At 42.5% G+C, this 142,515-nt stretch overlaps 2 protein-coding genes across 6 annotated transcripts; one reads left to right on the forward strand and one right to left on the reverse strand.

Moving 5' to 3' along the window:
* The first annotated feature begins 6,054 nt into the window (after window positions 1-6,054).
* Window positions 6,055-70,809, forward strand: ERO1B (endoplasmic reticulum oxidoreductase 1 beta). 4 transcript variants are annotated; one of them, XM_067025677.1, is made up of 17 exons: window positions 6,055-6,352; window positions 18,806-18,925; window positions 25,029-25,112; window positions 30,500-30,541; window positions 32,116-32,198; window positions 37,641-37,714; window positions 43,455-43,575; window positions 43,706-43,752; window positions 51,139-51,150; window positions 53,469-53,495; window positions 58,141-58,233; window positions 58,346-58,592; window positions 59,632-59,701; window positions 61,908-61,994; window positions 62,989-63,122; window positions 67,798-67,854; window positions 69,417-70,809. In XM_067025677.1, exons 1-17 carry the CDS (start codon window positions 6,251-6,253, stop codon window positions 69,475-69,477), a joined length of 1,461 nt encoding a protein of 486 aa, XP_066881778.1. In that variant the 5' UTR covers window positions 6,055-6,250; the 3' UTR covers window positions 69,478-70,809. The 4 variants fall into 4 exon arrangements, with proteins under 4 accessions (XP_066881778.1, XP_066881775.1, XP_066881776.1 ...); XM_067025674.1 differs by having other exon boundaries at window positions 70,475-70,809; XM_067025675.1 differs by lacking the exon at window positions 51,139-51,150 and having other exon boundaries at window positions 70,475-70,809.
* Window positions 70,810-74,744: 3,935 nt separating this feature from the next.
* Window positions 74,745-122,432, reverse strand: GPR137B (G protein-coupled receptor 137B). Of its 2 annotated transcripts, none has more exons than XM_059054639.2 (7): window positions 121,867-122,432; window positions 101,562-101,611; window positions 93,890-94,112; window positions 91,143-91,292; window positions 88,581-88,709; window positions 80,437-80,561; window positions 74,745-78,937 (listed from the first exon to the last, which is right to left on the reverse strand). In XM_059054639.2, the coding sequence occupies exons 1-7, from the start codon at window positions 122,233-122,235 to the stop codon at window positions 78,826-78,828; spliced, it is 1,158 nt and encodes a 385-aa protein (XP_058910622.1). In that variant the 5' UTR covers window positions 122,236-122,432; the 3' UTR covers window positions 74,745-78,825. The 2 variants fall into 2 exon arrangements, with proteins under 2 accessions (XP_058910622.1, XP_066881780.1); XM_067025679.1 differs by lacking the exon at window positions 74,745-78,937 and adding an exon at window positions 79,195-79,606 and having other exon boundaries at window positions 121,867-122,330.
* Between the last annotated feature and the right edge of the window lie 20,083 nt (window positions 122,433-142,515).

A 142,515-nucleotide genomic window follows, 5' to 3' on the forward strand; every position in this document is an offset into this window, starting at 1 on the left:
TCTGGAATTATGGAAGAAAAGAGAGGCATAAATGACCTGTTTCATTCTTGGGGTACTGGAAGAATCCCAAGAATGCAGTTTAGTAATGTGGTTCATCCTGCTTCTGTGGGTGACAGTGGACAGTTGTTACAGACAATAAGAATTCCACTCGGGTTCCAATCCTACGAGATATTAGGTAAGGGGCACTTACAGTGTCTTGCAGAATATGTGTTATGCTCATCTTTTTTCCAGAAAAGAGCACAGGATTTTTATGTAACATCTCAAATGCAAGATCATCCTGCTCCAGTAGAAGAAGATCCTTGAAGAATGTGTATCTATGAGAGATTATCAAAAATAAATAAGCTACAAGGACAGCACTGTACAAGCTACATTGTACAGCACGGGGAATGTAGCCAACGTTTTACAATAACTTTAGTTTTTTTAATAAATAAATTAGTTAATTTTTATTTTTGGCTGCACTGTGGGGCATACGGGATCTTAGTTCCCCAGCCAGGGATCAAACCTGCTCCCCCTGCAGTGGATGCACAGAGTCTTAACCACTAGACCGCCAGGGAAGTCCCTACAACAAGTTTAAATGGAGTATAATCTATAAAAAAAAAAAAAGAATAACTATGTTGTACACCTGAAACTAATACAATATTGTAAATCAACTGTACTTCATGAAAAAACAAAAAACAAAAAAATTTCCTAAATAGAACAAAGGAAATAATACGAAGTGGAAACAAGCAAGTATGTGATTCTGTTCAGGCCAAATGAAATCTGTATCTGAGTCAAGATGTTGGCAAGTGAGAGAGAGTGATGCACAGGTGGTCAGGCTTCTTCCCAACTGATACTAGACAATCAAAACCAGATTCTACTGGGGGAGGGGCTGGAGAAGGGGGACAGTAGGGCAGTAGTGGGGGAGGAATTGGGAAAGTATCCATTGGAGAAGCAGCAGGAACACAAAGATGAAGAAGCTGACTGAACTCCATACACACACACACACACACACACACACACACACACATATATATGGAGCAACTGAATTTGGAGAAACTAAACTTCTTGAGGTTCCCAATGGCTGGGGGTACATATTGACAGGAGGGAAGAACTCAGTCATTGCCGACACAGAAACACCTCCAACAGGCATTGAATGACCATCTGTGACCTTCTCTGCCTTTCCCTGTCTGCAATCACCATCTCCATGACCTTGTCCCTCTCTGTGCCCTGGGATGTTTGTTTTTACGTCATGCAAACATTCTTTCTTGGTGTTAGCCCTCACTGTCATGTGCCCTGGACCCTTTGTGGAACGAACTGGAATAGGAAAGTGGATAGAAGTCAGACAGTCCCAATGTGTAGGAAGCAGTGAAGAACTTCGTGATTATGTGAAGTCTTTTGCATTCTAGAAATTAGGTAGGAGGATGAAACCGGCAGAATTATTATGATTCTAGTTTTTCCAATTATTTACATTTAATAGATGTTTCCCCTGATCACATGATCTGTGAACTTCTAGCACAATACCATAATGTTTGTTATATAAAATAAAGTTTTATCCAAACTGCATGTATCACCATGTAATCTCCTTTAGAAATGGAAATCTAACTTAAGTTTATCAGCTTTAATGCTGTTAAGTGAAAATGCTTTGAGTGTCACAGCTGAGTAAATATTCAAAAATAAACAATGAATACTTTAGGTAGGTAACTAACAAGCCACAGGCCAGTCAAGTTCTTTTGTTTTGATTACTTTTCATCCCTATCGTGAAAAGGGGAAGAAATGCCCTCAGTAAAATTCAGAAATCCTATCATCAAGCAAAAATTCCCTTTATAACTAAGTTACAGGTAGAAATCCACTTGAAAAAATGTGGTGGCCAGTTGTTAACACACCAGTGCTGTCTACAAATACAGTTGTTTAAACACACCAGATTGTCATTATTCAGCAGGTGCATTAATCACAATTCAGCTTGCTATCAGGAGTGAAAATTACTGGTGTTAGTAAATTTCCACCCCATTCTCTTGACTTTTATTTTGAACCATTCATCAACAATTTCCTCCTTCATTAGAAGTCACAAGTTAACCAAGCTAAAAAAAAAAACAACAAAGAAACACAATTTGATGGTATCTCGGAAATGTAAATACTTAGTGCAATTTGGTTAATTCACAAAATCTCTTAAGCGTTACAGTAATCTACCTCAAGAAAATTCTCAAGCCTTTGTTTCAACCATTAGCTATGGACATATCAAGAAGTGCTTGAGAAAAAAACAGAACTCTTGAAGTAGTAAATTTCCAGTAACTGGTCTCAACCAGTCCTCTGACAAGTGTGTTAGTCCCTCAGGGTTTTTTGCTAATCCCCCAATACACCTCTAAAGAACTGTCATCCATTGCCTTAAAGAAAGGCTGCCAGTTTCATCTTATTGCCTTCACCAGAAATGTTCCGGCCCAAGGAAGCCAGGTCCCAGCTGTCCATAGGAAATGTTCAGAGGGCACCATACCCAGGATTGGTTCTGAGATAGATGTCTTCCAAGATAAATTAAGATCCTAAATAATATTAACCAGTCAATCAACAAATGTTTATCAATTACTGTTCATAGGAACTGAGATAGTTGTTAAAGAGAATATAGTATAAGAAGAGCTAGTCCTCTACAACTTTACACACTAGACGTCTATAATACATAATTCACGGGAAAAGCTAGCTTCTAATACAGAGCAGCAGATTGTTGGTGCTAAATGAATGGGGTGATAGGAACCGCCATAGACTCTGGATGACTCACTCCAGACTACAGGGGTGAGGTAATTTGGCCATCGACTCAGAGAAGAAGCGAGATGTGGAGTGGAAAGTAGGGGAGGTGAAACAAAGGGACGAGAGATGGGGGAATCATTTGTATTTGAGAGCAAAAGGGAATCTGCAATAAATATAAATCTGCTTTTATGCATGGTGTCAGTGTGACTACATTTCAAATATGACTATTATTAATCTTGATTTAAGCACATTTTGACACTATTCATTCGAAAAGCTGAAGCACACTGAGGTCATCCACGGCTGATTCTGATTTGGGTTCCATTAAGAATCACAGGAAATACAGTCATAGCTGGCCCTAGTGGAATTACTGTCTACACTAAGATTGTTCCTCCAGGTTAACCCTCTCCAATAATCTCTCCCAACCAAATCAATTATACATTGTTATTGTTTGCAATGAGGGAGTTGTACTGATTGACTTCCTAGCTGGCCCTTCTCAGGTGAATAGATCTGGAAGTTCTATAAATTCTTCCATTTGAGCAATATGGTCAACTTTTCTACACCTTAGTTCCAGGTAATTAGGTTCATCTAATCCAGGTGATGTTAAGTAAATCAAAAATTACATAAACTACAGGATGCATATTGTTGCTATTTCTGGGCTGCCAGCGTCCAGAGGTGTGCTTCTTGGTTTTCTGCACTCGGGACATCTGGGACAATTTAATGAATGTGTGAATATATGCTGAGGTTAAAAAAAAATTATGTGCAAAGGGAGTACTCGAATAAAACCATGACTTCCTGTAGGGGACATCTGTCACTTTTGTCTGACCAGTGTCTTTTTTCCCTTCTTTTAATGACTGAAGGCAGTAGCACTCACTGTTCATCTGTGTAATTACGTCTTGCTCATTTTGTGCAGTATTGTGGGGTTGTCAGTCAAAGAGCTTGCTCCCTCCCCTGAAGCTAAACTCTAGAAGAAATCTGAATTTTGATAGGAGGGACAAAGACTAAAATGATTGGAACTGATCAGTCCAATGGCAGTGTCCTAGGTAAGACTCTCCCTGGAGTCCCTGAATGCTGTCCTGATGGACTTGCATTTCCAGAGGTGTGAGTGGTGAAATCTTCCTCAGTACTATAAGCTGTTCCACACTTTTAAAATCTGCTATTATTTAAAAAAAATTTTTTAGCTAGAGCTGATTTTTGTGGGTTGCAACCAAAGGGAATTAGCACATACACTTTACTTCTGTTACAACTTCCAACCATAGCATTAGGGATGGAAAGGTTCAAACTGCGCATCCAAGAGAGGACCCAAGAGTAAAGATCCATTCAAGGACCTGAGAGTTTATAACAAGTAAATTTATAATCCACTCTTTTTAACAACAACAAAAACTTCCCAGCATTTTTTATAACATCATCCCAGGATGTATGTGTTACCAGTAACATCAAACGCTGAACAGAGACAAGGACTCTTGAGGAAAGTCCACTGGACTTGATAAGAGCAAAGCTTTAGCAGACTGATGGGGACAGAGTACGTTCGTTCGTATGAGGGAAAGAAGGAAACGGGAGGATAGGAAATATAGGTTTGGCAAAGAAAAGAAGAGGAGGGATGGAAAAGTAGTGGGAAGAATCAAGTAAAAATTCTTTTTGTTTTTAAGCTAGGGATGAGCTAGACACGTTTGGAGGCAGGAGGAAGAGGTGCTGAAAAGGAATAGGACAGCAGGGCTGGCTTCTGGGCATGTGACCTGTGCTCAGAAGGGCACTGCCCTTGGCCTTAATGCTCTGCTGTCGCTCTCTTGAAATTCTTACTATTTTTTGAGCCAGGACCCTGCATTTTCATTTTGCACTGTGAAAGTGCTTCATAAGATATATGTAGGCTGATTAATGCCCCCCAAAGGTGCCCACACCCTAATCCCCAGATCCTGTAAGTATGTTACCCTATGTGGCAAAAAGGACTTCGCAGATGTGATTATGTTAAGGATTTCGAGTTGGGAAGATTATTTTGGATTATCTGGTGGGCCCAATGGAATCACAAGGATCTTTACAAGAGGCAGGCGGTAGAGTTAGGTTTAGAAAGGGAAGGCATATGACAACAGAAGCAGAGGGAGTGAAATGTGACAATGTGATGCACGGTCATGAGCTAAGGAATGCCTGGCCTCTAGAAGCTGGAAAAGGCAAGAAAACATATTGTCCCCTAGAGAAAGCCTCTAGAAAGAATGTAGCTCGGCTGATCCAGTTTGGACTCCTGACCTCCAGAACTGTAAGATGATAAATGTGTTTTATGCCACTAAATCTGTGGTAATTTGTCATACAAACAATGGGAAACTAATACACACTGTATAAACTTAAGGTGATGTATTACTAGTTTACTAGAAATCAAGGATATTAATAAAGCTAATAGCAGCTATCATTTATTGAACATTTCTTTTATACTAGGCACCATACGAAGCCCTTTATGTTTATAATCTTATGCAATCCTAGAACAAAGTTTCAGGTGGGTATTAGTATGTTTACTTTATAGACGGACAAACTGAGGCTCAGAGAGGTTAAGTAACTTGTCTAAAGCCACATAACAAGCTAGGATGTTTTAGAGCTGGGAGCTGAACCCAGTTATCGCTCCAAAATTTTCTGTGTGTTCATCCCCATTCCCAGATTTTATTATGAACTTGGGTTACGTCCCATCCTTTAACGTGTTTGTAATTATGTAGTTATGTATGTAATTATGTATATAATTATGTTTGTACGTGTCAGCATAGGATTGGGAGCTGGACGAGGCAGAGGACGACATCCACGTCTGGGGCGTATAGATGAAGGAGGAGCCGAAGCCATCTCCACAAGTCGCAGGTGCCAGATGTGAAGCTACAGAAAAGTGGGTGAGACAAAGAAAGCGCCCGACACTCAAAGTCGAAGAGCCCTCGTTTCTCATTTGCGTAGATCCTGGGCGAATCCTGGAGCCGCGCGGTGTGAGCGGGCAACGACACGGGGAGGGGCCCCTTCACCCCCCTTCACCCCCCTTCACCCCGTTTCCAGGAGCAACTCCCAAGGGAAGGGGCGCGGCCGGCTGCCGGCTGCGAAAGAGGGCGCTCCATCTTACCCGCCCGCACCGCCTCTTGTTTTGGAGGCCCGCGTGGTCCCCCGTCATTGGCCGCCTTGGAACCCCGAGGCCCCGGGGAGGCGGAGCGGTCTCCTCAGCTGTAGTTCCCGGGTTCCCCTGCCGCCTGCCCCGCCTTCCGGCCTGAGGTGCCCTCCCGGCCGCGCGGGACCACAACTCCCACATGGCCTCGCGGTCGGAGGGGGCGTGGCCGGGCGCAGGGGAGGCCGGGGGCGGGGCCGCCTGGGGGTGAAGTCGGGGGCACTCGCCTCACCAGCCTCGCTCACAGCTGCCGGGCGCCAGGCAGAGCGTCCCTTGCCTCCCGACGGGCGTGCGGACCTCTGACTCTGGAGTCTGTTGGCCGCCGGGAGTCGTCCCCTTGGGTCGTCGCCCGGGCCGCCCGCCGTTCTCCGGCCCCGAGGGGCCCGGCCGGCCGCGGCGAGGGGAGAGGTCAGCATGAGCCGGGGGGTCTGGCGGGCCGGCGCAGGGCAGGGGGCGGCGGCCGCGTTGCAGCTGCTGGTCACCCTGAGCTTCCTCCCGAGCGTCGTCGAAGCCCAGGTGAGCCCGAGTGATGGCGGCGCGGGGACACCCGGCAGAAAGCCGGCGGCTGCAGCGGCGGCGACCGGGCCGCGGCTGAGGCGCCGGAGGGCCGGGGCCGGAGCCCGGCGTGGTTTCTGGCGAGCGGAAAAGACTGGGGGTGGGGGGTGGGGGGTGGTGGCAAAACCGTGATCGTTGAGCCCAGGAAACGCCTACGACCCGCTCACGGCGTACGAGGATGGCGACATTCCTGGGGTGATGGCAGGAGAAAGAGGAAGATGGTGACGGTCCCCGGAGGTGTTTTCGTTTCTGTCTTTCTGATATTTAAGCGGCTGACAGTGTGGCGGGAGATGGGACGGGAATGAAAACCTCCGCGGCTCTCTTGGGAAAAGAGCACGCAGAGAAATGGGGAAGCCCTCCCCGCGGCGAGCTCAGGGGGGCAGCGGGCAGGTGGAGAGGAGGTGACAGACCCCGCGGCCCTGCAACAGCCGTGTGGATCGCGAGGGGGATGAGACTTAACTTCCTCGTCTTTCGGACTAGAGAGTCCCTCGCATCTTCCCTCGCTCAGGACCGCCGTATTTTTACCCAGCTTGTACTGTCTGCTTAGTGGCGTCGCTAGGTGAGCCCAAATACGACACCGGGGGTCTGTGTCTGACCTTGTGGCTCCATCAGCAGTGAGGTGCTGGCTGGTAAATTAGGGTTTGGGGGTTGTCTTTGTGAGGCGTATCTTAAGGAAGGGTTCTCAATATGCTGGAAATCAGAGCGTTAGCTTCCCAGAGCCTTTTGCCTTAAGAAAGGTGTTTGCTTCTTTTTCATACTGGAGAATTTGAATAGACTGCTGCCAGGTACTCTCTTGCCTGCACCTGCTCCAAAGTGGCAAAACTGCTAAAAGCAAAAAACACAAAAAGGTGTTTCAGGTGGCCCGATAATGAGGGGAGTCGATTGAAGCAATTAATGCTGATTGTTAAGTAAAATTGAAGATAACTGAGGGTAACCGTGTAAACATGTTTTTCTCACTTTTTATTCAGACACCGTTTGTCATAGCGTTATGGTGTTCTGAATCCCAGAATGCCCGAATTTATTGTTTCTGTCCCTGTTTGAAGTTTTTTTTTCATATTTTTTTTGGATGTGGACCATTTTTTAAGTCTATTGAATTTCTTACAATGTTGCTTCTGTTTTATGTTTTGGCTTTTCGGCTGGGAGGCGTGTGGGATCTTAGCTCCTTGACCAGGGATCAAACCCGCACCCCCTTCTCTGGAAGGTGAGGTCTTAACCACCGGACTGTCAGGGAAGTCCCTGAATATTTTTTAAATGAATGATTTGATAAAAATAAAAGGGACAGACTTTTGGTTTGGGTGGGGAGGGAGGATGTTAAAAATGCAGATTCTCTGGGTCCATTACCAGATGTTCTGATTTAAGGGATCTGCATGTGAACCAGGAATAAGCATTTTAAACCAGCCTTGCAAGTAACTAATGCAGTTACCCTTGTAACTATCTTTTAACCCCACTTGGAAACACTGAAGTAGATAGTGGCAATCTGGGCATATCTATCAAACTTAAAGAAAAGTATATTTTCCGAATTGTCTTTGGCAAAATTATTTTCTAGTTATTAGTGGGCCGTTTCTTTTTGAGTAGAATTTACATTTAGCTATTTTTAAAAATTTTGATTTTTCTCATTTTCTCTTTGTATAGCATATATTAATTGTATACTTTATCACCAATGTAGAAGCTTCGTTTTAGGCTCCTATCACTAATTATGTGTATTGATGCTTTATAATTCCATGTGTACTTTAAGTTTTATTATATCCAATTGAATATATGTAATTTAAATTTCTTTATGTCTAAATGAATATATATAGTTCAATAGTTAAAGATTTGCGCATATTTAAGGTAGCATTGTACCAAACAGTCCTCAAAAATGAATATATATGGTTTTTGTTTCCAGTGGTACTTTCTAATATAGTGTTGGATCATATTTTAGATAGTACTTTAATCTGTAACATGTTTAAATATACATTATCTCATTTTATTTGACATACCTGTAGGCCAATTGAGGTAACTGATGTTAAGAGAGCTTACATGATAAATATCACACTTGTTAAGTAAGTGAACAAGATTAGACTGGAGCCCCAGTAGGCTTCTTTCTGGTTTATACAGTGCCTCTCAGCATGCTTGCTTCTTTGCGGTATAGAAATAGAGTAGAGGGAGACCCAGGAAAATAAAAAGATAGAACCAAGCTAGTTCTTTCTCTTCTCTTTCATACACTAAGTTGGAAGAAAAATGGTAAAGAATAAAGAGAAGAATTAGATTTTTTGAAAAGTACTTCTATTCACAAGAAGTTAAGGAGATGAATATTTTGAATATCTCCTTACATTAAAAGCATAAAATTATTTTTAAGCACACGAAATGAAAGGCATTTGTACACCACATATACCCCATGTTTTAGAAATGAAATGCAAATGTGCTTTGTACGGCAAAACATAGGAACTAAAAACATAGTGCATACAAGTGATATAACAAGTTAATCTTCCTGTAAAGAAATAACTTCAGTCAGATATATTTTTAAATTTTTTAAATGCATTTCTGAGGTGGCAGGAAATCAAGGAATACATAAAGCCTCCCGCACACCCCCAAGATGGAAAGCCAGAACCTTGAGACTCAAACAGTGCTGCTTCAGTCCTATTACTTTGAGGACTTCCCCCAAACTCTGAACACCTTGAGCCTTCTGCTTTAACAACTGCATGGAGTGGAGTGAACAAATAAAGCCTGTGTCTGCCCAAAGAGAGGGAAATAAAAGGAGGCCCCACCATAAAGCTTGGGCTCCACAGAGCTACATCTTCAATACAAGGGCAAATGAGAAATGAATCCCACCACAAGTAAGGGGAAAGTGAAGAAACTTGCTAGGGGAAGGGGAATAAAAAACTGCCTTGAGAATTTGTAACCATGAGCCAGCTCTTATACAGGGCGAATTCATGCCACCTGTGCTGGGAAAAGCTTTAAGTGGGAAATTTAATTTGTAGCAGCCTCAGTTTGGTACACTCCCAGTTTACTGGTAAAAGCAAATATCCCTCCCCTCTGGAGGGATTTATTTTCAACCCAGGCCCTATAGAATTCTTGAAGATAAAGTGTCAGGAAGAATAAGCTAATAGTCAAAAATCACAGAACACACAAAGGCACCATGAATGAGATATTAGAAATATAGATTATAGAAATAGACCTGTAATGACCTTAGATTTTGAAAATATCAGACATAATTTAAAATCACTGTTTAATCTGTTTAAATAGTCTTGAAAGTATGAAAAAGAACAAGAAATTTTAAAGAATTACCCCAAAGATTAAAACATAATGAAATAGAAGTTCTAGAAGTGAAATTAAGAAATCAATGGACGGATTAAATAGCTGATTACACCTAGCAGAAAAAAATGATTATTGAATCAGACAACCATTTTATGTACTTTTCTTTCTACTTTGCCCTCCAACACCTCCTTTTCCATCCTCACTTTTATCTTCATACTTCACTAACAAAGTTGGAGAAATCAGAGTAATCCACATCTGTCCACCTGGCTAGTCTCTGACACACATATTTTGACTTCCTGTAGATGACCATGGATGAACTGTTCGTGTTCTTATCAAAGGTCAATCCCTCTACTTGTATTTTAGTCCCATTCCTTCTTTCCAATTCAAGAACATGGCTCGAGCAAATCTTCCCTTTCTCTCCTGGATCATTGATTTTTCCTTCTCTAATGGACTGTTACTGTCATCATAAAACATGCTGTTAATTCTACTCTTTTAAATTTCTCTCTTGAGCCACCCATCTCTTCTGACTCTGCTCAATTTTTCTGTTCCCCTCTATAGAAAAACTCCTCAAAAGAGTTATCTTTGGGCTTCCCTGGTGGCGCAGTGGTTGAGAGTCCGCCTGCCGATGCAGGGGACGCAGGTTCGTGCCCCGGTCTGGGAAGATCCCACATGCCGCGGAGCGGCTGGGCCTGTGAGCCATGGCCGCTGAGCCTGTACATCCGGAGCCTGCGCTCCGCAACTGGAGAGGCTGCAACAGTGAGAGGCCAAGGTACCGCAAAAAAAAAAAAAAAAAGTTATCTTTGTCTTTCCTATTCTGATCATTCAGCCCATTTCAGCCTGACTTTTGGCTCTACCACTTCTCCAAAACTGCTCTTGTCAAGGTCACTAATGTGTTCCTTGCTACAAAAGCCAGTAGTTTTGGGAAAGCTAAGGTTTAAAAAACTGTTGGCAGATTTTTTTCACAGCTCACCACTCCCTGTCCTTGAAATACGTTTTTTTTTTTTTCTTTTTTTTGGTGTCCAGGATATTATACTTTTCTGATTTCTTTCGTCTTTCTGCAGGCCAGTCTTTCTTAGAATCCTTTGCTTGTTCCTTCTCAGTCCCTAACCGCTAATCGGTTGAACCTCAGAGTTCAAATCTTGTACTCTTTCTTCTCTCCACCTTTGTCATCTCATTTAGTCTCTTGGTTTTAAATACTATCTATATAACTGACTCTCAGAATCTCCAGACTAGGATTCTCAGCTCTAGATCCATACATAAAACTACCTTTTCAACCTCTCCACTTGGATAATTAATAGGTATCACAAACTTGATGTATCAGGAACCAAATTCCTGATTTTTTTTCCCCCTCAAATCTGTTCTTCCCACAGTCTATTCCCCCTTAAACCTATGCTGCAGCCAAGCTGACTTCCCTGCTGTTCCTCAAACACGGCAAATGTGTTCTTGCATTGAGACTCTTGGACTAGCAGTTTCCTCTGCCTAGCTAACACTCTTCTCATGTATTCACGTGGTTCACTCGCTCACTTTCTTAGGTTTCTGCTAAAGTGTCACCTTATCTGCCATGTCCACTTACCTAAATTGTCGCCTTTCCTGACCATACAATGTAAAAGAGGAACCCTTCATCCTTGCCTTGTACTCCATGTTCCTTTTAGCCTCTGCTTAAAACTCTTCCAGTGGCTTCCTGCCTCACTCAGTGTTGTACGGTACAAAAACATACTTACTCTTTGTCCCCTATTCCTGGCACGAAGCTCCTAAAAGCCTTGGAATTTCCTGAGAAATAGGGGTGCCCCTTTCAGCCGTAGCTGAGTTTATGCTAATGAGGTGACATAGGTGGGAACCCCTAGAGAGCTTCAGGATGAGCCTGGTGCAGAAAGGCCAAGTGCTTAGAGGATTGGAACTTTCGGCCCTACCCGCTGACCTCCAGGTTCGGGCGAGGGGTGCTGTAGGTGGAGCTCTGTAAAATGCATAGAACAGTGAGATTCAATGAGCTCCCAGGTTGATGAGCTCATAGACTTGCTGGGAGGGCAGCACAGAGGCACGGAACTTCTGTACACTGCCCCCTCCCCCATTCCCCAATCGGTACCTTGCCCTGTGCATCTCTTCCGTTTGGCTGTTTCTGAGTTGTAACCTTTGCAGTAAACCAGTAAACGTAAGTAAAGTGTTTTCCTGAGTTCTATAGGCCATTTTAGCAAATTATCAAACCTGAGAAGGAAGTTGTGGGAACCCCTCTCTATAGCCAGTCCATCAGTACAGGTGGCTTGGGTCTGGCATCTAAAGTCAGGGCAGTCCTGTGTGTCTACACCCTTAATCTTTGGGGTTTGCTCTAATTCCATGTGGTATCAGAATTGAATTGGGCACCCAGTTAATGTTGGAGAGGTGGAGAATTGGTTGGTGTGAGAAAACACCAGACTCAGAAAAGCCAAAATCTTAATAAAAGTTCTCTAATTCTCCTTTTACCTACTATGTAGTCTTCCTTATTGTTTCTCTGAGCCATTGGGCAAGCTTACTGCCTCAGGGCCTTTGCATTTAGTATTCCCAATGCCTGGAATGCTTCTTCCTCTCCCGCCCCCCTCACCCCCCCAACCAAAAAAGCATGGTTTGCTCCTTCCCCTCTAAGTTTTGCTGAAATTTCAGTTGGACCTTCTATAATTATCCCTCTTTAAAAACTTAGCAGCCCCGATTCTGTAACACCTGTTTCAATTCTCTAGTTTTCTTCCATATCACTTTATTACTATCTGACAGACTCTATACTATGGTCATTCATTTTTTTTTCTCTTCTATGAGAATTCTCTTTCTTCTAATATTACATTCCCAGTAATTGGAACAGTGCAGGGCTTATGATAGGCTCTCAATAAATATGTTGGATAAATGAATAAATGAAGAGAAGTGCACATAAGTTATTCAGAATGAAGCCCAGAAAGGTAACAGGATGGTAAATGTTTAAGAGAGCTTAAGAGACATGAAGAATAGAGTAAGAAGGTCTGATATGATGCCTGGAGTTTCAGAAGGTTAAGATAGAATAGTGAGAAAGCAGTATTTTTACTGCATGTCACTATGAAAAAGACAACCCAATAGAAAAATGAACAAAAGATATAAACAGACATTTTACACAAGAAGAAATACAAATGTTTTATAAAACATTAGGACTTTGTACCTCATTAGTGCAAAAAAATATCAGAGACCCTTTCATGCTTACTAGATTGGCAAAAATGAAAACAGATTAATGTAAAATATTGGTGAGGATATGATTCAACAGTAACTCCCATCCGCTGTTGGTAGGGTTGTAAACTGGTACAACTGTTTTGGAAACAAGCCTGTCATTCCCTAGTAAAACTGAACATGTACTTCTAGTAATTCTACTCCTAAGCATATAACCAGGAGGAAGTCTTACACATATATATCAGGAGATATGTATAAAAATGTTTGTATGATGTTGTTCTTTAGCTGATTCTGGATATAACCTAAATATGGATTGTATTAATTTCCTATTGCTGCTGTAACAAATTTACAAACTTGGTGGCTTAAAATAACACAAAGTTATTATCTTACAGTTCTATGCCCAGTAGTCTGAAAATTGGTCTTAAAGGTGTGATAAAGGTGTGAACAAGGCTGCATTCTTTCTCCCTTTCTCTAGGGGAGAACTGTTCCTTGCCTTTTCTAGGCTTCTAAAAGATGCTGTGTCCCTTGGCTTGTGGCCTATTCCTCCATCTTCAAAGCCAGCAGTGTAGAGTCTTCCAGTCTTCTTCTGACACACCTGTCTCCCTCTTAAAAAGAACTTTGTATTGGTTCCACCTGAATAATCCAGTGTACTCTCACCATCTTAAATTCCTTAACTTAATCACTTCTGCTAAGTCCCTTTTAACATAGTCACAGGTTTCAGAAATTAGAGCATGGACATCTTTGGGGGGCCATCTCTCTGCTTACCGTATATAATAGATCAACAATAGAACAAATAAATTGTGATATTTTCAGGTAATGTAACATTTACAGCAGTGAAAATAAATGAGCTACTATAAAATTCATCATCTTGGATAAATGCCAAAGTAAAATGTTAGCAAAAGAAGCACATCACAGAAGAATTCACACATTAGATTACGTTCATGTTAAAGTTCAAAAAGAGGAAAGAATAACCTAAGTACATTGTTTAGGGATACATCATATGTGATGAAGTTATAAAGAAAAGAAATGAAAGTAAAATTTACCTCTAAGAGGCGGGAGATGGATATAATTTAAAAGGGACTTCAAAGATATTGGTGGTATTCCATTTCTATTTATTTATAAATTTTATTTAGATATGATTGACATATAATACTGTATCAATGTTAGATGTACAATGTAATGATTTGGTATCTCTATATATTGTGAAATGATCACCAGAATAAGTCTAGTTAACATCCATCACCATACATAATTATAATTTTTTTTCTTGTGATAAAAACTTTTAAGATTTACTTTCTTAGGAAGTTTCAAATATATAATACAGCTTTATTAACTGTAGTCACCATGCTGTACATTACATCCCCATGACTTTATAGCTGGAAGCTTATACTTTTTAACCCCCTTCCCACATTTCACTGAACCTCCTACCACAGCACCTCCGACAGCACTAATCTCTTCTCTGTATGCATATGCTTAGATTTCTTTTGGTTTTCGTTGTTGTTGTGTTTTGTTTAGATTCCACATGTAAATGAGACTGTATGGTATTTATCTTTCTCTCTCTCTCCCTTAGTTCAGTAAGCATTATGTCCTCAAGTTCCATCCATGTTGCAAATGGCCAGATTTTATTCTTTTTCATGACTGGATATATTGTGTATATATACCACATTTTCTTTATTCATCCATCAATGGATACTTGGGTAGCTTCCATACTTGGTTATTGTAAATAATGCTGCAGTGAACGTGGAGCTACATATATCTTTTCAAGTTAGTATATTTGTTTTCTTCAGTTAAATACCAAGAAGTGAAATTGCTGGATCATGTGGTAGCTCTATTTTTAATTTTTTTCTGGGCCCTCCACACAGTTCTCCACAGTAGCTGCACCAATTTACATTCCCACCAAAAGTACCCAAGGGTTTTCTTTTCTCCACATCCTCACTTGTTACTTCTTGTCTTTTTGATAATAGCCGTGCTGACAGGTGTGACGTGATATCTCATTGTGGTTTTGATTTTCATTTCCTTGATGATTGGTGATATTGAGCACCTTTTTGTGTACCTGTTGGCCATCCATATGTCTTCTTTGGAAAAAGGTCTATTCAGGTTCTCTGCTCATATTTTAATCAGATTGTTTTTTGCTATTGAGTTGTGTGAGTTCTTTATATATTTTGGATATTAACCCCTTACTGCATATGATTTGCAAATATTTTCTTGCATTCCATAGGTTGTCTTTTCATTTTGTTAGTGGTTTTGCTTTGCTGTGCAGAAGCTTTTTAGTTTGATGTAGTCCCACTAGTTTGTTTTTACTTTTGTTGCCTTTGCTTTTGGTGTCAAATCCAAAAAATCATCACTAAGACTGATGTCAAGGAGCTTACCACTTGTGTTTTCTTCTAGGAGTTTTATGGTATCAGGTCTTATGTTCAAGTCTTTGATCCACTTGAGTTCATTTTTGTGTATGCTGTAAGATAATGGTCCACTTTTCATTCTTGCGCATGTGTCTGTATGTCTGGTTTTCCCAACACTGTTTATTGAAGAGACTATCCTTTCCCCATTGTGTATTCTTGGCTCTGTTGTCATAAATTAATTGACCATATATTTATGGGTTTCTTTCTGGGCTTTTTATTCTGTTTTGTTGATCTGTGTGTTTTTGTTTTTCTAGGTTTGTAATATAGTTTGAAATTGGGGCATATGATGCCTCCAGCTTTGTTTTTTCTCAAGATTGCTTTGGCTGTTCTGGGTCTTTTATGATTCCACACAAATTTTTAGGACTGTTTGTTCTATTTCTGTGAAAAATGCTGTTGGAATTTTGATAGGGATTGTATTGAACCTTTATACTACTTAGAGTATGATGGACATATTAACAATATTCTTCTAATCCATGAGTATGGAATAGCCTTGCATTTATTGTGTCTTCTTTAATATTTTCCATCAATATATTATAGTTTCTAGGTTTTAAACCTCTTGGTTAAATTTTTTCCTAGGTGTTATTTTATTCTTTTTGTTGCAATGGTAAATGAATTGTTTCTTAATTTCTCTTTCTGATAGTTTGTTATTAGTGTATGGAAGCACAACACATGATTTTTGTGTATTGATTTTGTATCCTGGAACTTGTTTATTAGTTCAAACAGTGTTTAGTCTAAAATTCTTTAGGATTTTCTGTGTATAATATATCATCTGCAAATGGTGAAAATTTTACTTCTTCCTCTCCAACTTGGGTGCCTTTTATTTCTTCTTCCTGTCTAATATCTTTTTTTTTTGCGGTACGCGGGCCTCTCACTGCTGTGGCCTCTTCTGTTGTGGGGCACAGGCTCCAGACGCGCAGGCTCAGCGGCCATGGCTCACAGGCCCAGCCGCTCCGCGGCATGTGGGATCTTCCCGGACCGGGGCACGAACCCGTGTCCCCTGCATCGGCAGGCGGACTCGTTCCACTGTGCCACCAGGGAAGCCCTAATTTCTGTTTTTTAAAATTTGGTTATATACAGTGTTTGTCTTAGTAGTAGCATTTAAGAGTTGGAAATAAGTTCACGGTAATTTTGTATGCCTTACTTCGGCCCCTACACAATTAAAATTTTTTAAAATACTGTGGTTTAGCAGCCACATAGCACAGGGAGATCAGCTCGGTGCTTTGTGACCAGCTAGAGGGGTGGGACAGGGAGAGTGGGAGGGAGATGCAAGAGGGAAGAGATATGGGGATATATGTATATGTATAGCTGAAACTAACCATTGTAAAGCAATTATACTCCAATAAAGATGTTTAAAAAAATACTGTGGTTTACTAACTAAAAGTTAACAATTTAAGAAGAATTTGTAAGAATGAGCAATCAGTGGGTAAAATACTTTTAAAGCCTAGAAAGATTTTTGGTGTGTATTTTGTTTCCTCTTTTCCCCCCTTTTATTATTTAGGGGCCTAGAATTTCAAGTTTTGTAAGCAGTAAGCTCAGAGCAATGGAATGAAATTTGGTGGAGTTAGTGACAGGATCTTAGTAAGTGGGATAGCAAAGCATAGTAGAACTTCAGAGCCACAATTATTGATAATGATTCCTTTTCTTTATCTCAAGATAATATAGCTCTAACTCTTTATTTTGTAGGGAGTTTGGCAACACATTTATACTCCTAGGGAAAAAGTGTGAGACAGAAACAACTGGGAAGTTTCCATTTTTTTAATCGTTCTTCGCATATATTCCTCCTGTGGATCACATGAATAACCTTTAACAGGCTGAGTCCCATTTTTAAAAAAATTTTAATTTTAATTGCGATAATTGTAGGTTCCATGCAGTTGTGAGAAATAATACATAAAAATATCATTTACCCTTTATCTAGTTTTTTCCAATGGTAACATTTTGTAAACATATAGTATAATATTATAAATAGGACATGGACATTGATACAATCATGTGTATCTGTTTTACTTGTTTCATTTGTGTACCTATGGATTAGTTCTGTACTCCTTTATCACATGTATAGGTTTGTGTGTCCACCACCAGTCAAGATACTGAAAAATTTCATCACTGCAAGGATCCTTTCTGTTGCCCTTTTATAACCACACCTACCTCCTTCCTACCCTACTCCCCCCAGCAAGCTGCCATCCCCTCTCCAGTCCCTAAACACTGGCAACCAGTAAGCTTTTCTCCATTTCTAAACTTCTGTCATTTCAAAAATGTTATATCGGGCTTCCCTGATGGCTCGGTTAAGAATCTTCCTGCCAATGCAGGGGACATGAATTCAAGCCCTGGTCTGTGAAGATCTCACATGCCACGGAGCAATTAAGCCCGTGCGCCACAACTACTGAGCCTGTGCTCTAGAGCCCACGAGTCACAACTACTGAGCCCGTGTGCCTAGACCCCATGCTCCGCAACAAGAGAAGCCACCGCAATGAGAAGCCTGCGCACCGCAACGAAGAGTAGCCCCCGCTCACCGCAACTAGAGGAAGCCCACGCACAGCAACAAAGACACAACGTGGCCAAAAATTAAATAAGTAAAATAAAATAGGGCTTCCCTGGTGGCGCAGTGGTTGAGAGTCTGCCTGCCGATGCAGGGGACACGGGTTCGTGCCCCGGTCCGGGAGGATCCCACATGCCGCAGAGCGGCTGGGCCGGTGAGCCATGGCCACTGAGCGTGCGCCTCCGTAGCCTGTGCTCCGCAACGGGAGAGGCCACAACAGGGAGAGGCCCACGTACTGCAAAAAAGATAATAATAATAAAATAAAAACAAAGTTATTAAAAACTGTTATATGAATGAAATCATATGGTATGTAACCTTTGGGGATTGGTGCTTTTTCACTCAGCTTAATTCCATAAAGATTCATCCAAGTTGTGCATGTTAATGAGTCCCATTTTTAAATTTAGCTGAAGAATGTTTTATGGAATTTTTAGACTGAACTCACTTTGTAAATATCAGTTTCTCTTCTTCGATTAATGTATACTTTGAGTAGTGGATAAAAGCATAGATTTTAAAGTGAAATAGACTTGTGACTTAAATCTCATGGCTACTTTGGAAAAATTATTTTAACCTTGCTAAGCCTTAATTTCCTTACATGTAAAATGAAGATAATAATACCATTTCTTAGGGCATTTAAAGAATAAATGAGTTAACATATATAGTGGTCTTAGCATCATGCCTGTCATGTAAGTGTTCCATAAATGGCAGTCTAAAAGAAAGAGTTACTACAGGAATATTACTACAGCAAGTGATTTCTAGGTTAATCTTGGAAGAAGTTGCCGTAACATTCCAATGACTGTTTGGATTTTATATATGTTTAGTCAAGGGAGAAAGCATTCAGTAGCTTTCTTTTTGACCGCTGAACAAGAATGTTTAGTTCTTCAGAATGGGTATATCTAATCCTTCTATTGCTTTTTATTTTTGATCATTGTAAAAAAGTGACTGCTTTAAATGTTATATATCTTAATCAGCAAATACTAGCTAAGTTGAATGCATAATTTATCTTTTTATGTAATTGTACAGATTTGTTAAGATTGAAACATCAGTAGTTTACATCTTTTCAATTATATACATGTTTCCCCCTAGGTCACCGGTGTCCTGGATGACTGCTTGTGTGATGTTGATAGCATCGATAACTTCAACACCTTCAAAATCTTCCCCAAAATAAAAAAGCTGCAAGAACGAGACTATTTCCGTTATTACAAGGTATAGTTATAATTTCAGATTCCGTTGGTGCTAACTAAAGATTTTTACATAGCTCTCTACAGGTGCGACTCTTTTGGAAACCCATTTCTATTCTTCTCAGCACCCTGTGTGTATCCTTTATCATTGGAATCTATTAAGTATTGCAGTGAAAACCTATTAGTCTTTTTGAACCCTAAGAATTTGAACTCCCTTCCTATGTTTGGGGAATTTCTCATTGTTCAATTTGGGTTTTGAGGCAGAGACTCCTTCCTCTATAGAAGTTGAAAATGCCCGGTACTTATTTTATCAGCCTCCCTTGTAACTTAGGTTCTGTCATCTAGACACATCTACCCAGGCTCTGAGTTGTGCTTATGGCATTGTCACATGCTGTCGTTGTTAGTGGTACATGGTTCCACAGCAGCATTTGTTGGATAGCTCACTGTGACAGGTGGCAAAGCAGCCTGAGGATTGAAGCAGAACACCATCCATAGTAAGACTGCAGCATTGGTTCTTAAGTCTAACAATAGTCCACTCTGGACCGTTTCAAAATAACCAATGGTAGTTTAAAGGCAGTAGCAATAACACAAATTCAAAAGAACAATGGTTTAAAAGCTGCTGTTGTGTTCTTGCTCTCAGTATTTGGTTGGGTTTATAATTTCTTTGATTTTCATTTTTAGTTTATTTTGAAAAGTAAGCATGATTTCCTTTTTTATCCTGTTACTGTATAGGTTATCTTAGTCCTTTAAATATTTTTTATACATTTATTTATGTATTTATTTTTGGCTGTGTTGGGTCTTCGTTGCAGTGTGCGGGCTTTCTCTTGTTGCTGCGAGCAGGGGCTACTCTTCGTTGTGGTGCACAGGCTTCTTATTGCAGTGGCTTCTCTGCAGAGCACAGGCTTTAGGCGCACAGGCTTCACTAGTTGTGGCACTTAGGCTCTGTAGTTGTGGTTCACAGGTTCTAGAGCGCAGGCTCAGTAGTTGTGGCGCATGGGCTTAGTTGCTCCTTGGCATGTGGGATCTTCCCAGGTCAGGGATCAAATCTGTGTCCCCTGCATTGACAGGTGGATTCTTAACCACTGCGCCACCAGGGAAGCCCCCTCCCATATTTTAATATTACACAAGAGTCAGATTTCTGGGAGAGAGGGTCTAAATTGGTCTAGGTAGGGTCATATAACCCCACCACTTGACCAAAGGACAATTTGGTTAATAGTCCTATTTGCATTTGCATATTGTTTCTCCAAGGGAAATTAGGGGATGTTACAGAAGGAGGAAAAATGAAAGTTGAGTAGGCAGAAATAACAATGTGGTCCTTGGCTAGCCAACATACAATTCATCATCATACATGCAATTTTAAAAATGTTCCAACCAACATAATGAAATTACTGTGTATGTAACCGGAATATATTCGTACCCTTTCCCAAAGGAGGGTAATGCAATGATCTAGTTAATCCAGTTAGCTTCAAGTCTAGGATATGTGGGTGCTATCTACTCTTCTTGTAGTTCTGTCAACCTGTGAATTAAAAAATAAAATAGGAAATTTGACGTAAAGTACATTAGTAGTAGAAGAGGAAAGCTAAGAGAAGAGGTTAATTTGAAACACACATACATGCTTATGATTCAGCAAACAAGGAAATACAGGTAGAAGTAACAGTCTACCTCTATCAACTGGTCACTTGGCTGCTATAGCTTGTATTTATATTTTCTCTCTTCTACTATCGGTTACATTCCTTTTTTGCCAAGTATTTATCGAATAATTACTTTGTAGCAGAGTGTATTCTAGGTGCTGTGGATACAATAGTGAATAAAACAAAGCCTCTCACCTTATGAAACTTTTTATATGATTAGGGAGACAGACAATAAACAAGTAAACAATAAAATAGCATTTACTTTATAATCATAGGAAATTACATGGAGAAAAATAAAGTTGGAGATAGAGGAAAATGGGAATGGGGAAAGTAGGTAGCCCTATTTTAATGAAGGTGGTCAGGAAAGGAAGGCATTCCTGCTGTGCCATTTGAGCAAAGACCTACCTAATGTGAGAGAGTCACCCATGACAAGATCTGGAGAAAGAACATTCCAGGGAAGGGAGTTGAACTGCAGGTATAAAGGCGCGGAGTGTTTGAAGACCAGTATAGCTGGAGGAAAGTGAATGAGAGAGAGAGTTGGAGAGGTAGGTAGGGGCCAGATTAAAAAAAAAAAAAAAAAAAAAAAAAAGGGAATTCCCTGGTGGTCCAGTGGTTGGGACTCCGCGCTCTCCCTGCCAAAGGCTGGGTTCGATCCCTGGTCGGGCAACTAAGATCCCGCAAGCCACTTGGGGTGGCCAAAAACAAACAAACAAACAAAACCCTATGCTTTCATCTAAGCATTTAAATCAAAATTTGAAAATTAAACAATAACTTAATAAGTCCCTGTAGTTTGGGGTTTTTTTGTTAAACCACAGTAAGGCTGTTGGATCCAAAGTGTGATAAGAAGCTATTGGGGGAATTTGTACTAAAGAGACTGTATGGGTGTGAGGCAGGAAACAGAGAAAGCACTTTTGAGGCTATTGCAGTAGTCCAGCTGAAAGATGATATGGATTTGGAATAGGCTAGTAGAATTGGAAAAGGTGAAAAATGATCGAATTAGTGCCATATATGAAAGGTAACACAGAAAGCTCTTCTGATAGATTGAATGTAATGTGTGAGGGTAAAAGTGGACTCAGAGATGATGCCTAAGTTTTGAGCATGTTACCAAAAGTAAAAAATATATATCATGGCCAAGTGGATTTCATTCCAAGAATGTAAAGATGAGGCAGGCTTTTAGGTCTTCAACAAGATTCAATACACATTCCTGATTTTTTAAAACGTTGACAAAGTAAGAATGATGGATACTTCCTTAACATGATAATTTCATCCCTAACATCAGCACTGCCAGCACCTTACTTCTGGGGAAACTCTAGAGCAATTCTCCCTTAGGTCAGGAACCATGAGGAGGGCGTACCTACTGTCTCCTGTACTGTTGGACCAAATTGGCCAGTATAGTCAAATAGGAAAAAACAACTAGAGGCATAAAAATTTTAAAAGAATAAATAAAGCTATCTCCATTTATAAATGACAAAGTAGACCTAGAAAACTCTAAATTATTAAATGAACACAAATAATAAAAAATGCATTAAGATAGCAGGTTATAAATATAATATTTAAAAATCAATATCTGCATAAATACAAACAATAACAAGTTAGAAGATATAATGGAGAAGAAATCCCCATTTACACTAGCAAAAAGAAGATAAAATATATAGGAATAAGTGTATCAAGAAATGTGCAAAATCTAAAGGAACAACGCTTCAAACCACTCCTGAAAGACATAAAACTAGGCTCAAACAAATGGACAGATGTCTTTTGTAGCATAAAGATGCTAATTCTCTCCCAAGTTAATATATAAGTTTAATGTGAACCCAATAAAAATACAAGTAGTTTATTTCTGGAGTGGGACAAGTTGTCACAGGTTAAGTCCCCTGGGAAGCTGACTCTGAGACAGTGATTAGTGTCCAAGAGGTTAATTAGGGACAACTCTTGGAACCAACAACATAGGAAAGGAAAAGGAAGGGAGGACATCAGGACTGGGCAAAGGGAGAAGTAAAGCTGTGATGCAGCCTCACAGAAACCTCACGTGACCCTTTGGCGGGGTAGTTCTAAAGATGGGATAACCCCCCAGAGCTGTCCCTACTTCAGAGGCATGTCTAGGCCTTTATATCCTTACACCAGTCATTGAATGAAGGGCATTGCAGGAAGGGGTGGTGCCACCTTGGAGAAAGTGGCTCTCTTTGGCTGAAGTTGAATGCCTGCAGTGTTTCCAGGGCTGGGGTAAGAGCCTTTCCTTCCTGAACAGTGACCTGAGTAGTGTGTTGCAGCGTCTATCACAACCCACTCCTTAAGACTGTGTATTAGTTATCTATTGCTACGTAACAAATTAGCCTAAAATTTAGCAACTTCAGCAGACCGAGAAGGTGGCATTTGAGGAAGACCTGAAGGGAATGAGAAAGCAAGCCATGTGCATATCTGGAGAAAGAACATTTTAGGCAGAGGAGACAGCAAGAGCAAAGGCCCCAAGACCGTGGTGTGCCTCATGTATTTGAGGAACAACAGAAGGGGCAGGAAGCTAGGGAACCAGCCCATGGAAGCCGTTCTCAGCCATTGAATTGGATTTTGAACTGAGCTGATTTTCAGAGGTATCGTATGTGGGGTGAGAAAGAGAAGAGTCAAGGATGATGCCATGATTTTGGCCTGAAGAACTAGAATAACGGAGTTGCTGTTTACTGAGATGGCAAGAATTACTAGAGGGTAGAGCACAGTTTGGGAGGTGATAATAAGTTTGAGGTGCCTGTGTGTGTCCTGTGGAGATGCCAGGGAGGAGGTGGCTTTACAATCCAGGAGCTCAGGGGAACCTGCAATTCCCAAGCATGCCAGGCGATCTTAAGCTTCTTTGCCTTTAGACTTCCGGATCCCTGTGCCCAGAAATCTCTTCCTCTAGGAAACTTCTAGTCATACCCACTTTACGTGTTACCAAGGAGGCCTTCCTGAGATCCCGCAGGCACAGTTGACCACTCTCTCCTCACGTTGCCAGTCTCTACTTATTTTTGCCTCTTCCTTGTAATGTGGTTATTATTCACTTCACCTAGCATGTATTTACTGAGGTGTCTATTACGTGTGCTAGGCACTGGGCTAAAATAATGAATCAGGCAAAAGCTCCATCCTTACAGTCAGGGTTGCAGACAATAAATAATATTCAAGTCGTGATGAGTGCTATAAAAGCATGTAAAACAGCGTGTGGGGTGTGTATCGAGCACTACTTGAGAGAGTCTGGTCAGAAAGGTCTCTCTGCTGAGGTGATACTTGAGAGAGCCCTGGAGGAGGTGAGGGGATTGAGCCATAAAAGACCTGGATTAGCCACCAACACAGGCACAGAGAACAGCCACCGTAAAGGCCCTGAGACAGGAAGGAGCTTGACGTGTCTCCAGCAGGCCATTGTGCCTGGAGGACTTTGGGAGGAGATAGGTCAGGCAGGTGGGCTGGAGACCAGGAGATGGAGTGCCTGTGGATTTTCTCTGAAGGTGAGAGGAAGCCATGGGATGGTTTTGAGCAGGGATTGGTATGCTCTGAGTTGTTTCAAAGAGATGATTATGGCTACTGTGTAGAGAATAGATGGTGGTAGGAGTAGGGAAACTTGCAGTAGTCGGGGCAGGGGCAGGGGCAGGTGGTGACAGAAGAGGTGGTGAGAAGAGAGTAATGAACTAGTGTTTGCAGGGGATAAAAAAGGGAGGAGACAAGAATAAAACTTTGATTTGGGGCTTGGGCAATGCATGTGGATGTCCTGTTGAATTACCGTCTTCCTGTTAGGTTTAGAATATGAAAATTTAGAGTTTATAGCGTAGTAAAATGTCCTGCATGATCTTGTCTATCTCTACCCTCATTTCCTGTCACCCTCCGCCTTCCCCACTAAAAGTCAGCTAAACTAAGTCAGCGCCCTGTCACATTTCCACACACACGCTTCCGCCAGCTAAAACGCTCCCTCCTCAGACACCTGCATCCACCAGCCCCATTATTTTCCATCACAGAACTCTGGATTTTCCTTTGTAGCACTTGCCACAATTTGTAATTAAATCAACACGCAAATATATAATTCCTTTTCCCTCCAGGAAACTGTAAGTTGCAGGGGAAAAGTGCTTTTTCTGCCTCTTTTTCCCCTAGAGCCTACACAGTGCCTGATGCATAGTGGGTGCTCAGGGCACATCTGTTAAGTGAGTGGGTGCCTGGGAGAACTCAGTGAGGTGATAGTAAGGGGCTGGGAGACATTAGAGTGTCCCGAAATGCTTTCCAGGCTCTGCAGATGAGCAGTGTGGTTGGACTGTATTCCTTTTTGAAGTGTCAGAGTACTAATAGCAGTCATTTATTTTTAAAAATAAGTATTATACCAGGGATGTCCGAAAAACTTCAGTCATTTTAACTTCTGAGCTATATAGATGCCTCAGGATAGGATGCTTTTCCTTCACCACTGGGTCCCTGGAGCCCAGCACAGTGATACTTAGCACTGCAGGACTGTGACACACACTGACTAATGCTCATTCATTCATTTCTCTCGAGGTCAACCTGAAGCGACCGTGTCCTTTCTGGGCAGAAGATGGCCATTGTTCAATAAAAGACTGTCATGTAGAGCCTTGTCCAGAGGTAAAATCAATTTTTTTTAAATTGAGAAAAGAAATGCTTTCTCTTAGACTTTTAGATAAGCACTAACTGTGCATTATAGGCTAATGTCAAAGTATTTGGACTTGTCAAATTCATATAGTCTCAGCTCTCTTCTTTTTAACCAGATTACAGAAGATTTATTCTGTACTTGCCACCCAAATGGGTTTGTAGACAGTCTTGTATCCAGTGGTGTTGGTGACTGGATGTGGAAATATAGTCTAATTCTAAAATGGAGGCCTGTTCTAGGACTGGATCTGCAGTTGGCTCTTATTTAATGCTTTATTGAATCTGCATCTTGTTTCATGGGCAGAGAAAATGCTACTGGACCTTAAGTTGCAAATTTAGAGTGGGAATTAGAGTGCAAAAACTTGGAAAATTCAAGGCTTGGAGTTAGATCTTCCCTTGGTCTTGTTACATTGGCGGGGGGGGCGGGGCGAAAAGGGCTGTACTTGTTAGTAAGGGAACGCTACATTTTAGACTTCGTTTTTTGACATCTAGCATAATTAATTACATTCCTCTTCAACAGTAATTAGTTATTTCCATTTTACTTTTTGCTTTTCTTACCTAACCAGTAAGTCTAGTTTTTTGCCTTTAAAAACAGGAAAAAAACATCTGAACCAATATCGTTTCTAAACGGAAAATTTTTTTAAAAATTATTTACGTTTTCCTTTAAGAATAAAAATGTTTTAACTTTAGTTTGAAATCATTTCAGACATACAGAAAAGTTGCAAGAATAGTACAAATTATTCCCATATACTTTTTAGCCAGATTCCCTAAATGTTAATCAAGTTTGTTTTATTATTTCCTCTATATGTATATATTAATATTATTATTTTTTGAACCATTTAGGTATGTAACCAACATGATGATCTTTTACCCCTAAATACTCCAGTGTGTATTTCTTTAAAAACAAGATTATTAACCACAGCATAATTAGCAAAATCAGGAAATTAACATTTCTGCAATACCGGAGTCTACTCTGTAGACCTTAAGCACACATTGCCAGTTGACTTAATAAGGTGCTTTCAGAGCAGCAGCAACGAACTTTCTGATCCAGAATCGTGCCTTGCATTTGGATGTCACATCTCTTTAGTCTTTTAATCTAGAAGAGTCCCTCAGTATTTCTTTGTTTTTTGTTTTCTTGACTTTAATGAACTCCCTCCCGCCCTTCCTTCCTTTTTTCCTCCCTCCCTTCCTTAAAATGCACCAGTTATTTTGTAGAATCCCTCTTATTTGGGGTTTTCCTTGTCTTTCCTAATTATTAGATTAAGGTCATGCACTTTGGGCAGGTACACCATAGAAGTGATGTGTCCTTCTCAATGCCATATAGGAGGCACATGATGTCATCTTGATCATGTGGTTATGGTGATCTTTGCCATATTTCTTCATGGTAAAGTGGGAAATTTTTTTGAGACTATGAAAATATCTCATTTTTTATCATATTTTTGCCATCATAAGTTTTAGCATCCATTGATGATTCTTGCCGGAATTAATTAATTACATGATGGTTGTCAAATAGTGATTTTCTGATTCCATTTCTTCTATATTTATTAGTCGGCATTCTACTGCAAGTGAGAGCTTTTTCTTTATTTATTGTATGTTTATGCCAATATATATCGTTACCATCATTATTTTTTTATAACAGCTTTATTGAGACATAATTCACATACCATAAAATGCACTCATTCTGAACTGCACAATTCAGTGAGTTTTAGTACAGAATTGTGCAACCATCACCACTATCTAGTTGTAATGCATTTTCATCACCCCAAAAAGAAACCCCTGCCCATTAGTGGTCACCCTGTTTCTTACTCCCTCCTCCTGCTGGAAACCACTAATCCACTCTCTGTCTCTACAAGTTTGCCTATTATGGACACTTCATGTGAATAAAATCATACAATATATGGTCATTTGTGACTGGCTTCTTTTGCTTTGCATAATGTCTTGAAGGTCCATCCATGTTGTAGCATGTATCAGTACTTCATTCTATTGCTGAATAATCCATTGTATGGATATACCTCATCTTGTTTACTCATCAGTTGATGGACATTTGGGTTGTTTCCACTTTTTGGCTACTATGAATAATGAATAAGTATCCAGGCACAAATATTTGTGTGGACATATGTTTTCAATTCTCAAGTATACTTTGGAGTGAAATTGCTAGATCATATAGTAACTTTAACTCTTGAAGAACTGCCAAACTCTTACAATTGTGCTGTACAATTTTACATTGCCTCTAGCAATGTATGTATGATGGATCCAGTTTCTCTACATACTTGTCAACACTTATACTGTCTTGTCTTTTATTTTAGCCATGCTTACAAATGGCATCTCATTTTGGTTTTGATTTGCATTTCCCTGATATCAAGCATCTTTACAGGTGCTTATTGGCCATTTGTATATATTTGTCAGAAAAATGTCTATTCAAATCCTTTGCCCATTTTTAAATTGAGTTACCTTTTTATCACTCAGTTGTGAGAGTTACTTGGTTTTGCACAATATGTGTTTCTGAGTTGTTTTTATGTTAAAATAATCAGTTATTTATTGTCTACAGTGGATTATCCTCTGTAATCTTAAATTTCTAATAAGAATAAACGAAGGTGTTTATTTGCATGTAAATCCCCAACATAAGAAATCTAACATAAGTATTTAAAAATTTCTGTCTATTCCCTTCCCAGTGTTGTTCTCTTTCCTTTCTTTCCAGAGATAAAAACTATCCCTTTATGTTTTTTCTTTCAGCTAATGTGAGGATATTTGTATTTCTCTCTCTGGGGAAAATTCAGTAGGCGTTTCATATTGAACCCAAATTTGTCATGATACAGAGTTACAGTTTGCATTCTATAACTTGAAGTCTAATTTAATCGTGAGGCTCACTTAATTTTGTAATTTGCAGATTGCTTCATATTGTTAGTGGCAACAACCAGGTTTATTTCATGTTTGATTTTAGTTATTAACTTTACATTTATCATTACTTTTTTTTTTTTTTTTTTTTTTTTGCTGTATGTGGGCCTCTCACTGTTGTGGCCTCTCCCGTTGCGGAGCACAGGCTCCGGACGCGCAGGCCCAGCGGCCATGGCTCACGGGCTTAGTTGCTCCGCGGCATGTGGGATCTTCCCGGACCAGGGCACGAACCTGAGTCTCCTGCATCGGCAGGCGGATTCTCAACCACTGCGCCACCAGGGAAGCCCTATCATTACTTTTTAAAAAATATTTACTTGGCTGCGTCGGGTCTTAGTTGGGGCACGCAGGCTCAGTAGCTGTGGCTTGCGGGCTCTAGAGCGCAGGCTCCGTAGCTGTGGCGCTCAGGCTTAGTTGCCCTGAGGCATGTGGGATCTTAGTTCCCCAACCAGGGATTTAACCGGAGTCCCCGGCATTGCAAGGCAGATTCTTAACTATTGGACCACTAGAGAAGTCCCCTATCATTACTTTTAATAATTCTTTTTTGTGATATTTATGTTATTCATGATGATCATCTGTGGTGCCTATCCCCATGTTTCTCAATAGCCTTTATTAAGATTTGCTTAAGTCAGGTTACTGCATTCAGCATCAAACCTTTTAAAAAGCTGCTAGTACTTTGGTTTTAGCATGTTATATTTGTTAGAGGACAGCAGTAATGAGAGGGCATTTTAATAAGTATTCCTTTTTTTTTTTTTTTTTTTTTTTTTTTTTTTTTTTTTTTTTTGTGGTACGCGGGCCTCTCACTGTTGTGGCCTCTCCTGTTGCAGAGCACAGGCTCCGGATGCCCAGGCTCAGCAGCCATGGCTCACCAGCCTAGCCACTCCGCGGCATGTGGGATCTTCCCGGACTGGGGCACAAACCCCTGTCCCCTGCATAGGCAAGCGGACTCTCAACCACTGCGCCACCAGGGAAGCCCTAGTATTCCACATTTTAAGTTCAGGGTCTGATAACTGTAACTGCTACATTTGACTTGAGTTTTATAGTTAGTTTTCCCTCTTCTGCCTTCTGTTAGTGGTGCTAGAAGACACTGAGATGATAAAATATTGACAGCAAGTAACATTTTAACTATATGATATTGGGGGGAAATTTCTTATCATTATTCTTATTTACATTCTTCAGCCTGACAGAAAAATATTTATTCTGAATATTTGACTAAACTTTATCTATGAAACATGAAAAAGTTTTAATGGGTAATTTGCAATTAATTTGATAGCCCATAGGTTCAAATGTTGGAAATCAGTTCCCTGGGTTGATCAGAGGATCAACCTGGGATTGCCTGCTTTCAGATATGATTTTTGCTTAAGATTGTGTTTGATAAACCAGTTGTAATAATTCATAGATTTATTTAAGCATGAAACTAATCATTGGTTTTACAGAAAAGAAAGACCTACGTGAAGTTCTTACATTGGTAAACCCTAGATTACCTAGATTGGTAAGCCCTAGGTTAATCATATGAGCCAAGGAAACTTTGTTTTTAATCTTATTGAAGTGTGGTTGATCTACAATGTTGTTAATTTTTGCTGCACAGCAAAGTAACTCAGTTATACATATATACTTTTTCATATTCTTTTCCATTTTGTTTTTTCACAGGATATTGAATATAGTTCCCTGTGCTGTGCAGTAGGACCTTGTTGTTTATCTATCCTATATATAATCGTTTGCATCTGCTAATCCCAAACTCCCAGTCCATCCCTCCCCCACCCCCCTTCTCCTTGGCGACCACAGGTCTGTCAAAGAACTTACTCTTGCTTTCTAGTATTAATTCAAAAATATCTAAATTTCAAATGTCAACTTAGAGCAGAAATTTAAATTAAGCATAATATTTTTCAAATAATTTTTAATTTTTAAAAAGTTGTTTCTGTGGAAAGAACATTTATGGATAAAGTAATTTTGCTAGGGTTTTTTTTTTTTTTTTTTTTTTTTTCTTTTTCTTTTTCGGTACGCGGGCCTCTCACCACTGCGGCCTCTCCAGCTGCGGAGCACAGGCTCTGGACGCGCGGGCCCAGCCGCCCCGTGGCACGCGGGATCCTCCCAGACCGGGGCACGAACCCGCGTCCCCTGCACCGGCAGGCGGACCCCCAACCACTGCGCCACCAGAGAAGCCCCTAGGTTTTTTTTTAAACCTAAAAATTATGTAACCTATTAATTACTGCATTGAGAGTTATTAGAGCTGATTTTGACACTCTTTGTTTCAGTTTTCTATACTGTGATTTACAAGTCTGTAAATTGGGATAGTTCTTTACCTTTCACCTCAGGAGGTAGTATGAAAACAGAATTTGAATGAATGTATATTTTCTCCTCATGGATGAAAATAGCCTTTGAATTAGAACAGTGGCATTAATAATTCATGAAGAAATCTCAAAAAATACGAAGATCATTTTCTAAATTTTTGTTTTTGTTCTTCTTTTAAGAGTAAAATTCCAGTTGGAATTAAAGCTGGGAGTTCTAATAAGGTGAGTCACTTTTCTTCATTAAATATTTCTGCTTTACATAGTGAACCTTGCCCCTTACTGCTAAGTGTAGTTGCTGAAGAGAACCATGATATGGTTAGTTGGGAATGGACACATTTTTGTCTGAGAATCCCAAATCCTTAATTGTGTAGCAAGCAGTGAGGTGTAGTGTATTCTTTACCATTAAACTATATATCTTCTTTTGAAATACTTTAGTTGTGGTTTTAGAACTTCTGGAATAACTATAAAGTACTGTAGTCAGTGTCAGTTTACCTAATCAACAGGCTTTTTGTCAGGCATGTATTTTTACTCTTCTGTTTCAGCTATTTTCAACTATTTCAGTCATTCAGGATTATATTGTATAGAGTAAACGATTATCAAGGTATTTTGAGCATAGTACTTTTCAATGGCATTAAAAGGTTATCCTTTTCCTCTTATGGGGTATGTCATAATCTACTTGGCCATTCATATGGTTTTAAATAACAGTGTATTTCTAGCTTTTCACTGTCATACATATGTAATAAAGATCATCCTACCTTCTCTCTCTGCTTCCCTGTGCATCCTCTCTCCATTTTCTTGTGCTCTCTACCTTTGCAGTCTTTTGTTTGCACTCCCTCTTTTATTTATTTTTGTTTCAGATCTGCAATAAATAGTATAAAGACAATTGAAATCCCTTCTGAACTCCTTCCCAATCCCATTATATTTCGTCCCTCCCTAGAGCTAGCCACTTTGCTGAAGTTGATGTCTATCCTTCTGTGATACTTTTTCTTTTTATATTGTATTATACATGTATCCACAAGTAATATATAGATCTGTTATACGAAATTTTAAAAAATTTTAATATTATATTTTGTATTTCTTCAAGTTAAAAACATTTTTTTTACTTTATATTTTTACGTAGTATTGTGCTTTTGAAATTTTGTCTCTGCTAATATATGTAGATTTCGTTAATTTTAATAGCTGTAAAATATTCAATTGTGTAGATACTTGTATAATTGTGTGAATAGCCATTCCTCTGTTGATGGGCATTTCAATTGTTTTCAGGTTTTTGCTATCACCGACAATGACGCACTGGCATCTTTGTCTTTCATTGAATTGTGCACATATGTAAGAGTTTCTCTAGGTCTATATTTAGAAGTAAGATTGCTGGGCCAAAGGGGATGCCTATCTCAACATTACAAGAGAGTACCAAATAACTTTCTAAAGTGTTTTTTGTTTTTGTTTTTAAACGTTGCTCTGGATATGGATTCAGCAGTGGGACTGATGGCTCAAGGGTTTATTCATATTTACAGCTCTACATAAATATTGTTAAATTACTTTCCCAAGAGGGTCTTCTCAGTTCACATCATCACCAACATACCAATGCAAATTGCTACATTTTTAATGTCTTTGCTTATTTATTAGGTGGAAATTTGTGACACATTTTCATTTGCATTTCTTCCATGTGTTAGGGATTCTGATAATAGGATGTATCTATACTTAGTATACATCATCACTGACAAATTGCCAATGGAACCTGATATAAAGACAAAGGTAATAATTGCTACCAAACTTACATATTATGAATTTCTTTTCAGTACTTGAAAGTGGCAAACAATACCAAAGAATTAGAAGATTGTGAACAAGCTAGTAAACTGGGAGCAATTAACAGCACATTAAGGTAAATTTCATTTTAGTAGTATTAAGAAAATATTCCCTTGTTTAATTTATTTATGATAGAAATCTTTGATTTTTCTTGTGATTTTGATTAAACATTAAAGTTTCAACTAATCTTTGAAAGGAAAAAGTTATTCTTTATCCTAAATTTCATGATAGCTTTGCTTCCTCTTAGCTGATTCGTTCTTAAATTTCTAAGTCATCAATAATGACTATTAAAAAGGAAAAATGTAGGTGATTTCTCATTTAGCAGGGTTTATGGGTCCATTCTTCCTGATTATTATAGGAAAAGGAACTTGAGTCTCTTAGTCTTTTTAAAATAGTAATTCAATCTGTATGTTACATTTTGAATGATAAAGGTTTCTATTAACATAACTGTTAACATTTCATAGATTTTTTTGTGTGTGTTGACTTTTCTTTATTTGCTCTAAGTACAAACCTGCTTTTGAAGGCCAACATGAATAATTTGTAAGTGGTCTCAGATTATGCAGTATAAAATGACTGAGCAGATCTGTAGTTGTGAGTGGGGAAGGGAATATTACAGAAATTCTTTTTAATTTCCCTATTAAGATTTGTAATTATGTACTATAATTGTTAAAGACAATAAAGTTAGTAGTTTTATGTATCTTATTTATTGATGAAAAATTCTAATATATAAAAGTAGAAAGGATAATAAACACCCATATATCCTCTACTCCAAATGAATAAATGTTAACATTTTCTACCATGTTTATGAGAAAAGAGAAATGCCAAAGATGAATTTGAAATCCCCTATGTTTATTCCCCAATCCTGTTTTCTTCCCTCTTTCCTTAGAGATAACTGAATTTGGTATGTATCCAAGTCCATGTTTTTGTTTTTAATTTATATATATATATAGTTTGTGTATATGATTTTATTTTTCCTTTATGTAAATGATATAATGTGATAATTAACATTCTGTAACTCTCTTTCTACACTGCACATTTTGCTTTCTAGATATATCCATGTTAGAATGAGACAAATCTCTGTTTTTTTAGCTAATAGATGGTTTTCATCACATAAATATGCCTGCCATATTTTGCTTATCTATTCCCCTACTGATGGCCATTTAGGTTGTTTCAAATTTTTTACTTCTACAAATTATGCCACCTTGAGCATCCTTGATAATGTTTTTTGTATACACTGGAAATAAAATTGCTGAACCCTAAGCTTGCCCTCTTGCAGCTGTTCTTCATATAGCCTGATGGCTTTCTAAAACACTTGTGTGGCTATGTATGGCCTCCAGCACTGGGAACTTGCTTTGTTCTCCACATCCTTGCCAAAAATCGGTAATGTTTGATAAGTGTGAAATATTATCTCATTTTTGCTTAATTATATTTTGTTGATTATTAGTGAGTTTGGGCATTTTTTCCTCTTGTTTATTGAGCATTCCAGTTTCTTATTCATTCAACAAATGAACGCCTACAATATGCCAGATGCTATTCTAGGATTATAGCGGTGTAAGTGGGAAACAAATTCCAGCCCTCCTGAAGCTTAATCCTAGTCAGAGATGTGCAAGAAACAAGTAAAGTTAGTGCTAAGTAATAAAATGATGATGAGTGCCAGGCAGAAAAATAATGCAGGGAAGAGTGAGAGAGAAGGCTAGGGGTGAAGGTGGTTGCAGTGTTTTAAATTGTTGGTCCAAGAAGGCCAGAGTGATAACAGGCAAAGTGCTCATGAAGGCCTGAGTCATAATATGGCTGCCTGGGCAGGCAGGGGGTGGGGAACAGTATTCCAGGCATGCATAATGGTTAGTAAAAGGCCCTGAGGCTGGAGCTTGCCTTGACTGCTTGAGGAAGCACAAGGCCAGTGTGGCTGGAGTATAGTGAACAAGGACAAAGTAATAGAAGAGAAAATCAGAAGATGCTAGGGATGGGAGGGGGCAGGAGTAAGGTGGGGTGGAGATCTTATAGCATCTTGAAGACACTTATTATGAATATTGCTTTTAAAACTGAGTGGAGGGCTTCCGTGGTGGCGCAGTGGTTGAGAGTCCGCCTGCCGATGTAGGGGACACGGGTTCGTGCCCCGGTCCGGGAAGATCCCACATGCCGCGGAGCAGCTGGGCCCGTGAGCCATGGCCGCTGAGCCTGTGCGTCCGGAGCCTGTTCTCCGCAACGGGAAAGGCCACAGCAGTGAGAGGCCTGCGTACCACAAAAAAAACAAAAACAAAAACAAAACTGAGTGTAATGAAAAGTCACTGGAGGATTTTGAGATAGTGTGTTGGGGAGCCAGGTGTTATGTCGTGGAAGCCTGCTTTATGTGGTTATTGTAGTAATCCTTGTAAGATGTGATGGTGGTTTAGTTTAGGCTGGGGTGATGGCAGTGGAAATGATGAGAGGTGGTCAGATTCTGGATAGATTTTGGAGGTAGGGCTGAGAGTATTTGCTGAAGGATTGGATGTAGGGTATGAAAACAGGAGCTAAGAATGATTACAAGATTTGGTTGTAAAAAAATGGAGCTGCCATTTATTGAACTGGGGACACCTACCAGAGGAGCAAGTTTGATGGGAAATTTTAGTTCAACCTTGGGCTTGTTAAGTTTGAGCTGCCTGTGAAATGTCCAGCAGGCAGTTGGATATACAAGTCTCAATTTCAGGGGAGGGGTTTGGGCTGGAGATAAAATGTGAGAGTGATTCAATGAATGTGTGATATTTAAAAACCATAAACCTGAATGAGAGTACCAAAGAGAGAATATAAATAGAGAAGTGATCCAGGGACTGGGCCTTAAGTTATCATAAGATTTTGAGGTAAATTGCCTGTTAATATTCTTTGCTATCTTTTCCTCCATTGGGGAAGGGGTGCATTTTTAAATTATTCTGTAGGCATTCTTCATATAATCTGATAATAATTCTTTGTTGCCTGTATGGGTTGTTAGGGCTTGTCTATTAATTTTGCTTATGGATTTTTGTTGTTAAACTGAAGTTATTAATTTTTTAAACTTTTAAGTTTAACACACACATAATAAAGTATACAAATCTTAAGTATAAAGGCGAATTTAATTTTACAAAGTGAACCAACTCTATTAGCCACCATCCAGAACAATATACTTGCTACCCAGAAGATCACATTATGTACTTTCCTAGCCATTACCACCTTCCAGAGTTAATCATGATTTTGAGTTATGTTAGAAAAGATTAGTTTTGCCCATTTATATACATGGAATAATATAGTGTGTATTCTTTTGTATCTGGCTTATTTTATGCAGCATTATGTTGAATAATATAGATGTCTTGGCCATTTCACAGAATATTTAGGTGGATATTTGCTGGTACATTTGGTATGCATTTCTGTGGATAACGTACCTAGGAGTGGAATTAAGAACTGCCAAATGGCTTTCCAAAATGACTGTACCAAAATACATTGCCGCTAGTAGTAGTGTACAGGAGTTCCTCATTCTACCACAACTTCTCCGACAATCGGTAGTGTAATTTTTAAACAGCTTTATGGAAGTGTAATTGACACACAGTACACTGCACCTATTCAAAATGTACAATGTGATGTTTTGACATGTGTACATTCACAAAAATCAGCACAATCAAGATGGTTATGTCTACACTCCCCAAAGTTTTCTCATGCCCCAGTGTAATCCCTCCATCCCATCCCTTCCTGTCCCTGTTTCCCACTTCAAAGACGACTACTTTAACTCACAGCACTGTCTTGATAGAAAGCCCTAGGTTAAGCCCAAGGAATTCTTCTGTAAGTACCGTGGCATCCATCTTCAAACTGACTTTTAGAAAAGCTGGACTAGATGACCTCTAAGGTTCCTTATAACTTGTTTATAAACCAAACTGAACCAGCTCCATTAGCATTAGATTAACATTCCATATCTTTTCTGCTACCATGGTTTTAGGCAAGGGTTAGATGAAACAATCCAGAAAACTTCATCAAATAAGTGTGCTAAAAGTTCCTCTAAGTTAGTCATATTGCTCATAAGAAAATAGGCATTTATATCAAAATTGCTTTGTTCTTTACTATTTTCAGCAGAAGACTTAGCTGATTAAACATAACTGTAGTTATCGTTTTAGTTCTAACTAGAACTTAGGCATTCTTGTTTTATGGCATCATATATTTCAGCTGAGTCACCTATGATATAAAATTTTCCATTAACTTTTATGAAGTTTAATTATATATTCCCATAGGAGAAAAAAAATCCCATGGCAAATTGAATGGAAATTTTTATTGGTAAAGTTGTTGTAGTGAGGCCAGCCTTATATACTTCCTGCAGTCGTTATGCTATGCAGCAGCTTCTCAAATACAAAATAAATTATTGGCTATGACAGTATCACATTTATGAATACCTGATTTATACTCAGTACATCATTTTTTTTTGCCTCATTTTTTTTCCTTTAGGGAATAAAGATGGTATATATGCTACCATCATGTATTTAAGACAGAGAAGGTCTGAGTATAGGTTAAAGTGAATATAGGTCAAAGTTTATTTGAATGAGTGTAGTTGTTCCTTTATCAGTTCTCCAGGTCAGAAATCTTGATCGTAGCACTTCCCTGGTGGTGCAGTGGTTAAGCATCTGCCTGCCAATGCAGGGGACACAGGTTTGAGCCCTGGTCTGGGAAGATCCCACATGCCGCGGGGCAACTAAGCCTGTGTGCCACAACTACTGAGCCTGCACTCTAGAGCCCACAAGCCACAACTACTGCTCCTGCAAGGCACAACTGCTGAAACCCACGCACCTAGAGCCTGTGCTCTGCAACAAGAGAAGCCACCGCAATGAGAAGCCCATGCACCACAACAAAGAGTAGCCCCCACTTGCTGCAGCTAGAGAAAGCCCGCACGCAGCAATGAAGACCCAATGCAGCCAAAAATAAATAAATAAAACAAATAAATTTATTTAAAAAAAAGAGAAATCTTGATCATAGATTTTGTTAAATGTGACATAATGTGTAAAATGAATGATATACTGTGATGAAAGTGACATTGGTGTTACTAGGGAATAGCATGTTGGATGGAAGATCCTAGAAATGCATTTTTTAGTATTTTGGGTTGTATGAGTAGAGAAGCAATTTAAATTAAGAGTTATGAAAGTAAATTTAATTCCTACTTTAGGAAAAAATAATACATAGTTAACTACAATTTCTAAGTCAACTAAGAAGACCAGCTTGAATTTCATGTTTAACTACATCTTATATATATTTGTAAATTAGTTTTCTGGTCAAAGTAGTTATCATTGAACTAGGGCTAAAATAGTTTTAATATAGTTAAGAAATATAAATCACTCACAGAAAAAAATATCTGTCTTTCGTATAACTTGTTTTAATCATTGCTTCATGTGACTGCTAACTGAATTTGTAACACCATCTAATTAATAAAGACATGATCTCAGGTTATCTATTTTTAGTACACTAGAATACAGTGTTAAAGTTTTCAACTTCAGATTTAATCCTTTTTCTTTTTTATTCCTCCTTCCCGTAGTAATCAAAGCAGAGAAGCTTTCATTGACTGGGCAAGATATGATGATTCACAGGATCACTTTTGTGAACTTGATGGTAATAAAAGAAACTATTGTAATTACATTATTTTTAACTTTAACCCTTTTAAGACCCTTAAATCAGTGAAGTTACAGTCAGAGTTATAGCTTAAAGACACAGGATGTTGTATGTGGATCTTATTGTTCATAAGGGTGTTTATTGAGAACCGATGTGCCAGGCCCTGTGCTAATAAGTGCCTTAAGTACATTATTTCTTAGCTTTACAACTACCCTAATAGGTGTGTATTATTTTATATCTGGGGAAACTGAGTCTCAAAAAGACAAAGTAACTTGCCCAAGATCACACAGTAGCAAGAGGCTGAGACAGGATTCAATCCCAGATCTGACTGAATCCCAAACCTGTCTTCTTTCCATTGTGACACCCCACCTCCTATGGACCTCTAATTCAAGCCACTTAGTTATAGGTCTGTCACCATGTTATAGAAATGTTCACACTCGAATTAGTTGGAGGTCTCAACAAACTAACATGAAGACACCTTCCGACATCGTGGAGGACTCTAATTTGACTTCCCCACAGCCCTCTTTCCAGGAGTCCCCTGGGTTGGAACACGTGGTAGTTCAGTACTAACTACCACTTCTTTTAACAGAAGATAATTGACGTGACTCAGAATTTTTTATCTGTAGGAGAATACTCCCAATAATTCTGTTGAGTAGGCTTAAATTATTGATTTGGCCTCTCTTTACCCTTTACCTTGGTATTGTTATTTTTCTGGTGGTAGAAAAGAATTTAGGGTTCAACCATGCATAACTGAAAACAGGCAGCAGAAGTTCTTTTGAATTTTTAAATCATCTAGCGTGGTTTGCTTTCTAAAGATTTTTTTAAAGATTCTTATGTAGAATTGTGTTTTTAATGCAGTCTGTAATGGAATAAATTACAGGGCGCTTCTACAGTAGTATGGTAAATTGAGAAGATGCTGGGGGAGAGGGAGTGTTATTACCATGTTTTAGATGGTTTCAGCAAGGAAATTGTTAAGAAATCTGAACAAAGTTTTTTTCGATATGATAATGGGCAATTCATAAATACCCCTATTACGATATTTAGAACTGGCAATGGTTTTATCAGAGCGAGCCATTGTACCTGGGTAAGCACTCACGTGGCTGACTACTCTCATTTGCTTTTTGGTCGTCAATCTAATTATATTTGAGTGTTTAACACTCATAGTCGCTTCTTTCCAACTTCTCATGTATTCTTTTATTAAAATATTCTGGATAGTGCTTATTTAATGGGTTTTCAGATTAAAAAATCATTTCTGTGAACATATATTTCTCTTTAGGTATTTCGTAAAAAATACTACTCAATTGTAGAGATTGCTTGCTCTGATTAAATTGATGTGTTCTATTATCTGTCATCAGTATAAATAGTGTTAATTAATTTTTCAGTAGTAGCTTCTTAAATCGTAAAAGTGGAAGAGGTGTCCTATAAAAATTTCCATAAAATCATCCTTTAAAATTTTTAGGATTACATATTAAAATAACTAGTTGTTTTTATATTTTTTAAATTAATTAATTTTTGGCTGCGTTGGGTCTTTGTTGCTGCACGTGGGCTTTCTCTAGTTTTGGTGAGCGGGGGCTACTCTTCGTTGTGGTGCGCGGGCTTCTCACTGCAGTGGCTTCTCTTGTTGCGGAGCATGGGCTCTAGGCGCACAGGCTTCAGTAGTTGTGGCACGTGGGCTCAGTAGTTGTGGCTCATGGGCTCTAGAGTGCAGGCTGAGTAGTTGTGGCACACGGGCTTAGTTGCTCTGCAGCATGTGGGATCTTCCTGGACCAGGGCTCAAACTCGTGTCCCCTGCACTGGCAGGCGGATTCCTAACCGCTGTGCCACCTCTTTTTATATTTTATGTAATTCTTTAAACACGTGAAACCATGCTACTAGTTGGATTACCACGATTCTCCTGGGTAGTAATGTTCATGTGTGTCCCAAAGATTTTTACCTACAGTTTAAAAAAAATACTATCAGAGTAGCTTTGGAGTCATTGTTTAGTTGTTTCAGTAATCTAAAATCATTAGATTAGGGACTTCCCTGGTCACCCAGTGGCTAGGACTCTGTGCTCCCAGTGCAGGGGGCCTGGGTTCGATCACTGGTCAGGGAACTAGATCCCGCATGCCGCAACTAAGACCCGGCGCAGCTAAATAAATAAATAAATATTTAAAAATAAAATCATTAGATTAAAACAAAAAATCTAAAGAATATTCACCCCAGTTATTGGAATATAGTCAAACACCCCTGCTCTCTGCTGTTTTGTTTTTGGTTTTGTCATTATTTGAAAGGAAAGGTGAATCCTCATAGATCAAATAATAGGTTTTTAAATAATTCAGCAGTTTAAGGTAAGCCGCTCCCCCTACCTCTATTTTTTTTTTGATATTGTTTTTATGCATGGCTTGCTGCTTCCTTTGCTTCAGGTTTCTGCTCAAATGTCACCTCCTCAGAGAAGCCTGCTGTCATAAAAGAGTAACCACTTTCACTCTCTATCTCTTTGCACTGCTGCCTGCTCCCAGAGTACTAAGAACTATGTGAGAAACACTGTTTAGTTTATCTGTATGTTGTCTGTCTTCATCTAGATTGTGAGCGACTTGAGAGCCAGGACTGTGTCTTTTTCTTCACGACTGTATCCCTAGTGCCTAGAACACTGCCTGACCATGGTTCATGCCCAGTAAATATTTGCTCAGTGAAGTAGTTAGTTCATAAATAACCTGAACAGTGTGATAGATTTTTACTTTTTATTTTTCCCCTTAAAACAGGTTCATTGATACATTAAAAATATTGCTTAAAACACTGGTTTCTAAATCTGGCTCTGTATCAGAATTACTTGGATGCTTTATAAACTATAGATTCTCCTTGACTGAAGAAATTATGTTTTAATAGTGGGTGAGTAGCAGTTTGGGGTAGCGTTGGAGATGGAGGCTTGTAGACTCAATCCTGAGTCTGTAACCTTATATTTTTTGTCTCTGTCCATAAGCAAAAAGCTTACACGCTAAGTTGTCCTATGCAACCATTATGTATTAAGAGATATGTGGTTTATATATGGGTTAGATATATGGGTTAGAGATATATATGGGAAGGATGCCTGGCACCATAGAGCATGCAGTGTGGCCTTGTAACTCTAACACTAAATTAGGACAGTGAAAAGAAAATTCAACTGGGGAAAAAAGGTGTACTTGAGGAGGAGGAAAAAAATATTGGTTCAAGTTGATGAATTCCCAGAATTAGGTATTTTGATTCAGTAGAAATTCTTTGAATCCTTAGGTATTGGTTAGCATGGTCAAAAAGAAAGGATAGCTTTGGAGCAGGTTTGTAGAGGGAGGAAAAAGAGAAAACTTTTTGAGGGGAGGACTTAGTAGGGATCCAAGAGCATTAACCTGAATGTATGATACAGCTGTACAAATGGAAAGAAGTTATAGTTTGGGAACAGTCTAATTATAATCATGTCACAGGTGGCCCTGGGACTAAGGATCAGTGTGTTTATAGGGAACCTCAGCCTGTGTATGCTTTCTCTCACATACGTTCCTCACTGTGGATGTCATGAAATTCTTGTCAGTATAGGTCAGGGGTTGACAAACTTTTTCTTCTGTAAATGGGCAGACAGTAAATATTTTAGTCTTTGTGAACCATATGGTCTCTCTTGGAACTGCTCAACTCTGCCATAATAATGTAAAAGTAGCACATAAGCAAATGAACATGACTTGTGTTCCCATAAAACTTTCTTTACAAAAATACACAGCAGGCCAGACTTGGCCTGTGGGCCATAATTTGCTGATACCTTCTGTAGGTTAACAAAACACCCTTTTCATTATTTGAAAAAGTATTAAATTTTTTTAAACAACTTTTGATTTGGGAATTAAGAGAATTCACACTAAGAACATTAAGAACGTAAGTTTACTTAAGTACTTTAAAAAATGATATAATTGGTTTTACTCATGTGACTTTCTACTCCCTTAGAGTATATTTTAAATCCATATACTTTAATATTTGAATCCAGGGTTGTTGTTTTTTTTCTTTGTTGGTTGTTTAATTGGGCGAAGAGGTTGATACTAATTCAATCTTCACATTCATAGATGACTGTACGTAAGTGTAGGCTTATGTGCGTGCACACACGTTCTTTATACACGTGTATATACATGTATATGTCAGTGGGTATATATTTATGATATTAATATTTCTGAAGCTTATATACATAATGGAGTCAATTTTGCAAGTGAACTTAATTGAGAACAGCTCAAAGAAATTTAAAATATATAACAAATTAGAGAATTGTAAAACTTAAAATTTTACTGTAAAATCCATATTTTATTAACTAAATGATTTGAATTTTTATTTTTCAATTAAGATTTTTTAAATTATTTTAAGTCCTGATCAATAAATGTCTTTCGACAGTTTCTGTTCATCCATCTGTAAGTTAACATTTTCTGTGCTTTAACTTATTTAGTGGAATATCTATATAATGTTAGTGCTGGAAATAGAGCCAGTATTCTTCAAAATCATGTTTTCATAGTCTGTAAGTTAGATACCACTCATTTAGTAATGATAAGTTATGATTATCTTTGTACTCTTTATACATCACAAAAGTATCAGGTAGTTTTTGAAAGGCATGGATCAGGATGCTGCTTTTTTTCCCCTTAAGATTATGGATCATCTCAATCTATGGTCATTGAATGGCCAATGAATATTTTTGACTGATAGGTAATGAAAGCAAGAGGGGCCATATTTTAATGACCATGTTTGTCCCTGTTTCACGTCAGGTGTCTATATACCATTGATTTAATACCGTGACACCCAAAATTAGGAAGCATATACATAAAAGAATACATCCATACCAGCATACATAGCATTTCAGCTTATAGGTGGTATTAGCATAGATTTGTAAAGCATAGTCATTATAATTTTTCTGTAGATTGCAAAGCTTGTGCTTCCCTTTTCTACCCAGAATGTGACCATTAAGACCATTTTTCTTTATCTTTTGTATCCCCCAGAGATCTCTATCAAAATGTCCAAATAGTGGAGATCTAGTAAATACTAATTGGAGTTTCAACACAGAAAATGGTTATTTAATTTTAAATGTGTTAATAAATTCTTGAAGTTGTGCCTACTCACCAATACGTTAACCAATTAATATGTTAACCTATATATTAACATTGGTAAAAATAAATTTGTAACTTTTTTTTTCACTACAACATTGTATAACTCTATGAATGATCAAATTTGAATCACAAAGTTACTGCACCATTTACTTCCTAAGTCCAGGTAGAAAGTATCAGGGAAATCTTTTTTTTTTTTTTTTTTTTTTTTTTAGATACAGTATATGCAAACAAAATAAATGTTTCAAGTATGTGTTTATGTGTGTGTATATATATATATATAAATAAATATATATATATATATAGGGGGGCAATCACATAAAATATTAAGAACAGGTTATGATTCTGTTAGGTCTTTTCAGTCCTGGTGGTTAAAACTTAAGAAATGATTAATGCCTCTATTAAGGTAAAGCCTGTTACATAACGTAAGAGGGCATTGAGCGTCCAAAAGAAAGGGAGCAGTTATTTTTCCTCTCTCAAGTTCAAGTTATTTTAAGTCCTGGGTCAAGGACAGTCACAAGTGTGCTAACCACTCTACCATTTAAGTTGGAGATGACTTGAAAGCGTAGCGTTTCTCTAACCTTTGGATAGTCCTGTTTGCTTTGTAATGGTAAATTTTAGATATAGTGAAATGTGGATGGTTTTATGAATTGTTTCTTGTTCAGATGAAAGATCTCCAGCTGCTCAGTATGTAGACCTTTTGCTGAACCCTGAGCGTTACACTGGCTATAAAGGGTCCTCTGCGTGGAGAGTGTGGAACAGCATCTACGAAGAAAACTGTTTCAAGTAACTGGAGGGGGTAGGGGAAGGAGGAGGATTAACTAGAGGGAGGGTGGAAGAGGGGAATACTTGTTTCTCTTGGAAAAAAATACATCAAAACTCATTTTACGTTTGAGTTTTGTATTTTCTTTTTCAGGCCTCGATCTGTTTATCGTCCTTTAAATCCTCTGGCACCCAGCCGAGGTGGGTTTTTGATACATTTTCATGCTTTTAGAAATTGTTTACAAGATACCTTTGTAATTATATGTTGAGAAAATTTTCAACTATTTTATATTTTTGCTTAATTTGAATGATCAAAAGTATAAGATTAGTTTATAGTTAGGTCTCAAGATTTCCATGTTTTATATAATTACTGTCGTTTATTGACTGCCGCATGTGTGCCAGGCCCTAAACTAGGAGCTATATATAAAATAAATTAGAATATATGAGTAATCCATATATATTAGAGGTTCCTGGGGAACTGGTAAAAATCTGAATGCCCAGGTCCTGTCCCATAACAGTTGTCACAGTCCTTGGAATTCGGACCCAGGCGGTGGTGTTTTTTAAGCTCTCCAGATGATTTCAGTATGCAGCTGCTTTCAGAACCAGTGACTCATAGAGTGCTTCTCCGACTTCAGTACGCATACAAATCGCCTAGGAGCCTTGTTAAATACAGGTTCTGATTCTGTAAGTCGTGGGTGAGACTCCCAGGTGATGCCCAAGTGCTGATCGATGCACGACACTCTGATTGAGAAGGATGCAGAGAATTCTCAGAAAGTTAGCTTTGCCACTTCGCCACATCAGGCTGTTGAGCACATGAAACGTGGCTAGTGTGAAACTAAATGTCACATTTTACATCATTTTAGTTCATTTCAATTTAAAAACTGAAGCAGTATAAAATATTTTTGCCATTAAACAGAACCTGATTGTTTTCGTATAACTACTTTAACTCTTGCATCACAAAACAAATTGTTGATGTACTGCAGTGCATGTATACCTTTTACTTTTTAAAATGTGGATATTAGAAAACATTACAAATTTTTATTAGAAAAAGATTTTAATTACATATATGGCTGTTGTTATAGTTCTATGGGACAGCATTGTCTTACATAGTTGGAGTTTATTCAATATAAAATTATTAGGTGTATCCTCAATCTATTCTCGACGAGGACTCAAACCCTGGGAGCAGCCCTGTGATTGACCTGCCATTCTAATGTTTTCTTTAGACCAGGATTGATTTAGGAACTTGCATTTCCTGGTCTAGATTCGTCTCTTTAGGCATTTCTCAGAACCAGAGAGACTTAGGAAGTTGGAATGAATGGACTGCTCTCAGATGTGCACTCACTGTATGACCAATAGTCTTCCCAAATTCATGCTTGGGCAAGATAATCAGAGTGTGAAGAAGGTGTGCATGGCTTCTTATCCTTTGTCTCTTTTACTACTTTAACTTCATAACTTTTCCATTTTCAACTTTTTATTATACAAGATTTTATAAAAATTGAAACAATGCAAAAGTTACATAAAGTAAAAAGGGAATGCTTCCCCCACCCCTACCTGCCTCCACACACTTTTTCTTTTCCGTAGTACACTTTGGAAGGTATCCTTTCAGACCTTTTCTATGATCACTTACTCTTTTTTATTTTTTTTTACATCTTTTTTTTTTTTTTTTTTTGGCTGTGCTGGGTCATCATTACTGTGCGTGGGCTTTCTCTAGTTGTGGCGAATGGGGGCTACTGTTCGTTGCAGTGCGCAGGCTTCTCAACGTGGTGGCCTCTCGTTGTGGAGCACGGGCTCTAGGCGTGCAGGCTTCAGTAGTTGTGGCTCGCAGGTTCTAGAGCACAGGCTCAGGTGTGGCGCACGGGTTTAGTTGCTCCGCGGCACGTGGGATATTCCCGACCAGGGCTCGAACCTGTGTCCCCTGCATTGGCAGGCGGATTCCTAACCACTGCGTCACCAGGGAAGCCCTTTTTTAAAAACATCTTTATTGGAGTATAATTGCTTTACAATGTTGTGTTAGTTTCTGCTGTATAACAAAGTGAATCAGCTGTATGTATACATATATCCCCATATCCTGTCCCTCTTGCGTCTCCCTCCCTCCCACCCTCCCTATCCCACCCCTTTAGGTGGTCACAGAGCACGGAGCTGATCTCCCTGTGCTATGTGGCTTCTTCCCACTAGCTATCTATTTTACATTTGGTAGTGTATATATGTCCAGGCTACTCTCTCACTTCGTCCCAGCTTACCCTTCCCCCTCCCCGTGTCCTCAAGTCCATTCTCTACATCTGTGTCTTTATTCCTGTCCTGCCCCTAGGACAGGACCATTTTTTTTTTTAGATTCCGTATATATGGATTAATTACTCTTAAAGCAGAAAATATAATTGTTCATTTAATAAAAGCATCAAGTCCTAAGAGATACTTCACTTCCATATTATGATAAACTAGAGACATGAGGCTGTAGGAAAGATGAAGAGAGGAAGGAAAGTGCATAGAGAAAAGGATAGAGGGAGGAAAGAGGAGCAGAGAAAAAACAAGTATAGAAGAGGGGGACAAAAGACTAGGTAAGGGAGAGAATACGTCCTGATTGATAAGTGGGTACCCCAGGAAGTAATGCAATAGCTCTCACTTATGCTGTTTATATGCTTTCTCCACTGAAACTGCTAATTGTCAATTAACAGCTGTTTAAATTTTTTTTTGAATTTTTGAATTTAATTTTATTTTTTTATACAGCAGGTTCTTATTGGTCATCCATTTTATACACATCAGTGTATACATGATGTATACATCATGTATACATGTCAACCCCATCATACCACCACCACCACCGGCCGCTGCTTTCCCCCCTTGGTGTCCATACGTTTGTTCTCTACATCTGTGTCTCCCTCTGCCCTGCAAACTGGTTCATCTGTACCATTTTTCTAGGTTCCACATGACAGTCTCTAGATCCATCCACGTCTCTACAAATGACCCAATTTCGTTCCTTTTTATGGCTGGGTAATATTCCATTGTATATATGTACCACATCTTCTTTATCCATTCGTCTGTTGACAGGCATTTAGGTTGCTTCCATGACCTGGCTATTGTAAATAGTGCTGCAGTGAACATTGGGGTGCATGTGTCTTTTTGAATTATGGTTTTCTCTGGGTATAGGCCCAGTAGTGAGATTGCTGGGTCATATGGTAATTCTATTTTTAGTTTTTTAAGGAACCTCCATACTGTTCTCCATAGTGGCTGTATCAGTCCACACCCTCTCCAGCATTTGTTGTTTGTAGATTTTCTGATAATGCCCATTCTAACTGGTGTGAGGTGATACCTCATTGTAGTTTTGATTTGCATTTCTCTGATAATTAGTGATGTTGAGTGCTTTAATGTGCTTCTTGGCCATCTGTATACCTTCTTTGGAGAAATGTCTGTTTAGGTCTTCTGCCCATTTTTGGATTGGGTTTGTTTTTTTAATATTGAGCTGCATGAGCTGTGTATACATTTTGGAGATTAACCCTTTGTCCATTGATTCATTTGCAAATATTTTCTCCCATTCTGAGGGTTGTCTTTTTGTCTTGTTTATGGTTTCCTTTGCTGTGCAGAAGGTTTTAAGTTTCATTAGGTCCCATTTGTTTATTTTTGTTTTTATTTCCATTACTCTGGGAGGCAGATCAAAAAAGATCTTGCTGTGATTTATGTCAAAGAGTGTTCTTCCTATGCTTTCCTCTAAGAGTTTTATAGTGTCCAGTCTTACATTTAGGTCTCTAATCCATTTTGAGTTTATTTTTGTGTGTGGTGTTAGGGAGTGTTCTAATTTCATTCTTTTACATGTAGCTGTCCAGTTTTCCCAGCACTACTTATTGAAGAGACTGTCTTTTCTCCATTGTATATCATTGCCTCCTTTGTCATAGATTAGTTAACCATAGGTGCATGGGTTTATCTCTGGGCCTTCTATCTTGTTCCATTGATCTATATTTCTGTTTTTGTGCCAGTACCATATTGTCTCGATTACTGTAGCTGTGTAGTATAGTCTGAAGTTAGGGAGTCTGATTCTTCCAGCTCCACTTTTTTCCCTCAAGACTGCTTTGGCTATTCTGGGTCTTTTGTGTCTCCATACAGATTTTAAGATTTTTTGTTCTAGTTCTGTTAAAAAAAAAAAAAAAAAAATGCCATTGATAATTTGATAGGGATTGCATTGAATCTGTAGATTGCTTTGGGTAGTATAGTGATTTTCACAATATTGATTCTTCCAATCCAAGAACATGGTATATCTCTCCATCTGTATCATCCTTAATTTCTTTCATCAGTGTCTTATAGTTTTCTGCGTACAGGTCTTTTGTCTCCCTAGGTAGGTTTATTCCTAGGTATTTTATTCTTTTTGTTGCAGTGGTAAATGGCAGTGTTTCCTTAATTTCTCTTTCAGATTTTTCATCATTAGCATATAGGAATGCAAGAGATTTCTGTGCATTAATTTTGTATCCTGCAACTTTACCAAATTCATTGATTAGCTCTAGTAGTTTTCTGGTGGCATCTTTAGGATACTCTATGTGTAGTATCATGTCATCTGCAAACAGTGACAGTTTTACTTCTTCTTTTCCAATTTGTATTCCTTTTATTTCTTTTTCTTCTCTGATGCCGTGGCTAGGACTTCCAAAACTATGTTGAATAATAGTGGTGAGAGTGGGCAGCCTTGTCTTGTTCATGATCTTAGAGGAAATGCTTTCAGTTTTTCACCATTGAGAATGATGTTTGCTGTGGGTTTTGTTATATATGGCCTTTATTATGTTGAGGTAGGTTCCCTCTGTGCTCATTTTCTGGAGAGTTTTTATCATAAAAGGGTGTTGAATTTTGTCAAAAGCTTTTTCTGCATCTATTGAGATGATCATATGGTTTTTACTCTTCAATGTGTTAATATGGTGTATCACATCGATTGATTTGCATATATTGAAGAGTCCTTGCATCCCTGTGATAAATCCCACTTGATCATGGTGTATGATCCTTTTAATGTGTTGTTGGATTCTTGTTATTTTTGTTGAGGATTTTTATATCTATATTCATCAGTGATATTGGTCTGTGATATTTTTTTTTGTAGTATCTTTGGTTTTGGTGTCAGGGTGATGGTGGCCTCATAGAATGAGTTTGGGAGTGTTCCTTCCTCTGCAATTTTTTGGAAGAGTTTGAGAAGGATGGGTGTTAGCTGTTCTCTAAATGTTTGATAGAATTCACCTGTGAAGCCATCGGGTCTTCGACTTTTTTTTGTTGGAAGATTTTTAATCACAGTTTCAATTTTATTACTTGTGGTTGGTCTGTTCATACTTTCTATTTCTTCCTGGTTCCATCTTGGAAGGTTATACCTTTCTAAGAATTTGTCTATTTCTTCCACGTTGTCCAAATTACTGGCATAGAGTTTGCTTGTAGTAGTCTCTTAGGTTGCTTTGTATTTCTGCAGTGTCTGTTGTAACTTCTTTTTCATTTCTAATTTTATTGATGAGTCCTCTCCCTCTTTTTCTTGATGAGTCTGACTAATGGTTTATTAATTTTGTTTATCTTCTCAAAGGACCAGCTTTTAGTTTTATTGATCTTTGCTATTGTTTTCTTTGTTTCTATTTCATTGATTTCTGCTCTGATCTTTATGATTTCTTTCCTTCTGCTAACTAAGGGTTTTGTTTGTTCTTCTTTCTCTAGTTCCTTGAGGTGTAAGTTAGATTGTTTATTGTATTGGAGATTTTTCTTGTTTCTTGAGGTAGGCTTGTATAGCTATAAACTTCCCTCTTAGAACTGCTTTTGCTACATCCCATAGGTTTTGGATCATCGTGTTTTCATTGTTGTTTGTCTCTAGGTATTCTTTTATTTCCTCTTTGATTTCTTCAGTGATCTCTTGATTATTTAGTAACATATTGTTTAGCCTCCATGTGTTTGTGTTTTTTATGTTTTTTTCCCCTGTAATTCATTTATAATCTCATAGTGTTGTGGTCAGAAAAGATGCTTGATATGATTTCAATTTTCTTAAATTTACTGAGGCTTGATTTGTGACCCAAGATGTGATCTATCCTGGAGAATGTTCTGTGTGCACTTGAGAAGAAAGTGTAATCTCTTTTTGGATGGAATGTCCTATAAATATCAATTAAATCTATCTGGTCTGTTGTGTCATTTAAAGCTTGTGTTTCCGGGCTTCCCTGGTGGCGCAGTGGTTAGGAGTCTGCCTGCCGATGCAGGGGACACGGGTTCGTGCCACAGTCTGGGAGGATCCCACATGCTGCAGAGTGGCTGGGCCCGTGAGCCATGGCTGCTGAGCCTGCACGTCCGGAGCCTGTGCTGCACAATGGGAGAGGCCAGAACAGTGAGAGGCCTGTGTACCGCAAAAAAAAAAAAAAAAAAACCACAAAAAACAAAAACAAAATAATAAAGCTTGTGTTTCCTTATTAATTTTCTGTTTGGAAGATCTGTCCATTGGTGTAAGTGAGGTGTTAAAGTCCCCCACTATTACTGTGTTACTGTCGATTTCCTCTTTTATAGCTGTTAGCAGTTGCCTTATGTATTGAGGTGCTCCTATGTTGGGTGCATAAATATTTACAATTGTTATATCTTCTTCTTGGATTGATCCCTTGATCATTATGTGGTGTCCTTCCTTGTTTCTTGTAACATTCTTTATTTTAAAGTCTGTTTTATCTGAGTATTGCTACTCCAGCTTTCTTTTGATTTTCATTTGCATGGAATATCTTTTTGTATCCCCTCATTTTTAGTTTGAATGTGTCCCTAGGTCTGAAGTGGGTCTCTTGTAGACAGCATGTATATGGGTCTTGTTTTTGTATCCATTCAGCAAGCCTGTGTCTTTTGGTTGGAGCATTTAATCCATTCACGTTTAAGGTAATTATAGATATGTGTGTTCCTAGTACCATTTCCTTACTTGTTTTGGGTTTGTTTTTGTAGGTCCTTTTCTTCTCTGTGTTTCCCACTTATAGAACTTCCTTTAGCATTTGTTATAGAGCTGGTTTGGTGGTTAATGTTCTTAACTGTGTTTCTTCCACACTATTCCTGGCTTCCGCAGCTAGCTTTCCAACGGCTTTTTTCCAAAAATGAAATATTCTGTCAGAATTCCGTATGTAAAGCTAATCAAGACGGGGCTGCTGTGGAGCCTGAAAGCCCAGCCTTCTGGCCTCTCCCCGACGTCTAGGCAGCCCCATAGCCCCTGTGGGGATGCTTTCACTGACTAGAGTTTGGGAAGTGTTTTTATTAAGGTGAATATGTGCTGAGGAGCAGTAACTTAAAAAAGAAAAGTACTCCAGTCTGGAAACACATGTTCAGAGAGTTGTGTGCATAGTGATTAAAGGAGTGACTGTATATTTGTTAATTATTGAAACTAGTGGTCTTTATGATTGTTTAGTTACTCTCTGATACTATTTATTGCATAAAACATGTGAAAATCTTGTACTCTTTGGCCTGTATTCTTATTAAGAAGTCTTATTTGCAGGGTAACTACACACTGAGCAAGGTTCATGGTATAATTAATAGTTTAACACATAGTAAGTTTTAACCCCATAAATAAATAGAATTGGAATCTGAACTGTGTAAGACATTTTCTAAAATCCTATCTGTTATTTTCTCTTTCAGGAGAAGATGATGGTAAGTTAAAAGTCTCATTTTATGTTTGCTTCAAATGTAGAAGAAATGCCTTTAATGATCAAAATTTGATTTTTTCCTGTTTTTAATTCAAAAGAAATCCTATTTTTTTCCAGAAAATAACTACCAATCAATGGTGACCAAAAATATGAGTTTTTTATAATTTAAAGTTACACTATGTTAGGGACTTCCCTGGTGGCACAGTGGTTAAGAACCTGACTGCCGGTGCAGGGGACACGGGTTCAATCCCTGGTCTGCAAAGATCCCACATGCTGCGGAGCAACTAAGCCCATGCGCCAGAACTATTGAGCATGTACCCTAGAGCCCACGAGGCACAACTACTGAAGCCCGCGTGCCTGGAGCCCATGCTGCGCAACAAGAGCAGCCACCGCAATGAGAAGCCTGTGCACTGCAACAAAGAGTAGCCCCCGCTCACCACAACTATGGAGAGCATGCGTGCAGTAACAAAAACCCAACACAGTCAAAAATAAATAAATAAATTTTTAAAAATAAAGTTACCCTATGTGTCAAGGGCACAGTGATGGGCATTGTAAAGGATAGAAAGATGTATAAAACGTGCCTTCCCTCTAGGAGCTAAAAATATGTATAGTAGGAATGATCACTGTACATAAGTGATAATAAAGAAGTATTACATACATAGTACAACATTAGGTGGTGTAGCTCTTCAGAGGTAGAACAGATCCTGCCTCACTGGGAAAATTTACCGGAGGAGGTGGCATTTGAGATGGACTTGAATGATGGACTGATTTAAAGCCAGTAGAATTGAATAGTGTGTGCTACTTGGATGATAGCATGGACCAAGGGGTTGAGAAAGGAAAAACAGGCATGTTTGGGGAGAGTAGGAGAGACTTCATATATGGGGTAATTTAAAATTAGATGAGTAGGGCTTCCCTGGTGGTGCAGTGATTGAGAGTCCGCCTGCCGATGCAGGGGACGTGGGTTCGTGCCCCAGTCCGGGAGGATCCCACATGCCGCGGAGCGGCTGTGCCCATGAGCTATGGCCGCTGAGCCTGCGCGTCTGGAGCCTGTGCTCCGCAAAGGGAGAGGCCACAGCAGTGAGAGGCCAGCGTAACGCAAAAAAAAAAAAAAAAAAAAAAAAGATGAGTAGAGGCCAGATTATTGAGGACCTTAGGAGCTAGACTTTTCCTGTTAGCAGCTGGGGCTTTTTGAGTAAACAAGTGAAATAATGAATGATGTTTTGTGTAAGAGTATCATCTAAGTAAAAGTATGTTGAATGAATGATTCTCTAGGAAGATGTTTGTGTTGTTTTGCTAAGGGTGAGGACTCTTAGGAGGCAAAATAATTCCCCACCATCTAATTTATCCTCTGGACTCCTTGCCCAACTCACCTTGTGTGTTGAGGTTTTTGTGTTTTGTTTGTTTGTTTTTGCGGTATGTGGGCCTCTCACTGTTGTGGCCTCTCCCGTTGCGGAGCACAGGCTCCGGACGCGCAGGCTCGGCGGCCATGGCTCACGGGCCCAGCCGCTGTGCGGCATGTGGGATCTTCCCGGACCGGGGCACAAACCCGTGTCCCCTGCATCGGCAGGTGGACTCTCAACCACTGCTCCACCAGGGAAGCCTGTGTGTTGAGTTTTTATCATCATGCTTTGCTTTTCGCAATTAAAATAAGGAGGAGTAACTTAGGAAGTATATTAACTGTTTTTATCTTTATTGACTGCCATTTTTCTTTTCACTCAGAACAGTATAGGGCTAGAAATAGTTCTTTTAGCATAGTACACAAGGAAGGCTCCTTGATATTCTGGTCGTTAACTTTTCTGAAGAATTATTTTGAAAATTTAGGGAACTTTTTTATTATCTCAAAACTTAGTAGTTTTAGATAATTGAGAAAATATACTTAGGTTTATTGCTCAGGAAAAATGGAATTAATAATTTGATTTTCATATTAATTATAATTCACTTTTTTTCTGGAAGTTTTGAATAATGCTATGGTTATCATCAAAAGCAAATTTAAGATTGTTTCTCCTCATACTTATGGATATTTAAGCCTTCAAGTGAATAAGGTTTATATAATATTTTGCTGGAAGTTTTCTCAAAAATTTTACAAGTCAGAATGTCATTTATAAGAACTTTTTCCCAAAACTACTTCAGTAACTTTTGGACGTTATTTTCTAGAACCATATGCCTGTTTTTCCATTACACATGAGCAGTGGACATATTCCTTAATCTGTCATGAGAAATATTTTATAGACTTAATATATTCTTATTTATGAATGACCATTTAAACATTTTAACCCAATTCTGTGTGTGTATAATTTTGATTGTTTTTGTTTTGTTTTTTAGGAGAATCGTTCTACACGTGGCTAGAAGGTAAATTTAATGTCTGCATTTTAAATTTATTGGCATCTTACAAAAAATGAATTGATTTATTTAATATATATTTGTAAGTTTTAGGTTTCATTAAATCTTGACAGTGTTTGAAAGAAAATAACATGTTTTAGGTTATTATAGTTTAGGATAAAATTATTTGAAAATTTTGAGGATATTGGTCAGCTAAAAACCAGTGTTATGGAAATATACAGGGCAAATGCGGTCATCAGGGTTCCAGAACTGGTTCCCAGTCTTATTTCCACTCTGTATGTAGTACTCATCCAAATTACTTTTCTAGTAACCACTATGCAAGTCTGTTTTTTTAAGTAGAGGCATTCTCTTTGGAAGGAAGTAACTGTTTTTTATATATGAAATTAAGGGAAGATGAATTTGAATTCAGAAGATTTTAAACACGTTTACACATGTAATCTAAACTTGTCTAACTAAAGGATAAAGTAATATAGATCCCAAAATATCATATATCTTTGCATTCTTATATTTTCTAGTGTTGAAATTATGAAACGTTATTAATGGAAAGCTGAAACATTCTAGGATTTTAACAACTTTGCTTAATAACTGGATATATGATGCTTTTAAAAAATTTACCAAATTGCCATTAATTTATGAAACCAAAAGTTCAGATATATTAATGAAAGATAAGGGGACTTCCCTGGTGGCGCAGTGGTTGAGAGTCTGCCAATGCAGGGGACATGGGTTCATGCCCCGGTCCGGGAAGATCCCACATGCTGCAGAGCAGCTAGGCCCGTGAGCCATGGCCGTTGAGCCTGCACATCCAAAAAAAAAAAAAAAAAAGATAAGCAAGTTGAATGACACTGGAAAATGGATATTTCATAGCCATAACCTTATAGGAACTCTACTGAGTTAAACTAAGCACTTAATTCCATTTTATCTTTGTTAATCAGTTGTGTTAACTTATGGACGTGATTTCTCTTTCTTTTTTAATGAATTTTTTTTTTTTTGGCTGTGTTGGGCCTTTGTTGCTGCACATGCACTTTCTCTAGTTGCGGCGAGCAGGGGGCTACTCTTCACTGCAGTGCACAGGCTTCTCTAGTGGAGCACGGGCTCTAGGCACGCAGGCTTCAGTAGTTGTGGCACGTGGGCTCTAGAGCTCAGGCTCAGTAGTTGTGGCTCCCGGGCTTAGTTGCTCCGCGACATGTGGGCTCTTCCTGGACCAGGGATCGAACCTGTGTCCCCCGCATTGGCAGGCAGATTCTTATCTACTGTGCCACCAGGGAAGGCCCGATGAACTATTTTTGATGTGCAAATACTGCTAGGAATTATATTGATAAATGGCCAATGTGGGAAGAGATGCTTATCTTTGTTTAATTAGCTTTATTTTAAGAGCACAAATTGTGAAAAGTAGTATTTAGGTTAAAAGAGGTGGTCAGAGACTATGCATATTGATAATGGAGGATGAGAGTGAAATTTATGGGAAGTATCGGATTCTAGGATATACTATATCAACCACTCTTCTAGTATCCTATTGATGGGAGTCCCTGAATATTGATACAGGGTCCAGCGAGCACTCCTGTTTATAGGCAACTGGCTCAACTTTTCTGAGATTCAGTTTCCAGGTCTGGGGCACGAGAGTGGCACTAGGCATCCAGCTTACCTACACTGTGAGTGTAGATGATGCCTGTGAAAACTGCTTCAAAAATCACTAAACAATGTACAAATGCCAAATAATAGTGTTACAGTATATCTAGCCGTTTTGTGAGAGAAAAAGTTATATATTGGTGTCCTATAATTCAGTTGATGAAAATGAATTTGAATGAAATTCAATCCAAAAGAGGAAGAGCAGAACCACTTTCTGAATTGAATAGTTGGATTTGCCAGGCATTAGGGCTGGCAGCAGACTGCAGGCGGGGAGCACCTCTCCAGCACTTTCTGCTAAGAGTGTTGTGTGTCTTCTTGGTGCATTCACTTGGCTTATCTTTTATTCTTAAGATTTTGCTTGAAGTTACCTAATTTTCACAGTTTACAGAAGTACATATCTACTCCTTCTTTCCCTCTTAACACCCATCCACTTTTAGGTGAGGGGCTTTGTGGGCTTTGCAAATTAGAATTCCCTTCTAGTTTTCATGTTCTCATTTTTAGGCATATGAATTTTCATGAACTTTTCCTGTTTTCCCTTCTCTTGTCTTTAGATATTTTACTGCTTAGAGAAGTAGGTTGGAAGGAAGAGATATTGAACTTCAGATCTGATCATTTTGCTACTTGATAACAGATTTGATTAAAAGTTTTACTAGAGGGCTTCCCTGGTGGCGCAGTGGTTGAGAGTCCGCCTGCCGATGCAGGGGACACGGGTTTGTGCCCCAGTCCGGAAAGATCCCACATGCCACGGAGCGGCTAGGCCCGTGAGCCATGGCCGCTGAGCCTGCGAGTCCGGAGCCTGTGCTCCGCAACGGGAGAGGCCACAACAGTGAAAGGTCCCCGTACCACAAAAAAAAAAAAAGTTTTACTAGAGAAGTTAATACCTAATATTTTATCAAAGTCATTCATATTGTTTATATCCCTTGTTACCATAAACATTCAAATTTGGCCATATACTTTTACGAAGAAGCCACAAAATAGAACTGAATTTCTACCTTTTGGTCTCTATCCATGATGATGAGAATATTCTAGGAAGAATTCTGAATTAGGGAATGAGATCTCAAAATAATTATTTTTTCCTATTAGAAGCTACTTGCTTCAGAGCCATCTATGGTAGAACATAAAGGGGAGAGTAAGTTGAAGATCTAAAAGATCCTGAAAGGATGCAAAGTAAGCCACATACATACTCTTAACATTTTAAAAATCCTTCAGCATATGGGCTTTCCTGGTGGCGCAGTGGTTGAGAGTCTGCCTGTCGCTGCAGGGGACACGGGTTCGTGCCCCGGTCCGGGAAGATCCCACATGTCGCGGAGCGGCTGGGCCGGTGAGCCATGGCCGCTGAGCCTGCGCATCCAGAGCCTGTGCTCCGCAACGAGAGAGGCCACATCAGTGAGAGGCCCGCGTACCACAATAAATAAATAAATAAATAATTTTTTAAAAAAAATCCTTCAGCATATAAATGAGATTATTTCTTAGTTTCACTGTTGAAGCCCATTTTTCCCCATAGGGAGAGTAAAAAAACCAAAAAGCAAAAAAGACAAAAACAAACTCTGTTGGGTGGTAGGAAAGGGGAAAAGCTAATTGTTCTGTGTCTGATGTGGATTCTTAAAACTTCTTGCATTTTTATTTTAAAATTTTTCTATAAATATTTTCTAAAAATGTTTCTCTTTTTTCATTGTGGTAAAATATACACAGTATAAAATTTACCTTCTTAAGCATTTCAGAATTTATTTAAAAGCATTAAGTTCATTCATAATGTGTATTACTCTTATAATAAGAGAAAATATTTTTAAATGGAGGCAGGGGTTGGATAGGATGGTGAAATTATCTTGACCTCTGTTTTGAGCAAAAGCCTGTGTGGCTTAAGAAGGCTACATAAAATAAATTTCCATCATATTCCTGAACTCCATCTTGATATGGTTTTACTCACATAGTAAATAATCACACATTTTTTTTAATTGTCTGAAACTCCTTGATGTCTGTTTTCCAAGTTTTCGCTCCTTACCTGTGGAACATACAGTTAAGTAGAATTATTAGGATTATTTTTATTATTTTTTATTAATTTATTAATTATTAGGATTATTTAAAAATATTCCAGGGCAAAGGATTAATAAGAACCACTAAAGAATCTGGAGGAAGGAGAGAAGTAGAATTCAGTCTCTTCTTCCTCCACTAACAAGTAGGTTCAAATAAAGAACATCTATAGGGAAGGGAAAAGGAGAAACAACTATTGTTATGCCAAAGCAGTGACTTTATATCTGCTTTAGTTTAGCCTAAACCACAAAAAAACTGTACTGTTGCCTTCTGAGTAATATGAGGACTTTTCCAAGTGCATCCATAGTGTTTGGACCTCCAGTAGCCCAGACATTTGTATCTTATTCTGCACTAAGTTATACTCAGTTAACTCCATTCTGAAGTCAGAATCTTATTTTATCTTCAGTGATAGTATCTCAATCTAATTATTTTATATTAGTCCTTGATTTGTTTTTAATGTCCTCAAATCTTAACTTTAAAAATAAGCTCATGTAGGGCTTCCCTGGCGGCGCAGTGGTTGAGAGTCCGCCTGCCGATGCAGGGGACACGGGTTCGTGCCCCGGTCCGGGAAGATCCCACATGCTGTGGAGCGGCTGGGCCCGTGAGCCATGGCCGCTGAGCCTGTGCGTCCGGAACCTGTGCTCCGCAACAGGAGAGGCCAAAACAGTGAGAGACCCGCATACCGCAAAAAAAAAAAAAAAAAAAAAAAAGCCCATGTACCTAATCCTCTTTTGCGGTATGCGGGCCTCTCACTGTTGTGGCCTCTCCCGCTGCGGAGCACAGGCTCCGGACGCACAGGCTCAGCGGCCATGGCTCACGGGCCCAGTTGCTCCGCGGCATGTGGGATCCTCCCGGACCAGGGCACGAACCCGTGTCTCCTGCATCGGCAGGCGGACTCCCAACCACTGCGCCACCAGGGAAGCCCCCTAATCCTCTTGATTCAGTATTTTTGTTATCTTAATGGATGTAATTTCTTTTTCAATATTTTTCTGAATAGGTTTGTGTTTGGAGAAAAGAGTCTTCTATAAGCTTATATCGGGACTTCATGCTAGTATCAATTTACATCTTTGCGCAAATTATCTCTTGGAAGGTAATCACATTTTTTCTATTAGTATAAAAATTGTTGGGGGAAAATACATATTCTCTATAGAGCAAAAATCCTGTTTATTAAGAGTGTATAATATATTTCTCTTTCTCTTTAGAAACCTGGGGTAAACCTACCTGGGGACCTAATATGAAAGAATTTAAACGCCGCTTCGACCCTGTGGAAACCAAGGGAGAAGGCCCAAGAAGGCTAAAGAATCTGTACTTCTTGTATTTAATTGAGCTTCGAGCTTTATCAAAGGTGGCCCCGTACTTTGAGCGCTCAATTGTCGATCTTTACACTGGAAATGTAAAAGAGGATGCTGACACAAAAACACTTCTACTGAATATCTTTCAAGATACAAAGTAAGAATTGAATTGTCAGTGATCTGAAATTCTCCACTCTGTAGTTGAGTGAGGCAGTTCTTGAAATATTGATACAACGAAAACTGACTTCTGAAAGTTATTAGGAAAAGGGAGAATTAGAACTGAGAAGGAAAGTGTTCCATAGAATGGCAGCATTTTAAAAATATTTCTAAAAATGTTGACTGAAAAGCGTCGTCTATAAAGCTTTGTTGCATAAACTTTCACACTTTGAGAATAGGCTGTATTTTTAAATATAACTTTAAATTTTATGTAGTACCAAAATTTAATGCTACTTTAATGTTCTTTCTACCAATTTTGTATTCTTCCAGTTGCTACTTAAATTCAGATGATAATAGGTGATAGCATAAGGATAGATTACCTAAGAGGACATTAGCCTTACGTTCTACAATATACCCTTTAAAAAAAAAAATCCTGGGTGTATAAAACTGCACTTTACTGATTGTTAAAAATGAGCACAGAGGAGAGTTGGGTTAACAAATGTCTGAAGTATATTATGCATTACATTTTTTTAAATGTTTTAAAATGTTAAGTTTTGTACATTTTTTCACACAAATTGTTTTTAGTTAATTTTCTAGGTTATTTTTGTCACATAATTTCTTCAAAACATTACACTCTCATAAATTATAAAGCCCTCTTTTTTTTTTTTTTTTTTTTTTTTTTTTTGCGGTACGCGGGCCTCTCACTGTTGTGGCCTCTCCCGTTACGGAGCACAGGCTCCGGATGCACAGGCTCAGCGGCCATGGCTCACAGGCCCAGCCGTCCCGGACTGGGGCATGAACCCGCGTCCCCTGCCTGCATCGGCAGACAGACTCTCAACCACTGTGCCTCCAGGGAAGCCCCAAAGCCCTCTTTATCTTGCTTTACTCTTTGATTGAATAGTTTAAACTGTTTGCTACCTTCCCATGTTACCAAACCTTACATATGAGTAAATTCTGAATTTTAAATATTTGTAGGGATAGAAAATTCTACCAGAGCTTGAATTTTTCATCTGTAGCTTATAATATTTTCATTTCATTAGGTCCTTTCCCATGCACTTTGATGAGAAATCCATGTTTGCAGGTGACAAAAAGGGGGCCAAATCGTTAAAGGTAAAATGTTCTTGACTGGGGGACCAGGTGGGGAACAGTTTACTGGTTGTGTTTTAATCCTGTTCATCTAAACTTTCTTTCCCAGTTCACCATCTTGTTGGTCTGACTGGATTTTACTATAAATGACACAAAAAGCTCTTTCTCAATTCCTTTCTCCTTTCTAGTTTGCCCAGCTGCTTAGTGAATTCTCAGTCATACCTCTGACTAATGACACCTTTGTAAATGACACCTTTGAAAATGCCTTTCAAAAGGCATTATTTTGAAAGTTTTCTTACTTACTTTTCTTTCATTTACTTATTGCTGTTTTGATGCGTCTTAAAAAATCATGCACTGTTAGCCACTTTGAAGGCAGTAAATAGTATCTTTTCTAATGTTTACTTTACAAAACGTTACAGCTTTGAAACTATTATGTTTTTGTCCTAATGGGCTAACATATAAGGCAAAAATGACCTGCTGGCCTGTGACATCAGGAGGAGACTATATTTTAGGAACATTATGCAACTTCATGTTACAAGCATTTGGTTTTCATTTGCTTACAGTAATTAAGGAATACATTGTACCCTTACAGTGTTCATAAAAGTATTTGAAATTGACTGGCAAATAGTCTACCACAGCTCCACAATTTTTTATATGCAATTCTGAAATCCAAAAAGCTCCTAAAACTGGAACATTTTTCTTATGTTTGGTACAAATTAATTTGTTAGCAAAACCTAACCTGAACTGGTGTAAGGATATTTGTAGTGTTTTTTAAAAAATTCTGCTTCGTATGAATATTCTTACATTTTGTTGCAAAAACAATCATGTATTTGATTACAGGGTGTTGCCATACACTCTGGTGGGGTGCTTCATAATACATAGTGTGTGTACTACATTTCTAAAATCTCAAAAATTCTGAATTCTGAAACACATTTGGCCCCGAGATGTTTTAGATGTGGATATGCTACAAGAATGAATGCATTAGTAAGAGTTCCTTGGTATTTCTGAAATGAAGTAATTTAGCCACAACTATATTTTAGTTTTGGAAGGTTGTTTTGTTTTATAGGTATATTAGTATTACAGTATTTAACATAATGCTAATTCATTTTTGTAATGTTTCCTATTTTCTTAGTGTTTATACAAATATTATACTTCTGATCAAGACAACTATAATTATGTATCTTTTTATAGATGAGGAAGGTAAGACTGAAAAGAGAGGTTTCACAGCTAGCTTTCAAGTTATTAAATGCTGGAAATTTGGTTTCCTGTTTTTCAAAGGTGTAGAAAGGAGAATATAAGTCAATTTTTCCATCTGCTCCAAAGAACATGAATTACATGAGAATGGAGAGCAAAGGAGTTTTTGTGTTCTATTTATGTTGTCTTTCTTTTGGCCAAGGTATTGATTCCTCCAAGCGCTTTAAGTTTTCGGGTGACTCACTCCAGCTCTTTGCAATAAAATGTTTACCTCGGTGCAATAAAATGATTTTTATTTTCTATGTTTGCCCTGTGAAAAAGATGAGGAAACTTCCTCTTAGCTAGTTTTGTCCTTAGAGAAGGTGAGACTGACCTTAGAGTCACAGAAACCCATGCACAGGTGCTCACAGGCATCTAACTGTGTGGGAAACTAATACAGCAAAAGTCAAAGATCCAGTAAGCAAGCATCCTTGGAGAAACTGCAATAGCAAATGTGGGGGACTGAGATCACAGACCTCTTGTATAGCCCTGTGATCATCGGTGCTGATGGGGAGTACATGTTATAAACATGGTGTGGTCCTAAGGAGAGAGATATGGACACTGATTATTGTTCTAGGACTAGCTTTCTGATTTAGACTCGTACAAAACAATGCAACAGAAATAAATGAAACATAATATAGGTGTATTCACCACTGGTTGTACGCAGATATCAAATGGAAGCAGCAGTTAAGCTCCTTCAAAGTAAAAACCGTGTATTATTTACTTTGGGGTCCCCTGTAGGGTATCTGTTGGTGCTTTGCGTGGAGCGGCCCCTCAATCAAAAGGTGGTTGAATTAACATGTAGAATGAATTTTATAAACTGCCATTGACGTTAGCTGTTTCATGTGCCTTGTGCTCTACACATTGAAATACTTCTCTTCATTGTTGACAAACACAACTCATTCGTTAGTAAGCTTCGAAACTTTTATTATAATTCAGACAAACGCGGTTTAGTTTTAAATGTCTAATTAGAATGAACATGTGTTCTGCTTGTTAGGAGGAATTCCGGTTACATTTCAAGAATATCTCCCGTATAATGGACTGTGTTGGATGTGACAAATGCAGGTTATGGGGGAAACTACAGGTTTGTGTGTTGTCTTCTATTTTGAAACTATTACCTTAAATTTCTCCACTGAGAAGTTGAAAGTTTTTACTAAAATGTCCTCATTGTTCATTGAATTCGAAATCCAAAGTGTGGTTTTTCTGTTTTATTTATAAAAACAATTAATATTAGACTGTGTGTGTTATATGTGTATGTATTAGGATGTTTTTCCTATTATTGTAGGTTAATGATTTTAGTTTTATTGTATCTGTTTCTGTTGGTACAATCTCAGATTCATTTTTGAAGTTGGTGGTTATAAATAGTGTATTGGTATTTTATATACCTATATAAAATGTAAAATATAATTATGTAAGAAATTTAATTATCAAATTTTGGTCACTGAATTTGTATCAGTGATCAAAAGAAGGAGGCCCCCTAGTCACAAAATAGGAAAGTTCTGCCCAGCAGGCCCATTTACCTAAATGTTTCAGTGTAAAAAGGATTGTGCGATGGTTTTCTCTTATCTTTTTACAAAGATGATATTAAGTCATAGAAAGTCAAGAGACAGAATTTTTTTAATGGAGGCTACACTGAAATCAGATTTTTCTTTTTCTCTGTTGCTAATAATTGAGAAATTATTAAGTGTAAGTATCACTATACCTATAAACTTATACTAATTTCTAAGTTTTGAATTGTTAGGGGCTATAAAGAATGCTTTCAGAGTTACATATTGAACACTGTAATCCTAATGTGATATTTTCTACGTTAAAAAAGCATTTTAGTAATTTGGAATAGTAGGATATGTATCCAAAAAGTGTTAAACTACTCAGATTTTCTTAAAAGCTTAGATAAATTTATCATATGCATAATCTGTGAGGAAGTGAAACTGTATTTTACATAGTTGAACATTTTGGTGAAAAGTTCAGTTCATATGAATTTCCTGACTTCTCATCACAGTGACTGAGTATTCCTTTAAACCTTTATAGCAGTTATTATTATATGAATTTAATTGAAAGTTTATCACTATTTTCTTTAGACTCAGGGTTTAGGAACTGCCCTGAAGATATTATTCTCAGAAAAGGAAATCCAAAAGCTTCCAGAGAACAGCCCATCTAAAGGCTTCCAACTCACTCGACAGGAAATAGTTGCTCTTTTAAATGCTTTTGGAAGGTAAGAACTGTTTTCATAGTGAAGACTTTTTTTTTTTTTTTTTTTTTTTTTTTTTGCGGTACGCGGGCCTCTCACTGTTGTGGCCTCTCCCGTTGTGGAGCACAGGCTCCGAACGCACAGGCCTAGCGGCCATGGCTCACGGGCTTAGCTGCTCCGCGGCATGTGGGATCTTCCCGGACCAGGGCACGAACCCGTGTCTCCTGCATTGGCAGGCGGATTCTCAACCACTGTGCCACCAGGGAAGGCCACCCATAGTGAAGACTTTTGATTCCCTTGCTGGTTTCAACAAACTGCAAAGATCATCTTCTTTGCTAAAGTAGTCTGTTTTGCTTTGTTTTGTTGACAAAGAGGGAAGCATTATTGTCATATAGCATCGTACCTGCACTCACAAGCCAGTTTCTCTACAGGTTACAGGAAAAAGTAATAGTTTCAAATTGCCAGCATTTCCCAGTTTGCCTTCTCAATTTTGTGGGGAAATATAATAAAATTCTCTTTAGCTGGTTTTAACTCGTTCAAGTACAGTAGCAGGAGTAAGGAGAGTTTGGCTCAGAAGGTGAGGAAAGAAAAAGACATTAAACCTTTCAGCTGCTCTGTGTCTTAATCTGAGGAGGCATTTTTCTTTCACTCATTCTTCCCCCATTGTTTTCTGTGTACATACATACAGTTTGCTTTTTGTTTATACCACAGATGGTTTCATAATTTGAATTTGCCTACAGAGATACATGCAGTACCAACTAAGTGAAGAATACAGAAGAGAAGGAAAAGAATCATAGAAAATCAGAGAAAACAATACTATACTGCCCTGGGAAAAAAGGCAAAGTCAAATCAAGGAAGACTTAAACAAATAAAGAAAGAAAGAACAAAGTCATACAGAGATTTTTTGTTTTCTTAACGTGCATTTTTAAGTTAAAAAGAGGCAGTTAAATTAAAAATAAATTAATTGAATTAATTAATTAATTGCCCCTTCCCCATCTTAATAGCAAAGATTTCACCTCTTGTTCCCTGTATTTAAAGATGACCATGTAGGTTGAGATTTCAAACACAAGATAGACATAGAATGTGCACTGGTAATTGGTGTTTCATGAAAAATTCAATCCACCCACTTAAGAGGCTTGTAGTAACATAAAATAGGAGAAGCTGAATTAAATTTAAATTATTTGAAATTTAAATGACGATTTTAATCAGTTTAAACACTTTTAATTGAAGAATAGTTGATGGTACAGTATTATGTTACAGGTGTACAGTATAGTGATTCACAGTTTTTAAAGGTTATACTCCTTTTATAGTTATTATAAAATGTTGGCTATATCCCCTGTGTTGTATAATGTATCCTTGTAGCTTATTTTATACATAGTAGTTTGTAACTCTTAACCCCCTACCCCTATGTTGCCTCTCCCCAGTGGTAACCACTAGTTCTCTATATCTGGGAATCTGCTTCTTAAAACGTATTTAAATCTAAATTAAATTTAATTGAGAAAGAAGCAGATGTTAACTTCCTCAAAATTTCTCTGCATCTCACAAGGAATCATTCACAAATGCAACCCTTCCAGCTAAGTTCTCTAACTAGAGCCTGCTAGTACCTTTTATTGCTCCCTAGAGAGTACTGGACTCAGATTCAGGTCCTAGCATTCTGGAATCCTGGCCCTGCCATTTACTGGCAGCAGGAGCTCAGGTACATCACTCCTTTCTCCCAGCTTGTTTCCTTTCTCTGTATAATGAAGGAGGAGTAAAAACCTTTCTCACAGAGTTAACATGAAGATAAAACAAGGTCCTGTGTGACACTTTTCAATCACAAGACGCTACCTGAAGTCCATGGCAATGGTGGACGTGGGGATGGGGCTTTACAAACACCATTGTATGTTTAGTGCCCGCATATTTTCAGGACTTAAAAAATTGTCTTAGTGTTTTTATGGCTAGAGTAGATGTGAGAAACCTTTCTTTTCTTAAGGGTAATGACACTCAGGGAGGGATGATTACACAAACAAGGCACAGCCTAATTTAGTCTCCCTTTTCCTCCCCATGGAAAACAAATAGCAGCCATCTGCTTTTTAAATCTCTTTTAAAATATTCATCTTTCTTTCCCCCTCATTATTAAAGTAATTCATGGTCATTATAGAAAATCTGGAAAAACGTGAAACTGTAATTTAGAAAACAAATTTAAAAATCACTCATAACCCTACCACCTACGACGATTTCAACATTTGGTATATTTTTAATGTGTATTTTCCCACTACTTATACATACGTGTGTGTGTGTACGTATTTTCAGAGTTGAAACCATACATTTCGTATGCTTTCTTACCCTTTTTACTTGGCATTACATTGTAATCATTTCCAAATATTATTAAAATTTTTTTCATAAGTGTTATTTTTTTCTTTTTTATGGAGGTATAATTGACATTCAGCATTGTATTAGTTTCAGGTGTCCAACATAATGACTCAATATTTGTATATGTTGCAAAATGATCACCACAGTAAGTCTAGGTAGCATCCATCACCGCATGTAGTTAGAGTTTTTCTTCTTGTGATGAGAACTTTTGAGATTTACTCTTTTAGCAACTTTTAAATCCATAAGCACCATTTTTAATATAGGCCAATATTCTATTACATGGACATACCACAATTTAGTGATTCTTTTATTTCTTAGTTGAGTTTAACTGTTTCCTTCATATGTATTCTATACATTTCTTACTTTTTCCTTAAAAAATATTACAGTTCTTAATAATTGTTAATGAGATGTGTTCATTGTATCTTCCACCTGATTATCAGTCCATTTAAGTAGTAAATGATGTTGGCTGCACTAACACACACAATTATCGTGTTACGCTTTGGGAGGGTTTGTGTATTCATTCCTGTTAAATGAATTGGTAGTTTTCTTGGTCTGACAACCTATATAATACATTTCTGCCTCACTTAGGGCAGCCAGGACAGCATTGCTTTGTCATGTGATGCTAGTGGGCAGAGACATATAGTGAGCATTGTCTTTGGTTCTGGCCAAGGAAGGCTGGGAAATGTGCTTTCTTTATCTTGAATACTCTGCAAACGTCTTTCCTACACTAACAGCCATTTTTTGATAGTTTCAACATTTATATCAAATGGCTTATTTTCCAGGGAACAAATTAATATACCTGTTGGCTATTAAAATATATTTTAGTACCCCTCTAAAAGTACCGGTAAAGCAGTAGGTAAATGCAGGTACGCTCTGTGCCTTCCTGTGTCTGTCTTAGAATAATAATAGGGAATGTGGAAAATCTCTCTTGTGTAATAAATTGTGAGGTCTGGAATGCATCTTCACAGAGACTCTGGTCCCATATAGTGCTGGCGAGTTTGTACTCCCCGCGTAAAAGGTAACATACAGTTAATTTTTATGATAACCTTTGAGTTTTCTGACACTCTCCATTTTGTATCTAAATCAGACTTTGAGCATATTTTTTTCATTGTTTTTTTCAGCTGCTGCTCTTTACTAAGCTCTCTTTTCTTTAGTTATGGACCTAGGTTTCTACCATATCTTCATATGTATTTTGATAGGTTTTTTTAAAAACAGGTACTTTGAGGTACAGCATATGATTTTACACATTTATTTTGTTTAATAATCATAATGTTTTTTCGTAATAAGTAAACACTCTTTCAGTCCTCTAATATTCTGAGGATTAGAGTAAGAATTCATTTTCTGTTAATCCTACAACTTGTAAGAATATAAAGAAAATGTTTTTGAGATCATAAAGGACATAGATTTTTTTGAGAGGACATATGGTCTTGGGATCTGATGAGCTGGTTAGAACCCACCTACTCTACTAGCTGAGCAACCCTGGGAAAACTACTTGATTTATTTAAGCCTCCGTTTTCCTAAAATGTAAAATCAGGGTTAATTTTATCTACCTTGTGGAATTTTTTTTAAACAATTAATGAGATTACATCTGTGATGAGCTTAGAACATTGCCTACCATACTTTAAGCTCTCAATATAAGAAAAGCTATTATTTATTAAGTTCTTAAAGAAATGAGCTCAGTACTGCATTCTACATTATCTTAAGCTATAGAAAGAAAAACATTAGATTTTTGTTGTATCAACCCTGAATTGTACCTAAGGATAATGGAGCTTATAGAATTTTTTTTATGATTTCCATTCTAGAGTTTTACTTCTGGGTCTGGGCTCAGAAGCATTTCATTCATTTATTCACTCAATAATAATTTATTGAACACTATAAATATGGGTGGATGGAGGGCACGGGGATTCATCAATAGACAGAATAAATAGAACCTGTACCTTTGGGTTAAAACAAATCCGTGCTTGGGGAACAACAAGAAAGAAGCGGATTTGGAGAGTAGTGTGCAAAATGAATTTACAAGGCCAAATGTAAATAATTTGAGATTCTTTAATGTAATGAATTATCATACCACTGTTTCCATCATTAAGCTAGAATCTGTTGATAATATGAAGTAACTGGCTTCCCTTGCCCCTTCTAAACCAAGACTAACAAACTACAGCTCTGTGTTTTGTCAGTCTTTAATAATCATAGTATACGCATTTAAAAATGGAAGCTTCACTGTTCAGTGTTGTTTACATCATTTTATTTTCAATTTTGCTTTCAAATTGTAGCCCATATAACAGCGTCAATCATGTGAAGTGTGTACACATATTAGCTGTGCTAATATGCTTTTTTTTTTCTCTTGTAGGCTTTCTACAAGTATAAAAGAGTTACAGAATTTCAAAGTCTTATTACAACACAGTAGGTAATAGAGGCTTTTATATGTCTAATTAGAGACATAAAGTGACTGTGTGAAGCCTTTTTAGTCTTGGACATTTCAGCAGAAGGAGACTAATCTTCAGACTTCAAGAATTCTGAACTCTTTTAAAGAGAAAATTCAAATGTTCACTTGAATATTTATGCTTCTTAATAGATTATCAATCAGATATTTGTAAATGAAGTATATACTTTTAAAACATGTAAACTACACTAATTCTGTATTTAATTCCATGTGTTTCCATCTGTTGAATATTCTGCTATTCCATTTGTTTAGAATTGGCTTTGTGCTTATTCTTTATTTCCAGCTGTCAAACTTAAATGAGTATGTCTCCATCTGAATAATACTGTTAACTAGTCTACTATGGAAAAGGAGAGCAAGGGAGCAAATGTTGCTTTGGGCAGGTATCAGTGACAAAAATTTGTCAGTGATTTTTAAATGTATTTTTAGCCTTGCCTAGCTCTGTGTGTCACCTTCTGTAAGATGGAAGTGTCAGCGTGATCAATGACCCTTTCAATGTATAGTTATAGTAGTTACTTAAGAATCCCCAAGACTTCAATTTCATTGGTTTTTATTGAAGATTTTAGGTGGTTGTTGTTGTGTTTTGCTTTGGTCTAAAGGACCTGGTTCGGCAAAGGTGAATAAGTAATATCCCCTTTGCTACCCAGCCAGATTTCATGTGCCTGCAGTGGGCTGGCTTAAAAGGATTCTTTACTTAGATTCTGTAAATCAGTTTCTGTTGATTGTGTGTTTCTTTGCCCTTAATCCAATTTTAGAAATTTTTGTTTAAGAAAATAAACCAAAAAAAAAATCGCATACTTATTTAACAGTTTCCATCTTGATAAAATTTGAATGGATTTATAACACCAAATGAAAACATTATATACACAAAACTTACTATTTTTAATTAAGCATTTTTAAAGGATTTTATTTCAGAATACAGTCTATGCAGTCCTCTTTCAATCTGATTTTCTTTGGTAGGGTATTTAAGTAGATAAATTAATTCATTACCTTCTCTAAGCTTCCCCTTTCCCCACCTTTTCTTTTTTAGTTCTTTGTATATAAATGGTACTTCAAGTGACTTGTACCAACAGATGACTTCATAAGTCCTAAACTGTCATTTTTAAACCTGGGATTTAAATATCCTTAATATTTAAAATATTATTTTAGAAGGTGTTAGTATATATAATGTGATTAATTTGGAAGGTTGCATCTGTGTAGAAGTAATGCGGGTATCAGTCTTTCACGAAGTAAATAAGTGCTCTTAAACCCATATCTTATCCTGCCAAAGTCTGAATGTGTTCATTGATGATTTTTAGTGGCATATTTTAACTTGTATTTAGTTGGCTTATCCCTCTTTTAAAAATACTTAGCTGTCCCTTGGAGGGCTATGGTTTGAGGGAGTAAGATGTCACTATTATTTTCTTACCCCACTTCTAACCTTTATAGACCTGGAGTTTTCATGTTGTTGATAGTGGTGGTATTTTTTTTAAGTTGAATAAAACAAGCTGACTTGGTTGGAGCCTCCTACTTTTTCTTTTCATTTTTAGGGATGCAAGTTATTGTCTGGTGGGAGAGGGGGACCTTCAGGTAAATTTGTCTAAAAAGTGAATAAGTAATCCTGCTGGTAAATTAATAAGAATTATTCTTAGTGTTTTTCAGAGTCTAAGAAAATGTGAATGTTTTGCACTTTGTCTATTATTACTGTAAGTTTAAAAATCTTCTTGGTAGTGTTACTTCACCGTTCCCTCAGTTAAAGGCTATTATTTAAGCTCTATTTCCTGAAGAAAATCTTTGGTCATTTCCATTTCTTCTTTCCTTTACTGTGATTTGTTTCAAGCTTAGTTAAAATTGTGTATTAGAGTGAGTTCTAGGAATTAAAAGATCTAGTTAGGGTAAAAAGTTCTTTTCAAGGTTTTAACAGATCTTTCACTACCAAGAAAATAAACAAATGAAGTATTCTTAAGCTGAAATCTATTTGATTAACTTTATTTTACCATCAGTTAGATTGTGGCAGGCAGCCTACGTTTTTGTGTATGTGTGTGCTTTTTAAATGAATGTGTAAGTGATATGAATCTTTGTTTTGTGAGCCTGTTGATGTTTTATGGTCCTTATGATATAAACTTTTTTCCAACTCACATACCTTTTTGCTGTCAAATGATACTAGAGTACCGACTGCATTGTGAAAAAATGCTTGCCTGGCAATAATACCTCTTGGCATTTTGTCTTTATCTCATCACCTAATTTAAAAGTCCAACACTTGATAATATAACAACTTGACAGAAATGATTGTACCAGCTGATAAAGTAATGAAAATGAAGAAAAGGAAAATATTCCTTCCTTCAGTGGCATGAGTTTTTTTTTTTTTTTAAGTGGCATCTATGTAAGTTAGAAATACTGTATATTAAAACTGGTAAATTTAAATGTTTCTCTTGTGTTGATTCTTAGGTTATGAGGAGGATCAGACAATATTAGTAATGGTTTTTACAGTTTTGAAATCTGATAAATCCAACGTTTTATTTTGACATTTTAACATTGTGAATTACTCAGTATTTGTAATCTCTGTACGTATATGAAACACTGTGCCATGTTTTCCAACTTTATCTAGGTGCCACTGTATATAAGAAAGGACAGCTATTTTGATCTCCGTCAGCATTGCCTTCATCTGGAAATTTGGGAACAGTTCACAGTAAACCTCTCAGCAGTTTGCAAACTGAAGTACCTGCAGAAACCATAGCTATTCACCAAAATACAGACTGGGTGCATGGTACCATGGAAATTATTTGGTAAAACAAAACAACATAGACACACACCAAATTTATGTGTACTCTATTTTAAGTAACATCTACAGGTGCAGCTTTAATTTTGAACAGAATTTCAAATAATTTGCTGTTGTACCCACCAGATTATAGAAAATGTGAATTAAATGTTTCTGCCATCTTCTTACCTTGTTCTTTTTTTTTTAAACCCCCTTTTAAATGTTTCCTTTTATGAGATGAAAACTTGGTTATAATTTGTGGTGAAGGGAGAAACTAAGTAGTCTGTGGTGGTTTCTTTTTAAAATCGTAATTGCACTCCGTGGCAGCCACTGCTGAAGGGCTTTGCATGGATTATTTATCTTCTCAGCAACCCTAGCAGGTTAAGTACGATTACTTCTCTGTAAATACAAAAACTGAGGATAAGAGAGGCTAAGTAACTTATCCATGGTCACACAAATTCTAGGTTGTGGGACTAGAATTTGAAACTAGAAAGCCTGACCCTATTATAGAGTCTTGGCTCAGAAGGTGGTGTATTTGCGTTAGTTTATAAATTGGCTTATTACCATTCAGCTAAAAACTGGGGACTTCTGGCATCTTTTGATTGGTATTGAGTCATAAAGCTTTTTAAATATACTTATTTTTTGAAAAGGTAATAATATTCACATGGTTCAAAAACCAAAAAATATACAGAGCTCTACAGTGGAACGTCACCTTTCTTGGGCCCAGCTTTCTGTACTAGGCATCCTTCCCCTGCCCTGACCATCAGTAACCTCTGCGCTTGGTTTCTTATGTTTCCATCCATACATCTTTAAGGCATATACCAACAAATACAAAAAGTCTTATTTTTTCTCTCATTTTTACCCAAAGAGTAGCATCATATACATACTGTTTGCTTTTTTTCCCCCCACTTAGTTTTTCTTGGCAGTCTTCCCACGTCAATAGATAGCTTAATCACTTTTTTTTTTTTTTTTTTTAGTAACTGCTTGGTATCCCATTATATGACTATGCAGTCGTTTAAATAGCCAATCTCCTATTAATGTGCATTTGGATTGTTTCCAGACATTGTATTTATGCCATTTTACACATATGTAAATATGTACTTGTAGTCTAAATTCCCCCAAATGGAATTTTTGGGTCAAAGACCATGTGCATTCATAATTTTGAAAGATATTAGAATATTGCTCTCCGCAGGGAATGGCTGCCAATTCACACACCCAGCTTCAGTTGAAGGCAGTGTCTGCTCCTCCACAGCCTTACTAATACCGGTTGTTTTTAAAAGCTGGATTCTTGCTATTCTGATAAGGTGCAAGATTATGTATCAGTGTATTTTATTTTGTATTTTTTCTACCATGAGTAAGGCTGACTACCTTTAATATGTTCAAGAGCCATATTTCCTTTTGTGTTCATAACTTTTACCCATCTTTCTACTGCATTGTTGATCTTATCAATTTCTAGGAGTGCTTTATTTATTAGAGATGTTCATACTTTGACTGTAATAAGCTGTATATATTTTTTTCCAGTCTGTCTTTTGACTTTGCTCATGGTGGTTTAGCCATGGAGATTTCTTTGTCTTTAAGCAGTCTAGTTTGTTTTAGTGGGTTCCAGACTTAGTGATAATTAAGAAGGCCCTCTTCACTCCACAGCAATAATTCACCTATATTTTCTTCTAGAACTTTTATGATTTTCTTTTAGATCTAAATTTTGACTCCTTGGAGTGTATCCTGGCATAAAGTGCAAGTTAAGGATCCAACCTAATTTTTTCCCAGACGATTACCCAGTTAATCCAGTACCATTCATCGAACAGCTCATCTTTTTTCCTCACTAGTTTGAGATGCTATGTGTATCTCATCTAAAATCCTGGGTTCTCTATTTCATGGATCTATTCACTCCTGTACCTGTACCACATTGTTTTAACTACTCAGGGCCCATGTTTTAAAACCTGGTACATTGGCCCTCTCTTATCTCCCCTGCCCCCTTTCAAAATTTTAAAATGATTTTTTTTTTTTTTTTTTTTTTTTTTTTTGCGTTACGCGGGCCTCTCACTGTCGTGGCCTCTCCCGTAGCAGAGCACAGGCTCCGGACGCGCAGGCTCAGCGGCCATGGCTCACGGGCCCAGCCGCTCCACGGCATGTGGGATCTTCCCGGACCGGGGCACGAACCCGTGTCCCCTGCATCGGCAGGCGGACTCTCAACCACTGCGCCACCAGGGAAGCCCTAAAATGATTTTTTTTAGCTGTTCTTGTTTGTTCCATAGGAGCTTTAAAAAAACAGTCCTTTAACATAAGAATCATGCTAAAAACTCTGCTCACCTCAGTGTTTTCTCTGGAGGGTTGCCCTTTTAACCACATATTGTGTCACTGTTCTTTTGATACTTCACCTGATAAAAATCTACTTTTTATTATCTGTTGTGTTAATCATTTCAGTATTCTAGATGCCAGCGCCCAAACAGGTGAGAGCAAAGAGACAGAACGTGAGGTGCCTGTGTAGACAGAATTTCATCTCAGTGCTTCCGTTTTAAGACTTGGTTCTCAAATCATTCTTAGAAGCTATCTTGCTATACAATCCTTATTTCCTTTTTTACCTCATTATGGATTCTTTTTCCAAAAGTTGGATGTGTGTCAAAGATTCATAACAAAACAGGGAGGGGCCCTTAAATGAGTATTAATCTTCTAAATGTGCAGTGGATAAAAGTGCAAGTGCAAGAAGACACCTTAAAAAACCCTGGCGGTATCTACCAGAAGAAACAGGATTTGAATATTCTTCTAGGAGCTGGGCATATAGCAGTGAACAAAACAGACATATCCCTGCCATTGCATAACTTATGAATTCTGTAACCTCTCACTAGGTTATATCTAGTTGACAGCGAGAATGCACCCAGAGGAAGAATACAGTTGACCCTTGAACAACATGGGTTTGAACTGCATGGGTCTACTTAACATGCAGATTTTCTTCAGTATATACATATTACAGTACTACGCGACGCGTGGTTGGTTGAATCTGCAGATTTAGAACCGGAGATACGGAGAGCTGATTGTAAAGTTACATGTGGATTTCTGACTACTTGGGGGTCAGCCCCCCTAACCTTCACGATGTTCAGTATAATCAACTGTGTATCAGTCGAAGAGGAATAGGTAACACAGAAACCTGTCTAGTGGAGAAGGTCCCCTCGATGTGAACAAATCTTATTTGTCTGCTTGACGGTGCCATCAAGTTGTCACGGGCTGATTAAAATCAATTAAAATCATCTACCTACCACCCCTTGGTCAGGGCAGAGTCTGCATTCACCATGCATCATTCTGCTATCATTCAACTTTTCCATGCGGATTTTCTTGACAGACTGTATCTCCAAATGGGTAAGTGTTCTGCTGCCCTTTACTGGGTTTTCAGTCCGCACACCTGGAGCCCAGACTCTAGGCTAGTGAGTGCACCAAGGGGATAGTGCACCAAGGATACACAGTAGCAGAAACTGAATGGCGCTGGTAAAGCATTATTTGGTTATCCTAAACTCACCCTTTCTATATCTCAATCAGTGCCTTCAAGGAGCACGTATGACTTGGGACTGCAAAGAAACAGGAGGGACTGTTGTAGGTTAGCAAGGGTCGTGGGAAATTGAGGATCAGAGTCAAGAAAGGTCAGAGTGACAGAGATCAGCAGAGAAAAGAGAAGGATTTTGAAGCTCATACCGGCTGAAAAGAAACAGGTCACGGATCCGGCTGAAGCGAGCAGGCCGCTCATCTCTAGTTCTGACTAGGCTCTTAAAGTTCAGAGACAGAAAACATATTCTGGAGATAAAAGACTGATATTCTGAGTGGCAGGGCACCAAGCTCCAAAAGGACAGACCAGGTTTGCAGGCTAAAGAATGAATGCTGGCAAGGTGTGATTAGTCTCTAGGAAAACAGGGGGTAGGTCCCAGTGACAGGTCAAGGAATAGAGATAGAGGTATGGTATCCAGCTTTAGAGGAACCAGGTAGATACCATTAGGAGCTGCTGAGTCAACAGGTTTGGACCTGAGGACTTTGAAACCCCTACTTGATAACCTGGTAGCCAGTCTCAGAACCCCACACTGAATGAACCCACATCAGTGCCCAGGCCCAGAGGAGCTGAGCGACAGGTACGGGTACTGAACACAGAGATCTAAGTTGGAGGCACACAAACATCAGCTGACTTCTAAGGTATTCTGACCCTTTGGTGCAAGGGCTCTTCATAAATACATACCTGCTAAGCGCCAAGAGTAGGGTTAATGTAAGGGTGGTGCTGTGTCCACAGACTGGGCCCACAGACACAAGTACTGAGCCCAGGGTCTAGCACAGAGTAGGTGCTCAATAAACACTGACTGAATTCCACTTCCTTATCCTCATGGTCCCTTTAAAAAAAGTGTTTCCTCACTTTAATCAGTTTGTTTATAGTCTTTGAGAAGAATTCCACTATTTAGCTTGATCCTTTTCAAAAGCTCCTCCATCTGGACTATGAAGAGTCTTAAGTAGCATTATGCATAGTTAGAAATGCTTCCAATTAAAAAAAATTCTCACCTATATGGAATAAAAATTAGAAATGCATATTAGATGTGTCTTTGATCAGCCCTATACTTTATCATGCAGTAATCTAAAGACACGAGAGCAAGTTGTTTTATTTTTTTAACAAAGTTTCTTTATTTGGAAATCTTGATAGTTTCAAATATTTAGACCCATGTAGTTCTAATATAAGTTCATCTTTATGGTTAAAAAGTAAAAGCAATATTCTTGTAATACTATGTAAACGTAAATGAGGACCTTTTTCTCAAAGCACTTCTCATGCTCTAGGATTTACTAACGCTTATTCCTTTCCTCTTAATAGGGGTTAATTGTTCAAGGTTAACAAAGAGCAGTTCTTCTGGATTTTGGTGAGAGAGAAAATTGGGGGATGCATTAGCAAGTGTGCCTGAGGTAAGCAGCTAAACACAATAACTAGCACAGTCATTAGCAATGTGCTCGACACATTCAAGAAAGAACTGGCCTAGCTAAATGGTGTGTGTATACTGTAAGAATCAAAACCTTAGAGCCCACAGCTCTGTGGGTTGCACTCCGGATGTTTTAATCATTAGCTTAATTAAATGGGTTAACTGTAGAAAGGAAAAAGAGCCACTGAAGGATATCTTACAGGCAGACCTCATTTTACTGTGCTTCATGTTATTGCACTTCAGATGCTGCATTTCCTACAAACTGAAGGTCTGAGGCAACCCTGCATTGCACAAGTCTATCGGCGCCATTTTTTCAACAGCATTTGCTCACTTTGTGACTGTCACATTTTGGTAATTCTCCCAGTATTTCAAACTTTTTTCATTATTACTATATTTGTTAAGGTGATCATGATCTTTGATGTTACTACTATGACTTGCTGAAGGCTCAGATAATGGTTAACATTTTTTAGCAATTATTTTTAAATTAAGGTATGTACATTGCTTTTTAAGATATAATGCTACTGCACACTTAACAGACTACAGTGTAGTGTAAACATAACTTTTATATGCACTGGGAAACCAAAAAAATTCATGTGATTCACTTTACTGCAATGTTTTGCTTTACTGCAGTGATCTGGAACCAAACTGCAGTTATCTCCAAGGTCTGCCTGTACACAAATCAGTTGGAATTCCTTAGACAATTAACTCCATAATTAACTCTGTTACGCATATTTCCAGTCGATGCACAGGAACATTCACATGCAGCCTTTTAGTGTTGAATCAGACTTAGCTAAATGTTGGTACAAAATTTTCAGTGATATTGCCATACTTCCCCATACTTTTTGAACGTTCAAATTATGGGAGTTTTAATTCCATCATGTTGCCTTAAAACAAGAGGACAGTTGGGTATTTCAGAACCAGTAATCACCATTCCTCGCCTTCTCTTGGCCTTTAGTATTTCACCTAGGAGTAGCTTTGTTAGTGTACTTGGCAACACAAGTAAATTAGGAAGTTAAAGGAAATTTTAATTTTCCTTTCCACACCATACACGCAACATTTCAGACTATATGTGATCATTTACTATGAGACAGAGTTTGTCACAATCATAGTTTTTCATATTCTAGATGTGTTTACATTACTTGTACTTTAAGGCATTACTTTTCAAAAAGGGAAGAAGAGAAAAATAGGCACTTAGAACATTTTTATCCTTTCTGATAAAAAAATAATAGTTCAAATAATACTAGCAGCTTAATCATAAAAATAGATTACGGCCAAAAAAAATAGATTACGGATTTTATCAGTTAATGCTCAGTATTTCAATTTTCTGGCCAATAATAAAAGAATAATAAGATATTTGTATGTCATAGGATGAATATAATTGCATGATGTTTTGACCTAATATTGAAGAACTGCAGTACTTCCTGAAAGCATGATTTAAAGGATTTTTAAGCATTTGCTTAGTCTGCCTTTAAATTCTTCTAAGTATCACTAACAAAGATAGTATGACAAGTAGGGTGTTCTTAAAGCTATTTAGAATAACAACTTATAATATTTTAAGGTAACCTGAATAATCAGTGCAAATTTTGCTTCAGTGTAGAATTTTCCCTGGCAGTAACTGTTTTAAATACGTGACCCAAATTCTTCCATATACTGAAAAGCAAGAATGCTGTTGTGTGTATTATGCAGGGTGAAGGTGTTGGTACACATGAAAAACCCAATCATGACCCACTGAAAACTTGAGATCCTGATTTTTAAATACCATCAAGATAAGAGAAGCAGACTTGATCGCTGTGCAATCAGTGCCCAGAGACCAGTTATTCCTGAAGGCCAAACTGGGAAGGAAGACATCAGAAATGAGTTTCATCACGTGGGCAGAACTTACTAAAAAAAGTTCCTTTTCACCTGCCCCTCCCTCTGTCCTGAGATGTGAGATTTCCTAGGCAGAGCAGAAAGATACTTTCTCTCTGGTAACAATACTTCCTCTAGTACTCTAGCCTCCATGACAGAGCCATGTACAGTCTCCTATTACAGGCAGTTTTATAACTGCAGGCCACATATATAGATATACGTATATATATACGTATATAGACTTGGAGATTTTAGAATGGCATTTATGGTTGGGGAACTAGTATTTCATGACGTGTTTCACTTAAATGAAAGACAACTTACAAGCAACTGTCTGGAATGCCCTTTTACATGGCTGAGAGGCAGGACTCATGCTATAGGATACTGCAGTGCTACTACCATTTTAAACATGCAGCTTCCAGTGGGCTGCTTTCAGAGCTACTTAAAAATAAAAAGTATTATTTTAAATATGGTTGGAAACTGTAAGAAAACTGTTAGGATTCCATAGTCTTTTGGCTCAAGGACTCAGGGTTACCTGTTATTAAACCCCTTTTGAGAACCTCTTCGTTGTTCAGTAATGAATGTTCAGTGAGCTGGGAAAGGTGCAGTCTTGCTGAAGTCCTGAGGTAATGGGTATTAGATTCACTGGGCTAACAAACTGTGCAAAAATCTCTGAATACAACAGAGGAAGTTTAATAGTGTAAGTCAGTTGTATCAGTGTTTTTATTAACATTATCAACTTATCACTGATGGTATACACACTAGTGCCCCGTTGAAAGGAGTACTAAATTTTGGCAAAATGTAGGAGATTCTCAGAGGAACCAACCATCTGTGCCTCCAACAAGTCTAAGGAACCAATTTACCTACTATGCAGTCCGTTGGCACTCTGCTACATTGTAACTTTCAACCCTGGAGCTGCAATCCGCTTTCTAGATGTCTTTACTTAGAGTCTACCAGAATCTGAGTGATCTGAAGAGGTAAGGATTTGAGGAATACTTTAGTCCAAAAGCCTTTTTTAAAAAAACAAAAACCATCAGACCATATACTGTATACTTTTAAAGTGAATTATGCATAAAAGTCTGTGCAAACTACAACATATATTGCAGTAACATTCTCAAAAAATCCTAGTATATTTTAGCATTAAGTTATATAAAATACATCTTTATAAAAGTACAGAATTTTTTTGAAGTTTAAATTATACTCACTGAAACAGGCAGCCAGGCTCACTTTTTAGTACTAAAATAAGGTTTTTATCATTCTAAATTATTGCTTAGTCCTGTGGAGCCATCAGAAACCTGTAACAAAGAAAAATCAAGTCCCATTTCTTAAGGAAACGTGCCCTAAAAATTCAGCTGTCATTAAATTAGTCTCTCTGAAGATTTTCAACGGAGGCATCGTCCATATAACTGTTAACGGATGCTACCCATGGCTTGGTTTGTCAGGATCCAAAATTGAGTCTGGTTGTAAAGTTCCTACTCGAGCCAGGAAGCTGTTAGTTTGTTGTCCCCAATCATAACAGTCTGGAGCAAAACTTGAAAAGAAAAAGAGAGATTTCAGTGACGTGAAACATTATGCTGTCGATGACACGCCAATTTTAGGTAGACAGAACTGGGGTTTTGTATAAACCTGACAATCCCAAAGCTGTTCAGAGTAGCTTCTTGAAGCCCGTTTTCCCAATAGACAGTGCTATGCACAGTGGCTAGAAGACCACCCACAAAAGGAACCTGAACTCTATATAGAGTCCAGAAGTGTAGTAATACTGCAGCCAATCACTATGTGTAACAAAACGCTTCAGCAACAAATTGTATCTGAATCCTAATGGAGAGTGTACCTCACTACCTGTGTGTCTTTGGACAAATAACCTTTGTGCCCTGATTTAAAACATTTGTTTTCTGTGCCTCAATTTTACTATCCGTTAGAATGGGAGTGATACTGGTAACTGCCTTGCCGGGCTTTTGTGAGTTAACACCTGTAAAATGTGCGTCACAGGATCTTGCTGTACAGTCAGCTCTCAGTGATGTACATCAGTGTCATTTTATCACCATTATTTTCCTCTGTGTAACGGAAAGGGGATCTCCTCTTCTCCCACAGAGGTAGTGAGGGCGCCCTCAGCTGTGTCTCTCCCAGCACGTGAGAGGTGAGGGCTGCTCCAGCGGGTTACAGAGGGACAGACACAGCGAACAGGCAACACCATGGGCGGCTGGATAAGAGAACAGTTTTAGGGAAGAGAGAGAGGACACCTTTTGACCTCGAAGTCCTTCCTGTTCACTGACTCCTTCCCAGTTATCTGCGTTCTTTACACCTGCTCGCTGGGTGGACTGTCTGCTCTCTTTTTTCCCCAGTACTGTCTTTTATTCTATCATCTGACCAGGATTTCTCTGCTCCCTGATCCACTGAGAAAGCAAGGTATTCTCCCAGCTTTTCCTGTCCCTATAAAAAGGACTCCTTTCAGACCTCTTTTAAGGTTTTCTAAGGATTTTACTATAGTAATAAAGAGCAGAAAAGCAAACATATCTTTATCATTTTGCCCCAGGGGGAAAAAATTTACCTTAATATGCTAACGGTAGGTCTTTAAATTCACAAAGGATTTCATAAGATAAGCTTTCACTTGTAAAAAAAAAACACGAGCCTGAAGCTACCCTTTCACAGGAACAGCCCAGGGTCCTGGGAGGGAAGAGAGGAACTTGGCAAAAAGCACTAGGTCAGCCCTTCCTGCTCCTCTTGCCCCTGCTGGCCTTGAAGAAAGAGGGGACAGGATGATCGCTGAGCAGTGGAATGTGGCTGAAGGGTCCCTGGGCTGAGGAGTGGGAAGGGAATCCAGTAGCTACCCCACCTCCTGTTTGCAGACCACAACCGTGGCCTTGGCAGAGGTCGAGAAGCACATGATCTCAGGAGGTGGGTCTCGACTCTGGTTGCGGTTAGTCTTACTACTCAGGTGCTTCCCCTCCTTTTTCGGATGGCCTCACCCTACCTCCAGCTCCGGGTTTTATGTAGCCAACCACGCCCCTCCAGCCTGAACTAGGGTCTTACCTTCCCTGAAGTCCCTGAGGGGCAATGTTCCAGGCAAGGTCATCGTCACTGTCGTATCTTCGAGGGTTGTCAAAGAAATAAGATCTGGGGCCAAATCCATGGCTGGGGACCATTCCAGGGTTGGTCTAGGAAGACAATGTAATGGTTCAGTGTATTTTCAGACACTGTGCCTTGCACGAGGCAAAGATAGATAAATAACATCTCTTTCCTGCAGGAGACTAAAGATGCTCTAGCCACCTGGATGGAGGCACTTGTTCAGCTGGCGTGTCCGTTTCAGTTACTTTTTAATTTAAGAGGTATTAACTTTTTCTCTTATTAGTATGGACAAAATCTTCTTTCAGAGTTCTGCTCGCAGCAGTGAATTATCACCGTTTTAATCTCTCACAGAAAAATCAGACAATACCCAAATCAGCCAAACTCGACAGTCCCAAATTAGATATAAACCTGTATAATGATGTGGGTATTCACAACACATTAAAATAATAAAATGATGAAATTTTAAGAGTTTCTTATCCAGTTTCTATAATCTGCCTCTCCTGTTTCTGTCCCCAAGCTGAGTTCACCTCTCAAGAAAATTACAGTTGTCCACAGGGGACTGGTTCTAGGACCCCCACCCCCCACAGATACCAAAATCCAAGGATGCTCAAGTCCCTTATATAAAATGATATAGTACAGTCCTCTGTATATGTGGATTCTGCGTTTGTGGATTCAACCTGGCATAAAATCCCATGTTTGTTTGATATCTTTGTACATATCATTAGTGTTCTTTTTTTTCTATTTTTGGCCACACGGTGCGGCATGTGGGATCTTAGTTCCCCAATCAGGAACTGAACCCGCACTCCTCCCTTCAGTGGAAGCACGGAGAAAATATTTGCAAATCATAAAGTGGGCAGGGAATTCCCTGGTGGTCCAGTGCTTAGGACTCTGCGCTCACTGTTAAGCACCCAGGTTCAATCCCTGGTTGGGGAACTAAGATCCCGCAAGCCACACAGTGCAGCCAAAGAAAAATAATTAAAATAAATTTTTTTAAAGTGGGCAAAAGATCCGAATAGACATTTTTCCAAGGAAGATATACAAATGGCCAATAAGTACATAAAAAATGCTTGACATCATTAGTCCTCAGGGAAATACAAATCAAAAGCCACAATGAAAAAAAAAAGAAGCCACAGTGAGATCTCTGTCAGGGCATCTTGAATCAAAAAGTGAGATAACAGCAAGTGCTGGGGAGGATGACCCCTGGGAATGCGAAATGGCACGCTCTCCGCTCTCCGTGGGAAGCGGTCTGGCAGTTTCTCAAAACGTTAAACCTAGAGTTACCAAATGACCCAGCAACTGCGCTCCTACATATATACCCGAGAGACATGAAGACACACACAGAAACTTGTACAAGAGTGTTCACAGCAGCATTATTCATAAGTAGCCAAAAGACGTAAACAACTCGAATATCTATCAGTGGATGGATAAACAACACGTGGCACATCCATACAAAGAAACATTAACTGGCCATAAAAAGGAACGAAGTACTAATACATACTACGGTTTGGATGAACCTTGAAAACATGCTAAGTAGAAGAAGCTGGTGACAGAAAAATGGCATACCGTATGATCCCATTCATATCAAAGTCCAGAATAGGGAAATCTGTATTCACAGGAAGTAGATTAGTAGTTGGGGGACAGGGGGATGGGGAGTGATAGATAAGAGGATGAAGTTTCTTTCTGAGGTGATAAAAATGTTCTAAAAACTGTGGTGATGATTGCACATACCTGAACATACCAAAAACCACTGAATTATACACGTGAAATGGGTGAATTGTTTGGTATGGGAATTATATCTCAATAAAGCTATTAAATATATATATATATATATATATATATATATATATATATATATATATATGAAATGGAGAGAGATTCTCAAACTTGACAGTGCATTCAAATCACTTGGGTACTTATTAAATTATTTAAAATGTGGATTCCCAGAGCCTATCCCAGAGATTCTGAACTGGGTCCAGAACATGGCCTAAGCATCAGTACTTACACCGAGCACCCCTCGGGATTCTGACGTGGATGGCAAAGAGCCACACATCGAGTAGACTGTTACACCAGCTCTAGTGACGCCAAGTGTAGAGGCTTGTTTATACCAACTGTGTTTGGGATACAAAAGGCAGTTAACGTTTTTTTAAAACGCCCCACCTGCGGTATGTGCTCTTTTAAAGTCAGTGAGTATGAGTTAAATTATAAATCTCCCCCCAAAAGAATATTTGACCTTTTTCTCCAAGCAATTACAGAAGTTACAGATAGTAACAGGATTATCATTGAGGCATTAGGAATTTAATTTCTTCTCCAAACATTATGCCAAGTAAAGCCACAGTGCAGCACAGAATTAAAATCATGGACTTAGTATGCTAAGTGAAATAAACAAGTCACAAAAAGAAACAAAAGAAAAGTAAATAAAATAAAATCAGGGACTTAGGAGCCAGGCTATCTTGGTTTGAATCTGATCTCTGCCTCCTACTAGCCATGGGGATCTTGAGCCTGAGTTTCTTCATCTCAAAATGAGTATAATACTAGATTTTACCTTACAGAGCTACTGTGAGGATTAAAGAATTTAATATATTTAAAGTGCATAGAACAGTGCCTAGCATCTATAAATGCTATATAACTGTTAGCTATTTTTAGCAAGTTCTGTATATAATAATGGCATTAACCCTGGTTGCCTTGCCCAAGGGTATTTTATGAATACTGGTGCTTCACCAAGCCAGATCTGACACTCAGATTACCTGCTAATGAGACTTAACTTCCTGAGTACGATATAAAAATGGGAAAGGGTTTTCTATTTATGATTTTGTATCATGAATTCACCCCCTCAGGATGATTAGGAGATAATGTCCTTTAGGGCATAAAGAATCATTTTAATTCACTAACATGCTACTGTAGATGAGCAGTTATCCGTGGTCTGCTGGAGCCCCCCCCCCATGCTTTCAAGGATTGACAAGGTCATACCTATTTATATAATTAGCATATTAAGATTCTATTTGCCTTTTCCATTGTGTTCACATTGGCACCAATGGCGCAAAAGCAGTAAAAGTGCTGGTGCTTTAGCAGATTTCAAAGCAGTGGCACCAACTGCACTAGTAGTTACCAGGTTCTTCCCCCACTACACAATCACAGTTAGAAAAAGGTTCACTTAAGAATGTCTTAACGAAGCAGGAAAAACTGACCAGTTTTATTATAAGGAAAAGAACCTGTACAACTCTGAGCTGTAGCCACTATTTTCATGCAACTTGAAATCTCATGACAACCATGGTTTTTCAGACGTGGGCATCTGGCAGACATTGTCTCAAAAGTGAACGAACTGAGCTGTCAATTCAAGGAAAACATACGACAGTACTGGTTGCCACTGATCAAATTTGAGCATTGAAGCAAAAATTAAAGCTTTGGAAAACTTGTATTCCCCACCATGAGCTTGGCAGCTTCCCAATATTTAAAGATTTTTCTGATGATCAGTGGTAATATTAATGAATGAGATATTTTTTGATACTGTACAATAAAAACTTAACTTTTGGAAGATCTGTATAACTCAATAAACGAGAATTTTCCAAGTGACCAATGCATGGTATTAAATACAAAACCATGCATGGGTAAAAAGATCCTTTCGAAGTGCAAGGTAAACCAATGGATGTTAATGTATAACACAACCTGAAAAGTTCACTGATATGGTTTTAGATTCCATATTGCAGCTAACTTTTAAGAAATCACAACTTGTTGAGTTTGAGTGTATATTAAAGAATATTCACAATTATGCTAATAAAAAAGCTATTAAAATACTCATTTTTGCAACTATGTATCTCTGTGAAGCTGGATCTTCTTCATATACTTCCACCAAAACAACGTATCACTACAGACTGAATGCAGAAGCAGATATGAGAATCCAGCTGTCTTCTATTAACCCAGACATTAAAAAGAGTTACAGAATTTTAAAACAATGCTACTCTTCTCACTAATTTGTTTTGGAAAATATAGTTTTTCATAAAAAATTTTTATGGTAACATGTTATAGGTTTATTATTTACAATGAATTAATAAATGAGCATGTAAAATTTTTCTCACACACATACACACCTCCAAACAAACTTTTTGGAGTCCTCAATAATTTATCAATGTAACCCCAAATAGCCAAAGCAAACTTGAGCAAAAAGAACAAAGCCGGCAGTTATCATGTCCCCTGATTTCAAACTATATTATGAAGATATATCAAAACAGTAAGATACTGGCATAGAAACAGATCAACAGTATAGAGAGTCCAGAAAGAAACCTAAGAATATATGGTCAATTAATTTACAACAAAGCAGCCAAGAACACATAATGGGGAAAGGACAGTCTCTTAAATAAATGGTGCTGGGAAAACTGGACCACTATCTTACACCATGCACAAAAATTAACTCAAAAGGGATGAAAGGGACTTCCCTGGTGGCACAGTGGTTAAGAATCTACCTGCCAATGCAGGGGACACGGGTTCGAGCCCTGGTCCGGGAAGATCCCACATTCCGCGGAACAACTAAGCCCGTGCACCACAACTACTGAGCCTGCGCTCTAGAGCCTGCAAGCCACAACTCTGAAGCCCATGCACCTAGAGCCCGTGCTCCGCAACAAGAGAAGCCACTACAATGAGAAGCCTGCACACCGCAACAAAGAGTAGCCCCCGCTCACCGCAACTAGAGAAAGCCCACGCGCAACAATGAAGACCCAACACAGCCAAAAATAAATAAATTGTTTTTAAAAAGGGATGTAAGACTTCAAACCATAAAACTCCTAGAAAAAACATAGGCAATAACGTCCTTGACATCAGTCTTGATTTTTGGATCTGACTCCAAAAGCAAAGGAAACAAAAGCAAAAATAAACAAGTGGGACTACGTGAAACTAAACAGCTTCTGCACACCAGAGGAAACCATCAACAAAATGAAAGGGCAACCTACTGAATGGTAGAAAATATTGGCAAATCCTAGATCTGATAAGGGGTTGATATACAAAATATATAAAGAACTCATACAACTCAATGGCAAAACAAAAAACAAACAAAAACAAAAAAGACCACCACAATCTGATTTTAAAATGGGCAGAGGATCTGAACATTTTTCCAAAGAAGATGGCCAACTGGTTACATGAAAAGATGCTCAATGTCGTTAATGATCAGGGAAATAAAAATCAAAACCACAATCAGTATCACTGCATACCTGTCAGAATGGCTATAATCAAAAAAACAAAAAAAGAAATAAGTGTTGGCGAGGATGCGGAGGAAAGGGAATCCTTGAATCCATGTGCACTGCTGGTGGGAATGTAAATTGGTGCAGCCACTATGGAGGTTCCTCAAAAAATTAAAAACAGAACTACCACGATCCAGCAATTTCTCTTCTGCGTATTTATCTGAAGAAAATGAAAACACTAATTCAAAAAGATATATATACCCACATGTTCACTGCAGCATTATTTACAATAGCCAAGATGTGGGAACAACCCAAGTGTCCACCAATGCATGAGTGGATAAAGAAAATGTGATACACACACACTAGAAATATTCAGCCATAAAAAGAATGAAATCTCCTGATAAATCATAATGGAAAAGAATATGAAAAAGAATACATATATGTATGACTGAGTCACTGCTGTACAGCAGAAATTAACACAACATTGTAAATCAACTATACTTCAATAAAATTTTTTAAAAAAAGAATGAAATCTCGCCATTTGCAAAAATATGGTTGGACCTTGAGGGCATTATGTTGTGAAATAAGTCAACTAGAAAAAGACAAAAAGAAAAAGGTAAATACCATATGATCTCACTTATATGTGGAATCTAAAAACAAACCAACCCCAAGCTCACAAATATAGAGAACAGACTGGTGGTTGCCTGAGGTGGGAGGTGGGTGAAATGGGTGAAGAAAGTCAAACGATGTAAACTTCCAGTTATAAAATGAATAAGTCATGGGGATCCATGTACAACATGGTGACTATAGTTAATACTGTATTGCATATTTGAAATTAGTTTTAAGAATGGATCTTGAAAGTTCCTACTCCAAGAAAAGAAACTGATAAGCTATGTGTGGTAACACATTAGTTGGACGTATTGTGGTCATTTTGCAATATATATAAATATCAAGTCATTACACTGTAAACCTAAAACGAATATAATGTTATATCAATTATACCTCAATACAAACAAAACAACCAATAATAATGTATCAGTGTAAAGTGTCCTGATGCCAAAAAGTATGGGAACCACTGCTCTAGATAATACCCTAAACAGTAAATATATTCAAACACAAGAGCCAAGTAACTATATACATACACAGAGAGAGTGTTAAGGCTGACATGTTTCCCTGGACAATGAGACCTAAGGGTACAAATGAGACTATCCCTATTATTCTGTATTCACTTAATAAAATAGTACTTTGAAACTCAACCAGGATGATTCTTTATACTATTTCTTTTTTTTTCTTTCATTTTAATCAACAGAGATGTGATGGAAAGAACATTAAATATAAAGAGAAAAAAAATAGTACTTTGAACAACAGTCTTTCACCCCTTAGGACTCAGATGTGCACCCTCTCCTTCAGGCTGCCTTGGGTTTAGGGAGTGTAGTTCCTAAGCCTGTGTCACACTAGGAAGCGGTGAGAAGGCCCATGGAGGCCAGGAGAAGCACAGTGAGCAACGGATATTTGTTAAGAGGCTCTTTCCAGAAAGCTTCACCTGTCTGTCTTCAGAGGAGGAAAGAAAACAAGGCACTAGACTCTGGCCTGGAGTACCCTGCCCACCTTCCCCATGTTTCTCTGCCACTGATGGGGAGGCATCTGGATCTGACTTGACAGAGCACAGAACTGCTGTCCTGAAGTTAAAAATAACACAAGGCGAGGAAACTGACTCTCAGATCTAGAAAACAGTGCCCACATACTCTGTCTTCAAGGGCCCATGGGTCAGGCTGCGCTTCTCCACTACCCACCCCACTCCAGTATTACTTTCTTTTTTTTTTTTTTCCCTATTCCTGGCTCACTAGTGACTATCCAGAGGTGAATAAGAAAACAAAACAAAACAAAAGACAAGATAAAACACGAAACAGGTTAGTTACCATATCTATGCTTTCCCTGCCAGCCACACTTTGCTCACATTGGCCAAAATCCGTTCACTATACTTTCCTGTGGGCTTCACAGACAGGCGATTCAAAACCCTACCACTAGTTCCTATGGATGGAATAATTCAGGGAGCAAAGCTTCCAGGAGCCTCCCCACTCCACCGGGTTTGGCATTTTCTGTCCTGCCCCCATAAAGACGTTTATATGAAGCTGGTTGAGCAGAAATGTGACCAAATTGGGGGAGTGACTTTAGCATTCTTCACAATAAGGTTGTATCTCTCTGTCACTCCACCCCCCCCCTAATCACCATCCAGCACAACACAGGGGCTGAAGAGCTAAATTACCATTCTCTATTTTCCTTTGCTAAAACAAAGCTTCTATCTTTGGCTCTCAGCAAGTCAAGGCTCAAATACTAGTGAGGTGGCTGTTTCATTAGAAAAACAAGTTAAGCACTATCTCCAGGCCTCAAGATGCAACTTAATTTTTTTTTTGTAAAATAAAGCTAAACTGAAAAACAAATTTCCCTCAAAAGATAATTAAGGAGGGCTTCCCTGGTGGCGCATTGGTTGAGAATCCGCCTGCCGATGCAGGGGACACGGGTTCGAGCCCTGGTCTGGGAAGATCCCACATGCCGCGGAGCAACTAGGCCCGTGAGCCACAACTACTGAGTCTGCGCGTCTGGAGCCTGTGCTCCGCAACAAGAGAGGCCGCGACAGTGAGAGGCCCACGCACCGCGATGAAGAGTGGCCCCCGCTTGCCGCAACTAGAGAAAGCCCTCGCACAGAAACGAAGACCCAACACAGCCAAAAGTAAAATAAAATAAAGAAATAAAAGAAATGCATTAAAGAAAAAGATAATTAAGGGAAAAGAAAGTCTCAATTAAATAGACAAGGAACTTTTCATATCAGAGTAGGATGGAAGAGGCTCTCTACTGAAAAATCTAAGAAAAAATTCCAACTGTATGCTTTGTGATTAGAATTAGGAGATGTTTTCTGCAAATACAAAGTGGCTTACTTACAAGGTCCTTCGCAGAATTTCTAACTCGGAAGAAGTAGACTACTAAGGTGGTAGGTAAGAGTTCCCACACAAAGAGGACCACTCCAAATACTATGTATCCGGCATCTCCCAGCTGATTCTTCAAATCTGCCTGTTGAAAAGAGAAGAAAATAAGAGAGTCACTAGGTTGAGGGCAGAGGAAATAAGTTTGATTTGATTCTTTCTTACATGACAGAGACTAAATCTAATACAGTGTAATTCTTTCCCCCTAAAATGGGCATGTTGAAATCAGATACTACTAATGATCCAGACCGCAGGTGGGGAGTTATTTAAACCAGACAGGATAGATAATTATCTTCTTCAAAATATTCAAAGACAGACACTGCCAATCTCTGATGTTTTATTCCTTCGCCCTCCAAGAATCTTCCTTACATCCAAATTAAGTCTCTAAGCTGATTTTCTTTCCTTCAACAACTGAGTAATGAGAATGTTCTGTTGCCTTCTCCCGATTCTTAAGAGCAGTGAGTGTATCATGTGTTAACCCCTGGTCTCATCCTTGGGATAAACGTGTCAGTTTTTAAACTTCTCTTCACATTAACCACACCCTATGATTTACCCTTTAAAGCTTTACTGCAGGCTAGATTGTCTAGAAAAAAATTATCTGAGTCCGGGATGTTTACCTGCCAGACCCGTGAAATGGCTGAGTGGATGTGGCGTAGCCGTGCTCTCCTCTCTGTAGGGCAGAGGGGAAGGTGTGTGAGGTTGTTTCTGGGCAAGTCGATCAGAAGGGCCATCATTTCAAAGGAAGACTGCACCAACGTCAAACCAAAATGGGCCAATCCCCTGAATGGAATCCTTTTGCCGTCTCTACGACGTCGTGTGTAAAGTACAGTAACCGAAACCAGTCATGCTCTTCTTCGGAGAGATTACTCTCACACTCTGCATCTCAAGTTCTACTTATATGTCTCAAAAGTGTGTTGTGTGTGCTTCTTCCATTCCACATAAATAACCCGCAACTTGGGGCCGTCTGTTCTGCTTGCTCCTAGATTATTCTGGTTGCAACACATAGATCTAGATATGTATAAATAAATAGATATCCCCAAAACAACAGAATTTTTAAAATTGTGATATTTTAAGTTCGTTATAATTAGCAGCTCTTAATTGAAAGAAACGTTGAAATAATTATTTTGTTTAAAAACCAAATCTCTGTTGTTTAATGGGGACAGAGTCTCAGTTTGGGAAGGTGAAGAAGTTCTGGAGATGGCTGGTGGTGATGGCTGCACAAGTGTCAACGTACTGAATGCCTCTGAACTGGACACTTACAAATGATTAAAACGGTCGACTGTATTGTATATTTTACCACGATAAAAATCCTCTATGTATTATGAATAAGTTTCTAGTTTATCACTGTTGAACGTTTAGATCTTTATGTATTTGATTTCTCACAACAGGACAGAGCTTCAGCAGTGCTTTGCCCACCTTCCCCCCATCCTGTATTTGTGCTGTTCGTTTGGGTGAGGCGCGGCGGTGGTCACTGTGGCTGTTTTTATCCTAATTATAACATCTAGCATGTGCCTCTTCTGGATTTTATGTTGTCCTCAGTTTTAACTTATCATGGTCATTTTATTCTTTCCTCCAGAGTCACAGTTCAGTGCAATTCAGTGCAAGGTTTGAGCATTGTTGGGATTTTAGAAGTGGATTTGTCTAGAGTTGGGTATTCAGTGTTTTTCCAGGAAAATCTCAGGAGCATTTGCCATTCAATCCAGTAGACTCCTGCTATAGACGTTTCTATTTCTTTATTGTAATGGCTTATCTGTGTGGCTCTTCTCCTCAGCAGACACAAACTCCTACTGGGAGGCTTAGGTCTGTTCTTTTTTGTGTCCCCAACACTTTGCCCAGGGCTGAAGACAAAGAATCGATATTTCTCAAATGAGAGAACACTAATTCTCATTCTTTTTTATTTTGAGCTTTTGTGAAGATGGATGCCATATTATATTTCACTACCTTTGTTCATTTGTTTTATAATTTATGAATTTCTAGAATACATTATAAAAAAGTTTCATATTGAGATATAAAATGGGCTCTTACTAACACCTTAATATTCTTGATCACTTTTGTCTAGATATCCTCAAATGCTATTAGTTTACATGCTCCATTAAAAAAAACTTCAAAATTTTATGTATTTTCTGAAACCTGGATACAATTTGTTTTTACCTTTGCAAATTTCACCCTTTAGTAACATCATATTACATTTATATAAAAGCATTTAAAAAATTTAAGTACTGCTTGACAAAAGCCCCAGAAAGTACAAAGGAGAAGTGTGTGTGTGTGTGTGTGTGTGTGTGTGTGTGTGTGTGTGTGTGTGTGTGTGTTTCCTAGTGTTCTCAGAAGACATGTGAGCTGGAACAAGGCAGCAACTATGGCCCCACTTTACAGGTGAGGGTGTGGACACCACGCAGGTAAGTGGCTCTCAAGGCCACCAGCTATTCAGCAGCAGAATCAAGGAGCGTACACCTCTGTGCCATGTGGGATGCTGCAAAGCAGAGAGCCGCCGATCAGGTGGCCCTCGTCGGCGCCCACTGACCTGGTCTGACACATTGTACCAGTCGTAATCAAAGGAATGGACATTCTTGCTCTGAGAAAATGACAGGATGAACAGGTTGTAGCAGGCTCGGGAGGCGTAGAGCAGGATGACGGTCACACCGACAGCAGTCACCTGACACACGGAGGAGCCCTGGAAGAGCAGGAGCCATGAGGGGGGTACCCATTCCGGGCCGAGGACCCCAGCCCCCTCCCAAAACACGGGCTGGGCTCAGAGCTGCTAAAGCTTCGATCTCAGAGGCACTGCCTTCTCCTCGGAGCTTCTGCTCCACCCTCAGACCTTAAACCCAAATGCAAACCTCACCTCATGCCACACCCATCCCAAACTTCAAATTATCTTCATAGAGATGCTTCAAAACCTGGTTGATCTGGAGATGCCTGAAAATATGAGCCACTTGCCTAAGGCCTAGGTTTGGAAGAACAAGAAAGTCAGATGGCTTATTTGGTTAAATCTCTAAACGCCACTGCTCAGCTTCCAAGGACCCTCTCAGTTTATGAGCCCAGCGCCTGGCCCCTGGCTTGAGGACAACAAAACAACCTCAGAGGGATGGCAGCTGGCAGACAGCGCTGCTGTGGACAGCGGCTCTGGGCGGTGAGCACTTCCTCAAGACCCAGCATCTTCTAGGCGGGAGTGCTGGAGGCCCCATGTGACTCAGGGTTTGCAATTCTGTGAAAATGGGTCATCTGTGCCCCAAATCATTTACGAAGCTATCAATTTCCAAAGTCAGTATAAATGACCCCTGGCTAGAAACAGTTAACTAAAAACCGGAAATCGATTTTTGAGTTTTCTGTTTGAAAGTCATTAACTAAATCTAAGCTAGTGTTTGTTTTATTTTGCCAGTGGTAGTTTATTAGCTTATTTGCCACAGGGGTCATCTAAACGGTACTGACAATCTAAAATGTGATCCCTCCTATAAAAGTCACAATCCTGTCTTCAAAAAGCCTTTGCTAGCCGTTATACATGAGACACTATAAATAATAAAGTCAAGGCAAAGTTACGTCTAAAATTTGCCGACATTTCTCAATCAAAAAACGACGCTGCCACAGTAACTTCTGGGATTCTGCAAGAGTTCAGTCACATCACAGGACGCCCTGATAAGGCTTTGTATTTTTGAAGTTGGAGGGGCAGATTTTAATCCACTGATCACTCCTGAAGACACAGGATCGTGGAAGGCACGGCTGCTCAAGTCTTCAGACCAGAGATGTTACAGCCACACGGGCCGCGAGGCAAGGAAGGCAGAGGGGGTGCCACGGGGCACAGCATCGCTGAATTTCCGAAGCAGAGGAGCTGTGAAATCACTCAACTGCTTTACACATGAGAAAACCCAGGCTCCGTGGGGCGCCAGGATGGTGGGTACTGGGGTCCCGCGGCCAGCCAGAGCCCAGGGCGTCTCTCCTGCCCTCCACTCGCCACCAGCCTTCTCAGCGAGGGAGAGTCGGGGACCAGGCTGGTGAGGGGCACCTCAGAACCCCTGCTCCAGGCAGTGGACCTGCCCCTCTTTGTATTTCTGGGGGAAGAAAAGGAGAAGACAGGAACCCTAGGGTGGGGGGCACAGCAGCTACACAAGAGGATGGGCGGGAGCCACCCTCTCCCAGTGTACAGTCCGCCCACTCAGGGTGGCTGTTCTCTTGCCCTCTGTCCAGCCCCTGCCTGACCAGGGCCCGCTTCACCCACACCTACTCACAGGACTGACCTGCCTACATACTTGCTCCCAGGGCCCAGCAGGTGATTGTTCTTATCGAGGGGACGGTGAGGGGCGGGGCCCTCTGCTCGTTTCCCTGGTAACTAAGGAGCCCACGGGATGTCAACTCCCCCCCTTAACTGGTAATCTCCCCTTCCCCCGCCCCGGGAGCGAAGACCGCCAACAAGTCCTGCCTGCCGTCCACCGCACGCGGACCTTGCTTCACACGTGTAAGCTCCCCCATCTATTAAACCACTGACATCTCTGTTGCTGACTCCGGGCTCTTTCTTTGGTCTTGAAGCTGGTTATGCACAGGGATTGCAGGTCCGTGGGCTGCAGCCCAACACACAGCCTGTCTGGCTCCATCTCTGAACTGTCACCATGAGAGGCCTGACGTCCTGAACCCCGGGAGCAGTTCCCACTCTTAGGGGGGACCCTCTCATGGGCACAGCCAAGGCAGAGGTGCACCTGGATCTGAGTCTCCCTGCAGTACGACAGGGTGGTGGAGAGGACAGACCCCAGACCCCGGAGGCGAGCTGAGGAGACCAAATCTTGGCTCTGCATCTCCTGGCTGGGTAACCCGGGGCGAGCCTCTGACCTCTTTTTGCCTCCGTTTCCCTATCTATCAAGTGAGTGACACCTACTCCCATAGAGTTGTGAGGGTTACGGTCGTTTCCACATGCAGAGCGCTTATAAAAGTGCCGGGAACGCAGGAAACACTAGGTGTGTGTTTCTATTAATATTAGTGGCACAATCAATGCCACTGGTCCTTTAAAAGGTCACTTAAACCGCTGTATCCGTGAACCAGAGTCTTAGCTCTCTGCCGATAACTCTGCACACCCCCATACGCCTCAAGCCACCCAGAGCCAACTCTTCTCACACACAACACTCAAGGGACTACAAGGCTCCCCGTTTCGGCAGCCACGACCCGGCCCATCATTTGCAGGAGGTCAGGTGTGAGAGGCATTGGCTGAGTTCTGTTTGCAAACCAGGGAACTCTTTTGAGAACGAGTTTGACAGCGGGATCTCGACCACATGTCCACCTTACCTTAGACTCCAAGTAAATGTTGGCTAAGGACATCTTGGAGATTTTGTAGAGACAGATGGACAGGGAGACGGCACACAGCACGAAGAGCGAGTCGTTGATGGCCACGCGCACCGAGACGATCCCCTTCCTCTCCCAGGTGCCCGTCTTCACCAGCACTGCACAGGTTAAATTCACCAACAGGAAAACGAGGCTGATGAAGAGCGAGGCCAGGTAGAGGGGTAACCTGGGAAGGACCAGAGAGGGAATGAAGGTATCCTCCCACGCATGCTGCTGCCTGTACATTCTGGATCAATCCACAAGGAAACTGTGATTTTTTTTTTTTTTTTTTTTTTTTGGTTAAATGCTAGAAGCAGAACATGCCAAAGTTAACACTTAAGAGCTCAGAGTTTGGGGCTGGTAGATGCAAACTATTACATTTAGAATGGATAAACAACAAAGTCCTACTGTAGAGCACAGGGAACTATATTCAATATCCAGTGATAAACCATAATGGGAAAGAATATAGAAAGAATGTCTCTATGTGTGTAACTGAGTCACTTTGCCGTACAGCTGAGATCGGCACGACATTGTACATCAACTATATTTCAATTAAAAAAAAAAAAAAAAAAGAGCTCGGTCTTTGGAGGGTTCCCGATCTAAAAGACGAATCAACTACAAACTGTGCTCTCAGGAAGGTCCTGTACCTGAACCCTGCTTCCCCTGTCCCCGGTAGGCTGTGAGGATCAGAGGGGCTGATGTACATGGGCTGATGCACCCGCTACTCACAAGGATGCAGAGAGCAGAGCCGAGCTCAAAGGCAGGGCTGGGTTGCGGGGAGGGCGGGAAGCATCCTGCAGTCTGAGAACCTGGGCAAGAGAGCCCTGGGTGAGCCTTAGTGTCACCATCCGAAAGCTGACTAAATAATACCCACCTTGCTGGCCGTTTTTGCAGATCAAGTGAGATAATGCTTTAAAAGGATTTTAGGGAATTCCCTGGTGGTCCAGTGGTTAGGGCTCCACGCTTTCATTGCCGAGGGCCAGGGTTCTATCCCTGGTAGGGGAACTAAGATCCTGCAAGCGGCGCAGTGAAAAAGAAAGGGTTTTACCCCCACCCCCAAAGTCATCGAGTCTGGGCAGCACCCCCTTTTGTGTGGGAACACTCACTAGTGGACAGTCTGCAGTAAGCCTCAGCCTCAGCACTTTCCCCGGGGCCAGAAGGGGACAGGCTATGCCACTGGCTGTTTTTAACTTGTGGTTTCTCAGAGCTACACGCCGCCTACGTGACCTGTGCAAGGTCTAGGGAGAGGTTTCTCAGATTTACCAAAACCGAAATCAGTTCCAAGTTTCTCTCTAGGACTGTCCATATGGTGTTTACTTCAGGTAAATATCACTCAAGAGGCAAATAAGGAACAGACTGGTTTCGCTCAAAAATAGACCATTTAAGTTGAATATGTCCGCAAGTCCCAAGGCAGAAAACCAGCAACTAAAAGCGGGCTTGAAGCTAGAAGATAGTGTTGGGGTCTTCCAAAGCCATCACAGACTGGGACACAGAAACCTGGATCCCGGTCCAAGCTCCAGCCATCAGGCCACTGACAGGAGCCGGTGCAGGGCTGCTGGGAGGGGAGGCACAGCAATGGGGCAGCCGCAGTTTGCTTTCCTGCCATCAGATGTCAGGGTGATGGAATAAACCCCCCATTTACCCAAGCTAATCTGAATGGGATTTTATGTCTTGCCATGAATGATTTACTGTCCACTGGCAAAGGCTCTCACGTAATTTTCAGAACCCACATTCTACCAAAGGAACCTTGCCTACCCCACTCCCCCTCAGCCCTCAGATCTTAGCTCAAACATCACCGCTTCCAAGAAGCCCTTCCTGACACCTCCTGCACGCCCAGCCCGCACCAGACGCACACGATCAGGTCTCCCTGAGGTCTGCTTCCCGGTCCCCTGCACTTGAACTTCGCGGACTTATCACCGGTTTATAATGAAGCATGTGGATAGTGATCTGATCATATGCTGCTTCTACCCAGGCAGTACGCTCCATGAGGGTCGAGACTTTGGCTCTTTCCTTCACCCCCTCTATCCGCACTGTATGCCGTAGGAGCTCAATAAATATGTCAAGGAGGAAGAGAGGGAAGGAGTCAGCCAGATGAAGATGTGCACTCTGAATCTAGAAAGCGTCAGCTAACTAAACGAGGGCCGCCCTTTCTTTCCTGACACACGACTGCAGCAGATACTACTAGATCCTCCCCCTTCTCATGGAAACAATGTAAACTTGAGGGATTGTCTCTTTCAAAGTTAGAGAGAAAGAACTGCGGGTTCTTCCCAGCCGAGTCCTGTGCTGGCGGGCCGAGGTACCGAGGTGGAGAAGAGGTGGCCCGGGTCCCCTGTTCAGGGTGGCTGGCAAAACACTGGAGGGATGGACGAAGCACATGGAAGACAGAGTATGATCGGTACAAAGTCAGAACTGCAGGAAACGGTATGCTTGGTTTGGGCTGAACAGTGTGTTTGTGGGACTGAGCACCAGCCCTGCAGGGGAGACGGACGGGGGTAGGAGAGAGACCGGAGAGGTGGGCGGGACAGCCAGGGAACACTCGCGGCTGATAAGCAAAGGAGTGACCGACGTGGCCATGTCTGTCTTTGAGAAGGACGCATTGGCAGAGCAGGGAGGGGGTGAAGAGCCTGCAGCCAGCAGACAACGGCCCCAGGGAGCTGAGCAGGGAGGCGTGCCAGAGGCAGGCGGACGGGAGGCCGTGGGGACGGACACAGGGTGATGCCATTAAAGGAGATGAGAGATGTGCACAGGGGTGGTGAGAGCTGCCACCCACCGGCCCAGGGCAAGGTCCAGCGAGACCCTCGCCCCTGGAGTTGTGGCGTGTGAGGCTGGCAGTGGGCAGCCCTTTGAAGGCTCAGAGATCCATCTTCACGTGTACTCACGCATTCAAAGCTTTTCACGCAGAAACAGGTTTGGAGCAGGGGGGATGCATGTGAATTAGTTGCCAAGGGCAGGTTCTTTTTTTTTTTTTTGCGGTACGCGGGCCTCTCACCCCTGTGGCCTCTCCCATTGCTCCAGACGCACAGGCTCAGCGGCCATGGCTCACAGGCCCAGCCGCTCTGCGGCACGTGGGATCTTCCCGGACCGGGGCATGAACCCGCGTCCCCTGCATTGGCAGGCGGACTCTCAACCACTGCACCACCAGGGAAGCCCCAACAGCAGGCTTTTGATAAGAGTGTCCGATGCGGTGCATGAAAGACCTCTCAGTTCAGTGAGTGCCTCCATCCATTCCTCCTTCCCTTCCTTCTTTCTTTTTTTAATGAAGAGCCTTTGTGTTTTTATATATTTCATAGAAATTTTTATAGCAGCTGCAGGTAAACTGTCAGGATTTGTTTTTAAAATATTTTTGTAACTTTAAGATATTCTATAATTATGCATGTGATTTTAACATTTAATATGCAAAAAGAAAAGTCTCTTGCTGGATTTGAGAGTACTGCATTTTAAGAGTCTCGCTTGGGGCTTCCCTGGTGGCGCAGTGGTTGAGAGTCTGCCTGCCGATGCAGGGGACACGGGTTCGTGCCCCGGTCCGAGAAGATCTCACATGCAGCGGAGCGGCTGGGCCCATGAGCCATGGCCGCTGAGCCTGCGCATCCGGAGCCTGTGCGCTGCAACAGGAGAGGCCACAACAGTGAGAGGCCCGCATACCACAAAAAAAAAAGTCTCTCTCTGTAACCGGATGTTTGGGCAACTTTGTGGGGAGAGACTGCTGCGTTTCTTACAGCCATGTATTACTGACACTGGCCACAGAATGCCTTTGGAAATCTGACGTACTGTTATCACCTTATTCACGCTCAGTGGTATCGCGTTGTTTTGTGTTTTCACCACGTGATGCTGAGGATCAGGAAAGGAATGTAGAGAGAGGTCGAGAGGGAAATACAGACTCTAACAGAGGACTAAGGCTTGGAGTCTGCTGGTTCAGGCTCCTTGAAGGAAGTGGGAAAAGGAGATAGAAGGAGCCACCTATGCTGAAAATACTGTGATTATGCAGTGAGATTTGCAGAATCTGTCCCATGTTATTTGCTTTCGGAAGCAATTTTGAAAACCCCACGAGGAAAAAAACATAAGAACAATGCTTTTTTTTTTTTTCTTTTCCACATAAATCAAAACTACCATCGGGCTTCCCTGGTGGCGCAGTGGTTTAGAGTCCGCCTGCCGATGCAGGGGACACGGGTTCGTGCCTCGGTCCGGGAAGATCCCACATGCCGCGGAGCGGCTGGGCCTGTGAGCCACGGCCGCTGAGCCTGTGCGTCCGGAGCCTGTGCTCCGCAATGGGAGAGGCCACAGGGGTGAGAGGCCCACATGACGAAAAAAAAAAAAAAAAACTAACAGCATCAAAATATTTTGGGCAGAAACCTCGTAATGTGAGTTTCATTGAGTTTATTTAACATTACCTGAGTCTGGAAAGGAGTTTGCAAATGCACCAAAAAGCCCACCTGTGCTGTAGAATGTGTGGTGAAGTTAAATTTCTCTTTTACGAAACCTCCTTGGGTGGGGAGCAGTTTGCACAGAGGATGAGGGTCTCGTATCAACATAACACAGGTAGTTACAAAAACATGTTATTGTACTGTGTAAAGATGCACAGTCATCTAATCTGGTTGGCTTTGTACCTTGTCCCTTTTTAAGCGTTTGCTGTACACCTAGAACCCTCAACACATACCATGTTGTATTTCCTTTTGTAAATGATTTTTAATGGAATTTTGCACATAATACATTATAATACTATATGATAATCATCTGTGAAAATAACCCTTGAAATATTTTTTTTTTTTAAAGCGCTTGTCTCAAGCCACTGCCTCTGTCCACGTCGACTCACGTTCCAAACAGCCTCCATTGAGGCCCACGTGCAAAGCTTAATTTCTAATGTCCCTCCTCCTGCACGTCCCCAAGTTTTCCTAATACAGCTGTCCCTCGGTATCTGCAAGGGATAGCTTCCAGGATCACCAGCCAATACCAAAATCCAAGGATGCTCAAGTCCATTACAGAGAATAGTGTAGTACATGTCACATAAGGGACTGTCAGCCCCCTCCCACCCTCCAGATCTGCAGGTGCAGAATCTGTGGATACGGAGGGCTGACTGTAAAGTATTGCTACTTTAAACTGTCCTTCTTAGAAGCAACATCATTCCATGGTACACTCTGAAGTCCCAGACAAATAGTCTGGCAGAAACATGAACTGAACTCCTCAAAAGTAGTGAAGGGACAGAGACAGAGAACAGACTTGTGATTGTCAAGGTGGGTTGGGGGAGGGATGGATTGGGAGTTTGGGACTAGCAGATGCAAGCTATTATATACAGAATGGATAAACAACAAGGTCCTACTGTATAGTACAAGCAACTATTTTCAATATACTGTGATAAACCATAATGGAGACGAATATGAAAAAGAATGTGTATATATAACGGAGTCACTTTGCTGTACAGCAGAAATTAACACATCGTAAATCAAATATACCTCAATAAAATTTTTTTTAAAAAGCAGTGAAGGGCTTCCCTGGTGGCACAGTGGTTAAGAATCTGCCTGCCGGGCTTCCCTGGTGGCGCAGTGGTTGAGAGTCCGCCTGCTAATGCAGGCGACACTGGTTCGTGCCCTGGTCTGGGAAGATCCCACATGCCGCGGAATGGCTGGGTCCGTGAGCCATGGCCGCTGAGCCTGCGCGTCTGGGGCCTGTGTTCCACAATGGGAGAGGCCACAACAGTGAGAGGCCCGCGTACCGCAAAAAAAAAAAAAAGAATCTGCCTGCCAATGCAGGGGACGCGGGATCGAGCCCTGGTCTGGGAAGATCCCACATGCTGCGGAGCAACTAAGCCTGTGCGCTGCAACTACTGAGCCTGCGCCCTAGAGCCCGCAAGCCACAAATACTGAGTCCACGTGCCACAACTGCTGAATCCCACACACCTAGAGCCCGTGCTCCACAACAAGAGAAGCCACCGCAATGAGAAGCCTGCACACCACAACAAAGAGTAGCCCCCGCTCGCTGCAACTAGAGAAAGCCCACACTCAGCAACGAGAACCCAATGCAGCCAAAAATAAATAAGTAAAATTTTTTTAAAAAGCATTGAAGGGAAACAGCAGGATCAGATGAAAAACAAAAACAAAGACACAGCACACAAGTCTCATCACTTGTATCTTGGCCCATGTACTATCGCCTAACTTTCTGAACTTCAGCTTCCTGGGATACAAAAGGAGGATCAAAACATACACTTTCAGAATTTTAAATAAAAGTCTTTGTAAATTTAAGATGATACATATTTAAATAAAATATGTATACATTTTTACATGTTTGTAAAGTAACAAAATACCTAAAATTTCATTTTGACTCAGAAGGTAAGTGGCCAAATCCACCTTTCCAGAAATGTTTACCCAGGCAGCCGAGCTCTCCCAGGCAGGGACATCAGGACACCTTGACTCATGCAGTGCCCATCTCACACCTTCCCCCTCTGCCCAAGGCTGACCATGCTTGAATTTTGTTTTATGTTTTTTTCTATACAGCAGGTTCTTATTAATTGTCTATTTCATACATATTAGTGTATACATGTCAATCCCAACTCCCAATTCACCCCACCACCACAACCCCGCCCCCTGCTTTCCCGCCTTGGTGTCTATACATTTGTTCTCTACATCTCAAGGCTGACCATTCTTTTTTTTAAGTCTTTATTGAATTTGTTACAATATTGCTCCTGTTTTATGTTTTGGTCTTTTGACCGTGAGGCATGTGGGATCCCAGCTCCCCAACCAGGGAGCAAATCCACACCCCCTGCATTGGAAGGTGAAGTCCTAACTACTAGACCACCAGGGAAGTCCTCCAAGGCTGACCATTCTTGAAGCCACTTGGGTTCTTTGCTGCTGGGAAGTCAATGGGCCTCTTTGAAAACTTGGGGAAAGCGATGGACCTGCCCCGCCCAACCCCCCCAGGAAAAACATGCATATCTACCTCCTGCCATCAATCCGGCAAGTGATTAAAAGCCTCCCCTTCCAGATTACAAGCCTCTCCTGCTCAGCCCTGCACGGTCCTGGCTGGTTGAGTTCCAGAAACAGAGCCTGCCAGCAGTGGGCAGCCAGGGACTGGGGGTCAGGCCACCAGGGGGAGGGGGCAGGGCCTCGGGGACAAGGCTCTACCAGAGCTGCACCTGCACCCAGAGGGTAGGGAGGGGGATGTCTGGCCATGCGGGCATCTTTAGGGAGCTTGCCTTCCTTCTGCTGAGGCCCCTGACCTCGCAAGCGCCTCGGAAAGGTTTAGACGCAGCGTGCCCGTCTTAGACTTATTTCCCCTCTCTGTTCTCCCTGGTTAGGAAAGGCACCAGACTCTTGTTTCTTTTTTTTTTCTTTTTGGCCATGCCACACGGCATGTGGGATCTCAGTTCCTCGACCACGGATCAAACCCACGCCCCGTGAAGTGGAAGCTGGGAGTCTTAACCACTGGGCTGCCAGGGAAGTCCCTACCGGACCCTTGTTCCTTCTAAGCGAGGCCAATATGCTGCAAGGCCTGCTAAGTGGTGATTCAGTGAGCAGTGAACGTGACACCCAGCAAGCAGGCCGGTTTCGGGCAGCTCACAGAGGAGTGATGTGTGCAAACCTCGAGGTCACCTGCTGTCACACAGAGAAATGTCCCGGGGGAGTGGCGGGGGGGAGGGTGAACTTACCGGTATTTGAGTAATTCTGGAGAATATTTTGACTTGGCTTTAAAAATCACCTGCAATGAGAAAAAACACGGCAAGTTGGGTACACAACCTGTTGACACTGACAAACTGATACCATTGCTTAGAACTCCCCTTTCCCTTGGTGCACGGCTCTGAAACTGAGATGTCTGCTTTGTGAGAAAGTCTGTGAAGCTAAACATTGTTTAGGCTGTGCATACAATTTAATTCTAAATTTAAAAGGAAAGGTATTTACAAATGGTTAAAATGTTTTGTTTTTTTAAGGTATTACCAGTCTACCACTAGCCGGTATGTCCCTTATTTTAAGATTTATATTTGAGGGACTTCCCGGTGGTCCAGTGGTTAAGACTCCACGCTTCCAATGCAGGGGGCGTGGGTTCAATCCCTGGTCGGGGAACTAAGAGCCCACGTGCTGCACAGTGTGGCAAAAAAAAAAAAAAAAATTTGTATTTGAGCCCATACTTCCCCCAGAGATAAACGGTTCACTCTCACACTTTATTAGGACTTTCACTGGCACCAAAAGAATGTGGTTTGAATGTACGTGTGTCCATCGACTCGGGCCTCAAACTCTGCAGCCCACTGGACTACAGGAGTGTCAAACTCGATGACATGCTGCCTGTTGGAACTTCCCCAGATTTTCGCAGCCTGCACAGTCTGTTAACAGGCCCTTGCGGGGGGCAGAGGCTGGCCTGGCAGAGCCTGTGAGAAGCGAAGGGGAGACGGAAAGCAGGCGTCAGCACAGGCTCCAGCCCCGTGAGACACGCGGCTCTTCCCACGGTGTGGGTGTGTGCTCGCCGGAGCCCTGAGGGTGGTCACCGGTCAGGGTCTGGTTCGGGGTGCAGTGGGGCAGCAGTGCAGGTGCCCATACACTTGCTCTCCTGGCCCCCGGTGTCTGCGAGCGGGTGGCGGCATTGCGGGGAGAAGGAAAGGAAGGGTGTGGAAGAGTAGAGGAGTGAGGACATTTCTTCAGAGATGCTCCCGCTGTGGGCGGCAAGGATCGGACGACGTGCACTCCCTGCATCCAGGCTCTCCCCCTGCACGGAGCTCCCAAACATGCCCTCGGCACCCCGCCTTTCCTCCTGTTGGCCCTGAGGGCTGCGATGTCCCTCTGGGAACCCACCATCCTCCGCCATGCGCTGTTCCCCTCTCCTCAGCCCTCTGGGCCCTTGGTACTTCCCTTGGGATTTACTCAGCCCCCAAACACCTGTCTAAGGGGGAAAACCTTCCAGAGTGGTAAGGAGGGAAGGACAAGGGGAAAACAGGGAGGAGAGTAAAAGCACGGTCCTGGCGACAGGGGAGGAGGGGACAGGCAGCCCTGGAACCCATGGGGGCTCACGGGGGTTCCATACTGTCGCCCTCCTGTCTGAGGAGCAAGCAGTGAGAAATCAGTCTGCTGGAGGGTTATGCGAACATAATGCTGGGAAAGCCTTCAGTGGATCCAAGTGCCCTGCCGTGTCTGCAGATGCAGACAGATGTCACGAGGGGCAGAGAGCCTCCAAGTGACCCTAGGGGCAGATTCCCACAAAACACATGCAACAACAGAAGCAGCCATTCCCCGGGAACCTTTTCAAAGACACTCTTCTGAGGACCCTCAGTTGTAATTCTCAGACTTATCCATGCATAGGAATCACCCAGGAAACCTGCTAAAGATGCAAATCTCAGAGCCCCACCCTCTGAGGTGCCAAGCTGATGGGTCTGGGCTGGGGCCCAGGAATCCGCATTTTAATAGACTGCCCACCCTGAGCGAGTGAGCGAGTGATTCGGATTCGGGTTTGGCTAGCACAAAGACCGCTTCATAGGAAATACGAAAGAGATGAAAACTGCCTGACCTAATATTCTTGAGTAGCTTTGCAATCATTCATTTCAAACGCACTGAAATAGTTGATCACAGCAATGAGACACCACAAGAGTCCAGGTACAGTGCCAAGAACAGAGGTCAGAGGACACTCCAAGTCCACAGACAGCACCCCACGACGTTCACGCTCATGCCTGCCTCAAACTTACAACAGCGTGCCACCAGCTGAGGACGCTAATCCTCAGAATCAACATCCTGGTGAGAGGGGAACCGCAGACATTCCTACAGACCTTACAATAAGCAAACCCTCGCCCCGCTTTTTAAAAACACATTTTCAGAGCTTCACAGGGGAGCATTCCAAACTCATGGAGGAATTATTTTGTTTGCGACATGAGTTTTGTCTCTGTCCTAAATCCTTTTGGGAAGGAGGTAGGGAGGTAGGGGTTCACATCACAAATAAAGTACCTGGTAAAAACACAGAGATGGCGTGAGTACACTGCCCTTACGTCAAAGGGGCCCCGAGCTCAGCTTTCTCTGACAAGCTCCCGTGGGATTTTAGGCAAGCCACATCACCTTTGGTATTTCTCTGCAGTCCATGAGAAGGAGAAAAGTTATAAAACAACCTCCCTTAGGAATAAGACATAGATTAATACATCACTCCAAAGTTCTTTTACTGATAATACTGAATGATACTGATTCATACAACCTATAACAATTGTCTCAGAAAAACACTCTTATGATACATAAGTACATAGTACATAGTACTTGAGGATCTTGCTTTTGAACAATCAAGAGAATTCTTGGGGCTTCCCTGGTGCAACAGTGGTTAAGAATCTGCCTGCCAGTGCAGGGGACACGGGCTCAAGCCCTGGTCCAGGAAGATCAGGGCCTTGAGCCTGCGCTCTAGAGCCTGCAAGCCACGACTACTGAGCCCGCATGCAACAACTACTGAAGCCTGTGCTCCGCAACAAGAGAAGTCACCACAATGAGAAGCCCGCGCACAGCAACGAAGACCCAATGAAGCCAAAAATAAATAAATTTTTTTAAAAAGAGAGAATTCTTCACAGATATCAAAGTGAGGAGAGGAAACTACGGTATTTTTTAACCATGTTTAAATTGAAGTATAGTTAATTTACAATGTTGTGTTAGTTTCAGGTGTACAGCAAAGTGATTAAGTTATACATATACACACACACGTGTGTGTATATGTATATATATATATATATATATATATTCTTTTTCAGATTCTTTTCCATTATAGGTTATTACAAGATGTGAATATAGTTCCCTGTGCTATACAGTAGGTCCTTGTTGTTTATCTATTTTACATATAGTAGCTTGTATGTGTTAATCCCAAACTCCTAATTTATCCCGTCCCCCGCTTTCCCCTTCAGTAACCATAAGTTTGTTTTCTATGTCTGTGAGTCTATTTCTGTTTTGTAAATAAATTAAATTGTACCATTTTTTTAGATTCCACACATAAGTGATATCATGATATTGAAACTACAGTATTTTTTTAAGTGTTTGAACTTGTCGACAAAATATACAAATATTGTTTCAATATTTCGCCACCCTTGGCGGGCTTACTCCGTGGCCGGTAGCTCAGTTGACTCTCAAACGCCAGGGCCATCGCCGGGCTCCCAGAAACCACTCACAGGTGGTCCCGTCCTGTGGACTCAGCTCGGTGCAAAGTGCTGTCACGGATGCAGGAAAAATTTGACCCGTTCTGCCTTCAACAGGGCTATGGTCCTACTGGAGAGGGAAAACCCGGACTGGGCAAATGACGAGAGGAGATGCAACCCAGCAAGGCCGTGGGCCCAGGTGGTCTGGGCACAGGGGGCTGATCTGCAGGTCAGGGGCTTGGCCGCGCCGTGGGCACATCAACTCTTCCTGCTCCTCGGCCACGTCCTGCCTCCTCTCACCCAGGCGGCTCCTGGTCCCACCAGGACGGCACAAGAGCACATGCACAGATCAGGGTCAACCCGTGGCCCGTGGGACACCCAGCTCACTGCCACCACTCGGCCAGCACTGGGTGTTCAGGGCCCGGGACCTGCAGATCCACACCCCCAGCCAAGAGCTGCAAAAGCAGTGAACCCTCCCCAGTGGAAGCATAGCCCACCTGTGCACCATCCTCCTCCATAAATAAAATGAGAGACGTGTCTTTACTTCTCACGGTCCCCGCAGCCCCGAATGTACATGCCGGATGGACGATGAACTGAAAGGAGTCAGGGGTGGGAGGCCAGCCTGGGCCCCAGCAGCCCCTTCCTGGAACCCAGCGGAGGTCAGGGTTCCCAGCCATGACTATCAAATATCTGGTCCAGGACTCGAGCTTTATCAACAATCAAATGCTTTGCCCCCATAATTCTCCTTGTAAGAACTGACTCTGAGGCTGCGTTTCTCAAGGTGCGCCCACAGAACTGGGAATTCATAAAGGTGACTGGAAACAGGCGTTAGGTCAGCAAACAAATTTAGAAACTGCTAGGCTACCCAGCTTTTCCCTGCAAGAATCCCCAGAGCCTTTAAGAGGCTGATTACTCTGTGTTGTAAATCTGCAAGGGAAACGCAAGGCACACAGCAATTTTCCAAACTTATTTGGCTGCTGAAGGTGTTCCTAATGAGTGTTCCAGGGAACAGAGTTTGGGACGCTGCCCTTAAGGTGCTAAGCACAGGTAGAAGGTTCACTGCAGCCTTAATAAGAGCAATAATAATAATAATAATAACAACAAAAAAGAAAAAATGACAACTTTAAAATCATACTCAGCCTTCACCCCCATGAACACCAATCAAGCAAGGCACTGAGCACGAGGGCTCCTCCAGGTTATGCATTCTACCCCAGAAGGAACCCAAAGCCCCATCCTGTAGAAGATGGGGAAACCCCACAAAATGTAGCTCCTCATTAAGTCCACATCGCAGCCTGGAGGAGAAAAGTCATCACCAGGTAAGGGGACAGTCTGATGGGAAATAAACCATTTGATCCTATGCTGAAAGCCAGGGTGACAGATAACAACGTCAAAATAAAAGCCCCAACCACAATTTGTAAAAGCTCTGTCCACTCTTTATAATTTGTGGCAATTACGGTTGACCCCTGAACGACGAGGGGGTCAGGGGCTCCCTGACCCTCCATGCAGGTGAAAATCCAAGTAGAATTTACCATGGGCCTTCAGCATAAAGGCGGCTTCTCTGTAACCACAGATTCAACCAACCGCAGATCATGTAGTTCTGTAGTATCCACTGTGGAAAAAAAATCCACATCTAAGTGGACCCATGTTGTTCAAGGGTCAACTGTTTATGTCTTGAATTCACCTGGGCCTTTGCAAGTTGTGCTTAGAAACTCTGCCCTGTCCTTCAAGTTAATCCTTAAACCTAAGCTGCTATTTCCAGGCATTTTAAACTGACACAGTATACATTTAATTGCAGCGTCATTTTTGCCCTCATTAAATAAAGTACATAAATGTCTGGACCAAGTTTTTTAAAAAAAAATCCTAAACTCTCCTACTCACCCCTCCCCCACTCCTGTCTGTGTTCCAGGGAAATTCATTAAAGACTGATTAGTGCCCAGAAGTGGAGCTAACCCTCCGGGGCTGACTCCTGCTCTCTTATCGGGCTGCCCATCTCCTAGAGTCTGCGCTGGCTCCCACTGACCTCAGCAGGAATCTGGCTGGGAGGAGGACAGGGCTCCTGAGGGGGAGGCAGACAAGGATGAATTACCCCTTCGTATTTTACAGCCACTGCTAGGGACAGTGTGGGCTCCGCCGCTCCCTGCAAAACCAGACCTACCAGACGGGAGGGCAGGACGACAGGGACCTGTGAGTGGCTGGGAAACAAGCGAGGCCAGATGAAAATTCAAATTCTCCCCACATTCAGACTGGTGGTATTTGTGACGGGTCAACTGGCACTGAGCACCAGATCTGGAACCGAGAATTGTGAAAATAAGGAAACATTGGTCCTGACCTCCAGAAACTACAACCAGATACAGACATGGTGTGAGGGGGGTGTGAGTTGTGAGGAGGTGAGACAGCCTGAGGGGAACCTGGACCCCCTGGGGCGGGCCAGGTGGGCAGCAGGCTAGGCTAGGACACAAGTCCAGGCAGCACCCTGAAGTCAGGTAAGGCACACGCACTTCTCTGTAAGAGAATCACAAGGCTTTCAGTAGAATCCACACAATCTGAAATCAGAGCTGTGCTTTTTAGAGGGGGGCAGGGGTGGGGACCAGAGACAAAGGGCCTGGACTAGGGGTTCAGAGAGAAGGTGAAAACAGAGGTGTATGTTTACAGGCAAAACAAAGACTTCTGAATGTAGCTTAGCGGCTGCCTGGGTCTGGGGGGTTGGGGAGAAGTGTGGGTGACTGCTAAGGGCTCCAGGGTTTCTTCTGGGGGCGACAAAAAAATGTTCTTAACTTTTATGAACCAGAAACAGACTCACAGACATAGAGAACAGACCTGTGGCTGCCAAGAGGGAGGGGGTTGGGGGAGGGATGGATTGGGAGTCTCGGGTCAGCAGATGCAAACTATTATCTATAGGATGGATAAACAACAAGGTGCTACTGCAGAGCACAGGGAACTAGATTCAATATCCTGTGATAAACCATAATGGAAAAGAATATGAAAAAGAATGTGTATATATGTACAACGGAATCACTGTGCTGTACAGCAGAAATCAACACAACCTTGTAAATCAATTATACTTCAATAAAAACCATGTTCTGAAACTGATGGTGGTGATGGTTGGGCAAGTCTGTGGATGCAGAGCTTTAAATGGAGAACAGTACAGAGTGTGAACTTGTCTCAGTCAACAGAAAGGAGCAGAACAGCAGGCAAGGTGCCCGGGGGCACCAGGGGCACGTAGGTGGGCAAAGGGGGAGAGAGAGGCCTGGGTGAGGGGCCCTCAGGGTGCCAGACGCTGCCCAGAAGTAGGACAGGATAATGTGGGGAGCTGGGCAGATGGGGAGGGGCCTGGAGGGGAAGTGGGGGGAGGCAGGAGGAAGTGGGGAGTCTATTCTAGAGCATCAGCTACTCTTTAAAGATGTGTTTGTGAAATGAGAGAGAGATTATGCAAGGGCACTAGGACCTGGTTTAAGATCAGGAGCCTGGGCCCCAGAACCCACGGGGAGGGAGAGGCAGGAGGCAGGAGTGCAGCCAAGAGAGGGGAGCAGAGCGCAGTTTCCATGGAAACTCCTGTCCCGTTGTGGGACTAAAGCATCTTGCCCACACCCATTCCTGTTGGTCTCAGCATCATTTCCACGGCCTTGCGGAGTCCTGCCTAGAACTGACACCCAGGACAGGAAAGCCAGGTGACTTTCTGAAGGTTTAATTCCGGTTTGGGGAAGCGGGAGGACGTCCCCTCCCCCAAGCTGGCCCCAGGGAGGGAGGCTGGGGTGGGGAGAGCCCGCCTCTGTTCCCATACCCCCTCCCGCCCTCCCGCCCACCCGTGGGGCTCTGTGCCCTCTGGGCAACCCCAGGCCCTTCCCCCCACCTCCCGGATGACGCAGGAGGGCCCAGAGAGCCGCCTATGACGTACACGCGTGACAGACTTACAAAGGTTCTAGAGGCAGCTGCTGCCCTCGGCCTCCCTCCTCTCATAAATTACAGCCCCTGAACGGCTCACTCCTTCTGTTCCCACCCTTTGAAGTCCTGCCTGCCTGTTTTTTCCTCCTACCAACCCCAGCTGGCTTTTGCTGCTTTACAATCATTTTTCCTAATGAAGCATGCTGGCGGCTTCTGGCAGAAACGTCCCAGGCTCTTCCTTGTGAGGATGACAGTGACCCTTGTGCATCCGGCGACACTAAACAAAAGTAACCTCTTCTGTCCCCAGAGGCAGCGTCTGTGACAGCTCAATGAAGCGCTAGGCCTCCAGACCTGCACTTTATTCACAATTTCTCTATGTGGCCATTTTGCTTTATAAATTCCACACACCCCACCCCCCGAGAGCACGACCCGCGTCGCCGAGTCTCTGCTTCGGTGCCACCTCTTCCTGAAGCGCTGCCCCCCCCCCTTTTTTTTAAATCTATTTTATTTTTATTTATTTTTAACATCTTTATTGGAGTATAACTGTTTTACAATAGTGTGTTAGTTTCTCCTTTACAACAAAGTGAATCAGTTATACATATACCTATGTTCCCATATCTCTTCCCTCTTGCATCACCCTCTCTCCCACCCTCCCTATCCCACCTCTCTAGGTGGTCACAAAGCACAGAGGTGATCTCCCTGTGCTATGCGAGTGCTGCCCCTTTAGAAGCAAACAGGCAGGTGGACACTGCACAACCCTCCCATCCTGAACAGGCTCCAGACCCCAGGCCCAGGTTGCACACCTGGTCCTGTGTCTGTGGTCCCACCCAGGGGCTGAGGCCCCTGGAGACCCTCACAGTAACCAAGAGGGTCTGTAACTCTGTGTGCACCAAGCACAGACCCATGTTTAAACCAATCTCTGCCTCCTCCCCCCCTCTCTCTCACATACTATTTTTAAATGTATGTATGCAAAATTCGTTTGAAAATGTTACACATTTACAGGTTTAAACTTTACTATAAACTATGTCAGGTATACACAAAGAAATAAAGTAACCAAAATTCACTACCCACCATGCAGTTCAGTCACCTTTGACACTGCCCTGTTTGCTCCAGTTCATTTTATTTCTAATAAATAAAGACACCATTGAAGCCCCCAGCGTCTCTCTCCTTGGTTTTGATCCCTCCCTCCTCTGCAGCGGGAATGGCCACCTGACTTTGGTGTTCTGATAGCCAGCAGGCTTCTACTTTTACGAGGATAAACAATATATAGTCCCATCTTGCATGGTTTCTCACTTTGTTCGAATCAGTGCCTTCCATACCCTTCTGCAATTTGTCTGTTCACCTGTCACAAGGTATTTGCAATGTATCGATGCTGAGACACCTGGCTCTCATTCATGCGTTCTCACTAAGGCTGGGTATTCCACCGTATGCAGGTCACAGCTGTGTGTCCATCTCCAGCAGAGATACCTAAAGGTGGTTAAGAGTGTGGACTCTGGGGAATTCCCTGTCAGTCCAGTGGTTAGGACTCAGCTCACTACCATGGCCCTGGTTTGATCTTTGGTCAGGAAACTAAGATCCTGCAACCCGTGCTGGGCGGGTTATGCGTGCATTCATGCATGCATGCATGCATGAATAAATAAATGTATGTATGTATGTATATGTATATATTATAAAAACTTGGAAAAAAAAAGAGTGTCGACTCTGGAGCTGGCTCCCCTGGGCTTGAATCTTGGCTCCACCAATAATCAGCTGTATGACTTTAGAAAAGTTACCTAACCTCTCTGTGCTTCAAGTACCTCATCTGTAAAATGAGACTAATAATAGTGCCCATCTCATAAGTTTTTGTGAAGATTAGGTGAATCACCACAGATAGAGCACCAGCCAAATGCCTGCCACCTACCAGACACTATCTCAGCGTTTATGTGTTTGCTGCCCCTGCTGCCGCTATATTATTACTACCAGTCCCTGCAAATGCTCTCAAACCACGATTCTAAATGCACAGCTACTAAACTGTGATCATAAATGCTCTCTTGACCATAAAAGGAACTTTCGTACTCAAGGTGAGGAACCACTGACACATTCACGATTTGCACTTGTGATCCCTCTGTGTTGGCCACTTCCTGATATATTGGGGAAATTATGCAAACCCTGAGGCCCTGGTCTCCCTGGGTGACAATCATTAGTCTGTTTCCACAGGCTAAGCATCCTCATTCACCAGAGCAGGGTGACTCAACCTGCAGTCTTTAAATTTTTGGAGCCAGCTGACTTCAAATGCACGACGTCTCCCTTTGCATAGCAATCCCTGAAGAAGAGCAAGGTCAACTCTCTAAGACAGCAAGGGTGGGGCGATGTCTCTGTCTGCAGACACTGGCCCTGTTTTAAAAGCCACAGAATACATAAAATAGATAACCAACAAGGACCTACTGTACAGCTCAGGAAACTCTACTCCCTATAAGGGAAAGGAAGCTGAAAAAGAATAGATTTATGTATATGTATAACTGAATCACTTGGCTGGACACCTGAAACTAACACAACACCGTGAATCAACTATGCTTCAATGAAAAATAAAATTTCCTCAAAAAAAGCTACGGAACCCCATGAAAGAAAAAGGAGTATGCTGTCCATACGAAGTCATTCTGGATGCAGCAGCTTGGAGCCAAGGCATGCTCTGTGTCCCCACATGGGCAGGTGTGACAGGCCCCCAGGGAGGTGACTGGCTCCCAAGGTCAGGTCTTCACCCTGTCATCTGTCTTTGAACTTTGCAAGTGCATAGTTCAAGGAGCGAGTCCTACTCACTGCCTAGCTTCACGCTGACCGTCGGGACAGAGGACCCCCAGCACTTAGGCAAGCTGCTTTCATATGTGATCTCGGGACCAATGATGATGCTGCCTCTCCTCTGAACTTCCGTAAAGCCTAGAACTCCCTGGAAGCATCCTCAGCCTTCTCCTGCTCTCCTGAGAGCTCTGCTGCCCTGCCCTGCCCTGCCCTGCCCAGCTGAGCCAGCACCGGAGAGTCCTCCTCAGAGGTAGGTGTGTGTGTGTGTGTGTGTGTGTGTGTGTGTGTCTGTGTGTGTCTGTGTGTGTGTGTGTGTGTGTCCGTCCCCTATCCCCACAGTCAGCCTGGGATCCCCACGAAGGCAGGAGCTCAGCCTCATACTTCTCTGTCCTGTAGTCTCAGGACCCCTTTGCAAATGATGAAGGGATGAGGTCTCGCAGGATACAGGCATCTCCACCTGCCCCCTCCCTTCCTGAAGGCTCCTCTCCTGCTCCAGTTCCCAGGGGTCCAGCCAAGCTCCTCTCTCCTCCACCCCCCAGCAGCTCACCAGAGCCTCCCTGTCCCTATCAACTGAACTGCACCTCCATCCAACATCACCAACACCCGCCAGGCCACCCCACAGGCTCTGGGCTCCACAATGGTCAAGTCAGGCCCACAGATACCACCCACGACGGGCAGCAGCACCCTGGAGGGCCTGTCCAAAGGCCCTCAAGGTCACTTGACGACACACTGAACAGTGGCCTTCAGGTGCCCTGATTTTTCCTGTGTCATCTCTTGCTACCCAAGCGTCTGGGTTCAGGGGCGTGCAGCTGGCCAGATTGCCATGAATCTGCCTTTTATTTTTTTGGCCACGCTTGGCTGGTGGGATCTTAGTTCCCGGACCAGGGTTTGAATCCAAGCCCACGGCAGTGAAAGCACCAAGCCCTAACCACTGGACCACCAAGGAATTCCCTGAACCTGCTTTTTTGCTCATCCCTGATAAACTCTCTTTACGCTCCTGGGCTTCAGTGTCCCCCTGTAAGATAAGAGGGTCAGTACAAATGTTCATCACGGTGACTTCTGCTTTCAAAACTATGACACGAAGTCCCCAGAGGGATCCCAGCCCCACAGGGATCGCTGCAGCCTTGCTTCTAAGTGGGGGTGGGCCTGACTTGTAGGGGAGGATGGGAGGGACGTGGGCCCTGGTCACCTCACTGGTGCAGGTGGAGGTGAACAACACCCATCAGCCTCCCTGGCAGGAGTCTCCCTCTGCGGGCTCATGAATGGGAAGGGCTGTGGCCACACAAGGTACATGATCAGTATGATGTTTCTGAACTGCTCCTGCCATGATGGCAGTTCACAGTTTACCTGCCAGGGCCCTGCCCATAATTGTTCTAAACGTGCTTAAATAAGGTAAAACACCATAGCACGGAAGATACATTTCTCCACCTAGGAAGTTTAGCTGGGTCACCAGCCAGCCGGGCCCCAAGGCTTCAGGCTTTCGTGTGGCTGCAGTAGCATCGGGCCATGGCTCACCACTGGACCCCAATCCTCTCAGCAAATGATGTACGAACTACTGAATAGGTAGTGAAGATGCCTCAAGGGTCTTTTTCCCTCCAGAAAATAACCTTCTGCCTCAGCAGAAAGGACAATTCTGAGGTTTCCTGGAACTCTTGCCCTTGCTGGGAGCAGTGTGGTACTTTTTATGAACTACAAGTTTGCATCCATCAGCACCAAATTCACATGTTGAAATCCTAACCCCCCACTGTGACGGTATTAGGAGGTGAGGCTCTGAGCACTTAGGTCAAGAGGGTGGAGGCCTCGGGGGTGGGATTGGTGCTCTTATCAAAGGGACTCCGAGGAGCCTCCCTCTGTTCCTTACCACCTGAGGACTCGATGGGAAGCCGGCTGTCTGCAAGCAGGAAGAGGCTCTCGCCAGAGCCCGACCCTACTGACACCCTGCCCTCAGGCAACCAGCCTCCTGAGAAAGCGAAGTGTCTAGTGTTAGTCAGAACAGCTATCATCAAAAAGCCTACAAACAATAAATGCTGGAGAGGGTGTGGAGAAAAGGGAACCCTCCTACACTGTTGGTGGGAATGTAAACTGGTGCAGCCACTATGGAGAACAGTATGGAGGTTCCTTAAAAAACTAAAAGTAGAGGGCTTCCCTGGTGGCGCAGTGGTTGAGAGTCCACCTGCCGATGCAGGGGATACGGGTTCGTGCCCCGGTCCGGGAGGATCCCACATGCTGCAGAGTGGCTGGGCCCGTGAGCCATGGCTGCTGGGCCTGCGCGTCCGGAGCCTGTGCTCCGCAACGGGAGAGGCCACAGCAGTGAGAGGCCCGCGTACTGCAAAAAAAAAAAAAAAAAAAAAAAAAAAAACTAAAAGTAGAGCTACCACACAATCCAGCAATCCCACTCCTGGGCATATATCCAGAGAAAACTATAATTTGAAAAGGTACATGCACCCCTATGTTCATAGCAGCACTATTTACAATAGCCAAGACATAGAAGTAACCTAAATGTCCATCGACAGATGAATGGATAAAGAAGATGTGGTATATAAGCACAATGGAATATTACTCAGCCATAAAAAAGAATGAAATAATGCCATTTGCAACAACATGGATGGACCCAGAGATTATCATACTAAGGAAAGTAAGTCAGACAGAGAAAGACAAATATGATATCACTCATATATGAAATCTAAAAAAAGATACAGAAGAACTTATTTACAAAACAGAAACAGACTCACAGGCATAGAAAACAAACTTATGGTTACCAAAGGGGGGGGGGGATAAATTAGGAGTTTGGGACTGACATATACACACCACTATAGATAAAACAGATAACCAACAAGGACCTACTGTATAGCACGGGGACTCAATATCCTGTAAGAATCTTAAATGTGAAAAGAATTTGAAAAAGAACAGATATATGTATAACTGAAACACTCTGCTGCACACCTGAAACTAACAACACTGTAAACCAACTATACTCCAATATAAAATAAAAATTTTTAAAAGAAAGCAATGGATTGTTTTTTTAAAAAAAAAAGAAAGAATGAAAAGAACAGGAAAAAGAAATTCTTGATGTTGAAGCTGCCCAGTCTGTCGTGTTTCATTGTAGCAGCCAAACAGACTCAGACAAGGTCAGAGAATGCTCCTGTATCCTGCCCAAGAGGACTGCCGGCGGTACCTCCTCCAAGGGAAGGAACGTGGTGACAAAACTGCTCTCGGGGGGCGAGACACGGGTCTGCTGCTGCGCTGCCCCCAACTCACTGGGACACTGGATGGAGCCACCTGGGATAATGACCAGGGTGGTGAGGGACAAACCCACATCCCATCAGAAGCAATGAAGGGAACTGAGAATGTCCCACCCCGAGCAGGGAGGACCCAAGAGGAAGCAACATATGCCACCAAGTCCATCATGGGAGGGGTGACACTGCTCTGCATGGTCCCAAGGGTCGGGGCCAGCCCTCCCCCAGCTTCACTTTTCCATCCTGGTGGTGGCCTGGACCCCAAGAGGCTGCCGTGAACAAAGCAGGGCGAAAGGATTTGACTTACACTTAAATAGTAGAAAAGCCACTGGTTCTGTTTAAAGCGTGTGTCCTAGAGGGAGAATTACAGAGATGACAGAGTGAATTAAGCCCCCAATCTTCTATCAGAAACATCTTGCACCTGGTGTCACCACGGTAAGGACTATCACTAAGTCACATGGGCCACTGGCACCGTGGGGACGGAATTTACGTGGTCTCTTCTTCTCCCTGTTCAACACTAAGTTCCCTGAAAGCAGGAACTACGCGTGACCTTCACCCAATCTGCACAGCCTCCAGGGAATAACAGGCACTCAGAAGCACGTGCTGAAGCAACCTTCGTCTCCCTCTGCAGATGAGTGGGTAAGCGAACTGTGGAACACACTTGTGATGGAACATCAGCCAGCCTTAAAAAGGAATGAGCTAGTGACACACCCTACAACACGGATGAACCTCGAAAACATCATGCTAAGTGAAAGAAGCCAGACACGGAAGGCCACTTAGTGTATGATTCCTTTGAGGTGAAGTATCCAGAACAGGCCAATCCACAGAAAGCAGATCGGTGTTCGCCAGGGACTGGGGTGAGCGGGGGGGAAAGGAGTGACTGCTTAACGGGCGTGGAAGGTCTTTTTGGAGTGATTAAAATGTTCTGGAACTGAAGAGAGGTGATCGTTGGATAATAATGTGAATGTACTAAATGCCACTAAGTCATACATATTAAAATGGTTAATTTTACGGGACGTGAATTTCACCCCAATTTTAAGAACATACTTGTCAAGTGAGTGAAATGTGTCTCCAAGTTCATGTCTGTAGACTGTGCGACTGAAAGCTGGGAGGACCAGGACCTCTGTGTGGACAGTGATGCCGTCTCATCAGGACAGGGCTGTGGTCCTGCTGGGGCTGGGCCCACAGGAGCCGGCCGGGCTCACATTCGGCCCACGTCCCTCCATGTCTGCCTCGAGTCGCACACAACCAACAGACCATCCCGTGGCCTGATGGGCAACGTGCCCTCTGACGGCTCTTAGGTCTGGGGAGCGAGGAGAGCAGCGTGTGCAGATAGATGTTTACCCTGTGCTTTACACACTATGTAGCCTGACTGGTGTGTCTGTCATTAAAAGTGACATCACACGACGTCGAGCCCAAGGCCACTCTTCTGTGTCTCCCAGATCCCCCGCAGCCCGCAGGCCGGGACAGGTCCCCCCTCCCCCGGGTGCTGTGGGTGGCATATGGCTCCTGGCACTGCCGCCTCCGTGTGTCCGTCTTTCCCTATAGTCTGTGGCCCCTCAGGGCACAAATTCCAGCTTCCTGTCTCTGAGCCCAGACACCTGTGTGCAGGTGATTGATGAGATCTGTTCGCTGAGTGAACGACACTCTTTAACCACCAGCTGAGGAGCCATGGCCTGTTTCAAATGTGCCCGAAGGACCTGTCACAGTAAATATAACAGCAAGGTGGGATGGGAGCTTGGTGACACACGCCAGCTTTGTCCTAACCTTGTGCCGAGGACCAAGTTCAGCCTGCAGCCTGTATGGCCTGTGAGCTAAGAATCGTTTTTATCTTTTTAAAGAGATGTTTAAAAAAGAAAAAACAATATGCAAGAGAGACCACATGCAACACACAAGGCTTAAAATACTGACTCGGGCACCATCTGGACTTCCTTTCCTGCATCCTCCACGCCCAAGTTTGAGGAAATAACCCACTCAGAGTAAAACCACTCGGACCTCCTCTGTCCTCAGAGGTTAACAGGCTCTAAACTTTAGCCACAGGATGAATCAAAAGTAAAATATTTACAAGCCTCTGCGGACCTCCAGGGGTGCCTATGTGCCAGGTATGGTCACCTGTGTGCTGAGGGCATTTCCGTCCTGAGATAACCGACCTGCCAGACCCATAACAGGGAAGAGGCCTCTCTCCTCTCCCTGGAACTGCAAGGAGATCAGGAATCAGTGGATGAAAACAGATCGGAATCAGTGGATGAAAACAGATCATGCGATCGCACACTATGATGTTTCCAAAAACCTGACACTCCTAGGGATATCATTCGGATGAATGGTATCAACTTCATCAACGCTCTTCTCCAATCAGCCCAGCCCTCACTGCTCCACCTGGCACCTCCAAGCTGGCGTCTCTGGGGGCTGGAAGATGGGGGCACATCACAGCCCTCTGGCGGGAAGGGCACTGCCACACACGACCCACCTGAGCAATGACAAGGGCCTTTAGGATGATGCTCTCTTTCTGCCTCCCTGCGAGTCCCTGCTCGTCTGACCCAGGGAAAGGCAGGGGAGCGACAGGATGCAGCACAAACCTACAGGCGCGAGGGTGTGTGGGACCAGGCCCAGGCTCCAATGGGAATGGGAGCCACAGGTCTGGGCTCACAGCACAGGGACAACACAGGGACAACGCTGACCGTTCTCAGCTCAGCCTCTGCTGTTGAGAATTCGCGGCTTCCTGGTCAATGGGCTGGAGCTCAGATATGCTGAGAAGAGGCTAACTGTTCCCACGAGTGCGGAGGCCGTGAAGGAAATTTGGCTCCCCTGACGTTGGCAGCCGAGCCCTTCGGCATTGAAGCCGCAAGAGTGGGAGACAGAGAGAACAAAGAGCTAGTGCTCGGAAGACAGATCTTGGGAAATTGGGCTGTAAAATTGGAAAGCTTCTTCTTGGGGGACCGTTTTTAGAAGTAAAATTAGGAAGTGACTTCCTGGGGAGTGCTGGTGGTAGATGGTAGACTGAACTCTAATAAAGAAACTTCTCCGGGTCTCGTGTGTGTGTGTGTGTGTGTGTGTGTGTGTGTGTGTGTGTGTGTACACACACGGAGCTCTGGCAGCTGTGAGTCCGCTGAGCCCACGAGGAGCCGTTGCCAGGGGCCAGGCAGCCACAGTGTGGTGCAGAGGTGAGGATTCCCGGCCCCTGTGCGACTGTGTGCTCCTAGCTTTGAAATAAGGTACTTGGGGACCAGCAAAGGCTTGCCTTGTGTGTTCCTAATCTTCTTACTTCTTCATAATCATCAAGAGGTCTAGAAGCTTCCCTCTTCACAACTCCAAGATTAGGGCCTGGCACACAACAGATTCGGTAAACATTTCTGGATTAAATTGACTGCCAAGAGCCATAGCAAGATCCACTTATGCCTGAGGTCACCACCTCCCTCTTCCTGGTGGGGTGGAGACAGGGTCCCTGGATTAGCTTTTCAGCTGCCTCCTCGTTCCCGGTCAGCAGAGATGAGGACCGGGATGCGTTCTGAGTTGCGGGGTGTTGAGTGCAGCAAGCACTCTTCCTAGCTCTGCGTGCCTGGCTGGGGGACCCAGCACAAGTCACCAGAACCCCCGAGGCCTCGGCTGCCTCATCGGCAGAATGAAGGGCTGGACCCCCCCCCCCCCTTCGACTCTCAGCGTTGGGAGCTACAGCTGTGAGAACTGGCGACTTCCATCCTCCCCGCGATGGGAGGCCCAGGGCCACTGCCATTTGATAAACATAAAAGTTGTAGGTTGGTGGGAAAAATTCTTTCAATGACACAGTGGGCTGATAAAGGGCCGAGCCAGTGCTGGGGCCTGACGTTCAGGACTGTGGTGTGGCCAGAGCCTGGGCTCCGGCTATTAGGAGATGCAGAAAGAGCACCTTAACTGAGGGAGAGGAGGGGCCGAAGGACACAGCACAGACGGCACCTCCTTTAACCTGCTCTAACCCTGGGGAGAGCACTAGGGCTGCGCTTGTCCTGCAGCAGGTCGGTTAACTGGCCCTGGGAGACACGCCAGGGGCTGACCCAGCTCTGCCCACAGGGTCCCTGCTCCTTCTACTCCCGGGGCTGCGCGGATTCACAGGCCTTTGCTGGCCCACCATGAGCCCCAGGCGCCCACAGTAACCCCCCTGCAGCTTCCCCGCCACACTCTAAGGCACAGAAGGTGCTGGGTCCTGCCTCAGTGTCCAATAGTCACACCACCTCCTCCCTACCAAGAGGCCTCACTTCTCCTTTTCTTTCCTCAAACCAGCCTGTAATGGCAGGAATCTGTCCCAGGGCTCAAGGCAAGGCTGAACCAGGGGGCAGCTGAGCCCGCCGCATTCAGTCACACCCAGGAACCCCAGGAGTCTGAGGGCCAGGCCCCAAATCAGGAGAAAGAACAGCTGGGGCGGACGGCTGCCCAGGCGCCGCTGAACTCACCCCTCCCACCCACACCCCCGCCCAGACCCTCCACCCCAGCTCTGCAGACAGACCTGCCTCGTGCAGGGCTGCCCTGGCCCAGAAGCTGGCAGCCTTGGCCTCAGAGCCTCTGCTGTACAGCCTGGTCTGGAGGCGGGGGGCCTCCTGGCTCCAGGGCTCACAGGTCCTGTGACCCTGAGTGAGTCATACAACCTCCCTGACCCGCCTCCGAAAAATGGGGACACCATCCGTACTTCCTTCAGGGGGTTGTTGGGAATAAATAAGACAAACCGCTTAGAACCGTGCCTAGCACACAGCACACGCTTTTTCATTGTTAGCCACCACCCGCCACCCTCCAAAATCGGATTTATGTGCTCTAAGAGGGGGCCCAGGCCGCAGTAATCCTTAAAGGTCCCCCGGCCATTCCAGTGGTTGAGAACCCTGCCTAAGAGAAGGCACGTGGGAGGGGAGGGGGGAGAGGGGCGTCTGAGCGGGGAGTCAAAGGGCGACCCCCTCATAACACCCCAGAAGTATCAGAATATTTGCCAGGAAGCCAGAGAATGGCTTCTCTGCCAAGGTCTGAGATGCCACCAGTTAGTACCACTTTCCCCTGCCAGCCACCCTGGAGATATAAAGAAAACAAGTCCTGACAGTTACAAAGAAGCTAGAGTGGTGGCTTGCGGCCTCTTGGCTTGCAAGGCTGTCGGCCTGGTCACTCTTTCCCTCGCTCAGCATTTACTCACCAGCCAGCAGATGGTGCAGAAAATGTGAGGCCCTGCCCCTAATCCAGCTCGGAGTGCAGAATTTGCATGTGAGTGCCAGAGAGCCTTGTCAGTGCTCTATGCTGTCCTTTTATTTTTTCTCAGAAAGGGACCAGAATAAAGATCTCAATGTGCAATCAGATCATCGTCACAGTTCTTGAAGGAACATCAACCTACCTGACTTATGTATCTTGCTGGAATCAGCCCTTTCCATCCAATGAACAAGCCGGAGTGTCTGCAACGTAGCAGACTGCCTGAACTGGTTTTCGGGTTTTAAAGTTGTATTTGTACAGATGATACACATTACTTGTGGACTGGAAAATATGCTGATATACTGGACCGAGGAGAAGACTTTGAGTATAGATCCCTTTTGATAAGATTATGATAGCTACTAAAGAGTACATATGTTAGTTTTTAGCCAAAAGTATTTCCTCCAAATTTTCAGTCAGGGGCTCCCACTACACCAGGGCAATCCATTTTCTAACTTTTCTTTTCTTCCTTCTTTTTTTATTATTATTTTTTTAAAATCAACAGCATTTTCTTTTAATAAATAAGGACACTATTAAAAGGAATGGAATGCTTGCTGGCACAAAGCCTCTACCTAAGCGACAGCTCTTAAATTCCCCTTACCAGGTGACGTGGTTGGTGCCTTCCCCCTGCGCAGGGTCCTAGTGAAAATGGACATTTTATTGCTTGAAAAGGTAACGAGAAGCAGAGGTGACGATGACGATGACGACTGTATTGTGCTATTACACCTTTACGCAATGCTTTACACAGTATTTGCAAAGTACTTTCCAATTACTGTACTTCATTAAGTCAACCGTCACAGCAGCCAAGTCAATTCGCACGTTCTCCCATTAGCTTATTAACAACCTGCCTCCTAAAACGACTAACGTGTGCCTGTAAAAGGGCTCCAACAAACTTTTACGGCTTTTTCTCGGGGCCTCTCAGATGAGCTCAGACGGCAACCCTGACCTCCCGCCGCATCAGCTCAGGAGCTGGGTGTTGCCCCCACTGCTGCTGTTTAGCAATCCCGTGGAATGAGTTAGCAAGCGGCACTTCAGCAGGGCTCCCACTCTGGAGGCTCAAAACATCCCATCCAGGGCTTCCCTGGTGGCCAAGTGGTTGAGAGTCCGCCTGCCGATGCAGGGGACACGGGTTCGTGCCCCGGTCCGGGAAGATCCCACATGCCGCGGAGCGGCTGAGCCCGTGAGCCATGGCCGTGAAGCCTGCGCGTCCGGAGCCTGTGCTCCACAGCGGGAGAGGCCACAGCAGTGGGAAGCCCGCGTACCGCAAAAAAAACCCCACATCCCATCCAAACCAGGGCAGTCCCACCCTGCCTCACAAAGCCAGTGTCTGGCCCCAACCTGGAGGCCAACGTGCAGGTGATCTTTCCGGGCTGGGGGTTAGATCCTTTGGGATGAGGGGACAGAGGGAAAACTCTAGGGTTCGAGTGTTCCTGGGGGGCACACCTCCCATCAGTACCGATTCTCCTGTGTGCACGGAGATGCCGCTCCCCGCGCACGGAGGACCATACCTACTGGGTGATGCTGAGCTGAGGGCAGAGGCTGCAGGTGGCCTCCAGCCCTCGTTTTCCTGTCCCTTCTCCTTCGCCTCCCTTGGGAATGGGAGGGCGTTACCTGGGACAAAGGCCTGCAGGTAAGACAGGGCTCGGACCACCCCAGAACCAATGCTTCTTTCCCGGACCCTCTCAGGCTGGTGGCTCTGTGACCCGCCCCGGCGGCTGCCATCGCCCCCTCCAGGTGAGCGCCCTCCAGGTGCCTCCCGCCCGCGGGGGCGGCCTCCCGCGACTCACCTGCGTGAAATACAAGTTCATCAGCGTGAGAGTGAAGAACTGGAGGCACACGGGGAAGCAGTAGAGCAGCCAGAAGACGAAGGGGCTGAGCGCATTGGCCGCCACGAAGTCTTTGAAGTAGAAGGAGAAGAGAACCGTCCGCAGGGAGGCCCAGAAGAGGCAGAGGAAGAGGAAGACACTCTGGTAGCTGAGCCGCTTGTGGCGGTAGCGCAGCACCAGCCAGAGCTGCACGTAGATGAACAAGAAGAGCAGCGAATAGAACACGGTGTAGACGATAGTGAGGCCAAGCTTCACGTAGGGGGGTACGGCCGGGGTCAGCGTGGGCGGCAGCGAGTCGTTGCGTAGGGGGTCCCACGGCGGGGCCTCCATCGGGCCGGGGGCGCTACGGCGCGGCCGGGGCGCTCGGGCTTCATCGGGGCTCGCGGCCGCCGCCGCCCCCGCGGGGGTCTCCGAGCATCGCGTTCCAGCCAGAGCCCGGCGACGGGAGGAAAGAAAATAAGCCGCACTTCCTCCCCCGGCACCACATGATTCACTGGGGCGGCCTTTGTCTGCGATTGGCAGCGCCGCGCCCGCCGCCCCCGCGCGCCCGCCAGCCCCGCGCGCCCGGGCTGTGCACCGCGCGCCCCTAGGAGTCCCGCCCCCCGCGCCGCGCCGCGCCGCGCGCCCCCACGTCGCCCCCTGCCCCGCGCCGCAAGCCCCCGGAGCCCCGCCCCCTGCCGCGCGCCCCTACCCGCCCCGCCCCCTGCACTGCGCGGCCGGCCCCCGCGCCGCAAGCCCCCACCCCGCCCCCTGCCCTGCGCCGCAAGCCCCCTGGAGCCCCGCCCCCTGCCGCGCGCCCCCGCGCCACTCGGCCCCCCGACGCCCCCGGAGCCGCCCGACGGGTGCCGCGTCGACCCATTCATCTGGGACGGAGCCCCACGCCTCGCGCTCTCTGCTGATGATTACTTGTTGTTTTGCAGAAGTTGGTTAGTTATTTTATTTCAACAGCGACAAACGTTGCAATCTTTTTAAACATTAAAAATAAACTTTACGACTCTGTGGCTATGAACTCATTGGCGTTTTTCCTTGAAAATGTCATGCTGGGGTGATGTTTATTTCTAAATCCAGAAATGCCAAAGACAGGGTTTGTGTTTTTGAGGTTAAGTTTGCGTACGCAGAGTGAGGAAAAGAATGGTCCCTATGGCTGCCGCCTGGTCTCGGTGATAAGCGGGGCTGTTTTCTCCCGGAAATCCTCATAATGCGCCCCACACGGTGCTCCCTCGGTGGGCTGGGGGAATGCTCGCCCCTCACCTCCCAGGAAAGCAGCTGGTGCTGCGGGAAGCGCGGGGGCGGGGCAGCGGAGGGAGCCCGCGGGACCTCAGAGAGCGGGTGGCCGCTCTCGGCGTGCTGCCTCCCATTCCAATCCGGCCCATCCAGCAGGACGGCCTGCCAATCAGACTGACAAGCTCTCTCGTTTGTTGTGGCAGAGGGGTCGCTCTTCCGAGGCTTTGACTGACTGAGTTTACGCCCCAGGGAGCCTCTCTAGCATCACCTTGGCGCGGGGGGGGGCGGGGGGGAGGGGGTCGGGAATTGTAGAGTGCTGTGGGCAGGGAGGGCTGGCCAAGCTGCCGTCTGGGAGCACTTGCAGGCAAGCAGTTCGGGTAAACAAAAGAAAGGGACCCGAAATCTCCAAGACTCCAGTAGTATCAGCTTCGTGCCTAATTGTGGGTTCTCCTTCTTTAAACGAACCCGTCCTCCCCCACGGTGGAGCCTGGACCAGCGCTGCTTTTCCAACAAATTATTTAGTGCTTACACCCTCCTAATACATTTCAGGTGCTTCATCAGGGCCAGGTGTGCCTTTGGTGTCACGCTCCTTTCTAGTTCCTCTATCCTTTCCCTCTCTCACTTGCCCCTCATTGTTCTGAGGATAAAGTCCAAACTCCTACCCTAGCTGACCTCCCAGACTTGTCTCTTGAGGTGTTAATGAGTGTTAACACCCCTTAACTCCTGTTGCCAAGGAAACTCTTTCAACCCCTTCTTCCAACAATTGGCCAGATCCCATTCATTTGTAAGGGGGTTACTCCCTCCAGAAAGACTTCCCAGACCACACCCTCATCCACTCAGTATTAGTTTACGTGCATCACCTGTGTGCTTACAGAGCATCCTTGCATAATTGTCACTCACCCCACTTGTTTATAAGTTTCCTTAGTATAGAAGCATGCCTTGCTTATATTGGTCTTCCCTGTGCTTGCCTGGACAATCAAAAAAATATGTTTATATTTTATTTTACTGAAAGAATACAGTGTCATCAAAGGCCCATGCTCTGATATTTCTCCTCCACCATGCAAGACCTCTAGTCACAAGACAACCTTATGATACAGGATGGCTGCTGGCTCTGCAACCATTGCATCCACCTAATGCCAGGATGGCATTAGGAGGAACAGGGAAGGACTAAAGGGCACCTGTTCTCTCTAGTTCAAGGAGCCTTACCAGAAATAGCACACAGTGCATCTGCTACTCATTGGTAGAACTTAGTTACCTTAATAAGAGAGCTACAAGAGAGACTGGGAAATGTAATTTTTATTCCATATGTCAATATGCACAGCTAAAAGTCAAGGTTCTGTTATTATGGATGAAGGGGAGATGGATTTGGGGAGGAACTAGCAGTCTTCGCCATACTTCCAAAGCAGCCACCCAAAATGTCAAATGTCGACAATAGTCTGTCCCTTGACCACCCAGCATCAAATGTGCTTCTCACTATTCTTACAATTCTGAAAATAAAAACTATATAAAATAAAAATGCTCCCACTTAATATAATGCAATATTCCTTATACAATTGAAAAATACCTTCAGTCCTTCCTCCAAAGGGGTCACACTGAGGGATCATTTTCTGTGTCCAACTTGAAGTCCAGGATCTTTGGGTGATAGTAATTCCTCCTTTAATTCTGCCACAGTCCCATCTCAATATCCTGATCACAAAGATTAAATTGTTATGATATTTTTCACTAATCTATCCTACGTAAAATAGAAGAAAGTTAAAAGTAAAGGATAATTAGTTAAAATAGACATAAATATACATATAACACAGCAAGGAAGAAAATATAAGTAGAAGTTAGAGTTCTTATTTTTGCAGTTGGTCTCAAGGCTTTAATTGGTATATCATTATATCAGTTTATGACTCCGCTCTTTAATGCACATTACAAATCCCCCTTTCCCTTTATCAAGAATCTTAGCTAATCAGGGGATAACCCTTAGGTCTGAGGGATCTGAGTATGTTAATTTTTTTAACAAAAAATTGTTTTTCCCTGGACATGCCAGTAACATGAGGCACCACCATGGCTGGATTCTATCTATTGGCCTCTTTTATTTTTTAAAATAAATTTATTTATTCATTTATTTATTTTTGGCTGTGTTGGTCTTCGTTGCTGCGTGTGGGCTTTCTCTAGTTGCAGTGAGCGGGGGCTACCCTTCAACGTGGCACACAGGCTTCTCATTTTGGTGGCTTCTCTTGTTGTGGAGCGTGGGCTCTAGGTGCAAGGGCTTCAGTAGTTGTGGCACTCGGGCTCAGTAGTTGTGGTGCACGGGCTTTGTTGCTCTGCAACATGTGGGATCTTCCCAGACCAAGGCTCGAGCCCGTGTCCCCTGCATTGGCAGGAGGATTCTTAACCACTGCGCCACCAGGGAAGTCCCACATTGGCCTCTTTTGCCCATCATATAACAGCAGCCTTGCATCCCCTGATTGTCACTACCATCACGTTCTTTTTGCACTCTTACCCACTGCCATAGGGGTCTCAATTTCAATCTTAAGGGAACTATGCTTGATTTCCCCTGGTGGAAGAATTCCTTGCTGATTGCTAAGACCTTCAAACTAGCAGAGCCCAGAGGTAAAGGGAACAGAAACAAAAAAATTTGCAAGTGGGTCATTGGGTGTATTCATGAGAGATGCCATCCTCTTGTATCTGTAGCCATGTATCCTGGCTTCAGGAGAAGCAACACCATACACTGGCCTTGAGTTCAGAAGATATTCTACATGCTATAGGACAGTCATACTGTCTTTACAGATGTGTCTTTCAGCAGGCACTATAACTAAGTCAACAATTAGTCATTCCACTATTCTATAAGGCCAGCTGCTACTGAGGGACAGAAATGAACCCACTGCATTTCTTTTTCTGGTGTAAAGTGAGACCTTGGTCAGAAGTGATACTGTATAGGATAGCATGATGATGAACAAGGCATTTGGAAAGCCCAAGGATGATAGCTGGGCAAAAACAGTAAATCCAAGTTCAGAATCATTGTCTATTCCAGTGAGGACAAATTGCTGATCCCCTCCATGCATAAAGAAGTCCAATCTATATAATCTGCTTCCAGGTGGCTGAATCTGGTACCTTTAGGAAGAACTCATAGTTGGTTAGTAAATGCTGGTAAGGAGTCAGGTTAGCCTGGAGAGGGGAAGTCTAGATTGTTAAAAACATGGGTGGTTTCATTCTCTGCCTGTACGGTCACTGTGTACATAAATCCATTGAATAAACAGTGGGCCAGCTGGGGAGAGAAGTTGACTTACATCCATGGGGCATGTTAACCTGTCCTCCTGAATACTGAGACTCTCCAGTGTAGTTGGGTCTTTTGCTGAACCCGACTTGGTAGCTTAATGGATCAAAATAACATCCAGCTCAAGATGGACAGCTCAGACTGCATGGATCATGCATTCAATCTCTTCTATGGTGCAGTAGCGAGCCAAGGAAAACAGCTGTTTGACGAAGAAGGTGTGTGTTTGCTACAAACACTGATAGCTGACACTGTGATTCTTCTAACACGGCTTGTCACAAGCACCATACACCTCTCCAATCTGCTGTTGGAGCACCAACTGGGTCCACGGAGCCGTAGGTGGCAGAACAGATTGCACCACAGCCTGAGCCACATGGAAAGTCTCTTCTGCCTCTGGGCCTCTCCTCGAAACTAGCACCCATTGAGTCACCCAGTCTGAGAAGCACAGGTGAATGGGACAAATGCTGCTTCCATAAAAAGGGCCATCAAGCATTGTATCTCTCTTTCCTGTAGGAAGTGGCAAGGTGCAACAGTTCATCCTTCACTTTGGAGGAGACATCTTAACCTAGACCACTAGACCTTTTAAAAAGCTTTCCTAAGGTCACAAGCCTCTGTAGATTAGTGAGAGATATTTCGCACACAATCCTTTGCATGTTTCTTACTAATGTTACCTAGAACAGCCACTACTCCTGCTCTTCAGATCTTCAAAACATATCATCAGTGTAGTAGGTCACTGTGTCCTAAAGATGATGGAGGGGATTAAGATTTCTAAAAGTCACATTGGCATAATCAAGTTGCTGTCAAAAGCAAGATGGGTAGTGATCCTTGCCAGATGAGACAAAGCAGCATTTGGGGCTTTTTTGCTCACTGGGAATGAGAAAAAAGCACTTTCCTCCAGGGGCTGTGTGGTTTGCTGTATTGAAGTCACCACTTTATGAAGTTTATGATAACCCATTGTCACTATCCCGGACCTGTCCACCTTCTACATCAGTCGCACAGTACAACTGGGATGTTGCAGGAATTTGCCACTTCTGTAGCATTCAAGTTCAGGTCTAAGCATTGGATATGGGTATAATGTTATCTGTTGATGACTTAAGTCAGACCCAGAGAGTTTTGGTTTGCTTCTGTCATATGAATCATAAAGGGCCATAGAGGGCTGCTCATCTATTTTGGTTCTAGGGGGCCCATGATCAATTTGTTTCTGCCAAAGACATCTGATGCACAGACCGTTCTGAGTCCCAGGTTGACCCTGCGAATGGCCATGGTCACCATGTCTTCTACCAAGATGACCTTGCCTCTTCTGTTGGTTGTGGCACTGCTGGCCTCTGGCGCCTGGGATCCTGGTAAACATGACAGTCTGTTTAACTCCAGCAGCTCTCAACAGCATCCCTGATGTACAGAAAATAGCCATGACAGTGCTTTTGAGAGGTGGTAGCCTTTCCCTCACTAAATGTATTTCTCAATGCCTTGATGAAGGGAGTATCTTCCGGTCCCTTTTAGGGGACAGAGTTAGGGGATTGGTGGGTGGGTCATACACAATATATTCACACCAACCTTCCCACTTCCTTGGATCCCTGCTCTTACATGATGCCAAAGAAATGCAGGCATCTCAACTTCTCTTGGTATATGGAATACCAGGTCTCGTAGCAAGAAGCAAACAGTTAGGGGGCTTCCCTGGTGGTGCAGTGGTTAAGAATCCACCTGCCAATGCAAGGGACACGGGTTCGAGCCCTGGTCCAGGAAGATCCCACATGCCGTGGTGCGGCTAGGCCCGTGTACCACAACTACTGAGCCTGCACTCTAGAGCCCGTGAGCCACAACTACTGAGCCCGTGCAACACAGCTACTGAGCCTGCACTCTAGAGCCTGCGTGCCACAACTACTGAAGCCCGTGCACCTAGAGCCTGTGCTCCACAACAAGAGAAGCCACCGCAATGAGAAGCCCGTGCACCGCAACGAAGAGTAGCCCCTGCTCGCCACAACTAGAGAAAGCCCGCGCGCAGCAACGAAGACCCAACGCAGCCAAAAATAAATACATAAATCAAAAAAAAAGAAGCAAACAGTTGGAACCACTCCTCCCACTCCAGGAAGCACGTTGAGCTGGAATCTCTTGGAAAGGAAACATCCTGTTCTTCCCTCCCTGGTTTAACACCCTCAGAATTAATTCCCATGTGTTTTACTGATCAAAAGAGCAAAACTGTGCAATTGCTTTGGTGTATCAATCTCCTCCAGCTAGGTTTGGCTTTACAACATGAGGGATATGTTGGTACCTAGCTCTGGTTTTGGTCTGAAGACACTGAGAAGAGGGGAGGTCCAAAGGGCCTAGAATTCCGTTTGCAAAATGACTTCCTCAGGCAAGATTCTACTAGGTGGGCTTCCCTGGTGGCGCAGTGGTTAAGTCTGCCTGCCAATGCAGGGGACACGGGTTCAAGCCCTGGTCCGGGAAGATTCCACATGCTGCAGAGCAACTAGGCCCGTGCTCCACAACTACTGAGCCTGCCTGTACTCTAGAGCCCGTGAGCCACAACTACTGAGCCCACGTGCCACAACTACTGAAGCCAGCGCGCCTAGAGCCCGTGCTCTGCAACAACAGAAGCCACCACAATGAGAAGCCTGTGCACCGTAACCAAGAGTAGCCCCCGCTCACCACAACTAGAGAAAGCCCGTGTGCAGCAAAGAAGACCCAACACAGACAAAAATAAATAGATAAAATAAATTTTTAAAAAACCCAAAAGATTATACTAGGTCAGCAGGGAAGAGAGGAAGAGCCTCTTTTTACAGAAGGAGGGGTTACTTCGGAAGCTGTGTGTTCTGAGTCCTCAGGCCACCTGTCCCCATTCAGAATCTCCCAGTTCTCACTCTTTCCAGTCGGTCCCCTAACTATCTGTGAGAGAAAAGAGGAGGTCGTGACTTTAACAGATATTGTAAATGAGGAACCCAGGGAATCTCCCTTTTGGTTTAGTTGCAGTTGCAAAAGATAAGATATGCTTTTAGCATAGTCAGTGAAAGTCCCTGGTTTTCAGACTGCCTTGAACTAGAATTTAAGACTCTGCCAATCACTTCTTAAGCTTTCCTGCCTTAGCATCAACCACTCCACCCCACAGTTTTTTAATCTGTTGTGCCATTCATGCTGTTCTCTGGCAGTAACCGCTTGGTTTCTCAATGCCTTAACTTCAGTGGGACCTCCACTTTGCTGGGTGACCTTCATGCAAACCACTACAAGTGACAGTGTGCTGTGAACTGTCTTAATACTATTTGAATTTTCACTGTCCTTAGATCCAACCAGACCAGACCATCAATCTCAAATCCTCCCCTATTCCCTGAGGGTATTTTGCTGCCACCTCTCCTGATTGTCAGTTTCTATATTTCTCAGGAGTCTTGACTGCAAGCAAAGGAAATAAATTTTGTTTAATTTCTTTTAGCCCAGTCTCTGCCTTCGTCTTCACATGGTGTTCTCTCTGTGTCCAAATTTCCTCTTTTTGTACAGACTCCAGTCATATTGGATTAGGAGCCCCCTAATGACCTCATCTTTTTTTATTATTATTATTAAACTTTGGTAAATTTAAGCAGAAAAAGAATGTATTAAAAGGTACTTTATGTAGCTCACGAAATCCTCAGGAGTTCTGGAGGAGTTTGGAGGCTAAGAAAGAAGAATGACACCCAAAATAGTGCTGCAGAACTGGTTCTGTAACAGCACTGCTGCTGCCACCCCGGCTAGTTTTGCACCACAGACCTCCCCAATGCTGGATGCTGGAAATTGCCTATATCAGTTAGGAGTGAAGACAGTTGCAAACAATAGAAATCCTGGCTAATAATAGGTTAAACATAAGTGCTTATTTTTCTCATTTATCTAGGAATTAGTAGTTGCAAACATGGATTCAACTATTTAAAAAATCTGCCAGGGATCCTGGCTCTTTCAGTCTGCTTCACCACCCTTGGAGTTCAGATGCTGGGGAGACAAAATGGTGACAAATAGCTTCCCATACTGTTATAGGTTTCCCCAGATGATTATAGGAACATAAAAGTTTAGAGGTAACTTTTTGGAAAAGGGATATAACATTTGCAAGAAATTATCTTTTTTTAAGTTATCTGCCAGCTACCCTCAGAAATTCTTTCAAATATTTAAGGGATGAGAAGAAGGCAGGCCAAAGAAGGAATTTCTGCTTTGCCCCTTGGCTGGTCACTGAGATCCAGCCATCACTAGGCACCTCTCCCAGCTCTGAACTTCCTGTCCTGACTGAACGCTCAGATAGCCAGGACCCCCCAGTTGTGTGGCTGCCCCGAGCTTACTGACCCCAGCATGCCCAGCCTCCAGACCTTTACCACACCTCCACCCAGGCTTCATGCCAGGTTAAATGTGTCTGTCTGTGTTCCACTTCAGAGAACTAGAATTTCCAAGGTGGTAAGTAGCTCATTTCGATAAACAAATCCTTACTGGTATTTTCCTGGAAAAGAGCACTCCTGGGTACTGCTGATTCCAGCTAGAGAAATGTAGGATAGTTAGAAACAACAGAACTAACCACAGCCTACTCAATCTAGCATGTTAAGAAAGGTCCCTAAAAGGGACACACAATCCAGGAGTCTCGGTCAACTAAAGAGGGAAAGCTCCCGGCACAACAGAAACTATGTTTATTTGCATTAATGGATGTATGTTGTGAGATGAAACTGTTCAGCTGTTACAGTAGCCACAGAATTATTGCTTTCTTACATTTTTTATATTCAACCCCTGAAAACTTTGTGTCATGTGGCTTTCAGCCTCCAGATTCCACTCCTAACAAGACTGGTTTTATTGGTTTGGTTTGGTTTTAGCTCTAAGTGATGTGTCCTGCTTTGCCAAATGTAAAGTGACAGAAAAACATGACAATCCCTTCATTTCCGTAATCAACACATATTTAGGTGTGTTTGATTCATTATCGAATGAGCAACTGATTCGCTGGCTATAGTTTTTGTTCTCAGCGATTCAGGACAAAGTCAACATCGCTTGTGGGTTTTGTGGTTTTTTTTTTTTTTTTTTTTTGGTTTAAATTGCAGTCTTAAACTTTGAAAGCTAAGGGTGTCAAAGGTTTCAGGAATGCTAAGAGATTCAAGGGGTGAGATAGCATAAGTGATAAGGGTTTGGCGAGCTAAGATGATTCTTGTGGGAAAGTTCCTGTTTCAACAAATACATCTTATGTTTTGTGAAATATGATTTACATATCTATTTTCATTGATCTCATTTTTGTAATTCCTAAATGTAGACTATGAAGCATATCAGAGTTTTAAAACAACTTTGTTGGATCATAAAATTCACCCATTTCAAGTGAACAATTCAGTGATTTTTAGTAACTTCACCTCGTGGGGCAACTATCACCGTAAATCTGTGTTGGATTTCAACACAGATTTCATTCCCCCCCCCCATAATAAGCATATCAGATTTCATTTCGGTCAGGTATGGAATTATTTACAGCAAACTCTAAATCTACGACAATCCTTAATGCTGTCTAAGCAAACAGGCAGATGGTGCAGCCCTCCTACGGTTGCTCAGATGTGCTCTTTTAATGATTCAATAACCTCATTAGAATTTTGGTATTAAGTGGATCTGGGGTAAAAAGAGAACTTAGTGTAAATTGAAGCCCGTAGTGGTCAAGAGCATGGAATATTGCCTATTTACCCGAAAACAGAATGGAATGTTTCCTACCAGCAAATCCCCCAAAAGCGCATTCACCTCATACTCTGCTCCGGGTAAAGTATTGTCAGTGGTTTGCTCAAGTTTCTGGGCAGGAAACTAGATCCAGTTCTTTCCAGGAGTATTTTTGTTTGTTTGTTTCATTTTGGCCACGAAGCATGTGGGATTTTAGTTCCCCAACCAGGGATCGAACCCGTGTCCCCTGCATTGCAAGAGTGGAGTCTTAACCACTGGACAGCCAGGGAAGTCCTTTCCAGGAATACTTGAAAAGGCATTTAAGCTGCTGGGTATTGCTCCATGTTCTTCTTATAGGTTCCCATTTTCATCTCCAGAAATAGTACTTCAAGTAGCTAGAGCCCAGGAGGACACTGATTCTAGCCGTGGAACTTCATTGTGTCTCAAGGTCTGAGAATGATCACATCTTATTTTCAGGGGTGTGTGCACCGCAGGGAAATGAGCCATTATGGCGGCACCATTGGTCTCCTTGGCACACACGTGGGCAGCCACTGAGAGTGGTCTGAACTTCTAGGTCCAGTGAGCTACGAAGGAAGGCTGACTGGTACCCCCCAGAGCAGGAACAAAAGGATGAAGGTGAGAGGTGGGTTGAAAATCCTGCTGAGAAAGCAGTTCAAGCGGCTACACCACATCCAATTTTGTGAGTCCTGAAGCTTCTTCCTCATTGTTAGAGACCCTCTTTAGGAAAAGAAATACAAAACTATGTACCAAAATGAGTCATTTCTTGAGAATAACACAACACACTCTTTTTTTTTTTTTTGCCGTACGCGGGCGTCTCACTGCCGTGGCCTCTCCCGTTGCGGAGCACAGGCTCCAGACGCACAGGCTCAGTGGCCATGGCTCACGGGCCCAGCCGCTCCGCGGCACGTGGGATCTTCCCGGACCGGGGCACGAACCCACGTCTCCTGCATCGGCAGGAGGACGCTCAACCACTGCGCCACCAGGGAAGCCCCACATCACACATTTAAAGAAGCTGGCCAGTCCTACAAACACCACGAAATCCAGAAGAGTCGTGCAACATTTTTACTTATTGTCTGAGGCATCTCTAAATTCCCTTTTCCCTACATTTCTTTGGTCTTCATACTCCTCTTCGTGTAAGAGTGATTCTGCAGTTCATTTTCTGTAGAGAGAATAGACAGAGAAATCTTTTCTCCAGCACGATTGCACTAACACTTATTGTTGAAGTTCAGGAGAGTTTCAGGCTCAGAACTCGTTATTGTTAGTCATGGGGATTTTTAGGATTGTTGTCAGCTTGGGAAAACCTCAATGAGCTTTTTTCACTTATGATCCATAGCTTTCAGGGCATCTCAAGTTTTCTTGTGGGGTGATTCATCTTAAGGAGTCTTTGAGTTGGTGACACTCCTTACCCAGTTTATTGTGAATTCCGGGTCGTGGTATATTAAGAGTTTTGAGGTGCCTCCGTATCAGGCCAGTCTGCTGAAAGGGAAAACAAAGGCCTCCCTAAGAAAAAAATGCCTACCAGCTCCCGCAGCCTGGACTTGCCACACCCAGAGGCTCATTTGCAGTTTTCCTCTGTGAGGCAGTGCATAGAGATTGCTTTGTGTTTAGAAAGGGAAGAATGAGTTCCCTGCCCACGGTGCCAGGGGAGCAGCCTCCTGCATCCTCTGGTCCTCTATCTGGAGGCCAGGGAAAGGGGAGGAAGAGGAGGCAGGGAAAGCAGACCACGTGGGAGGGCCAGGCTCTGGGGGTCCTGCTGGTCTGGACTGGCAGGATCTCAGAGATCCCTGGGAACGGACCTGTAGGAGAAAGTGGGGTCCTGGGTCTGGCTGCTCGCCGGTCAAAAGCCAATAAAGAGGCAAGGTTGGTGGAAAGGAAACTTTGCTTTATTTTTGGATGCCGGCAACTGGCGGGGGGAGGGGCGGGGGGCGGGGGACGCCTGTCCCGAAGGCCGACTTCCCACCCCGCCAATCGGGGCGCAAGAGCTTGTATAGACAGAGGGAGGGGGCTCCACGCAGCACGGCACAGTCAGCTCTGATGGTCATCTTGAAATTGGTCCCGCGGCTGTCTACTCAGCATCGTCTTGGCTGTTTTCGGTACAGTTAACCTTCAGTTCCAGGGTCGGTTTGCTCCTGTTTCCTTGAGGCCAATTCTCGGAATTGTGGCAGCTTATGTCGTGGCGACAGTCTGGTCATCATGTAGTTAACTTCTTCCACCTGGCAGCAGTTTCAGTCTCTATAAGACAGCTCACAGGATACGGCTCAGAATATGATCTATAGCCCTTGAGGAGGGACTAAAAGTCCTTGACTTCGCTTACTGACTAAACTCTTATTATTTTGTCCTGTCTGACTGCTTTTCTTTGCTTTTGCATTTTCTCACTTCTCTGATTAACCTTATTCTTCGGCTAAAGTTTTTCCACACACAAAAGGCAGGTGGGGGACATTGGGGGTGGGGGGGGGAAGGACCATAATGTCCTGCTCCGTTTCAGCCAACCTTTCTAGAGTAGGCAGAGAATTTAAACTTGGTCCCAGAGCATCCAGAAGCAGATCCATTCCAAAGTGCTTGCTAACTGTGCTCTCGAAATGTGAAAACAGTACCTGGGATAATAACTGCAACAGTAGTCACGTTTGATATCTTATCTTGGACTGAGAATAAGGAAACTAACGATATTAGTTTGTGAGGGCTCTCATAACAAGGTACCACAGACAGGAGGCTTAAATGACAGAAATTTATTGCTCAGTTCTGGAGGCTGGAAAGTCCAAGGTCAGGGTGCCAGCGTGGTGAGGTTCCGAAGAGGCTCTCCTTCTGGTTTGTACGTGGTCGTCTTCTCTGTGTCCTCACAGGGGCGGGCGGAGAGAGACAGCGAGTTCTCCCCACTGTCTCTTCTGATAAGGGCACTAATCCCATCAGGAGGGCCCCACCAGCCCAGGGCACACAGTGAGCTGAGTGCTCACTGCCCAAGCTGGAGACGCGGGGCCCTTGAGCTGGAGGCAGGCCACTGGCACACCCGGTGCCAAGCTGCTGCGGCAAGAAATGGCTCACTCTGGGCTCTGCCTGGGATGGCCGCGTGCTGTGCCTCATTGATTTAAACACAGCCTTGCTGATAACCATGGCTCTTCCCATCCAGACTAAGTGATCAGCCTCATAGGGCTGTTGTGAACACGAAATAAAATAACGCATAGGAGCACTTAGACCTGGATCTGGAAGAGCCCATCCATTGGGAGTGGTGAGAGGTGCTGATGCTGACCGTTTAGTGATGGTGGTGGTAGACCGGGAGCCATCTTCACCTTGGCAGTGACGGGGGTTCGCTGGCCCGTCCGCCTCCTCTTGTCTGGTTTCCCGTTGTAACAAAAGTGGCTCAGCAGCAGGTGGCCCTGAGATGAGCAGGCACTTAGGAGATGTGTCATGCCCCTGCTGCAGGACTGAGAGTCACGAGGTCAGGATGGAAGAAGAAGGAAGTGTCTAGAGTTAGCTCAGGAGACCAGCAGGAACTAGGAGCGTGAACAGAAAAAGACAGGTTTGGTAGACAGCAGAGTAGAGGGGTCAGATATCACAGGTCGTGATGGCTGTGACAGGGGATAGCAGGCAGCTCTGGGATTATCCTGAGGAGGTCAGAACATGAGGAGGAGGGGTCGGGAGCGCTAGGGATGGAATTAAATAGGCTCGAGGAAAACCAAACCAACCAAACAACCACAAACACTTTTGGTTTTTTTTTTTTACTCCCTAAATTTTATTTATTTATTTATTTATCCAGCAGGTTCTTATTAGTTCTCTATTTTATACATGTTAGTGTATATATGTCCATCCCAATCTCCCGATTCATCACACCCCCACCCCCACCCCTCCCCCCCCCTTGGCGCCCATGCGCACAAACACTTTTAAGGTGTTCAAATGAAACACTTTCACGCCTAGTATTTCATGCATTCCTAAGCATGCCCCTATTAATTTATAACATGGTTCTCTCTGGCTAATGAGTGACGAAAGACTCAGAGAGGTTAGGGGGCTTCCTTAAAGGCACACAGCACACAGAGGGCAAAGCCAGCCCGGGAAGCCCCAGGTCTAGCTCTGAGCCACTGCATAAGGCTGCCCAGAGAGCACAGGGGTGACCCACCCCCGCCAACCCAGGGCGAGACCACGGCCGATTCCACGGGCTGTGTGGCCACGGCAGTGACCTTTGGAGCTGGTGACTTTATGAACTGTAACGTCCCCTGTTCTTTAATGTGCAGCCAGGAGCTGGACTCTGGTCAGCCCAGCAAGGGCAGCGAGCCCAGGTCAGTGGGCAGCCAGCTCGGTTCCGCTTCAGTACGAGCTGCCCAGTGACTGCTCTGCAAAGGCATCGTAACCACGAGCTTCTTTACGGGCTTGGTCCGGGTCTGGATTCCACCCGACTCTGCCATTGCACAGAGACCCGATGCTGGCCCGGGGTTGCTGTCTGTAAGCTTGACCGGACTCCAGGGAGTGAGAGACAAACCACCAGGGACAGAAGAGAGCACGCAGACATCCCCACGGACGCTGATGCAACACGACACAGGCATAGGTCTCGAGGAACCCAAGACAGACACACTTGCACACCCATGTGACACTGGGAGCCCAGGAGAGGGAGGCTTGGCTTCTGGTGGAGAATCTGAGCTGTGTCACTGGAACGGGAGGCTTGTTGGCTGTCGGCAGACACTGCGCAGTGAGGGCGGCTGTCCTGGTGGGAAGCCTGTCTGGGGCCCCTGGAGCATCCCTGCACCACCAGGGCTGCAGAGAGAGGGAGGCTGGAGCCCAGCCAGCAACTGCTGGCCAGGCAGCACGTGGGATCTTAGTTCCCCGACTAGGGATCAAACCCATGCCTCTGTAGTGGAAGCGTGGAGTCAACCCCTGGACTGCCAGGGGAAGTCCTGAGGATCTTATTATTTAGAGACTGTGTTTGCCAGCACCCTGTGAGCTGTAAACTTTGCACACATCTCAGTTAACTTAAGCACAGGGAGGTGAGCTCAGGGAGTCAAAGCTCAGGGCAGGCAGCGGTGGGGCTGGCCTCCGAGGGGCTGGGGTGAAGGCAGGACCCCAGACAGGTATCTGCTCGGTCTCTCCTCCTGCAGGGTCTCGGCTTCTCAAGCAAGGCCATGGCTGTCATGCAGCTCTGTACACAGCCCTTCAAGGAGCTGGCCAGGAGGGCGCTTCCATCCCCAGGCATGGCTCAGAGCTCCTGGAGCAGGTGCTGAGCGGACTGCCCCGGGGCGCGCACGCCTTCTGTTCCACTCGCGGGTGGAAACGCCTTCACAGGAAGGCTGTTGCACCTTCGTGTCCTTGTGATGGCAGAGGCCTGGCTCTAAAAACCAAACACAAGTCTTCTCTACTTTCACATGTTTGGGAAATGAAGGGCTAAACAAGGTGTCTTCATTTGCACAGGCTACCTCACAAAGTCCCACAGAGTCGGTGGCTAAACAATAGAAACCCGTTGTCCCACGGTTCTGGAGGCTGAAAGTCCCAGATCAAGGTATTGGCGGGGCTGGTTTCTTCTGAGTCCTCTCTCCCTGGCTTTTCGACAGCCGTCTTCTCCCTGTGTCTTCACATGGTCCTCCCTCTGTGTGTCGGTGTCCTAACCTCCTCTTCTTATAGGGACACCAGCCAGACTGGATAATTTAATGACCTCCCTTTATCATAATTACCTGTCTAAAGACCATATCTTCAAATTAGTCACTTTCTGAGGTATGGGGGGTGGTTAGGGCCTCAACATCTGAATTTCAGGGGGACGAATTCAGCCAATGACGCAGAACTAACCGGTCATCTGAGGTGAGTTGTGGATAGGAGGTAAGAGTGATAATAATTTCTAGTGGTCCCTGGGTTTTGTCTTTGTGCCAGACTCTAAGACCTTTCCGTGACGTCACACATTTTGTCCTTGTAACAACCCACGAGTTGAGGTGTCCCAATAAACTGCTTACCTCCGTTTAAAAAAAAAAGCTGAACAAAACCAAGGCCCAGATGTCAGGGCTGGTACTGAATAGGAGCAGGAAAGATGCAGGCAGTGACCTGGAAGAGTCCGGGTCAGCACGTGTGTCCATCCATCTTTAATGCGTATCATGAAGTCACGTTCCTTCTTGTCCAATTTTTTGTTACGATGCCCATTAGTCAATTTCATCAACAGATATTGAGTGAAGAATTCACTCTGTATTGGACCCAGAGCAAAGTAGTTGGGAAATTTGTAGGTGAAAGACTTGTTACTGTGGGGAAAACCTTTCCGCGTTTGCTCATACGTGGATAAAGAAGCTCTGGAACGTGACAAGCGCGACGCGTGGTAGTGTGAGCAGTGGGGGAGCTGGGCGGGTGGGGACAGAGGAGTGAAGGCGGATTGTCACTTTATACCTTTTTGTATATTTTGATATTTTTTGAACCATGTATCTGTATGGCCTATTCACAAAAATGAAGTTTAAAAAAAAAAAGACAGAGTGAAACATGAGCCCGGGGAATTCCCTGGTAGTCCAGTGCTTTCACTGCTGGGGGCCTGGGTTCAATTCCTGGTCAGGGAACTAAGATCCCACAAGCCAGGCATGGAGTGACAAAAAAAATAATAATAATAATAAGGCTTTAATTTTGACAACACAAGCTTTAACTTTAACAACACAGTAAGTCTAAAATCATCCCACTGTCTTCTCTGAACGGCTTCTGAGAATAGGTGAGACTAGACCTTGTTATCCTTGTTTTGCAAGTAAAACAATGAGGCCAGGAGAGGGTGTGGGCATGACCTTTCAGCCAGAGGGTCGCTAAGCCTAAACCAGGGCCCCGTTCTCTGATTCCTAATTTGGGACCCTCTTCACCACACACATGGTTGGTCCTTAGAAAATGAGGACAGTGGACATTACTATTATCAATCATTCAACAAATATGTTTTGAGTCTCTGGTGAACTAAAGGCACATGGTCCCTGACTTTTGGGGGCTTACATTCTAGTGGAAAACAAGTAGATACTCAAATGTGCATATAATTACACATCATAGTAAGTTTTATAAAAGAAAGTAAAGAAATGCCATAAGAAAACAACAGAGTATACCTATGTCCAATGCTATTGTGTTAAATATTCATAAAGTACTAATAAGTACAAAATAAAACTGACTTTTTCTGCCTGGAAAAAAAATTCTCCCAGTAAACATGTTTGGGCGTATTAAGTGTCACTGTCTATTGACACACTAAAAGCCCCTTCCTTAAAACCAGATTGTCACTGACCAGGATGTCACCCCATTGACCCCTGGACACAGATCCCAGCCCCTCTGAGGTCGATAGGGGGACCCCATGAGCCACTTGAAACAACCAGGAGCTTGTCAGGTGAACAGCCAAAGGGAAAAAACAATCAGGAAATACCATAGGGCAGGAAAAAACCTTTCTTCTACCCTTCATAGATCCGCAGGTGATGCTGTGTAATACAAAGACAGATTAACAAGACAAAGCAAAACAAGTTTACTAGACTTACGGTTACCAGGGGGGAAAGGGGTTGCGGGGGGGAGGGATAAATTGCGAGATTGGGATTGACATATACACACTACTGTATATAAAATAGATGAATAACAAGGACCTGCTGTATAGCACGGGGAACTCTACTCAATACTCTGTTATGACCTATATGGGAAAGAATCTAAAAAAGAGTGGATATCTGTATAACTGATTCACTTTGCTGTACAGCAGAAACTAACACAACATTGTAAATCAACTATAGTCCAATAAAAATTAATTAAAAACAGTAAATGTGCATAGAGTTTAAAAATCATGTTTATTAACTTGTTTGTCTCATGTATGTATATGGGAAAGAATAACTCAAAAAGAGGTGGCTTAGAACTCGGTTTATATAACACCTTCAACAAAAACAATAAATTTATAGAGAAATGAAGAGAGAGAGAGAGAGAGAGAGAGAGAGAGAATAACCAGGGCTGACACTTGAGTCTGGGAGGCCAGGGAACAGAATGTCTTTGGTGGGTGCTCTGCGGGCCCATCTCCTACCCCACTTGTAATATTGTGCTCAGCTTGGCACTGGGTAATTTGGGAGGAAAAACGAAGTAGGAAACGTGCTCCTAGACCTCAGGAACCTTACCACCTGGCTGCAGAGGTGAGAGGAATCTGTGAAACAATCAGAGAGGTTTAGAGAGTGGGGGGACTGGGGAAGGAAGAATGAGGGAATTAGCAAATCACACTGGGTGTGATTTGTTCAATCAGCTTGGGAGCTATAGGCATCAGTCCAGATCTGTGTCCCCTGATTAACGGTCTTGAGTAAATGATAGGCGGGGTGGGTTTGTGGAAACCACGATCTGGGTTTGTAAAGGGAAATCAGTCTCTCTCTCTTTCTCCCCCTCCCTCCCCCCTTCCCCTCCCCTTCTTCCCCCTCCCCCTCCTTCCTCTTCCTCCTCCCCCCTTCTCTCCCTCTCTCCCCCACTTTCCCCATCCTCCTTTCCTCCTGGGCAGTAGCTCAGGGCTACATCTCCTTCAGTACAGCCATCTTTCAGAGAACTCTGAGCAAGAGCTCTCTCACACAGATTAACCAAATATATCATTTACTTCAACTCATAACGCATGAAAATCGTGAAAACCAAGAGTGCAACTGCAGTTCTTTCTCCCAGGGAAGCTCCTCAAATGACTTGGGCATTTATAATAAGCAGCAGTCATCTGGCAGCAGGTCTCGGAGGAGTGCAGGGGAGGCTGGGATTACTAGCCCAGTGAGAGGATTCAGCCATCGCTTTGATAACCTTGGAAAATGTGGATCCACTTATCCTGAAAAGCCTGGAACGGCCTTTAAATGCAATGTTTCCTCTTTCTGAATTTTTGAGTTGAAAGCGATCTAAATACCCTTCGTCTGACACATGAATAAGGCTCCTGGGCCTTACAGAGTCACATGGCCAGTGAGTGGCGGATCTAGAAAAAACACAGAACTAAGTATCCTGATGTAGACAAGACCTCTTTCAGCTCCCCTGCTCTGCCTTTCTTGTGTGAGCTCATTATGAATTAGCAAGCTCTTGTGGGCTGAGATCCATCAGGAGGTGGACAGAGCCCCTCGGCCTGGGGAGGACAGAGCGACACACCCCTGCTCCCTCCCCTCCTGCCTCTCCTCTGGGACACTCAGCAGGTGGCAGGAGAGGAGCCCCTCCAGCAAGCCCAGAGGCAGCAAAACCAGCCAAGCTGTTCTTGCAATGACCTAGGCAGTAGGGATTAGTTCCTGAGCCAGGAGGAGGAGATGTCAGAAGACCCAAAAGGTGAGAGGAAACCTCCGGGAGAGGGTGTTATAGAAATAGCTGGAGGAGGAAATGTGCAGGACGGACTGGAAAACAGGATTGCCCAGTGATGCAGACCAGAAGCCAGACAGGATCAGGAGGCAGCCCGAGAAAGGAAGGGCTGACAGACTAACGGGACCTGTTCTAGGGCAGTTGTGGGCAGAAGCTAGGCTGCAAGTGTGACGGAGAAAAAGGGAAGGCAGATGAGGGGAGAGGAAGCAAGCCTTGGTTTCCTTACCTGACCAGTAATAACATGTGTTATGAGACCGTGGATTCACGAGCTTTCACAGGAGATGATGAAAACTTTCTGGTGATGGTTGTGTAACAATGTGAATGTACTGAACGCCACTAAACCCAAAATGGTTAAACTGGTAAAGCTTATGTTATGTATATTTTACTACAAGTTTTTAAAAGGTTAAAAAAGCAGTTTACAGAAAACTATAGCATTCTGTGCAAATTTTGTTTATGTAAAATATCTCAGTAGTAAGTTGGACTATGGATTACATATGGAAATGATCATATTTAGGATATACTGGGTTAAATAAACTATATTATTAAAATTATTGCCACATGTCTTTTTTTACTTTTTAAAAATGAAGCTGCTCAAAAAAACTTCAAATTACATATGGGGTGAAACTTTGAGGCTTGAATTACATTTCTACTGGACTGCCTTCTCTGGACTCTCAGAAAACGTGGAAACTTATGTGAATTCACTGTGTGTGTGTGTGTGTGTGTGTGTGTGTGTGTGTGTGTGTGTGTGTGTGTGTTAAAAGCCTCATGATTGGTACTGCTCTAAGGGGCCACAGATAAGGGGCCAATCAAACTGTAGCCACAGGTGTCCTGAGCAGGATAACTGAGTGTAGGACATCAGTCACAGAAAGGACTTCATTTAGAAAAAGAGTTAAATTAATACTACTCAGCCATAAAAAGATAATGAAATTTTGCCATTTGCATCGACGTGGATGAACTTGAAGGGTGTTATGGTAACTGAAATAAATCAGAGAAAGACAAATACTGTATGACATCACTTACATGTGGAATCTAAAAAATACAACATACTAGTGAATGTAACAAAAAAGCAGCAGACTCACAGATATAGAGAGCAAACTAGTGGTGATCAGTGGGGAGTGGGGAGGGGTAATATAGATGTAGGGGAGTAGGAGGTACAAACTGTTAGGTACAAAATAGGCTGCAAGGATATATTATACAACACGGGGAATAGAGCCAATATTTTATAATAACTATAAATGGAG

This window comes from Kogia breviceps, chromosome 2 (genome assembly GCF_026419965.1).
Source record: "Kogia breviceps isolate mKogBre1 chromosome 2, mKogBre1 haplotype 1, whole genome shotgun sequence".
Classification (NCBI taxonomy): Eukaryota; Metazoa; Chordata; class Mammalia; order Artiodactyla; family Physeteridae; genus Kogia; species Kogia breviceps.

Coding starts and splice junctions, on each gene's coding strand:
- GPR137B (XM_059054639.2), bottom strand. CDS start 122,235: ATGGAGGCCCCGCCGTGGGACCCCCTACGCAACGACTCGCTGCCGCCC. Junction 91,293..93,889: donor ACATTTACTTGGAGTCTAAG/GTAAGGTGGACA, acceptor CTGCTCTTCCAG/GGCTCCTCCGTGTGTCAGGT. Junction 88,710..91,142: donor GGTACAATGTGTCAGACCAG/GTCAGTGGGCGC, acceptor TCTTTTCAACAG/GCAGATTTGAAGAATCAGCT.
- ERO1B (XM_067025677.1), top strand. CDS start 6,251: ATGAGCCGGGGGGTCTGGCGGGCCGGCGCAGGGCAGGGGGCGGCGGCC. Junction 59,702..61,907: donor AGGGGGCCAAATCGTTAAAG/GTAAAATGTTCT, acceptor TCTGCTTGTTAG/GAGGAATTCCGGTTACATTT. Junction 67,855..69,416: donor GTCTTATTACAACACAGTAG/GTAATAGAGGCT, acceptor TTTCATTTTTAG/GGATGCAAGTTATTGTCTGG.